The sequence below is a fragment of the Eurosta solidaginis genome, chromosome 5 (assembly GCF_040869045.1).
Source record: "Eurosta solidaginis isolate ZX-2024a chromosome 5, ASM4086904v1, whole genome shotgun sequence".
NCBI lineage: Eukaryota > Metazoa > Arthropoda > Insecta > Diptera > Tephritidae > Eurosta > Eurosta solidaginis.
Window position 1 is genome coordinate 259,518,772 of NC_090323.1, and position 144,179 is coordinate 259,662,950.

The 144,179-nt window shown below is 39.4% G+C and overlaps 1 long non-coding RNA gene across 1 annotated transcript; it reads right to left on the reverse strand.

Annotated features, from left to right (window-relative positions):
* Positions 1 to 15,523: 15,523 nt before the first annotated feature.
* On the reverse strand, positions 15,524 to 77,481 carry LOC137251710 (uncharacterized). Its single transcript, XR_010953319.1, has 4 exons — positions 77,318 to 77,481; positions 65,853 to 65,944; positions 40,896 to 40,987; positions 15,524 to 15,744 (listed from the first exon to the last, which is right to left on the reverse strand). It is a non-coding gene; the product is annotated as an uncharacterized lncRNA (long non-coding RNA).
* Positions 77,482 to 144,179: the final 66,698 nt, after the last annotated feature.

A 144,179-nucleotide genomic window follows, 5' to 3' on the forward strand; every position in this document is an offset into this window, starting at 1 on the left:
TAAATAGTTAAGAATGCATACATCTCTCGAAAAATACCCTTTCGTTAAAACATTTCCTTAAAATTCTTAAACAAAAGTTTTATTTTATGGCATTTTTGCATATATCACTATCATTTACTTACTTACTTACTTAATTGGCGCTTAACCGTCTAAACGGTTATGGCCAACCGGCGCCAATTGGTCACACCAAGGGAGTTTAAATCGTTTTCCACCTGGTCCTTCCAACGGAGTGGGGGCCGCCCTCTACCTCTGCTTCCATAGGCGGGTTCCGATAGAAACACTTTCTTGGCCGGAGCATCATCTTTCATTCGCATAACATGGCCAAGCCAGCGCAGCCGCTGCGTTTTAATTCGCTGGACTATGTTGATGTCTGCGTATAACTCGTACAGCTCATCATTAAATCTTTTTCGGTACTCGCAATCGCCAACGCGTAGAGGTCCATAAATATTTCGAAGAACTTTTCTCTCGAACACTCCCAAAGCCGCTTCATCTGCTGTTGTCATGGTCCATGCTTCTGCCCCATATAGCAGGACGGGTAGGATAAGTGACTTGTAGAGTATGATTTTCGTTCGCCGAGAGAGGACTTTACTTTTCAATTGCCTACCTAGTCCAAAGTAGCATTTATAGGCAAGATTGATTCTTCGCTGGATTTCAGTGCTGATGTTTTTTCTAGTGTTGATGCTGGTTCCCAAATAAGCGAAGTCTTTTACTATTTCGAAATTATGGCTGCCAACAGTAGCGTGGTTGCCAAGGCGCATATGCGCTGACTCTTTTCTCGATGACAGCAGGTACTTCGTTTTGTCCTCATTCACCATCAAACCCATCTTTACCGCTTCTTTTTCCAGTTTGGAGAAGCAGAACTAACAGCGCGGGTATTTAGGCCGATGATATCAATGTCATCAGCATATGCCAATAATTGCACGCTTTTATAGTATATTGTTCCAGTGCGGTTAAGTTCTGCAGCTAGTATAATTTTCTCCAGCATCAAATTAAAGAAATCGCACGATAGGGGGTCACCCTGTCTGAGACCTCGTTTAGTTTCGAACGGCTCGGAGAGGTCCTTCCCAATTCTGACTGAGGTGATGGTGTTGCTCAACGTCATTTTGCACAGCCGTATAAGTTTTGCGAGGAAACCAAATTCAGACATAGCGGCATATAGGCAGCTCCTTTTCGTGCTGTCGAAGGCGGCTTTAAAGTCGACGAAGAGGTGATGTGTGTCGATTCTCTTTTCACGGGTTTTTTCCAAGATTTGGCGCATTGTGAAAATCTGATTGATGGTAGATTTACCAGGTCTGAAGCCGCACTGATAAGGTCCAATCAGCCGGTTCACGGTGGGCTTCAATCTTTCGCACAATACACTTGAAAGGACCTTATATGCGATATTAAGAAGGCTGATTCCACGATAGTTGGTGCATTTTGCAGTATCCTCCTTCTTGTGGACTGGGCAAAGAACACTTAGATTCCAACCATCGGGCATGCTTTCGTCCGCCCATATTTTGCTAAGAAGCTGCTGCATGCGCCTTACCAACTCCTCGCCGACGAACTTGAATAGCTCCGCAGGCAATCCATCAGCGCCCACGGCCTTGTTGTTTTTCAATCTGGTTATTGCTATTCTAACTTCATCATAATCGGGCGATGGGACATATATTCCATCATCATCGATTGCGGGATCGGGTTCTTCATCTCTGCGCGGTGAATTGCTGCCTCCATTTAGGAGAGCAGAGAAGTATTCCCTCCATAATCTAAGCACTCTCTGGACATCAGTTACAAGGTCGCCGTTTTCATTCCTACAGTAGTTTGCCCCGGTCTTAAAACCTTCCGTCTGTCGCCGTATTTTTTGGTAGAATTTTCGGGCGTTATTGCTGGTGGCTAGCAGCTCAAGCTCCTCGCACTCACGCCTTTCTGCTTCTGCTTTTTTCTTCCTGAAAGGGCGTCTCGCTTCCCTTTTCAACTCACGATAGCGTTCACACACTCCTCTTGTCGCGCTCGCTTTTAACGTAGCCCTGTAGGCAGCGTCTTTTTTTCGGTTGCAACGCGGCATTCTTCATCATACCAACTGTTTTTTCGTGGCCGCCGGTAACCAATTTTTTCCTCGGCGGCAGTACGAAGTGCTTTGGAGATATGCTCCCTCTGCTCCTGTATTCCTTCAGGATGAGTTGTGCCCTCAGAGAGCAGGTGTGAGAGTCGATTTACGAAATCATTGGCAGTCTGTTGTGATTGAAGCTTTTCGACGTCTAGCTTTCCTTGTGTTTTTTGTTCCTTGTTCTATCACTATCACTACGTAGTATAAAACAGAGTCGCTTTTTCTGTCCCTATGTCCCTTTGAATGCTCAAACCTTTAAAACTACGCAACGGATTTTCATGCGCTTTTCTTTAGTAGATAGAGTGATTGAAGAGGAAGGTTCATATGTATAATAACATCCATTTAAAGTGGAGAAATGCTGTTATTTTTGAAGTTACTAATGTGATGTATATATATAAAAGAAAGTAGTATTAGTTACACTATTTATAACTCAAGAACGGATGAGCAGATTAGGCTGAAAATTAGTGGAGGGGTAGCTTAGAACCAGGAGACAGACATAGGATACTTTTTATCCCGTTCTGGCTAGGTTCTTGAGATCAAAACGTGGACTTGGGTAATCCTGGGATATGTTTGTCCAATATGGGTATCAAATGGAAGCTGTTTATGATTACTTTAATACGTGGTATTTTTCGTACCCGTGTGTGACCAGGGTCTCGATATATAGGCCAAAACGTGGACGCGGGTACCCCTAGAATGTGTTTATAGAATATGGATAACAAATGAAAGCTGTTGATGAGTGCTTTAGTACAGGGTAGTTTTCATACCTCTTGGTGACTAGGGTCTCGAGATTGAGGCAAAAACGTGGACCCGGGTACCCCTAGAAAGTGGTAATACAACATGGATAACAAATGAAAGTTGTTAATGAGTGCTTTAGTACATGATAATTTTCATACTTATGTATTTGTGACTAGGGTCTCGAGATATAGGCCAAAACGTGGATCAGGCTAACACTAGGATGTGTTTTTACATTATGGGTATCAAATTGAAGCTGTTGATGTGTGCTTTAGTACAGAGTAATCTTTATACCCCTAGTTGACTAGGGTTTCGATATATAGGCCAAAACGTGGGCCCGTGTACCCCTAGACAGATTTTATACAATATGGATATCAAATGAAAACTGTTGATGATTGCTTTAGTAAAGGGTAGTTTTCATACCTATTGGTGACTATGGTCTCGAAATATAGGCCAAAACGTGGACCAGGGTAACACTAGGATGTGGTTTTATATTATGGTTATCAAATTGAAGCTGTTGATGTGTGCTTTAGTACAGAGTAATCTTTATACCCATGGGTGACTAGGGTCTCGAGATATAGGCCAAAACCTGGACCCGGATAACCCTAGAATGTGTCCGTAATATGGATATCAAATGAAAGCTGTTGCTGAGAGCTTTAAAGTAATTTTCATTGTGATATTCGATTTAGTCGCATCAACCTGGCAAAACTGATAAATATGCACGCGAAGCCGAAATAAAGAGATGAATTAATAATACCTACATACCTATTTATATACGTCCTGTTCGATTTGGCTGAAATTTGGTATATAAATTTGCCTATAATATTATTTACGATCCTTTTTTTCCGGGAAGTAGACCAGAGACGAGCTGGGACTGGAACAAAATACATATCACCCTCTGGGACTAGCAATAAGGGATGAAGAAGAATAGAAAAGAGGGAAGGAGACTGTCAAAGAGATAGAGTGAGACGAAGATAGAGATAGATGAAGCGAAAAAGGCGGAGGGAGGAGAGAATAAAAGGATTAAGAAAAAGTGAAGAGGGCGGGAGGGCAGGGCTAGACGGAAAAAGCCTATTAAATTGTATGCAGATAGACCAAATTTAGGGCAGAACAACGTCTGACGGGTCTGCTAGTCTATATATATTAAAAGAAGTGTACATTTTGATTGTCACTCCATAACTCGAGAACGGATAGAAAGATTGCCATGAAATTTTTAGGAAAGATACAGGAAGGAGAGATGATGGTTAGTTGATTTTGAAATCCCAAATCAGTTTAGCCATATATCTATATATATAAAAATGAATGTTTGTATGTATGTCATCTATTAACTCAAAAACTACTGAACCGATTATTATGAAAATTGGTATATATATGTATTTTTCTCTGCTCTGTTCCATCGCCAAAAATCTGTAAAACAAAAATGAGCCTAACACTTCCAAAACTTATACAAAGAAATTCTATGCATTACTTCTCGTTTGGCAAGTTTATATTTAAATCTTTCTCACCCAGCTCAAAGAGTTCAAGGAATTCCAGGACTATTGTGGTGTTAAGACACGCAAAGTAATTGAAAACTAAGTATCTTGGAACAAGAAATATTTTAACTCGAAGACAGAAGGAAGCAAATGCAAAAGATATTTGATTTTGGAAGAAATGTTTTGTATAAAATTGTTCCAATAGGCGCTAGCAGAACCCCTGAGGCCTGGGATCAAAACTCACACTTACTGAGTCTAGGCTCTGATATGAAGTTTAAACGTTAAGGGAAAAAGTAAGCATCTATAAAAATAGCACTAACAAAATTGCTTAGTTTTATTTATGATTTACTGAGTTTTCTACATACATAGTTCGGCAATACCAGAACCCTCAAACCCGTACGAATCAATGTGTGCGTTTGTGTACATGTACATAACATATTTGTGTGTATTGTTTACAGATAAGCACTGTTGCTATTGCCCATTTTGCGTGCATGCTTATGGAAACATCAACTTTTTCCAATTTAATTTTTGATGTTGTAAAAGGCTGGAATTAATATTAAATAAACATAAATATATTTCATATTTATAATCTGCACTTTTACATAATTATTTCGAATTATTTTCACAATTTTTCTAACTTTAATTAGGTATTTTGCATAAAACTACAAACGGTCAAAAATTAGCGCACAAAAGTTTACTAGGCAACTCTGTATAGTGAGAGAGCGCTTAGCTGACACGTTCTTACAGAAAAAATCAAAAATGTTTTGATTTCTACGTTCCGGGCTACGTACGTACGGGCATTGCACGTCGGTGAGTTTTCGTTTACATTGCACACTCATAAGATAGGTCGTGTCAGCTGACACGTTTTTGGTACGTACGTTCGTGAGTAACTGCCGCATTAGACAAAACGAAGACCTTTTCAACATGTTAGCTATCTCTTCTGATCCAGTCATATCATCTATGAGGTATGTAAGAACACAAAAAGATCTTACAGATGCGTATAGCTCAGAAATGGTTGCTTTGTTAGATATATGTTCTAGTGACGATGACTATGTTAAGACACAATAAGTTTCTCTCACTTCTTATCACAACAAAGAAAAAGAGATTTACTAATCAATTTTGTTACTTTATTGAAAAATAAGATATCTATGTACAAGTTAATTTTTTATTTCAAATAAAAGAACTAAATAATTTAGTAATTTATAAATATATACTTTTCATTATTGCATTTCTCTAAAGTTTATCTAATTTATTTTAAAGGCATTTATTAAAAGGCATTTCGCCTTCAAACGAGTATTAAATTTTTATCGAAATCAATACGTCTATCGAGTTTGGTACAAATTCGTAAAGCGGTTGCTAAGATCAAACTTTTTAGCATAAATGGGCAGTGCCCCGCTATCTTATCAAAATCAATAGTTTATCTTATTTAATGGTTAAATACGTCATTATAAGACAAATCTCATTTTATTTTTTTTATATTTTACTAAAAACATTTTGTTTTTGCATTTTTCTAAAAAGTTTCGACTTTGAAGCACCCTATATCTGTGACACTCTGAGCTTCCACACAATAAAACTTCAAATAATTAGCTTTCATTTGCATTATAAATTTTTAAAATATCTTCATTGGTTCAAAAGTTAAGTTAAGAAATATTTTTGGCCAAAAATGAGTAAAGACATCAACACTTGGTCCAAAGAATGTATAAGTTGTCAAAAGGCGAATGTATATCGTCATACAAAATCTCCAGTTGTGAAAATTCCAATTCCAAAAACTTGATTTGAACACATTCACTTAGATATTGTCGGACCCTTGCATGTTTCAAAGGGATATCGTTACATATTAACTATAATTGATAGATTTACACGTTGGCCAGAGGCATTCGCGCTAAGAGATATTTCTGCAGTTACGGTGGTAAATCAATTTTTTAAGGAATATATTTCACGTTTTGGGGTTCCATTGGAAATAACAACGGATCAGGGATCTCAGCTTACTTCAAACTTGTTTTCAGAATTACCGAAACTTCTTGGAAGTCATCAAATAACGACTTCTTCCTATCATCCCCAAGCTAATGGAATGATAGAACGTTTCCATAGACAGCTTAAATCTTCAATAATGGCTCGGAATGGGTCCAGGGATTGGGATGAAGAGTTACCAATAGTGCTTATGGGTTTGCGATCGATTTTTAAGGAAGATATTTCGGCAACACCAGCTGAAATGGTTTATGGCCAAAATTTAAGATTACCTGGTGAATTATTTGTTTCAACTACATAGAATGTAACTTGAACGGATGTTTTAAGTAGTTTGCGTGAACATTTAATCTGGTTTTATGGCAGTATACGATAGATCACATAATTAGTTTGCTAACAAATATAACTTAATAAGTGGGGTATGTGTGCTTTTCCGTATTTAATCTGGTTTTATGGCAGTATGCAATAGATCACATAATTAGTTTGCGAACAAATATAACTTAATAAGTGGGGTATGTGTGCTTTTCCGTATTTAATCTGGTTTTATGGGAGTATGCAATAGATCAAATAATTAGTTTGGGAACAAATATTACTTAATAAGTGGGGTATGTGTGCTTTTCCGTATTTAATCTGCTTTTATGGCAGTATGCAATAGATTGCATAATTAGTTTGGGAACAAATATTACTTAATAAGTGGGGTATGTGTGCTTTTCCGTATTTAATCTGGTTTTATGGCAGTATACAATAGATCACATAATTAGTTTGCGAACAAATATAACTTAATAAGTGGGGTGTGTGTGCTTTCCGTATTTAATCTGGTTTTATGGCAGTATACAATAGATCACATAATTAGTTTGGGAACAAATATAACTTAATTAGTGGGGTATGTGTGCTTTTCATATTTAATCTGGTTTTATGGCAATATACAATAGATCAAAATTAGTTTGCGAACAAATATAACTAAAAACAAAATGTATTTTAATTCGAAAAAAACTGTATTGTACTATTCACGTAAGCGTGCCTTTCAGGTTTTCAGCTCATTTAGTTATTTTTTCGAACATGGAAAACAATTACTTTTTAATAATTTTTATGCATTATAACTTTACGTATATAGGCCTTCAACAATATTACAGATTCAATGGGTCAAATAAGTCGAGGGCTTACAAAGTGAGCAGTTAAACCCTCCGCCCCCCCCCCCCCCCTTTCACTCCTCCTCTGGTCTCTATAAATTGTTTTAACTCAATATAAATTTTCTCCTAAATCAATAGTTTTTGGTATCTGGAAAAACGATCAGTGGTTCTCTCCTTCTCCTTCCGCCATCCGCCCTCCTTCAATTGTTTTTATTAGCATTACCTGTATGCCTTTTTGTAACTCTTCATTCGCTCCAACGCGCCTATTGCCTTACTAACATGGTTTTATAATTAGCTTCACCTTATTTGTAATCCTGTTAGGGTTATACCGAGACCCTTCCGGAATCATTTCTGGATGGTTTTCGGGATCCGTCCGGCTTCCCGTTGGGGTATTTTCGGGATCATTTGCGTACCTTTGAGAGATAAATCCTTGATTTGTTTCCGGGATAATTACGGGACTTTTTCCGGTTCATTTTGGGTCCCTTTCGGCATCACTTTGAATGGTTTTCGGGATCCGTCCGGGATCCCGTCGGGGCCACTTCAGGGCTATTTCGGAATCATTTGGGGTATATTCCGGCATCATTTTTGGATGGTTTTCGGGATTCGTCCGGGAACACGTCGGGGACATTTTTGGGCTTTTTTCGACTAATACGGGAACATTTGGGGACCCTTTCGGCATCATTTCTGGACAGTTTTCGAGATTCGTCCGGAATCCCGTCGTGGATCCTGTCATGGTCATTACGGGACTATTAGGGGATCATTTGAGGACCTTTCCGGCATCATTTCCGTTGGGGTCATTCGGGACTTCTTCTCGACTAATACGAAATCATTTGGGGACCTTTCCTGTATCATTTCTGAATGGTTTTCGGGATCCCTCAGGGTCATTTCGGGACCCCTCAGGGATCATTTTGGATGGTTTTCGGGATTTGTACGGGATCATTTCGGGGCTTTTTCGGGACTATTTTATTATCATTTTGGGACCCTATCGGGATCATTTAAGGACCATTCGAAACCGGTAGTTCAGCACACATGCCTTTTAAAATTAAAATTCGGTATGTTTTTCTTTAATATCTAACATAACTTTTTCGTTCTAATTTAGAGTTTTTGAAATGAATCCTGTAACGAACTTTTATAACCATAATTACACTTTTTATAATATTTTAACCAACTAAACACCCGAGCGGCCGCCGTGGTGCGATGGTAGCGTGCTTTGCCTACCACACCGATGATCCGGGGTTCACGCCCCAGGAAAAGCAACATCAAAATTTTGGAAACAAGATTTTCCAACAAGGCCTAAAATCTCTTCGGAAGTTATCGCGCCTTACAATTATTTATTTTTTTTAAATATCCGAAAAAGCAACACTATTTTCATCTAAAAAATTCTCTTTGGTTTTAGCCAATTGTCTTTTCACTCCTTTGTTCTATGAATAGTAATTCCTTCACTGCTGTCATATAAATTAATTTAACTTAAAAACAAAATGTATTTTTTTAATTCGAAAAAACTGTATTGTACTATTCACGAAATGCGAGCCTTTCAGGTTATGAACTCATTTAGTTCTTTTGTTTACTCTATTACAAAAATAAAATATATTAGACAAAAATAATTTTTAAACAGATAACTTGATAAGGAGGCTAACGTGAATAGCCCATATATTTTATTTTCTCCATGCGGACGGGGCCGCGGGTAAAGGCTAGTATATAAATAAATTAGCGACAGATGATATTCAGGGTCACCCTGGTCCAAATTTTGGTTGATATCTCGAGAACGCCCTCACATATACAACTAGGGGCCACTCCCTTTTAAAACCTTCATTAATAGCTTTAATTTGATACCCATGTCGTACAAACACATTCTAGAGTCACCCCTGGTCCACCTTTATGGCGATATTCCGAAAAGGTGTCCACCTATAGAACTAAGGCCCACTGCCTTTTAAAATACTCATTAACACCTTTCATTTGATACCCATATCGTACAAACACATTTTAGAATCAGCCCTGGTCCACCTTTGTGGCGATATACCTAAATGGCGTCCACCTATAGAACTATGGCCCTCTTAAAATACTCTTTAATACCTTCCATTTGATACCCATGTCATACAAATACATTCCAGGGTTACCCTAGGTTCGTTTTCCTACATGGTTATTTCCCTTATTTGGCAAAGGATGAAGGAAAATCGTTCCACAACCCGTCACCCTTGGTCTACAATTTGGTCGATATTTCCCAAACGTATGTAATATGGAATTAAAAAATCACTTATAAACCAACTACGAAACCCTACGAAACCAATGCAGCTAAGCTCTCAGCTGAGTATGTAATGTTCGGTTAGACCCGAACTTAACCTTCTTTACTTTAAATTTAACGAATATGTGAAAGATGGAAAAAAATAAAATAAATGTAAGGCGCGCTTATCTTCCAATTTGCGTCGTGCTCCTCTTGCTTTTCCCTACAAATTGGCCGGACGGGACCTACATGTTTTATGCCGACTCCGAACGGCATCTGCAGGGAAGATGAGTTTTCACTGAGAGCTTTTCATGGCAGAAATACACCCGGAGCGCTTGCCAAACACTGCAGAGGGGCGACCCCGCTTAGAAAAATTTTCTTCTAATTGAAAAACCTTATTTCTAAAATTTTGATGTTGCTTATTTGGGTGTGAACCTAGGGCATGCGGTGTGGTAGGCGGAGCACGCTACCATCACACCACGGTGGCCGCCAGAGATGAACAGACGTTTAATTCGGTAACAATTTAACGTCCCATTAACACTAAATAAAAGATCTTGATTATGTCAACCCCTAGGTTTCGAGCAGTGTTGTTGCTCAAAATTTAGTGCACTGCCCCCAACTATGGTTTTGTGGTAGGAGTATACAATAGAACTAATTAGCTGTTTCAAAACAAATGGAATACGTTTGTCTATTTGTTTCTAAAAAATAAAGTTTTTGTACACATATCACATGATCGTTCTGAAATAAATAAATCTGTTTGTTCAATTTTTATTATACCTGAAATTTTATGAGCTAATTTACCCAAATACATCCTCAAGCTATAAAGGACGGAGTGAATAAAGTAATTAGCATTTACTTCAATTCATTTAACCTTGATTAAAAAGTATTTTTATTCCTCAGATCTAGAGGTAAAATCTTTTGTTTGTTTTTCATTCACACAAACAAATTTTTTATAAACGGAACAAATTCGCAATGCGCAGCTTTTATTTTATCCACGTGGTTTTAATTTGGAAACACTAGATATGGATATAGCCAGGCCCGTCGAGAGGGGGATGGGGGGATTCCCCCTGGGCCCGCGTTTTCTGAGGGGGCCCGCGATTTAGAGGTACTAAGCATTTTTTTTATTCAGGAGAGTCTTTAGTTGTTCCATGTGCAATTTTTAAGCCGAATTTCAAAAGCATTTCATTTTGATATTATAGTGAAGTGTGAAAAATAATTTCAAAAGTCCTTTTCCTTAAAATTTAATAATAAATATTTAATTTGGCAGCTGGCCCAAAACCATTCAGGTTCCGCATCCGCTTCGACTATTGATAATGATTTTTTGCCTGGGCCTTCGAACAGTGAGGAGACAATAAAAACATCAAACAAGAATGTATGTTTACAGGAATCCGAAACCGTAAAGTTTCGTGGTGACACTGATGAAGGTTCATCATCAAAAAATCTTCCAACAATACAAGCAACTCTGCATCAAAGACCAGATTATTTAAACGACTTCGATATCGGTACCGCGAATAATGAGTTTTTGCGATCTGAAGAAGTCAACGAAATAATTCGTAGAGGTCATCAAAAGTGTGCTGTTATTTTTCCACGTGATTGTCAATCATTTCCTATGTCGTTGTTAAACATAATCTTGCCAAATGGAGAGATGTGTGAGAAGAGTGTGACTGGTTAGTGTGGAGTGCCAATAGCAATGCTTTTTATTGCTTACCATGTCGTCTGTTAAGCCCAATACTTTAAATCGACCTAAAATTTGTTGTCCTGTTGGATATTCGAAATTGTAGATGTGGAAGAAGCTATAGGATAAACCGCCAGCACACGAAAATACTCAAGATCACAGGCGATCTTTACAAAATCTAATTCAATAGGAGGCTACAATTGATACACTTCTCAATGAACAGCTAATCACTGAAACTCAAAAGTGGAAAGAAATTTTATGTAGAATTTTGGACACTATTTTATTTTCAAAGTATATGTCTTGGTTAACGAAACGATGGACATTTTTTGGGAATCTAAGATCTCATAAACCCTTATGATCCGTTACTTAGAGATCATTTGGAGAAGGTTAGGATTTCACAACAGCAGCACCAACGTTTACAAGTTCACTATCTTTCCCCAACATTCAGAACGAGTTTATAGAAATTTGTGCAAAACACGTGAGGGAAACTATATTAGATCAAGGCAAGAAAGCCAAGTATTTTGCTATTATCGTTGATGCTATGCCTGATGCTAGTCACGTTGACTACGTTTATTTTGCGCTAACTCCATTTCAATTCGAAAGCAACAAATTTTACTATTCAAGAACGGTTTTGGGCTTTCGTGAGTTGTAACCAAAAAACTGGTCAGAAAATCGCTGATCTATTTGCCATAGTTGATTGAAGATTGTCGCGCACAAGGGTACGATAAAGGCGCCAATATGAAAGGAGCTTTCAACGGAGCACTGCGTCACATTCTCGACAAAAACTCGAATGCTGATTACTCGCCTTGTGCAACCCATAGTCTCAATTTATGTGGTGTTGATGCTGCAGAATGTTGTACGGCTGCAATTACCTTCTTCGGAGTTGTACAAAAATGTTTTACTATTTTCAGCAGCACGCCACAACAATGGGACATCCTCAAAAAAATGTACCGAGCTCTCTCTCTTCTTTCAGACAAAAGCCAAATTTGACTGCGCAATCATACGGCGATGTTGCCGGCATTCTCAAGTACATCAAAAGTTCGAATGTATCTTGCTGTCCTCAGTTTGTTTCACAATACTGACTACCAATAATGAAAGAAACGTTATCCTGCAAGCTAGAGACGCCACCATAGATGTTGAGGTACGACATCTAGATGCCTTATTAGCTGATTTGAAGTTGATGAGGAACCAATGGGAAGCAATTTTAAACGAATGCAAAACGATTGCTATTCAATTGAACATCTCGCTAAAGTTTCTGGACATTCGAAAGAGAAAACCCAAAAGACGTTCTGAAGATAATTTAAATGATATGATTACGGATGATTCAGGGTCTGATTTTAAAAACAATACATTCCTGGTGATTGTTGATTCGGTAAGCACTGAACGATTTGTAGCTATGAGAAATTTGAGCTAGAAGTTTTCCTTTTTGTTGCAATTTGTAGACATGGATGAAACTACGGTTCTGGCGAGCGCAGTCAAAATTTGTCGAAAAATACAAGTCGGATGTTTCTCAAAGTTTAGAATGCGAAATAATTCACTTGAAACACATTTACGAAGCAAATTTTGATAAAGGTCTGTCACTTTGGAATTGCTAAATGCAATCTATGTTCAAAATCTGTATACAATTTTCCCCAACATTTGTGTTGCTTTACGCATTTTTATACTCAGCTGAGCAGAGCACACAGAGTATATTAATTTTGTTCGCATAACGGTAATCCGTAACGGCATAAACTAATCGAGATAGATATAGACTTCTATATATCAAAATGATCTGGGCGAAAAAAGAAATTCATTTAGCAATGTCCTTTCGTCCGTCCGTCTGACCGTCCGTCCGTAAACACGATAACTTGAGTAAATTTTTGAGGTATCTTGACGAAATTTGGTGTGTAGGTTCCTGGGCGCTCACCTCAGATCGCTATTTAAACTGAACGAAATCGGACCATAACCACGCCCACTTTTTCGATATCGAAATTTTCGAAAAAAAGAAAAAGTGCGACAATTCATTACCAAAGACGGCTAAAGCGATAAAAGTTGGTAGCTGGGTTGAACATATGACGCAGAATATAAAATTAGTAAAATTTTGGACAATGGACGTGGCACCGTCAACTTTTAAAAGAAGGTAATTTAAAAGTTTTGAAAGATATAATTTGGCAGTCGTTGAAGATATCATGATGAAATTTGGCAGGAACGTTACTCCTATTACTATATGGGTGCTAAATTAAAATTAGCAAAATCGTATTACGAAAAAAAAAATTTTTTAAAAGTCAAATTTTAACAAAAAATTTAATATCTTTACAGTATATAAGTAAATTATGTCAACATTCAACTCCAGTAATGATATGGTGCACCAAAATACAAAAATAAAAGAAAATTTCAAAATGGGCCTGGCTCCGCCCTTTTTCATTTAATTTGCTAGAATACTTTTAATGCCATAAGTCGAACAAAAATTCACCAATCCTTGTGAAATTGGGTAGGGGCATAGACTCTATAACGGTAACTGTTTTCTGTGAAAATGGGCGAAATCGGTGGAAGCCACGCGCAGTTTTTATACACAGTCGGCCGACTGTCCTTCCGCTCGGCCGTTAATACGATAACTTGGGCAAAAAGCGATATATCTTTATTAAACTCAGTTCACGCATTTATCTGAACTCACTTTGTATTGGTATAAAAAATGGTCGAAATCCGACTATGACCACGCCCACTTTTTCGATATCGAAAATTACGAAAAATTAAAAAAATGCCATAATTTTATACCAAATACGAAAAAAGGGATGAAACATGGTAATTGGATTGGTTTATTGACGCAAAATATAACTTTAGAAAAAACTTTGTACAACTTTGTGTGACACCTACCATATTAAGTAGAAGAAAATGAAGAAGTTCTGCAGACAGATGATGTTCTGGGTAACCCTGGTCCACATTTTGGTCGATATCTCGAAAACGCCTTCACATATAGAACTAAGGCTCACTCCCTTTTAAAATACTCATTAATACATTTAATTTGATACCAATATCGCGCAAACACACTCTAGAGTCACCCCTGGTCCACCTTTATGGCATATCTCGAAAAGGCGTCCATCTATAGAACTAAGGCCCACTCCCTTTTAAATAATCATTAACACCTTTCATTTGATACACATGTCATACAAACACATTCCAGGGTTACCATAGGTTCATTTTCCTACATGGTGATTTTCCCTTATTTTGTCTCCAAAGTTCTCAGCTGAGTATGTAATGTTCGGTTACACCCGAACTTAGCCTTCCTTACTTTTTTGCACTATACCTGTCACTGTAGCTAGTGCAGAACGTTCCTTCAGCGTCCTTTCAAGAATCAAAAACTTTCATAGATCGTGTTCATCTAAAGAGCGAGTTTTAGGACTTGCCATGCTTTGTGTTGAATCCGTTTTGGCAAATTTTGATATTATTATAAAAAATTGTGAGCGAAAAAAGCAAGTAAAGCCACTCTTTGATATCCGAACTTTCTATATTAATTAATTAAAATTTATAATCATCATTAAATTTATCAGAAATGTATTAAAGTATTACCAAATAACTAAAAAAGATTATTTGAAACAATATGTGCCTGTTAAAAGAGAATTTTATTTCTACGTTACAATAAAATAGTAAATATTCTGTGTTAATTTTATTTTCAATTCTTATTCCAAAAATCATTTAGATGATGTGGCAAAATTTTTGTTTGATGTAGTCCATCAATAATTATTCATGAATGAGACGTCATAAATTCAAATTAATCAAATGTATTAGTGGATTGTTTATAGGGGGCCCGTAAGTTGTTTAGTCCCGGGCCGGGATTTTACTCTCTATATCCTTTATTTGGCGTTTAGTTCCATATTTTTCGTAAATCGAGCGCTGGACGGTTTTTTCACAATATTATTAGTATTTTTCGTTCATTATTGTTTTGAACTACTTTGAAAATTATTTTTAACTTCTTTGTTTGATATTATTTAAAAGCGTCTTTTTTAGTTTTTTTGTTTTTTTTAACTATATTTATTTATTTGTAGCGATGTAAACTCAATTTCTATGTTCCTACATATGCCACCTTAAGCTCTTTAAATTGAACGAATATGTTAAACATGAAGAGACGTTTAAATCCGATTAAATTAATGCCCCATGTCCCATTAACAATTAATACAAGATCTTGATTATGTCAACCCATTTAGTTTCGAGCAGTGTTGTCGCTCAAAATTTAGTGCACTGCCCCAACTCTGGTTTTGTGGTAGGAGAATACAATAGAAATAATTAAGTAAACCTTTTGTACTTTTCTCTATTTGTTCCTTAAAAATACAGTTATTGTACCCATATCACATAATCGTTCTCAAATTGATATACCAACTCAATTGTGCAAATACTTACAGTGATGGAAAAAAGAATAGGGACAATTTACTGCCAAATACGAAATCAATTATATCAGCAGAACTTGAGCATCTTCCTTGGAATAGCGCAGCCTATAAAAATAACATTTAAAGGTTGTTTCATTAAATTACATTTTATGACTAAATAATAAATAAAAATAACCTATATTACTATTTTAATTTTACCTGGACCCAGAATAGATTGGTATTGAAAATGAACGAAATCGGGTGATAACCACGCCCACTTTTTATGTATATAACATTTTGGAAAACACAAAAAAATTATTATTTAGTAATTGTGGACTGATATTGAGACACTTGATAAAAATTTAAAATTTTTTTAAAATGTGCGTGGCACCGCCCACTTGTGATTTACAAATATTATTAATCATAAATCAAAAATCGGTAAACCTGTCGTAACAAAATTCGGCAGAGAGGTTGCCTTTACTATAAAGAATACTTTGAAGAAAAATTAACGAAATCGGTTAAGGACCACGCCCTCTTTTATATAAAAGATTTTTAAAAGGATCGTGGACGAATAAAGTAAGTTATATCTTTGCAAAAAAGAGCTTTATATCAATGGTACTTCATTTCCCAAATGGATTTATAAAAATAAATAGGAAAAAGTTCAAATTTTAAAAAGTGGGCGTGGTACCTCCAATTTTATGACTAAGAAATTTTCTATGTTTCGGGAGACATAACTCGAAGAAAAATTTGTTCAGAATAGAACCATATGTATATGTATTATTGCGCAGCCTTAACACTATTAAGCACACAAAACAAACAACAACAGGATTTCAAGTATACAGCTGGGTATGGAATATTCGGTTTCACCCGAACTTAGACTTCCTTAATTGTTTTCTAATAAATTAAGGTTTGTGAAATTTTTCACAGGTGAGTATAATTTCTTTCGCAGGTAAGCAGCTTTTTTAACTGAGTCTGTGAGGTGAGTATAATCTATAACCATTCAGCCATCACAGAAGTTTTTTGATTGTCTTCATTAATCCTACTTCTGTTCTGGTTCGTGCCAATTGATATTCACAACACTGCGACATCTGTTATAGCAGCGGCGCCTAAACGTTGCCGATGAAGGAATTTATCAGTTCCCGAAATGGATCTATACAACGAGCTTTGGCAGTTGTCTAAATTTTTTCTTTCTTCTATTCTAATTTAAAAAAATGTTTTCAATTAAGAAAAAATTCATCATAACAATAATAAAGATAAAAAATTATTGTTAGGCTTTGAGCTCGATTCGAACCCGCGATCTTACAAATCAGTAGGCCGATATAACAACACAAATAGTTAAAATTAAAGTTAAAGTTTTTTTTTTTTGTGTTTCGTGGAAGGAGGAAATGCTTTATGCACTGACCGGCATATTTAAGCCTCACTGCGAGACTCTCCGAGTGTAGGACTCCCTTCTTCCATGAAGGCCTACCCACTAAAACCTAACCTCTCACGGCGCGCGCAAATCCCCGTACCTGGGACCGCGTTTAGCATTACTAGCTACTCTCACGCTAATGGGCTAGGCATCCGTCTTCTCGTTTACTGATAAGTATATGCCTCACATATGTGCTGACCGTATCCCATTTGTCTCTTCGACAGGTCATGTTATTGATGACACTGCCCGGGGATAGGTCGCCAAGTACCTCTTCTACCCTCCTTCGCTGATCGGAGAAGTGCCTGCATTCGAAGAAGGTGTGGCGTACATCGTCTATTTTCCCACAGTACAGGCAGCTCAGGTTATCAACCTTACCCATTCTGTGTAGGTATTTACGGAAGTAACCGTGCCCCGTTAGAAACTCGGTCAGGTAAAAGTCTACCTCTCCGTGCGGTCGCTTCAACCATGGATTCAGTTCAGGGATTAGTTCCATAGTCCACTTTCCTGCGATGCTGTTGCTCCACTGATCTTGCCAGCGTCGGATCGATTCTTCTCGCGCCTGCATGGCAACAGCAGCTCTACTTGCTTCCGATCCGTTGTCGTATATTGCTTTTCTTTCCTCAATGAGAAGATATATCGGTATGACCACCGCAATGACCAGGACAGCTTCAGCTCATACCGTGCGGTAAGCTGAAGATATTCGCAGCGCCCCTCTGCGTTGGACGGAGGTGAGGGCGACTCGGTTCTTCCGGTATTTCATTGCGTTCGCCCAGATTTCTGCACCATATAAGAGTATAGAATCCGATGCTGATGCAAGCAACTTCCTTGTGCATGGCTTTGGGCAACCTGTGTTTGCCATTAATCTACTCAACTGCGCTATTATGCGCGCAGCTCTTTCGCAGGCCCCTCTTATGCGATCCGAGAAGTTGAGTTTGCTGTCTAACCTCACTCCCAGATATTTCGTTGAAGCGAGTGTTTCTATTGGCTGGTCCCCAACCATCATGTTGCTGGTAGTGGGAATACGTCTCTTTGTGAGGATGACGATCTCCGTTTTTGCTGTTGCTAACTGGAGACCGTGCTCAGCCATCCACCTATTTACATTACGCATGACCTGGTTTAATTTTAGCTGTGCCAGCTCGCAGCTTGGTGCTGTTATCACAGCTGCCACGTCGTCTGCAAAGGCAACGAGGAAGGTGCTTTCTGGCATGTCCAATCGAAGAAGACTGTCATAAGTTATATTCCAGAGATCGGGACCTAGTACCGAACCCTGGGCTGCTCCACCTGTTATTTTTACCTTTTTTGACCGCGAGTGGCTTCATATATTAGATACCTCTCTCTTAAGTAGTCCCTTAAAATTTATAACAAATATTGCGGTACTTTGAAAGTGCTTTCTAGTACCTCAAGCATGTCCTCCCACCTAGCTGAGTTAAAAGCGTTTTTGACGTCCGGCGTGACCAGCAACACTATAGGTCTTGCTCTGTGGCACGCTGTCTCGGCTTTCTTGACTGGGTCTATAACTTTTGCTATGGAATCGATTGTGGAGTGCCCCCTCCGAAAACCATGCTGTCTGGTAGACAGTCCTCCACCGTCCTGTAACGCTCTGGTGAGGCGTTGCTTCAGGAGACTCTCCATCAATTTCCTTGCTGTGTCCAACATACATAGGGGACGGTAGGATGATGGAGAGTTGGGATCTCCTTTCCCTTTTGGAATAAGAACCAGTCGTGCTGTTTTCCATATGGTGGAGAAAGTCCTTTCTTCGAGACATTTGTTGTACATGTGCAACATAAGTTCTGGGCAATTATTTGCAGCTAGTCTAATTGCTTCCGCGGGTATTCCGTCGGGCCCAGGTGCTTTCCAAGGTTTCATAGTTCGCACGGCAGTTTTAATCTCTTCTTCTTGGAATGGTTCCACGTTGCGGTCTTCATGGGTAACGTACCCGTTCTCCTTAGGCAGTTGGGTGGGAAACAGGCCATCCACAATGTTCCTTATTTCCTTCTCGTCCATCAGCTGATTTGGCGAACGGAACTTCTTCATTAATATCTTATATCCCTGCCCCCAGGGGTCTCGATCCACTTCCTCGCATAGCGCTTTCCAGCACGTAAGCTTGCTTTGCTTAATGGTAGCACTAAGAGCTTTCTTCGCTCCTTTGTACGGTTCCGACTTTTCTAGAGCCTAAGGCCTGCCGCGCGCGCGAGTTGCTAGCCTTCGCATCCTGTGGCATATTTTCCGCAGATCGGCAATTTCGCTGTTCCACCAGTATACCTGCTTTTTACCGCTCCACACTCCTCTCCGTGGCATAGAGAGATTGCAAGCGTGGCGAAGACAGCTCATTGTCTTTCCAACCGTCTCTTCCGTCGGACTGGAGTTATTGATTATCCGTCGGGCGTCACCCCGTACTGATGCGGAGAACGTGGCAGAGTCGACCTTGGATGCGTCCCATGCTATTGTTCTACGTGGCCCGTTAGGGATCTGCCTCTAACCGGGATCGTTTAGGTGGAAAGTGATGTAGTTGTGATCGCTGCCAGTCAGATCCTCTATGACTCTCCATCCAGCAGCGGTCAGCAGCAGGCTTTCTGACACTAGTGTTACATCGGGGATCGAGTATCCAAAGCCTGACCGTCGGTATGTAGGGGTCGTACCAGTGTTAAGCACGTTCAAACCGAGCCTGGCTGCCATCTCAAGGACTAACCTTCCACGGGTGTTAGTCTGCGGCATTCCCCATTCGACGGCTCTTGCGTTAAAGTCTCCCGCCACAACCAGGTTACTAGTTAAGTCCCTTAGGTCGTCTTCAATAAGTTCAAGCTTGTCCCTGAACGTTTGAATGGGATCATTCGGGGACAAGTAGCAGCTTACTATTGTGGTATTATTCGTAGTTAGGCGGACGTAGCCTTGTCCGGCAACACGATTCACAATATTGGCGTTTGCATCTGTCATCCAGATTGCGGCGGTGCCGGTGTTGCCTATGTGCTAATCATTTCGGGCTCTATAAGGTTCGCTGATGATAACGCAGTTAGCTTTATGGTCTAAAACCAACTGTTGTAGTAGCTCATCAGCAAGTCTGCTCCGGTTTAAAATGCTGCATGCTCCAGATCCAGGCATATGATCGAGCTTCTGTGTATTACACAGGTTACATTTTGGAGCTGCGGTACAGGCCGAAGCTTTGTGGCCGCTTTGCCCACACTTCCAGCAGGCGTTACTCCTGTCTGAACCCTTGCATTCAGCCTTCCGGTGTCCGTAGCCGAGACACCTAAAGCAGCGTTGCACTTCTGCTCGCTGTCTGATTCGGCACTGTATCCATCCGATAGGAATTTTACCTCTTTTTAGTAGGGCGTTGCCAATATTCTCGTCCACTTCGACGACCGCCATTTTCTGTTCTCTTTGGTTTGCTGCGAACACAGAGACACGGAGAGGCCTAGTGATTTCTTCTTCTCCGACCTCCCTTCTTATTGCCTCTTGGATTTCTGTTTCAGTTGTGAGACAGTCCATGCCAAGTACTTCCAACTTCATCTGCTTGAAAAGCTGTTGTGCTTCACCGACATCTCCTACTGCACTACCTATAGCTGCTCTGAAGGCCGTCCGGTCACTGCAGCGCGCCGTTTCAATCAGTACATTACCAGATTTGGTTTTTCGTACTGACCGTACCACCGTACCTGTGTCATTAGGCCGGAGCTGGCCGCGTATGGCCCCTAGTACCTGGGCATAGCTTTTGCCTTCCACAGGTTTTACCACAAAAGTTGCTGCTTGTCTCCTCTTTCTCGCCGGTTTTTGAGCTTTAGTAGCTTGGACGGGGGTTGCCTGCTTGGCCGGCTGGGCCCGCTGTTTCAGCCTCCGGCGCGCTACATTGGACCAAGACTCACCTTGTGAAAGCATATTTGTTCTTTCATCTCGTTTCTGTGGCTTAAGTCCTAGGAAGCTTCTAGTATTTGCCAAGAGGACGGAGTTATTTTATAACATAGATCCTGGTTTTTGATAGGGTTTTCAGTTTGGTCGTTAAAACAAACTTCTGGTAACACTACGGACTCAATCAGTAGTCTATGTGAGGTCCTCATGGACCGGCCAGTTCAACCTACCTACCTGTGCTCGTAACTGTCTGCGTAACTGTCTCTTCAATTTTTGTTGTTTCCTCACCATCAAGATGAAAGACATACTCTTTCTCGTCAATTCCTTCGAATTCCATTGCCTGTCGTAGTCGTTCCTGAAGTCCTTGTTTAATGCCGGTTGTATTCAATCTACGGCTCTCCAACTCCTTCTTCAGTTGGTGGATCTTCAATTCACTTAACTTTGGCATGTCTAAGTTGTATTCGAAGTCTTCGGAATTTATTCAACAATTCCTCTTCTGACATCAATTGTAACGAATTTACTGCAATTCCCCTTATTTGCAATCTTCTGCTAACGTTCGTATCGCTAAACTGTTGAATAAATAACTCCAATATTGAATATTGGAAAAATGGCCTTTATTAAAGTACTTCGCAATAACACTTATACTTTGCAACTAGCTTGCTTAATAACCAAACTGACTGATAGCTTAAATGAAAACTGATCTCCGCCTCTACTGTTGTCGCCTTTTTATACTGTCTGATTTCCTCGTTGCATATTTCTAGGCTTTTCTAATTCCAGAACTTACTAGTTAGTTATAAATTTCTCAGCTACAACTACAGATGTATAATTTTTATAGCTTCTCTCATACCCCATGCGCTTGTATGTGTGAGCGACACTTCCACAATCACAATTGCATACCTTTAGGAGCATTTCAGATAAGATATCTGCATGTGCTTGTGCGTTGCTTCTCCTCCGCGTGCACGCGTATGTGTAGACATAATGATTGAATTATTGATGTGAATTCACGTCACTGCTTAGCATCGGCCTAGAGATGGCAGTACTCCTTAGTGCCGCCAACGTTCGTAACAATATATATATTTCTTTATACTTCCCCCCGCTTTTACATGATCACATAAGGGTGTGTTAGTGAGTTCTTTCTTTAGAAATGTACACACGCACCTTATCGAATGAAGCATAAATTCAGGCGCAATCTTCGCTCAAGCAAAATGTAGCTAACGGAGATTTTCCATTTTATAAGCTTTAATTTAGTTTCACTTGGCTGTTGTTTGTAATCAAATCTTGCAAGTTAAATTTGATACACTTCCCGGTGTCCGATTGAGCTGACATTTTGCACGCATGTATAACTCCAATGACAATGCAATATTACTTTGCGAGAATTCGATAAACTAATCGATAACAGAGTTATCGGCAAGATTTGTGCACACCTTGGCTTAAAGCCTAAGTCCTCAAGAACGCAGGTATCTTCGCTTTGTTTGTTGTATAGAACGAACGTAGAAGTTAGGCTGTTATCGCTAAATGTTGCATACTCTTTGTTGCATACTTTTCTGCGCACTTGATTTTGTTTTACAGATTTGGCGATGGAATTTTAGCTAAGCGAAAGTTGGAATTTTATTTTAAAACAGATCATAGATCTTGTAGAGTAGTTGTAAACTGAACGCGACATAGGCAAAGTCACAATAAAATATGATTTTAAGTTAGTTAACACTCGAATCAAAGAACTTGACTGTTCAAAGTTGAATTCGATGTATTAAAAGAAATGGATAGGATGGGGAACCTTACAAATAACTAAGTAAAGAGTACATAACTAATTTAAACAATATTTTACCCTACTAAAAATTTTAAAAAAATTGATATTTAAATTAAATTTAAGAAAAAGGTTTTTCTAAGAACAAGCTTTTATTTCTTGTTAATAAAACGAACTAAAAAGTAAATAAAATTAAAGAAAAAAAAACTTTTTTTAAAAATAAGTTTTCATTATCTATAATATAAAAATAAGTCGGGTTTTCCTTCCTGACGCTATAACTCCAGAACGCACCAACCAATTTCCATGGTTTTGGATTCGTTGGAAAGGTCTCGGGCTCCGCGAGGTTTATAGCAAAGAAAATTCACGATCGACGCACAAAGTCTCCAGATATAGGCCAAAACGTGGACCCGGGTACCCCTAGAATGTGTTTAAAGAATATGGATATCAAATGAAAGCTATTGATAAATGCTTTAGTAGAGGGTAATTTTCATACCCCTGGGTGACTGGGTCTCGGATATAGGCCAAAACGTGGACCTGGGTACCCCTGGAATGTGTTTATAGAATATGGATATCAAATGAAAGCTGTTGATGAGTGCTTTAGTAGAGGGTAATTTTCATACCCCTGGGTGACTAGGGTCTCGAGATATAGGCCAAAACGTGGACCCGGGTACCCCGGGAATGTGTTTATAGAATATGGATAACAAATTAAAGCTGTTGATGAGTGCTTTAGTAGAGGGTAATTTTCATACCCCTGGGTGACTAGGGTGTCGAAATATAGGCCAAAACGTGGACACGGGTACCCCTAGAATGTGTTTAAAGAATATGGATATCAAATGAAAGCTATTGATAAATGCTTTAGTAGAGGGTAATTTTCATACCCCTGGGTGACTGGGTCTCGGATATAGGCGAAAACGTGGACCTGGGTACCCCTGGAATGTGTTTATAGAAAATGGATAACAAATGAAAGCTGTTGATGAGTGCTTTAGTAGAGGGTAATTTTCATACCCTTAAGCGACTAGGGTTTCGAGATATAGGCCAAAACATGGGCCGCGGACGCCTAGATAGTGTTAGTACATTATGGGTATCAAATTGAAGCTGTTGATTAGTGCTTTAGTTTTCATACCTATTGGTGGCTAGGGTCGCGAGATATAGGCCAAAACGTGCATCAGGGTAACACTAGGATGTGTTTTTACATTATGGATATCAAACTGAAGCTGTTGATGTGTGCTTTATTACAGAGTAAACTGAGTTTTATGCGGCTGGGTGACTAGGGTCTCGAGATATAGGCCATAACGTGGACCCGTATACACCTAGAATGTGTTTTTACTTTATGGGTATCAAATTGAAGCTGTTGCTGTATGCTTTAGTACAGAGTAAGTTTTAAACCGCTGGGTGACTAGGGTCTCGAGATATAGGCCAAAACATGGACCCGGATACACCTAGAATGTGTTTTTACATTATGGGTACCAAATTGAAGCTGGTGATGTGTGCTTTAGTACAGAGTAAGTTTTACACCGCTGGGTGACTAAGGTCTCAAGATATAGGGCAAAACTTGGACCGGATACCCCTAGAATGTGTGGGTAATATGAATATCATATGAAAGCTGTTGCTGAGAGCTTTAAAGTAATTTTCATTGTGATATTCGATTTAGTAGCATCAACCTGGCAAAACTGATAAATATTAATGCGAAACCGAAATAAAGACATGAATTAATAATATCCACATACCTATTTAAATACGTCCTATTCGATTTGCCTGAAATCTATAAATCTTATAAAATAAAGTCGCTAAATGCCATGTATGCACATAACTTCACACAGAATGCTCCGATTTAAAAACGGTTTTTTGAATTTGAAAGCTTAGCTACGTGAGATGGCACAGTTAGTATAATTTGAAGGTATATGTTATAGGGGCGTGGCAAATTGCCAAAATGTAGTAAAAAATCATAAAATTTTTGTTTACACAGCTATAACTCATAAACGGAAGGATGGATTTGGTAAATTCGAATTTTCAGTAAAACTTTGAAATATTTACCTTCGTTCTGCATAAAAAAAAATACTTTATTCTTTTCTTATATCAGCCAAATTGTTTAAACAAAAGTAACATTTTTACCAAAAGATTCGTGTGTGTGATTGTTCGGTGTCAACTGTGCGAGCAAATTACTTTTGAGTGAGACATAATGCGACATATTCGTATATACACATAGCATTCGCTGCGTTATTTAACTTCGGCCGTAGGTTTATAGGTATGTATGTGTTTTCATATTAGCTTGACATATATATGTATGTACATACACAAATAATAATAAATAGTTAAGAATGCATACATCTCTCGAAAAATACCCTTTCGTTAAAACATTTCCTTAAAATTCTTAAACAAAAGTTTTCTTTTATGGCATTTTTGCATATATCACTATCACTTACTTACTTACTTACTTAATTGGCGCTTAACCGTCTAAACGGTTATGGCCAACCGGCGCCAATTGGTTACACCAAGGGAGTTTAAATCGTTTTCCACCTGGTCCTTCCAACGGAGTGGGGGCCGCCCTCTACCTCTGCTTCCATAGGCGGGTTCCGATAGAAACACTTTCTTGGCCGGAGCATCATCTTTCATTCGCATAACATGGCCAAGCCAGCGCAGCCGCTGCGTTTTAATTCGCTGGACTATGTTGATGTCTGCGTATAACTCGTACAGCTCATCATTAAATCTTTTTCGGTACTCGCAATCGCCAACGCGTAGAGGTCCATAAATCTTTCGAAGAACTTTTCTCTCGAACACTCCCAAAGCCGCTTCATCTGCTGTTGTCATGATCCATGCTTCTGCCCCATATAGCAGGACGGGTACGATAAGTGACTTGTAGAGTATGATTTTCGTTCGCCGAGAGAGGACTTTACTTTTCAATTGCCTACCTAGTCCAAAGTAGCATTTATAGGCAAGATTGATTCTTCGCTGGATTTCAGTGCTGATGTTTTTTCCAGTGTTGATGCTGGTTCCCAAATAAACGAAGTCTTTTACTATTTCGAAATTATGGCTGCCAACAGTAGCGTGGTTGCCAAGGCGCATATGCGCTGACTCTTTTCTCGATGACAGCAGGTACTTCGTTTTGTCCTCATTCACCATCAAACCCATCTTTACCGCTTCTTTTTCCAGTTTGGAGTAAGCAGAACTAACAGCGCGGGTATTTAGGCCGATGATATCAATGTCATCAGCATATGCCAATAATTGCACGCTTTTATAGTATATTGTTCCAGTGCGGTTAAGTTCTGCAGCTAGTATAATTTTCTCCAGCATCAAATTAAAGAAATCGCACGATAGGGGGTCACCCTGTCTGAGACCTCGTTTAGTTTCGAACGGCTCGGAGAGGTGCTTCCCAATTTTGACTGAGGTGATGGTGTTGCTCAACGTCATTTTGCACAGCCGTATAAGTTTTGCGGGGAAACCAAATTCAGACATAGCGGCATATAGGCAGCTCCTTTTCGTGCTGTCGAAGGCGGCTTTAAAGTCGACGAAGAGGTGATGTGTGTCGATTCTCTTTTCACGGGTTTTTTTCAAGATTTGGCGCATTGTGAAAATCTGATTGATGGTAGATTTACCAGGTCTGAAGCCGCACTGATAAGGTCCAATCAGCCGGTTCACGGTGGGCTTCAATCTTTCGCACAATACACTTGAAAGGACCTTATATGCGATATTAAGAAGGCTGATTCCACGATAGTTGGTGCATTTTGCAGTATCCTCCTTCTTGTGGACTGGGCAAAGAACACTTAGATTCCAACCATCGGGCATGCTTTCGTCCGCCCATATTTTGCTAAGAAGCTGCTGCATGCGCCTTACCAACTCCTCGCCGACGAACTTGAATAGCTCCGCAGGCAATCCATCAGCGCCCACGGCCTTGTTGTTTTTCAATCTGGTTATTGCTATTCTAACTTCATCATAATCGGGCGATGGGACATATATTCCATCATCATCGATTGCGGGATCGGGTTCTTCATCTCTGCGCGGTGAATTGCTGCCTCCATTTAGGAGAGCAGAGAAGTATTCCCTCCATAATCTAAGCACTCTCTGGACATCAGTTACAAGGTCGCCGTTTTCATTCCTACAGTAGTTTGCCCTGGTCTTAAAACCTTCCGTCTGTCGCCGTATTTTTTGATAGAATTTTCGGGCGTTATTGCTGGTGGCTAGCAGCTCAAGCTCCTCGCACTCACGCCTTTCTGCTTCTGCTTTTTTCTTCCTGAAAGGGCGTCTCGCTTCCCTTTTCAACTCACGATAGCGTTCACACACTCCTCTTGTCGCGCTCGCTTTTAACGTAGCCCTGTAGGCAGCGTCTTTTTTTCGGTTGCAACGCGGCATTCTTCATCATACCAGTTGTTTTTTCGTGGCCGCCGGTAACCAATTTTTTCCTCGGCGGCAGTACGAAGTGCTTTGGAGATATGCTCCCACTGCTCCTGTATTCCTTCAGGATGAGTTGTGCCCTCAGAGAGCAGGTGTGAGAGTCGATTTACGAAATCATTGGCAGTCTGTTGTGATTGAAGCTTTTCGACGTCTAGCTTTCCTTGTGTTTTTTGTTCCTTGTTCTATCACTATCACTACGTAGTATAAAACAGAGTCGCTTTTTCTGTCCCTATGTCCCTTTGAATGCTCAAACCTTTAAAACTACGCAACGGATTTTCATGCGCTTTTCTTTAGTAGATAGAGTGATTGAAGAGGAAGGTTCATATGTATAATAACATCCATTAAAAAGTGGAGAAATGCTGTTATTTTTGAAGTTACTAATGTGATGTATATATATAAAAGAAAGTAGTATTAGTTACACTATTTATAACTCAAGAACGGATGAGCAGATTAGGCTGAAAATTAGTGGAGGGGTAGCTTAGAACCAGGAGACAGACATAGGATACTTTTTATCCCGTTCTGGCTAGGTTCTTGAGATCAAAACGTGGACTTGGGTAATCCTGGGATATGTTTGTCCAATATGGGTATCAAATGGAAGCTGTTTATGATTACTTTGATACGTGGTATTTTTCGTACCCGTGTGTGACCAGGGTCTCGATATATAGGCCAAAACGTGGACGCGGGTACCCCTAGAATGTGTTTATAGAATATGGATAACAAATGAAAGCTGTTGATGAGTGCTTTAGTACAGGGTAGTTTTCATACCTCTTGGTGACTAGGGTCTCGAGATTGAGGCCAAAACGTGGACCCGGGTACCCCTAGAAAGTGGTAATACAACATGGATAACAAATGAAAGTTGTTAATGAGTGCTTTAGTACATGATAATTTTCATACTTATGTATTTGTGACTAGGGTTTCGTGGACGCGGGTACCCCTAGAATGTGTTTATAGAATATGGATAACAAATGAAAGCTGCTGATGAGTGCTTTAGTACAGGGTAGTTTTCATACCTCTTGGTGACTAGGGTCTCGAGATTGAGGCCAAAACGTGGACCCGGGTACCCCTAGAAAGTGGTAATACAACATGGATAACAAATGAAAGTTGTTAGTGAGTGCTTTAGTACATGATAATTTTCATACTTATGTATTTGTGACTAGGGTCTCGAGATATAGGCCAAAACGTGGATCAGGCTAACACTAGGATGTGTTTTTACATTATGGGTATCAAATTGAAGCTGTTGATGTGTGCTTTAGTACAGAGTAATCTTTATACCCCTAGTTGACTAGGGTTTCGATATATAGGCCAAAACGTGGGCCCGTGTACCCCTAGACAGATTTTATACAATATGGATATCAAATGAAAACTGTTGATGATTGCTTTAGTAAAGGGTAGTTTTCATACCTATTGGTGACTATGGTCTCGAAATATAGGCCAAAACGTGGACCAGGGTAACACTAGGATGTGGTTTTATATTATGGTTATCAAATTGAAGCTGTTGATGTGTGCTTTAGTACAGAGTAATCTTTATACCCATGGGTGACTAGGGTCTCGAGATATAGGCCAAAACCTGGACCCGGATACCCTTAGAATGTGTCCGTAATATGGATATCAAATGAAAGCTGTTGCTGAGAGCTTTAAAGTAATTTTCATTGTGATATTCGATTTAGTCGCATCAACCTGGCAAAACTGATAAATATGCACGCGAAGCCGAAATAAAGAGATGAATTAATAATACCTACATACCTATTTATATACGTCCTGTTCGATTTGGCTGAAATTTGGTATATAAATTTGCCTATAATATTATTTACGATCCTTTTTTTCCGGGAAGTAGACCAGAGACGAGCTGGGACTGGAACAAAATACATATCACCCTCTGGGACTAGCAATAAGGGATGAAGAAGAATGGGAAAAACTTCAGAGAATAGAAAAGAGGGAAGGAGACTGTCAAAGAGATAGAGTGAGACGAAGATAGAGATAGATGAAGCGAAAAAGGCGGAGGGAGGAGAGAATAAAAGGATTAAGAAAAAGTGAAGAGGGCGGGAGGGCAGGGCTAGACGGAAAAAGCCTATTAAATTGTATGCAGATAGACCAAATTTAGGGCAGAACAACGTCTGACGGGTCTGCTAGTCTATATATATTAAAAGAAGTGTACATTTTGATTGTCACTCCATAACTCGAGAACGGATAGAAAGATTGCCATGAAATTTTTAGGAAAGATACAGGAAGGAGAGATGATGGTTAGTTGATTTTGAAATCCCAAATCAGTTTAGCCATATATCTATATATATAAAAATGAATGTTTGTATGTATGTCATCTATTAACTCAAAAACTACTGAACCGATTATTATGAAAATTGGTATATATATGTATTTTTCTCTGCTCTGTTCCATCGCCAAAAATCTGTAAAACAAAAATGAGCCTAACACTTCCAAAACTTATACAAAGAAATTCTATGCATTACTTCTCGTTTGGCAAGTTTATATTTAAATCTTTCTCACCCAGCTCAAAGAGTTCAAGGAATTCCCGGACTATTGTGGTGTTAAGACACGCAAAGTAATTGAAAACTAAGTATCTTGGAACAAGAAATATTTTAACTCGAAGACAGAAGGAAGCAAATGCAAAAGATATTTGATTTTGGAAGAAATGTTTTGTATAAAATTGTTCCCGTAGGCGCTAGCAGAACCCCTGAGGCCTGGGATCAAAACTCACACTTACTGAATCTAGGCTCTGATATGAAGTTTAAACGTTAAGGGAAAAAGTAAGCATCTATAAAAATAGCACTAACAAAATTGCTTAGTTTTATTTATGATTTACTGAGTTTTCTACATACATAGTTCGGCAATACCAGAACCCTCAAACCCGTACGAATCAATGTGTGCGTTTGTGTACATGTACATGACATATTAGTGTGTATTGTTTACAGATAAGCACTGTTGCTATTGCCCATTTTGCGTGCATGCTTATGGAAACATCAACTTTTTCCAATTTAATTTTTGATGTTGTAAAAGGCTGGAATTAATATTAAATAAACATAAATATATTTCATATTTATAATCTGCACTTTTACATAATTATTTCGAATTATTTTCACAATTTTTCTAACTTTAATTAGGTATTTTTGCATAAAACTACAAACGGTCAAAAATTAGCGCACAAAAGTTTACTAGGCAACTCTGTATAGTGAGAGAGCGCTTAGCTGACACGTTCTTACGGAAAAAATCAAAAATGTTTTGATTTCTACGTTCGGGGCTACGTACGTACGGGCATTGCACGTCGGTGAGTTTTCGTTTACATTGCACACTCATAAGATAGGTCGTGTCAGCTGACACGTTTTTGGTACGTACGTTCGTGAGTAACTGCCGCATTAGACAAAACGAAGACCTTTTCAACATGTTAGCTATCTCTTCTGATCCAGTCATATCATCTATGAGGTATGTAAGAACACAAAAAGATCTTACAGATGCGTATAGCTCAGAAATGGTTGCTTTGTTAGATATATGTTCTAGTGACGATGACTATGTTAAGACACAATAAGTTTCTCTCACTTCTTATCACAACAAAGAAAAAGAGATTTACTAATCAATTTTGTTACTTTATTGAAAAATAAGATATCTATGTACAAGTTAATTTTTTATTTCAAATAAAAGAACTAAATAATTTAGTAATTTATAAATATATACTTTTCATTATTGCATTTCTCTAAAGTTTATCTAATTTATTTTAAAGGCATTTATTAAAAGGCATTTCGCCTTCAAACGAGTATTAAATTTTTATCGAAATCAATACGTCTATCGAGTTTGGTACAAATTCGTAAAGCGGTTGCTAAGATCAAACTTTTTAGCATAAATGGGCAGTGCCCCGCTATCTTATCAAAATCATTAGTTTATCTTATTTAATGGTTAAATACGTCATTATAAGACAAATCTCATTTTATTTTTTTTATATTTTACTAAAAACATTTTGTTTTTGCATTTTTCTAAAAAGTTTCGACTTTGAAGCACCCTATATCTGTGACACTCTGAGCTTCCACACAATAAAACTTCAAATAATTAGCTTTCATTTGCATTATAAATTTTTAAAATATCTTCATTGGTTCAAAAGTTATGATTTTTGAAAATAAAAAACTCAAAAGGCGCCACTGTGCGTCGTTTGATAGTTAAGAAATATTTTTGGCCAAAAATGAATAAAGACATCAACACTTGGTCCAAAGAATGTATAAGTTGTCAAAAGGCGAATGTATATCGTCATACAAAATCTCCAGTTGTGAAAATTCCAATTCCAAAAACTTGATTTGAACACATTCACTTAGATATTGTCGGACCCTTGCATGTTTCAAAGGGATATCGTTACATATTAACTATAATTGATAGATTTACACGTTGGCCAGAGGCATTCGCGCTAAGAGATATTTCTGCAGTTACGGTGGTAAATCAATTTTTTAAGGAATATATTTCACGTTTTGGGGTTCCATTGGAAATAACAACGGATCAGGGATCTTAGCTTACTTCAAACTTGTTTTCAGAATTACCGAAACTTCTTGGAAGTCATCAAATAACGACTTCTTCCTATCATCCCCAAGCTAATGGAATGATAGAACGTTTCCATAGACAGCTTAAATCTTCAATAATGGCTCGGAATGGGTCCAGGGATTGGGATGAAGAGTTACCAATAGTGCTTATGGGTTTGCGATCGATTTTTAAGGAAGATATTTCGGCAACACCAGCTGAAATGGTTTATGGCCAAAATTTAAGATTACCTGGTGAATTATTTGTTTCAACTACATAGAATGTAACTTCAGCGGATGTTTTAAGTAGTTTGCGTGAACATTTAATCTGGTTTTATGGCAGTATACGATAGATCATATAATTAGTTTGCTAACAAATATAACTTAATAAGTGGGGTATGTGTGCTTTTCCGTATTTAATCTGGTTTTATGGCAGTATGCAATAGATCACATAATTAGTTTGCTAACAAATATAACTTAATAAGTGGGGTATGTGTGCTTTTCCGTATTTAATCTGGTTTTATGGGAGTATGCAATAGATCAAATAATTAGTTTGGGAACAAATATTACTTAATAAGTGGGGTATGTGTGCTTTTCCGTATTTAATCTGCTTTTATGGCAGTATGCAATAGATTGCATAATTAGTTTGGGAACAAATATTACTTAATAAGTGGGGTATGTGTGCTTTTCCGTATTTAATCTGGTTTTATGGCAGTATACAATAGATCACATAATTAGTTTGCGAACAAATATAACTTAATAAGTGGGGTGTGTGTGCTTTCCGTATTTAATCTGGTTTTATGGCAGTATACAATAGATCACATAATTAGTTTGGGAACAAATATAACTTAATTAGTGGGGTATGTGTGCTTTTCATATTTAATCTGGTTTTATGGCAATATACAATAGATCAAAATTAGTTTGCGAACAAATATAACTAAAAACAAAATGTATTTTAATTCGAAAAAAACTGTATTGTACTATTCACGTAAGCGTGCCTTTCAGGTTTTCAGCTCATTTAGTTATTTTTTCGAACATGGAAAACAATTACTTTTTAATAATTTTTATGCATTATAACTTTACGTATACTGGCCTTCAACAATATTACAGATTCAATGGGTCAAATAAGTCGAGGGCTTACAAAGTGAGCAGTTAAACCCTCCGCCCCCCCCCCCTTTCACTCCTCCTCTGGTCTCTATAAATTGTTTTAACTCAATATAAATTTTCTCCTAAATCAATAGTTTTTGGTATCTGGAAAAACGATCAGTGGTTCTCTCCTTCTCCTTCCGCCATCCGCCCTCCTTCAATTGTTTTTATTAGCATTACCTGTATGCCTTTTTGTAACTCTTCATTCGCTCCAACGCGCCTATTGCCTTACTAACATGGTTTTATAATTAGCTTCACCTTATTTGTAATCCTGTTAGGGTTATACCGAGACCCTTCCGGAATCATTTCTGGATGGTTTTCGGGATCCGTCCGGCTTCCCGTTGGGGTATTTTCGGGATCATTTGCGTACCTTTGAGAGATAAATCCTTGATTTGTTTCCGGGATAATTACGGGACTTTTTCCGGTTCATTTTGGGTCCCTTTCGGCATCACTTTGAATGGTTTTCGGGATCCGTCCGGGATCCCGTCGGGGCCACTTCAGGGCTATTTCGGAATCATTTGGGGTATATTCCGGCATCATTTTTGGATGGTTTTCGGGATTCGTCCGGGAACACGCCGGGGACATTTTTGGGCTTTTTTCGACTAATAAGGGAACATTTGGGGACCCTTTCGGCATCATTTCTGGACAGTTTTCGAGATTCGTCCGGAATCCCGTCGTGGATCCTGTCATGGTCATTACGGGACTATTAGGGGATCATTTGAGGACCTTTCCGGCATCATTTCCGTTGGGGTCATTCGGGACTTCTTCTCGACTAATACGAAATCATTTGGGGACCTTTCCCTTATCATTTCTGAATGGTTTTCGGGATCCCTCAGGGTCATTTCGGGACCCCTCAGGGATCATTTTGGATGGTTTTCGGGATTTGTACGGGATCATTTCGGGGCTTTTTCGGGACTATTTTATTATCATTTTGGGACCCTTTCGGGATCATTTAAGGACCATTCGAAACCGGTAGTTCAGCACACATGCCTTTTTAAATTAAAATTCGGTATGTTTTTCTTTAATATCTAACACAACTTTTTCGTTCTAATTTAGAGTTTTTTTAAATGAATCCTGTAACGAACTTTTATAACCATAATTACACTTTTTATAATATTTTAACCAACTAAACACCCGAGCGGCCGCCGTGGTGCGATGGTAGCGTGCTTCGCCTACCACACCGATGATCCGGGGTTCACGCCCCAGGAAAAGCAACATCAAAATTTTGGAAACAAAATTTTCCAACAAGGCCTAAAATCTCTTCGGAAGTTATCGCGCCTTACAATTATTTATTTTTTTTAAATATCCGAAAAAGCAACACTATTTTCATCTAAAAAATTCTCTTTGGTTTTAGCCAATTGTCTTTTCACTCCTTTGTTCTATGAATAGTAATTCCTTCACTGCTGTCATATAAATTAATTTAACTTAAAAACAAAATGTATTTTTTTAATTCGAAAAAACTGTATTGTACTATTCACGAAATGCGAGCCTTTCAGGTTATGAACTCATTTAGTTCTTTTGTTTACTCTATTACAAAAATAAAATATATTAGACAAAAATAATTTTTAAACAGATAACTTGATAAGGAGGCTAACGTGAATAGCCCATATATTTTATTTTCTCCATGCGGACGGGGCCGCGGGTAAAGGCTAGTATATAAATAAATTAGCGACAGATGATATTCAGGGTCACCCTGGTCCAAATTTTGGTTGATATCTCGAGAACGCCCTCACATATACAACTAGGGGCCACTCCCTTTTAAAACCTTCATTAATAGCTTTAATTTGATACCCATGTCGTACAAACACATTCTAGAGTCACCCCTGGTCCACCTTTATGGCGATATTCCGAAAAGGTGTCCACCTATAGAACTAAGGCCCACTGCCTTTTAAAATACTCATTAACACCTTTCATTTGATACCCATATCGTACAAACACATTTTAGAATCAGCCCTGGTCCACCTTTGTGGCGATATACCTAAATGGCGTCCACCTATAGAACTATGGCCCTCTTAAAATACTCTTTAATACCTTCCATTTGATACCCATGTCATACAAATACATTCCAGGGTTACCCTAGGTTCGTTTTCCTACATGGTTATTTCCCTTATTTGGCAAAGGATGAAGGAAAATCGTTCCACAACCCGTCACCCTTGGTCTACAATTTGGTCGATATTTCCCAAACGTATGTGATATGGAATTAATAAATCACTTATAAACCAACTACGAAACCCTACGAAACCAATGCAGCTAAGCTCTCAGCTGAGTATGTAATGTTCGGTTAGACCCGAACTTAACCTTCTTTACTTTAAATTTAACGAATATGTGAAAGATGGAAAAAAATAAAATAAATGTAAGGCGCGCTTATCTTCCAATTTGCGTCGTGCTCCTCTTGCTTTTCCCTACAAATTGGCCGGACGGGACCTACATGTTTTATGCCGACTCCGAACGGAATCTGCAGGGAAGATGAGTTTTCACTGAGAGCTTTTCATGGCAGAAATACACCCGGAGCGCTTGCCAAACACTGCAGAGGGGCGACCCCGCTTAGAAAAATTTTCTTCTAATTGAAAAACCTTATTTCTAAAATTTTGATGTTGCTTATTTGGGTGTGAACCTAGGGCATGCGGTGTGGTAGGCGGAGCACGCTACCATCACACCACGGTGGCCGCCAGAGATGAACAGACGTTTAATTCGGTAACAATTTAACGTCCCATTAACACTAAATAAAAGATCTTGATTATGTCAACCCCTAGGTTTCGAGCAGTGTTGTTGCTCAAAATTTAGTGCACTGCCCCCAACTATGGTTTTGTGGTAGGAGTATACAATAGAACTAATTAGCTGTTTGAAAACAAATAGAATACTTTTGTCTATTTGTTTCTAAAAAATAAAGTTTTTGTACACATATCATATGATCGTTCTGAAATAAATAAATCTGTTTGTTCAATTTTTATTATACCTGAAATTTTATGAGCTAATTTACCCAAATACATCCTCAAGCTATAAAGGACGGAGTGAATAAAGTAATTAGCATTTACTTCAATTCATTTAACCTTGATTAAAAAGTATTTTTATTCCTCAGATCTAGAGGTAAAATCTTTTGTTTGTTTTTCATTCACACAAACAAATTTTTTATAAACGGAACAAATTCGCAATGCGCAGCTTTTATTTTATCCACGTGGTTTTAATTTGGAAACACTAGATATGGATATAGCCAGGCCCGTCGAGAGGGGGATGGGGGGATTCCCCCTGGGCCCGCGTTTTCTGAGGGGGCCCGCGATTTAGAGGTACTAAGCATTTTTTTTTATTCAGGAGAGTCTTTAGTTGTTCCATGTGCAATTTTTAAGCCGAATTTCAAAAGCATTTCATTTTGATATTATAGTGAAGTGTGAAAAATAATTTCAAAAGTCCTTTTCCTTAAAATTTAATAATAAATATTTAATTTGGCAGCTGGCCCAAAACCATTCAGGTTCCGCATCCGCTTCGACTATTGATAATGATTTTTTGCCTGGGCCTTCGAACAGTGAGGAGACAATAAAAACATCAAACAAGAATGTATGTTTACAGGAATCCGAAACCGTAAAGTTTCGTGGTGACACTGATGAAGGTTCATCATCAAAAAATCTTCCAACAATACAAGCAACTCTGCATCAAAGACCAGATTATTTAAACGACTTCGATATCGGTACCGCGAATAATGAGTTTTTGCGATCTGAAGAAGTCAACGAAATAATTCGTAGAGGTCATCAAAAGTGTGCTGTTATTTTTCCACGTGATTGTCAATCATTTCCTATGTCGTTGTTAAACATAATCTTGCCAAATGGAGAGATGTGTGAGAAGAGTGTGACTGGTTAGTGTGGAGTGCCAATAGCAATGCTTTTTATTGCTTACCATGTCGTCTGTTAAGCCCAATACTTTAAATCGACCTAAAATTTGTTGTCCTGTTGGATATTCGAAATTGTAGATGTGGAAGAAGCTATAGGATAAACCGCCAGCACACGAAAATACTCAAGATCACAGGCGATCTTTACAAAATCTAATTCAATAGGAGGCTACAATTGATACACTTCTCAATGAACAGCTAATCACTGAAACTCAAAAGTGGAAAGAAATTTTATGTAGAATTTTGGACACTATTTTATTTTCAAAGTATATGTCTTGGTTAACGAAACGATGGACATTTTTTGGGAATCTAAGATCTCATAAACCCTTATGATCCGTTACTTAGAGATCATTTGGAGAAGGTTAGGATTTCACAACAGCAGCACCAACGTTTACAAGTTCACTATCTTTCCCCAACATTCAGAACGAGTTTATAGAAATTTGTGCAAAACACGTGAGGGAAACTATATTAGATCAAGGCAAGAAAGCCAAGTATTTTGCTATTATCGTTGATGCTATGCCTGATGCTAGTCACGTTGACTACGTTTATTTTGCGCTAACTCCATTTCAATTCGAAAGCAACAAATTTTACTATTCAAGAACGGTTTTGGGCTTTCGTGAGTTGTAACCAAAAAACTGGTCAGAAAATCGCTGATCTATTTGCCATAGTTGATTGAAGATTGTCGCGCACAAGGGTACGATAAAGGCGCCAATATGAAAGGAGCTTTCAACGGAGCACTGCGTCACATTCTCGACAAAAACTCGAATGCTGATTACTCGCCTTGTGCAACCCATAGTCTCAATTTATGTGGTGTTGATGCTGCAGAATGTTGTACGGCTGCAATTACCTTCTTCGGAGTTGTACAAAAATGTTTTACTATTTTCAGCAGCACGCCACAACAATGGGACATCCTCAAAAATATGTACCGAGCTCTCTCTCTTCTTTCAGACAAAAGCCAAATTTGACTGCGCAATCATACGGCGATGTTGCCGGCATTCTCAAGTACATCAAAAGTTCGAATGTATCTTGCTGTCCTCAGTTTGTTTCACAATACTGACTACCAATAATGAAAGAAACGTTATCCTGCAAGCTAGAGACGCCACCATAGATGTTGAGGTACGACATCTAGATGCCTTATTAGCTGATTTGAAGTTGATGAGGAACCAATGGGAAGCAATTTTAAACGAATGCAAAACAATTGCTATTCAATTGAACATCTCGCTAAAGTTTCTGGACATTCGAAAGAGAAAACCCAAAAGACGTTCTGAAGATAATTTAAATGATATGATTACGGATGATTCAGGGTCTGATTTTAAAAACAATACATTCCTGGTGATTGTTGATTCGGTAAGCACTGAACGATTTGTAGCTATGAGAAATTTGAGCTAGAAGTTTTCCTTTTTGTTGCAATTTGTAGACATGGATGAAACTACGGTTCTGGCGAGCGCAGTCAAAATTTGTCGAAAAATACAAGTCGGATGTTTCTCAAAGTTTAGAATGCGAAATAATTCACTTGAAACACATTTACGAAGCAAATTTTGATAAAGGTCTGTCACTTTGGAATTGCTAAATGCAATCAATGTTCAAAATCTGTATACAATTTTCCCCAACATTTGTGTTGCTTTACGCATTTTTATACTCAGCTGAGCAGAGCACACAGAGTATATTAATTTTGTTCGCATAACGGTAATCCGTAACGGCATAAACTAATCGAGATAGATATAGACTTCTATATATCAAAATGATCTGGGCGAAAAAAGAAATTCATTTAGCAATGTCCTTTCGTCCGTCCGTCTGTCCGTCCGTCCGTAAACACGATAACTTGAGTAAATTTTTGAGGTATCTTGACGAAATTTGGTGTGTAGGTTCCTGGGCGCTCACCTCAGATCGCTATTTAAACTGAACGAAATCGGACCATAACCACGCCCACTTTTTCGATATCGAAATTTTCGAAAAAAAGAAAAAGTGCGACAATTCATTACCAAAGACGGCTAAAGCGATAAAAGTTGGTAGCTGGGTTGAACATATGACGCAGAATATAAAATTAGTAAAATTTTGGACAATGGACGTGGCACCGTCAACTTTTAAAAGAAGGTAATTTAAAAGTTTTGAAAGATATAATTTGGCAGTCGTTGAAGATATCATGATGAAATTTGGCAGGAACGTTACTCCTATTACTATATGGGTGCTAAATTAAAATTAGCAAAATCGTATTACGAAAAAAAAAATTTTTTAAAAGTCAAATTTTAACAAAAAATTTAATATCTTTACAGTATATAAGTAAATTATGTCAACATTCAACTCCAGTAATGATATGGTGCACCAAAATACAAAAATAAAAGAAAATTTCAAAATGGGCCTGGCTCCGCCCTTTTTCATTTAATTTGCTAGAATACTTTTAATGCCATAAGTCGAACAAAAATTCACCAATCCTTGTGAAATTGGGTAGGGGCATAGACCCTATAACGATAACTGTTCTCTGTGAAAATGGGCGAAATCGGTAGAAGCCACGCGCAGTTTTTATACACAGTCGGCCGACTGTCCTTCCGCTCGGCCGTTAATACGATAACTTGGGCAAAAAGCGATATATCTTTATTAAACTCAGTTCACGCATTTATCTGAACTCACTTTGTATTGGTATAAAAAAAGGTCGAAATCCGACTATGACCACGCCCACTTTTTCGATATCGAAAATTACGAAAAATTAAAAAAATGCCATAATTTTATACCAAATACGAAAAAAGGGATGAAACATGGTAATTGGATTGGTTTATTGACGCAAAATATAACTTTAGAAAAAACTTTGTACAACTTTGTGTGACACCTACCATATTAAGTAGAAGAAAATGAAGAAGTTCTGCAGACAGATGATGTTCTGGGTAACCCTGGTCCACATTTTGGTCGATATCTCGAAAACGCCTTCACATATAGAACTAAGGCTCACTCCCTTTTAAAATACTCATTAATACATTTAATTTGATACCAATATCGCGCAAACACACTCTAAAGTCACCCCTGGTCCACCTTTATGGCATATCTCGAAAAGGCGTCCATCTATAGAACTAAGGGCCACTCCCTTTTAAATAATCATTAACACCTTTCATTTGATACACATGTCATACAAACACATTCCAGGGTTACCATAGGTTCATTTTCCTACATGGTGATTTTCCCTTATTTTGTCTCCAAAGTTCTCAGCTGAGTATGTAATGTTCGGTTACACCCGAACTTAGCCTTCCTTACTTTTTTGCACTATACCTGTCACTGTAGCTAGTGCAGAACGTTCCTTCAGCGTCCTTTCAAGAATCAAAAACTTTCATAGATCGTGTTCATCTAAAGAGCGAGTTTTAGGACTTGCCATGCTTTGTGTTGAATCCGTTTTGGCAAATTTTGATATTATTATAAAAAATTGTGAGCGAAAAAAGCAAGTAAAGCCACTCTTTGATATCCGAACTTTCTATATTAATTAATTAAAATTTATAATCATCATTAAATTTATCAGAAATGTATTAAAGTATTACCAAATAACTAAAAAAGATTATTTGAAACAATATGTGCCTGTTAAAAGAGAATTTTATTTCTACGTTACAATAAAATAGTATAAATAGTAAATATTCTGTGTTAATTTTATTTTCAATTCTTATTCCAAAAATCATTTAGATGATGTGGCAAAATTTTTGTTTGATGTAGTCCATCAATAATTATTCATGAATGAGACGTCATAAATTCAAATTAATCAAATGTATTAGTGGATTGTTTATAGGGGGCCCGTAAGTTGTTTAGTCCCGGGCCGGGATTTTACTCTCTATATCCTTTATTTGGCGTTTAGTTCCATATTTTTCGTAAATCGAGCGCTGGACGGTTTTTTCACAATATTATTAGTATTTTTCGTTCATTATTGTTTTGAACTACTTTGAAAATTATTTTTAACTTCTTTGTTTGATATTATTTAAAAGCGTCTTTTTTAGTTTTTTTTTTTTTTTTTAACTATATTTATTTATTTTTAGCGATGTAAACTCAATTTCTATGTTCCTACAGATGCCACCTTAAGCTCTTTAAATTGAACGAATATGTTAAACATGAAGAGACGTTTAAATCCGATTAAATTAATGCCCCATGTCCCATTAACAATTAATACAAGATCTTGATTATGTCAACCCATTTAGTTTCGAGCAGTGTTGTCGCTCAAAATTTAGTGCACTGCCCCAACTCTGGTTTTGTGGTAGGAGAATACAATAGAAATAATTAAGTAAACCTTTTGTACTTTTCTCTATTTGTTCCTTAAAAATACAGTTATTGTACCCATATCACATAATCGTTCTCAAATTGATATACCAACTCAATTGTGCAAATACTTACAGTGATGGAAAAAAGAATAGGGACAATTTACTGCCAAATACGAAATCAATTATATCAGCAGAACTTGAACATCTTCCTTGGAATATCGCAGCCTATAAAAATAACATTTAAAGGTTGTTTCATTAAATTACATTTTATGACTAAATAATAAATAAAAATAACCTATATTACTATTTTAATTTTACCTGGACCCAGAATAGATTGGTATTGAAAATGAACGAAATCGGGTGAAAACCACGCCCACTTTTTATGTATATAACATTTTGGAAAACACAAAAAAATTATTATTTAGTAATTGTGGACTGATATTGAGACACTTGATAAAAATTTAAAATTTTTTTAAAATGTGCGTGGCACCGCCCACTTGTGATTTACAAATATTATTAATCATAAATCAAAAATCGGTAAACCTGTCGTAACAAAATTCGGCAGAGAGGTTGCCTTTACTATAAAGAATACTTTGAAGAAAAATTAACGAAATCGGTTAAGGACCACGCCCTCTTTTATATAAAAGATTTTTAAAAGGATCGTGGACGAATAAAGTAAGTTATATCTTTGCAAAAAAGAGCTTTATATCAATGGTACTTCATTTCCCAAATGGATTTATAAAAATAAATAGGAAAAAGTTCAAATTTTAAAAAGTGGGCGTGGTACCTCCCATTTTATGACTAAGAAATTTTCTATGTTTCGGGAGACATAACTCGAAGAAAAATTTGTTCAGAATAGAACCATATGTATATGTATTATTGCGCAGCCTTAACACTATTAAGCACACAAAACAAACAACAACAGGATTTCAAGTATACAGCTGGGTATGGAATATTCGGTTTCACCCGAACTTAGACTTCCTTAATTGTTTTCTAATAAATTAAGGTTTGTGAAATTTTTCACAGGTGAGTATAATTTCTTTCGCAGGTAAGCAGCTTTTTTAACTGAGTCTGTGAGGTGAGTATAATCTATAACCATTCAGCCATCACAGAAGTTTTTTGATTGTCTTCATTAATCCTACTTCTGTTCTGGTTCGTGCCAATTGATATTCACAACACTGCGACATCTGTTATAGCAGCGGCGCCTAAACGTTGCCGATGAAGGAATTTATCAGTTCCCGAAATGGATCTATACAACGAGCTTTGGCAGTTGTCTAAATTTTTTCTTTCTTCTATTCTAATTTGAAAAAATGTTTTCAATTAAGAAAAAATTCATCATAACAATAATAAAGATAAAAAATTATTGTTAGGCCTTGAGCTCGATTCGAACCCGCGATCTTACAAATCAGTAGGCCGATATAACAACACAAATAGTTAAAATTAAAGTTAAAGTTTTTTTTTTTTTTGTGTTTCGTGGAAGGAGGAAATGCTTTATGCACTGACCGGCATATTTAAGCCTCACTGCGAGACTCTCCGAGTGTAGGACTCCCTTCTTCCATGAAGGCCTACCCACTAAAACCTAACCTCTCACGGCGCGCGCAAATCCCCGTGCCTGGGACCGCGTTTAGCATTACTAGCTACTCTCACGCTAATGGGCTAGGCATCCGTCTTCTCGTTTACTGATAAGTATATGCCTCACATATGTGCTGACCGTATCCCATTTGTCTCTTCGACAGGTCATGTTATTGATGACACTGCCCGGGGATAGGTCGCCAAGTACCTCTTCTACCCTCCTTCGCTGATCGGAGAAGTGCCTGCATTCGAAGAAGGTGTGGCGTACATCGTCTATTTTCCCACAGTACAGGCAGCTCAGGTTATCAACCTTACCCATTCTGTGTAGGTATTTACGGAAGTAACCGTGCCCCGTTAGAAACTCGGTCAGGTAAAAGTCTACCTCTCCGTGCGGTCGCTTCAACCATGGATTCAGTTCAGGGATTAGTTCCATAGTCCACTTTCCTGCGATGCTGTTGCTCCACTGATCTTGCCAGCGTCGGATCGATTCTTCTCGCGCCTGCATGGCAACAGCAGCTCTATTTGCTTCCGATCCGTTGTCGTATATTGCTTTTCTTTCCTCAATGAGAAGATATATCGGTATGGTTCCCGCAATGACCAGGACAGCTTCAGCTCATACCGTGCGGTAAGCTGAAGATATTCGCAGCGCCCCTCTGCGTTGGACGGAGGTGAGGGCGACTCGGTTCTTCCGGTATTTCATTGCGTTCGCCCAGATTTCTGCACCATATAAGAGTATAGAATCCGATGCTGATGCAAGCAACTTCCTTGTGCATGGCTTTGGGCAACCTGTGTTTGCCATTAATCTACTCAACTGCGCTATTATGCGCGCAGCTCTTTCGCAGGCCCCTCTTATGCGATCCGAGAAGTTGAGTTTGCTGTCTAACCTCACTCCCAGATATTTCGTTGAAGCGAGTGTTTCTATTGGCTGGTCCCCAACCATCATGTTGCTGGTAGTGGGAATACGTCTCTTTGTGAGGATGACGATCTCCGTTTTTGCTGTTGCTAACTGGAGACCGTGCTCAGCCATCCACCTATTTACATTACGCATGACCTGGTTTAATTTTAGCTGTGCCAGCTCGCAGCTTGGTGCTGTTATCACAGCTGCCACGTCGTCTGCAAAGGCAACGAGGAAGGTGCTTTCTGGCATGTCCAATCGAAGAAGACTGTCATAAGTTATATTCCAGAGATCGGGACCTAGTACCGAACCCTGGGCTGCTCCACCTGCTATTTTTACCTTTTTTGACCGCGAGTGGTTTCATATATTAGATACCTCTCTCTTAAGTAGTCCCTTAAAATTTATAACAAATATTGCGGTACTTTGAAAGTGCTTTCTAGTACCTCAAGCATGTCCTCCCACCTAGCTGAGTTAAAAGCGTTTTTGACGTCCGGCGTGACCAGCAACACTATAGGCCTTGCTCTGTGGCACGCTGTCTCGGCTTTCTTCACTGGGTCTATAACTTTTGCTATGGAATCGATTGTGGAGTGCCCCCTCCGAAAACCATGCTGTCTGGTAGACAGTCCTCCACCGTCCTGTAACGCTCTGGTGAGGCGTTGCTTCAGGAGACTCTCCATCAATTTCCTTGCTGTGTCCAACATACATAGGGGACAGTAGGATGATGGAGAGTTGGGATCTCCTTTCCCTTTTGGAATAAGAACCAGTCGTGCTGTCTTCCATATGGTGGAGAAAGTCCTTTCTTCGAGACATTTGTTGTACATGTGCAACATAAGTTCTGGGCAATTATTTGCAGCTAGTCTAATTGCTTCCGCGGGTATTCCGTCGGGCCCAGGTGCTTTCCAAGGTTTCATAGTTCGCACGGCAGTTTTAATCTCTTCTTCTTGGAATGGTTCCACGTTGCGGTCTTCATGGGTAACGTACCCGTTCTCCTTAGGCAGTTGGGTGGGAAACAGGCCATCCACAATGTTCCATATTTCCTTCTCGTCCATCAGCTGATTTGGCGAACGGAACTTCTTCATTAATATCTTATATCCCTGCCCCCAGGGGTCTCGATCCACTTCCTCGCATAGCGCTTTCCAGCACGTAAGCTTGCTTTGCTTAATGGCAGCACTAAGAGCTTTCTTCGCTCCTTTGTACGGTTCCGACTTTTCTAGAGCCTAAGGCCTGCCGCGCGCGCGAGTTGCTAGCCTTCGCATCCTGTGGCATATTTTCCGCAGATCGGCGATTTCGCTGTTCCACCAGTATACCTGCTTTTTACCCCTCCACACTCCTCTCAGTGGCATAGAGAGATTGCAAGCGTGGCGAAGACAGCTCATTGTCTTTCCAACCGTCTCTTCCGTCGGACTGGAGTTATTGATTATCCGTCGGGCGTCACCCCGTACTGATGCGGAGAACGTGGCAGAGTCGACCTTGGATGCGTCCCATGCTATTGTTCTACGTGGCCCGTTAGGGATCTGCCTCTAACCGGGATCGTTTAGGTGGAAAGTGATGTAGTTGTGATCGCTGCCAGTCAGATCCAGCAGCGGTCAGCAGCAGGCTTTCTGACACTAGTGTTACATCGGGGATCGAGTATCCAAAGCCTGACCGTCGGTATGTAGGGGTCGTACCAGTGTTAAGCACGTTCAAACCGAGCCTGGCTGCCATCTCAAGGACTAACCTTCCACGGGTGTTAGTCTGCGGCATTCCCCATTCGACGGCTCTTGCGTTAAAGTCTCCCGCCACAACCAGGTTACTAGTTAAGTCCCTTAGGTCGTCTTCAATAAGTTCAAGCTTGTCCCTGAACGTTTGAATGGGATCATTCGGGGACAAGTAGCAGCTTACTATTGTGGTATTATTCGTAGTTAGGCGGACGTAGCCTTGTCCGGCAACACGATTCACAATATTGGCGTTTGCATCTGTCATCCAGATTGCGGCGGTGCCGGTGTTGCCTATGTCCTAATCATTTCGGGCTCTATAAGGTTCGCTGATGATAACGCAGTTAGCTTTATGGTCTAAGACCAACTGTTGTAGTAGCTCATCAGCAAGTCTGCTCCGGTTTAAAATGCTGCATGCTCCAGATCCAGGCATATGATCGAGCTTCTGTGTATTACACAGGTTACATTTTGGAGCTGCGGTACAGGCCGAAGCTTTGTGGCCGCTTTGCCCACACTTCCAGCAGGCGTTACTCCTGTCTGAACCCTTGCATTCAGCCTTCCGGTGTCCGTAGCCGAGACACCTAAAGCAGCGTTGCACTTCTGCTCGCTGTCTGATTCGGCACTGTATCCATCCGATAGGAATTTTACCTCTTTTTAGTAGGGCGTTGCCAATATTCTCGTCCACTTCGACGACCGCCATTTTCTGTTCTCTTTGGTTTGCTGCGAACACAGAGACACGGAGAGGTCTAGTGATTTCTTCTTCTCCGACCTCCCTTCTTATTGCCTCTTGGATTTCTGTTTCAGTTGTGAGACAGTCCATGCCAAGTACTTCCAACTTCATCTGCTTGAAAAGCTGTTGTGCTTCACCGACATCTCCTACTGCACTACCTATAGCTGCTCTGAAGGCCGTCCGGTCACTGCAGCGCGCCGTTTCAATCAGTACATTACCAGATTTGGTTTTTCGTACTGACCGTACCACCGTACCTGTGTCATTAGGCCGGAGCTGGCCGCGTATGGCCCCTAGTACCTGGGCATAGCTTTTGCCTTCCACAGGTTTTACCACAAAAGTTGCTGCTTGTCTCCTCTTTCTCGCCGGTTTTTGAGCTTTAGTAGCTTGGACGGGGGTTGCCTGCTTGGCCGGCTGGGCCCGCTGTTTCAGCCTCCGGCGCGCTACATTGGACCAAGACTCACCTTGTGAAAGCATATTTGTTCTTTCATCTCGTTTCTGTGGCTTAAGTCCTAGGAAGCTTCTAGTATTTGCCAAGAGGACGGAGTTATTTTATAACATAGATCCTGGTTTTTGATAGGGTTTTCAGTTTGGTCGTTAAAACAAACTTCTGGTAACACTACGGACTCAATCAGTAGTCTATGTGAGGTCCTCATGGACCGGCCAGTTCAACCTACCTACCTGTGCTCGTAACTGTCTGCGTAACTGTCTCTTCAATTTTTGTTGTTTCCTCACCATCAAGATGAAAGACATACTCTTTCTCGTCAATTCCTTCGAATTCCATTGCCTGTCGTAGTCGTTCCTGAAGTCCTTGTTTAATGCCGGTTGTATTCAATCTACGGCTCTCCAACTCCTTCTTCAGTTGGTGGATCTTCAATTAACTTAACTTTGGCATGTCTAAGTTGTATTCGAAGTCTTCGGAATTTATTCAACAATTCCTCTTCTGACATCAATTGTAACGAATTTACTGCAATTCCCCTTATTTGCAATCTTCTGCTAACGTTCGTATCGCTAAACTGTTGAATAAATAACTCCAATATTGAATATTGGAAAAATGGCCTTTATTAAAGTACTTCGCAATAACACTTATACTTTGCAACTAGCTTGCTTAATAACCGAACTGACTGATAGCTTAAATGAAAACTGATCTCCGCCTCTACTGTTGTCGCCTTTTTATACTGTCTGATTTCCTCGTTGCATATTTCTAGGCTTTTCTAATTCCAGAACTTACTAGTTAGTTATAAATTTCTCAGCTACAACTACAGATGTATAATTTTTATAGCTTCTCTCATACCCCATGCGCTTGTATGTGTGAGCGACACTTCCACAATCACAATTACATACCTTTAGGAGCATTTCAGATAAGATATCTGCATGTGCTTGTGCGTTGCTTCTCCTCCGCGTGCACGCGTATGTGTAGTAATAATGATTGAATTATTGATGTGAATTCACGTCACTGCTTAGCATCGGCCTAGATATGGCAGTACTCCTTAGTGCCGCCAACGTTCGTAACAATATATATATTTCTTTATACTTCCCCCCGCTTTTACATGATCACATAAGGGTGTGTTAGTGAGTTCTTTCTTTAGAAATGTACACACGCACCTTATCGAATGAAGCATAAAATCAGGCGCAATCTTCGCTCAAGCAAAATGTAGCTAACGGATATTTTCCATTTTATAAGCTTTAATTTAGTTTCACTTGGCTGTTGTTTGTAATCAAATCTTGCAAGTTAAATTTGATACACTTCCCGGTGTCCGATTGAGCTGACATTTTGCACGCATGTATAACTCCAATGACAATGCAATATTACTTTGCGAGAATTCGATAAACTAATCGATAACAGAGTTATCGGCAAGATTTGTGCACACCTTGGCTTAAAGCCTAAGTCCTCAAGAACGCAGGTATCTTCGCTTTGTTTGTTGTATAGAACGAACGTAGAAGTTAGGCTGTTATCGCTAAATGTTGCATACTCTTTGTTGCATACTTTTCTGCGCACTTGATTTTGTTTTACAGATTTGGCGATGGAATTTTAGCTAAGCGAAAGTTCGAATTTTATTTTAAAACAGATCATAGATCTTGTAGAGTAGTTGTAAACTGAACGCGACATAGGCAAAGTCACAATAAAATATGATTTTAAGTTAGTTAACACTCGAATCAAAGAACTTGACTGTTCAAAGTTGAATTCGATGTATTAAAAGAAATGGATAGGATGGGGAACCTTACAAATAACTAAGTAAAGAGTACGTAACTAATTTAAACAATATTTTACCCTACTAAAAATTTTAAAAAAATTGATATTTAAATTAAATTTAAGAAAAAGGTTTTTCTAAGAACAAGCTTTTATTTCTTGTTAATAAAACGAACTAAAAAGTAAATAAAATTAAAGAAAAAAAAACTTTTTTTAAAAATAAGTTTTCATTATCTATAATATAAAAATAAGTCGGGTTTTCCTTCCTGACGCTATAACTCCAGAACGCACGAACCAATTTCCATGGTTTTGGATTCGTTGGAAAGGTCTCGGGCTCCGCGAGGTTTATAGCAAAGAAAATTCACGATCGACGCACAAAGTCTCCAGATATAGGCCAAAACGTGGACCCGGGTACCCCTAGAATGTGTTTAAAGAATATGGATATCAAATGAAAGCTATTGATAAATGCTTTAGTAGAGGGTAATTTTCATACCCCTGGGTGACTGGGTCTCGGATATAGGCCAAAACGTGGACCTGGGTACCCCTGGAATGTGTTTATAGAATATGGATACCAAATGAAAGCTGTTGATGAGTGCTTTAGTAGAGGGTAATTTTCATACCCCTGGGTGACTAGGGTCTCGAGATATAGGCCAAAACGTGGACCCGGGTACCCCGGGAATGTGTTTATAGAATATGGATAACAAATTAAAGCTGTTGATGAGTGCTTTAGTAGAGGGTAATTTTCATACCCCTGGGTGACTAGGGTGTCGAAATATAGGCCAAAACGTGGACACGGGTACCCCTAGAATGTGTTTAAAGAATATGGATATCAAATGAAAGCTATTGATAAATGCTTTAGTAGAGGGTAATTTTCATACCCCTGGGTGACTGGGTCTCGGATATAGGCGAAAACGTGGACCTGGGTACCCCTGGAATGTGTTTATAGAAAATGGATAACAAATGAAAGCTGTTGATGAGTGCTTTAGTAGAGGGTAATTTTCATACCCTTAAGCGACTAGGGTTTCGAGATATAGGCCAAAACATGGGCCGCGGACGCCTAGATAGTGTTAGTACATTATGGGTATCAAATTGAAGCTGTTGATTAGTGCTTTAGTTTTCATACCTATTGGTGGCTAGGGTCGCGAGATATAGGCCAAAACGTGCATCAGGGTAACACTAGGATGTGTTTTTACATTATGGATATCAAACTGAAGCTGTTGATGTGTGCTTTATTACAGAGTAAACTGAGTTTTATGCGGCTGGGTGACTAGGGTCTCGAGATATAGGCCATAACGTGGACCCGTATACACCTAGAATGTGTTTTTACATTATGGGTATCAAATTGAAGCTGTTGCTGTATGCTTTAGTACAGAGTAAGTTTTAAACCGCTGGGTGACTAGGGTCTCGAGATATAGGCCAAAACATGGACCCGGATACACCTAGAATGTGTTTTTACATTATGGGTACCAAATTGAAGCTGGTGATGTGTGCTTTAGTACAGAGTAAGTTTTACACCGCTGGGTGACTAAGGTCTCAAGATATAGGACAAAACTTGGACCGGATACCCCTAGAATGTGTGGGTAATATGAATATCATATGAAAGCTGTTGCTGAGAGCTTTAAAGTAATTTTCATTGTGATATTCGATTTAGTAGCATCAACCTGGCAAAACTGATAAATATTAATGCGAAACCGAAATAAAGACATGAATTAATAATATCCACATACCTATTTAAATACGTCCTATTCGATTTGCCTGAAATCTATAAATCTTATAAAATAAAGTCGCTAAATGCCATGTATGCACATAACTTCACACAGAATGCTCCGATTTAAAAACGGTTTTTTGAATTTGAAAGCTTAGCTACGTGAGATGGCACAGTTAATATAATTTGAAGGTATATGTTATAGGGGCGTGGCAAATTGCCAAAATGTAGTAAAAAATCATAAAATTTTTGTTTACACAGCTATAACTCATAAACGGAAGGATGGATTTGGTAAATTCGAATTTTCAGTAAAACTTTGAAATATTTACCTTCGTTCTGCATAAAAAAAAATACTTTATTCTTTTCTTATATCAGCCAAATTGTTTAAACAAAAGTAACATTTTTACCAAAAGATTCGTGTGTGTGATTGTTCGGTGTCAACTGTGCGAGCAAATTACTTTTGAGTGAGACATAATGCGACATATTCGTATATACACATAGCATTCGCTGTGTTATTTAACTTCGGCCGTAGGTTTATAGGTATGTATGTGTTTTCATATTAGCTTGACATACATATGTATGTACATACACAAATAATAATAAATAGTTAAGAATGCATACATCTCTCGAAAAATACCCTTTCGTTAAAACATTTCCTTAAAATTCTTAAACAAAAGTTTTATTTTATGGCATTTTTGCATATATCACTATCACTTACTTACTTACTTACTTAATTGGCGCTTAACCGTCTAAACGGTTATGGCCAACCGGCGCCAATTGGTCACACCAAGGGAGTTTAAATCGTTTTCCACCTGGTCCTTCCAACGGAGTGGGGGCCGCCCTCTACCTCTGCTTCCATAGGCGGGTTCCGATAGAAACACTTTCTTGGCCGGAGCATCATCTTTCATTCGCATAACATGGCCAAGCCAGCGCAGCCGCTGCGTTTTAATTCGCTGGACTATGTTGATGTCTGCGTATAACTCGTACAGCTCATCATTAAATCTTTTTCGGTACTCGCAATCGCCAACGCGTAGAGGTCCATAAATCTTTCGAAGAACTTTTCTCTCGAACACTCCCAAAGCCGCTTCATCTGCTGTTGTCATGATCCATGCTTCTGCCCCATATAGCAGGACGGGTACGATAAGTGACTTGTAGAGTATGATTTTCGTTCGCCGAGAGAGGACTTTACTTTTCAATTGCCTACCTAGTCCAAAGTAGCATTTATAGGCAAGATTGATTCTTCGCTGGATTTCAGTGCTGATGTTTTTTCTAGTGTTGATGCTGGTTCCCAAATAAACGAAGTCTTTTACTATTTCGAAATTATGGCTGCCAACAGTAGCGTGGTTGCCAAGGCGCATATGCGCTGACTCTTTTCTCGATGACAGCAGGTACTTCGTTTTGTCCTCATTCACCATCAAACCCATCTTTACCGCTTCTTTTTCCAGTTTGGAGTAAGCAGAACTAACAGCGCGGGTATTTAGGCCGATGATATCAATGTCATCAGCATATGCCAATAATTGCACGCTTTTATAGTATATTGTTCCAGTGCCGTTAAGTTCTGCAGCTAGTATAATTTTCTCCAGCATCAAATTAAAGAAATCGCACGATAGGGGGTCACCCTGTCTGAGACCTCGTTTAGTTTCGAACGGCTCGGAGAGGTCCTTCCCAATTCTGACTGAGGTGATGGTGTTGCTCAACGTCATTTTGCACAGCCGTATAAGTTTTGCGGGGAAACCAAATTCAGACATAGCGGCATATAGGCAGCTCCTTTTCGTGCTGTCGAAGGCGGCTTTAAAGTCGACGAAGAGGTGATGTGTGTCGATTCTCTTTTCACGGGTTTTTTCCAAGATTTGGCGCATTGTGAAAATCTGATTGATGGTAGATTTACCAGGTCTGAAGCCGCGCTGATAAGGTCCAATCAGCCGGTTCACGGTGGGCTTCAATCTTTCGCACAATACACTTGAAAGGACCTTATATGCGATATTAAGAAGGCTGATTCCACGATAGTTGGTGCATTTTGCAGTATCCTCCTTCTTGTGGACTGGGCAAAGAACACTTAGATTCCAACCATCGGGCATGCTTTCGTCCGCCCATATTTTGCTAAGAAGCTGCTGCATGCGCCTTACCAACTCCTCGCCGACGAACTTGAATAGCTCCGCAAGCAATCCATCAGCGCCCACGGCCTTGTTGTTTTTCAATCTGGTTATTGCTATTCTAACTTCATCATAATCGGGCGATGGGACATATATTCCATCATCATCGATTGCGGGATCGGGTTCTTCATCTCTGCGCGGTGAATTGCTGCCTCCATTTAGGAGAGCAGAGAAGTATTCCCTCCATAATCTAAGCACTCTCTGGACATCAGTTACAAGGTCGCCGTTTTCATTCCTACAGTAGTTTGCCCCGGTCTTAAAACCTTCCGTCTGTCGCCGTATTTTTTGATAGAATTTTCGGGCGTTATTGCTGGTGGCTAGCAGCTCAAGCTCCTCGCACTCACGCCTTTCTGCTTCTGCTTTTTTCTTTCTGAAAGGGCGCCTCGCTTCCCTTTTCAACTCACGATAGCGTTCACACACTCCTCTTGTCGCGCTCGCTTTTAACGTAGCCCTGTAGGCAGCGTCTTTTTTTCGGTTGCAACGCGGCATTCTTCATCATACCAGTTGTTTTTTCGTGGCCGCCGGAAACCAATTTTTTCCTCGGCGGCAGTACGAAGTGCTTTGGAGATATGCTCCCACTGCTCCTGTATTCCTTCAGGATGAGTTGTGCCCTCAGAGAGCAGGTGTGAGAGTCGATTTACGAAATCATTGGCAGTCTGTTGTGATTGAAGCTTTTCGACGTCTAGCTTTCCTTGTGTTTTTTGTTCCTTGTTCTATCACTATCACTACGTAGTATAAAACAGAGTCGCTTTTTCTGTCCCTATGTCCCTTTGAATGCTCAAACCTTTAAAACTACGCAACGGCTTTTCATGCGCTTTTCTTTAGTAGATAGAGTGATTGAAGAGGAAGGTTCATATGTATAATAACATCCATTAAAAGGTGGAGAAATGCTGTTATTTTTGAAGTTACTAATGTGATGTATATATATAAAAGAAAGTAGTATTAGTTACACTATTTATAACTCAAGAACGGATGAGCAGATTAGGCTGAAAATTAGTGGAGGGGTAGCTTAGAACCAGGAGACAGACATAGGATACTTTTTATCCCGTTCTGGCTAGGTTCTTGAGATCAAAACGTGGACTTGGGTAATCCTGGGATATGTTTGTCCAATATGGGTATCAAATGGAAGCTGTTTATGATTACTTTGATACGTGGTATTTTTCGTACCCGTGTGTGACCAGGGTCTCGATATATAGGCCAAAACGTGGACGCGGGTACCCCTAGAATGTGTTTATAGAATATGGATAACAAATGAAAGCTGTTGATGAGTGCTTTAGTACAGGGTAGTTTTCATACCTCTTGGTGACTAGGGTCTCGAGATTGAGGCCAAAACGTGGACCCGGGTACCCCTAGAAAGTGGTAATACAACATGGATAACAAATGAAAGTTGTTAATGAGTGCTTTAGTACATGATAATTTTCATACTTATGTATTTGTGACTAGGGTTTCGTGGACGCGGGTACCCCTAGAATGTGTTTATAGAATATGGATAACAAATGAAAGCTGTTGACGAGTGCTTTAGTACAGGGTAGTTTTCATACCTCTTGGTGACTAGGGTCTCGAGATTGAGGCCAAAACGTGGACCCGGTTACCCCTAGAAAGTGGTAATACAACATGGATAACAAATGAAAGTTGTTAATGAGTGCTTTAGTACATGATAATTTTCATACTTATGTATTTGTGACTAGGGTCTCGAGATATAGGCCAAAACGTGGATCAGGCTAACACTAGGATGTGTTTTTACATTATGGGTATCAAATTGAAGCTGTTGATGTGTGCTTTAGTACAGAGTAATCTTTATACCCCTAGTTGACTAGGGTTTCGATATATAGGCCAAAACGTGGGCCCGTGTACCCCTAGACAGATTTTATACAATATGGATATCAAATGAAAACTGTTGATGATTGCTTTAGTAAAGGGTAGTTTTCATACCTATTGGTGACTATGGTCTCGAAATATAGGCCAAAACGTGGACCAGGGTAACACTAGGATGTGGTTTTATATTATGGTTATCAAATTGAAGCTGTTGATGTGTGCTTTAGTACAGAGTAATCTTTATACCCATGGGTGACTAGGGTCTCGAGATATAGGCCAAAACCTGGACCCGGATACCCCTAGAATGTGTCCGTAATATGGATATCAAATGAAAGCTGTTGCTGAGAGCTTTAAAGTAATTTTCATTGTGATATTCGATTTAGTCGCATCAACCTGGCAAAACTGATAAATATGCACGCGAAGCCGAAATAAAGAGATGAATTAATAATACCTACATACCTATTTATATACGTCCTGTTCGATTTGGCTGAAATTTGGTATATAAATTTGCCTATAATATTATTTACGATCCTTTTTTTCCGGGAAGTAGACCAGAGACGAGCTGGGACTGGAACAAAATACATATCACCCTCTGGGACTAGCAATAAGGGATGAAGAAGAATGGGAAAAACTTCAGAGAATAGAAAAGAGGGAAGGAGACTGTCAAAGAGATAGAGTGAGACGAAGATAGAGATAGATGAAGCGAAAAAGGCGGAGGGAGGAGAGAATAAAAGGATTAAGAAAAAGTGAAGAGGGCGGGAGGGCAGGGCTAGACGGAAAAAGCCTATTAAATTGTATGCAGATAGACCAAATTTAGGGCAGAACAACGTCTGACGGGTCTGCTAGTCTATATATATTAAAAGAAGTGTACATTTTGATTGTCACTCCATAACTCGAGAACGGATAGAAAGATTGCCATGAAATTTTTAGGAAAGATACAGGAAGGAGAGATGATGGTTAGTTGATTTTGAAATCCCAAATCAGTTTAGCCATATATCTATATATATCAAAATGAATGTTTGTATGTATGTCATCTATTAACTCAAAAACTACTGAACCGATTATTATGAAAATTGGTATATATATGTATTTTTCTCTGCTCTGTTCCATCGCCAAAAATCTGTAAAACAAAAATGAGCCTAACACTTCCAAAACTTATACAAAGAAATTCTATGCATTACTTCTCGTTTGGCAAGTTTATATTTAAATCTTTCTCACCCAGCTCAAAGAGTTCAAGGAATTCCAGGACTATTGTGGTGTTAAGACACGCAAAGTAATTGAAAACTAAGTATCTTGGAACAAGAAATATTTTAACTCGAAGACAGAAGGAAGCAAATGCAAAAGATATTTGATTTTGGAAGAAATGTTTTGTATAAAATTGTTCCCGTAGGCGCTAGCAGAACCCCTGAGGCCTGGGATCAAAACTCACACTTACTGAATCTAGGCTCTGATATGAAGTTTAAACGTTAAGGGAAAAAGTAAGCATCTATAAAAATAGCACTAACAAAATTGCTTAGTTTTATTTATGATTTACTGAGTTTTCTACATACATAGTTCGGCAATACCAGAACCCTCAAACCCGTACGAATCAATGTGTGCGTTTGTGTACATGTACATGACATATTAGTGTGTATTGTTTACAGATAAGCACTGTTGCTATTGCCCATTTTGCGTGCATGCTTATGGAAACATCAACTTTTTCCAATTTAATTTTTGATGTTGTAAAAGGCTGGAATTAATATTAAATAAACATAAATATATTTCATATTTATAATCTGCACTTTTACATAATTATTTCGAATTATTTTCACAATTTTTCTAACTTTAATTAGGTATTTTTGCATAAAACTACAAACGGTCAAAAATTAGCGCACAAAAGTTTACTAGGCAACTCTGTATAGTGAGAGAGCGCTTAGCTGACACGTTCTTACGGAAAAAATCAAAAATGTTTTGATTTCTACGTTCGGGGCTACGTACGTACGGGCATTGCACGTCGGTGAGTTTTCGTTTACATTGCACACTCATAAGATAGGTCGTGTCAGCTGACACGTTTTTGGTACGTACGTTCGTGAGTAACTGCCGCATTAGACAAAACGAAGACCTTTTCAACATGTTAGCTATCTCTTTCTGATCCAGTCATATCATCTATGAGGTATGTAAGAACACAAAAAGATCTTACAGATGCGTATAGCTCAGAAATGGTTGCTTTGTTAGATATATGTTCTAGTGACGATGACTATGTTAAGACACAATAAGTTTCTCTCACTTCTTATCACAACAAAGAAAAAGAGATTTACTAATCAATTTTGTTACTTTATTGAAAAATAAGATATCTATGTACAAGTTAATTTTTTATTTCAAATAAAAGAACTAAATAATTTAGTAATTTATAAATATATACTTTTCATTATTGCATTTCTCTAAAGTTTATCAAATTTATTTTAAAGCTTAGGCATTTCGCCTTCAAACGAGTATTAAATTTTTATCAAAATCAATACGTCTATCGAGTTTGGTACAAATTCGTAAAGCGGTTGCTAAGATCAAACTTTTTAGCATAAATGGGCAGTGCCCCGCTATCTTATCAAAATCATTAGTTTATCTTATTTAATGGTTAAATACGTCATTATAAGACAAATCTCATTTTATTTTTTTTATATTTTACTAAAAACATTTTGTTTTTGCATTTTTCTAAAAAGTTTCGACTTTGAAGCACCCTATATCTGTGACACTCTGAGCTTCCACACAATAAAACTTCAAATAATTAGCTTTCATTTGCATTATAAATTTTTAAAATATCTTCATTGGTTCAAAAGTTATGATTTTTGAAAATAAAAAACTCAAAAGGCGCCACTGTGCGTCGTTTGATAGTTAAGAAATATTTTTGGCCAAAAATGAATAAAGACATCAACACTTGGTCCAAAGAATGTATAAGTTGTCAAAAGGCGAATGTATATCGTCATACAAAATCTCCAGTTGTGAAAATTCCAATTCCAAAAACTTGATTTGAACACATTCACTTAGATATTGTCGGACCCTTGCATGTTTCAAAGGGATATCGTTACATATTAACTATAATTGATAGATTTACACGCTGGCCAGAGGCATTCGCGCTAAGAGATATTTCTGCAGTTACGGTGGTAAATCAATTTTTTAAGGAATATATTTCACGTTTTGGGGTTCCATTGGAAATAACAACAGATCAGGGATCTCAGCTTACTTCAAACTTGTTTTCAGAATTACCGAAACTTCTTGGAAGTCATCAAATAACGACTTCTTCCTATCATCCCCAAGCTAATGGAATGATAGAACGTTTCCATAGACAGCTTAAATCTTCAATAATGGCTCGGAATGGGTCCAGGGATTGGGATGAAGAGTTACCAATAGTGCTTATGGGTTTGCGATCGATTTTTAAGGAAGATATTTCGGCAACACCAGCTGAAATGGTTTATGGCCAAAATTTAAGATTACCTGGTGAATTATTTGTTTCAACTACATAGAATGTAACTTCTACGGATGTTTTAAGTAGTTTGCGTGAACATTTAATCTGGTTTTATGGCAGTATACGATAGATCATATAATTAGTTTGCTAACAAATATAACTTAATAAGTGGGGTATGTGTGCTTTTCCGTATTTAATCTGCTTTTATGGCAGTATGCAATAGATTGCATAATTAGTTTGGGAACAAATATTACTTAATAAGTGGGGTAGGTGTGCTTTTCCGTATTTAATCTGGTTTTATGGCAGTATACAATAGATCACATAATTAGTTTGCGAACAAATATAACTTAATAAGTGGGGTGTGTGTGCTTTCCGTATTTAATCTGGTTTTATGGCAGTATACAATAGATCACATAATTAGTTTGGGAACAAATATAACTTAATTAGTGGGGTATGTCTGCTTTTCATATTTAATCTGGTTTTATGGCAATATACAATAGATCAAAATTAGTTTGCGAACAAATATAACTAAAAACAAAATGTATTTTAATTCGAAAAAAACTGTATTGTACTATTCACGTAAGCGTGCCTTTCAGGTTTTCAGCTCATTTAGTTATTTTTTCGAACATGGAAAACAATTACTTTTTAATAATTTTTATGCATTATAACTTTACGTATACTGGCCTTCAACAATATTACAGATTCAATGGGTCAAATAAGTCGAGGGCTTACAAAGTGAGCAGTTAAACCCTCCCCCCCTTCACTCCTCTGGTCTCTATAAATTGTTTTAACTCAATATAAATTTTCTCCTAAATCAATAGTTTTTGGTATCTGGAAAAACGATCAGTGGTTCTCTCCTTCTCCTTCCGCCATCCGCCCTCCTTCAATTGTTTTTATTAGCATTACCTGTATGCCTTTTTGTAACTCTTCATTCGCTCAAACGCGCCTATTGCCTTACTAACATGGTTTTATAATTAGCTTCACCTTATTTGTAATCCTGTTAGGGTTATACCGAGACCCTTCCGGAATCATTTCTGGATGGTTTTCGGGATCCGTCCGGCTTCCCGTTGGGGTATTTTCGGGATCATTTGCGTACTTTTGAGAGATAAATCCTTGATTTGTTTCCGGGATAATTACGGGACTTTTTCCGGTTCATTTTGGGTCCCTTTCGGCATCACTTTGAATGGTTTTCGGGATCCGTCAGGGATCCCGTCGGGGCCACTTCAGGGCTATTTCGGAATCATTTGGGGTATATTCCGGCATCATTTTTGGATGGTTTTTGGGATTCGTCCGGGAACACGTCGGGGACATTTTTGGGCTTTTTTCGACTAATAAGGGAACATTTGGGGACCCTTTCGGCATCATTTCTGGACAGTTTTCGAGATTCGTCCGGAATCCCGTCGTGGATCCTGTCATGGTCATTACGGGACTATTAGGGGATCATTTGAGGACCTTTCCGGCATCATTTCCGTTGGGGTCATTCGGGACTTCTTCTCGACTAATACGAAATCATTTGGGGACCTTTCCTGTATCATTTCTGAATGGTTTTCGGGATCCCTCAGGGTCATTTCGGGACCCCTCAGGGATCATTTTGGATGGTTTTCGGGATTTGTACGGGATCATTTCGGGGCTTTTTCGGGACTATTTTATTATCATTTTGGGACCCTTTCGGGATCATTTAAGGACCATTCGAAACCGGTAGTTCAGCACACATGCCTTTTTAAATTAAAATTCGGTATGTTTTTCTTTAATATCTAACACAACTTTTTCGTTCTAATTTAGAGTTTTTTTAAATGAATCCTGTAACGAACTTTTATAACCATAATTACACTTTTTATAATATTTTAACCAACTAAACACCCGAGCGGCCGCCGTGGTGCGATGGTAGCGTGCTTGGCCTACCACACCGATGATCCGGGGTTCACGCCCCAGGAAAAGCAACATCAAAATTTTGGAAACAAGATTTTCCAACAAGGCCTAAAATCTCTTCGGAAGTTATCGCGCCTTACAATTATTTATTTTTTTTAAATATCCGAAAAAGCAACACTATTTTCATCTAAAAAATTCTCTTTGGTTTTAGCCAATTGTCTTTTCACTCCTTTGTTCTATGAATAGTAATTCCTTCACTGCTGTCATATAAATTAATTTAACTTAAAAACAAAATGTATTTTTTTAATTCGAAAAAACTGTATTGTACTATTCACGAAATGCGAGCCTTTCAGGTTATGAACTCATTTAGTTCTTTTGTTTACTCTATTACAAAAATAAAATATATTAGACAAAAATAATTTTTAAACAGATAACTTGATAAGGAGGCTAACGTGAATAGCCCATATATTTTATTTTCTCCATGCGGACGGGGCCGCGGGTAGGGGCTAGTATATAAATAAATTAGCGACAGATGATATTCAGGGTCACCCTGGTCCAAATTTTGGTTGATATCTCGAGAACGCCCTCACATATACAACTAGGGGCCACTCCCTTTTAAAACCTTCATTAATAGCTTTAATTTGATACCCGTGTCGTACAAACACATTCTAGAGTCACCCCTGGTCCACCTTTATGGCGATATTCCGAAAAGGTGTCCACCTATAGAACTAAGGCCCACTGCCTTTTAAAATACTCATTAACACCTTTCATTTGATACCCATATCGTACAAACACATTTTAGAATCAGCCCTGGTCCACCTTTGTGGCGATATACCTAAATGGCGTCCACCTATAGAACTATGGCCCTCTTAAAATACTCTTTAATACCTTCCATTTGATACCCATGTCATACAAATACATTCCAGGGTTACCCTAGGTTCGTTTTCCTACATGGTTATTTCCCTTATTTGGCAAAGGATGAAGGAAAATCGTTCCACAACCCGTCACCCTTGGTCTACAATTTGGTCGATATTTCCCAAACGTATGTGATATGGAATTAAAAAATCACTTATAAACCAACTACGAAACCCTACGAAACCAATGCAGCTAAGCTCTCAGCTGAGTATGTAATGTTCGGTTAGACCCGAACTTAGCCTTCTTTACTTTAAATTTAACGAATATGTGAAAGATGGAAAAAAATAAAATAAATGTAAGGCGCGCTTATCTTCCAATTTGCGTCGTGCTCCTCTTGCTTTTCCCTACAAATTGTCCGGACGGGACCTACATGTTTTATGCCGACTCCGAACGGCATCTGCAGGGAAGATGAGTTTTCACTGAGAGCTTTTCATGGCAGAAATACACCCGGAGCGCTTGCCAAACACTGCAGAGGGGCGACCCCGCTTAGAAAAATTTTCTTCTAATTGAAAAACCTTATTTCTAAAATTTTGATGTTGCTTATTTGGGTGTGAACCTAGGGCATGCGGTGTGGTAGGCGGAGCACGCTACCATCACACCACGGTGGCCGCCAGAGATGAACAGACGTTTAATTCGGTAACAATTTAACGTCCCATTAACACTAAATAAAAGATCTTGATTATGTCAACCCCTAGGTTTCGAGCAGTGTTGTTGCTCAAAATTTAGTGCACTGCCCCCAACTATGGTTTTGTGGTAGGAGTATACAATAGAACTAATTAGCTGTTTGAAAACAAATAGAATACGTTTGTCTATTTGTTTCTAAAAAATAAAGTTTTTGTACACATATCACATGATCGTTCTGAAATAAATAAATCTGTTTGTTCAATTTTTATTATACCTGAAATTTTATGAGCTAATTTACCCAAATACATCCTCAAGCTATAAAGGACGGAGTGAATAAAGTAATTAGCATTTACTTCAATTCATTTAACCTTGATTAAAAAGTATTTTTATTCCTCAGATCTAGAGGTAAAATCTTTTGTTTGTTTTTCATTCACACAAACAAATTTTTTATAAACGGAACAAATTCGCAATGCGCAGCTTTTATTTTATCCACGTGGTTTTAATTTGGAAACACTAGATATGGATATAGCCAGGCCCGTCGAGAGGGGGATGGGGGGATTCCCCCTGGGCCCGCGTTTTCTGAGGGGGCCCGCGATTTAGAGGTACTAAGAATTTTTTTTTATTCAGGAGAGTCTTTAGTTGTTCCATGTGCAATTTTTAAGCCGAATTTCAAAAGCATTTCATTTTGATATTATAGTGAAGTGTGAAAAATAATTTCAAAAGTCCTTTTCCTTAAAATTTAATAATAAATATTTAATTTGGCAGCTGGCCCAAAACCATTCAGGTTCCGCATCCGCTTCGACTACTGATAATGATTTTTTGCCTGGGCCTTCGAACAGTGAGGAGACAATAAAAACATCAAACAAGAATGTATGTTTACAGGAATCCGAAACCGTAAAGTTTCGTGGTGACACTGATGAAGGTTCATCATCAAAAAATCTTCCAACAATACAAGCAACTCTGCATCAAAGACCAGATTATTTAAACGACTTCGATATCGGTACCGCGAATAATGAGTTTTTGCGATCTGAAGAAGTCAACGAAATAATTCGTAGAGGTCATCAAAAGTGTGCTGTTATTTTTCCACGTGATTGTCAATCATTTCCTATGTCGTTGTTAAACATAATCTTGCCAAATGGAGAGATGTGTGAGAAGAGTGTGACTGGTTAGTGTGGAGTGCCAATAGCAATGCTTTTTATTGCTTACCATGTCGTCTGTTAAGCCCAATACTTTAAATCGACCTAAAATTTGTTGTCCTGTTGGATATTCGAAATTGTAGATGTGGAAGAAGCTATAGGATAAACCGCCAGCACACGAAAATACTCAAGATCACAGGCGCTCTTTACAAAATCTAATTCAATAGGAGGCTACAAATGATACACTTCTCAATGAACAGCTAATCACTGAAACTCAAAAGTGGAAAGAAATTTTATGTAGAATTTTGGACACTATTTTATTTTCAAAGTATATGTCTTGGTTAACGAAACGATGGACATTTTTTGGGAATCTAAGATCTCATAAACCCTTATGATCCGTTACTTAGAGATCATTTGGAGAAGGTTAGGATTTCACAACAGCAGCACCAACGTTTACAAGTTCACTATCTTTCCCCAACATTCAGAACGAGTTTATAGAAATTTGTGCAAAACACGTGAGGGAAACTATATTAGATCAAGGCAAGAAAGCCAAGTATTTTGCTATTATCGTTGATGCTATGCCTGATGCTAGTCACGTTGACTACGTTTATTTTGCGCTAACTCCATTTCAATTCGAAAGCAACAAATTTTACAATTCAAGAACGGTTTTGGGCTTTCGTGAGTTGTAACCAAAAAACTGGTCAGAAAATCGCTGATCTATTTGCCATAGTTGATTGAAGATTGTCGCGCACAAGGGTACGATAAAGGCGCCAATATGAAAGGAGCTTTCAACGGAGCACTGCGTCACATTCTCGACAAAAACTCGAATGCTGATTACTCGCCTTGTGCAACCCATAGTCTCAATTTATGTGGTGTTGATGCTGCAGAATGTTGTACGGCTGCAATTACCTTCTTCGGAGTTGTACAAAAATGTTTTACTATTTTCAGCAGCACGCCACAACAATGGGACATCCTCAAAAAAATGTACCGAGCTCTCTCTCTTCTTTCAGACAAAAGCCAAATTTGACTGCGCAATCATACGGCGATGTTGCCGGCATTCTCAAGTACAACAAAAGTTCGAATGTATCTTGCTGTCCTCAGTTTGTTTCACAATACTGACTACCAATAATGAAAGAAACGTTATCCTGCAAGCTAGAGACGCCACCATAGATGTTGAGGTACGACATCTAGATGCCTTATTAGCTGATTTGAAGTTGATGAGGAACCAATGGGAAGCAATTTTAAACGAATGCAAAACAATTGCTATTCAATTGAACATCTCGCTAAAGTTTCTGGACATTCGAAAGAGAAAACCCAAAAGACGTTCTGAAGATAATTTAAATGATATGATTACGGATGATTCAGGGTCTGATTTTGAAACCAATACATTCCTGGTGATTGTTGATTCGGTAAGCACTGAACGATTTGTAGCTATGAGAAATTTGAGCTAGAAGTTTTCCTTTTTGTTGCAATTTGTAGACATGGATGAAACTACGGTTCTGGCGAGCGCAGTCAAAATTTGTCGAAAAATACAAGTCGGATGTTTCTCAAAGTTTAGAATGCGAAATAATTCACTTGAAACACATTTACGAAGCAAATTTTGATAAAGGTCTGTCACTTTGGAATTGCTAAATGCAATCTATGTTAAAAATCTGTATACAATTTTCCCCAACATTTGTGTTGCTTTACGCATTTTTATACTCAGCTGAGCAGAGCACACAGAGTATATTAATTTTGTTCGCATAACGGTAATCCGTAACGGCATAAACTAATCGAGATAGATATAGACTTCTATATATCAAAATGATCTGGGCGAAAAAAGAAATTCATTTAGCAATGTCCTTTCGTCCGTCCGTCTGTCCGTCCGTCCGTAAACACGATAACTTGAGTAAATTTTTGAGGTATCTTGACGAAATTTGGTGTGTAGGTTCCTGGGCGCTCATCTCAGATCGCTATTTAAACTGAACGAAATCGGACCATAACCACGCCCACTTTTTCGATATCGAAATTTTCGAAAAAAAGAAAAAGTGCGACAATTCATTACCAAAGACGGCTAAAGCGATAAAAGTTGGTAGCTGGGTTGAACATATGACGCAGAATATAAAATTAGTAAAATTTTGGACAATGGACGTGGCCGTCAACTTTTAAAAGAAGGTAATTTAAAAGTTTTGAAAGATATAATTTGGCAGTCGTTGAAGATATCATGATGAAATTTGGCAGGAACGTTACTCCTATTACTATATGGGTGCTAAATTAAAATTAGCAAAATCGTATTACGAAAAAAAAAATTTTTTTAAAGTCAAATTTTAACAAAAAATTTAATATCTTTACAGTATATGAGTAAATTATGTCAACATTCAACTCCAGTAATGATATGGTGCACCAAAATACAAAAATAAAAGAAAATTTCAAAATGGGCCTGGCTCCGCCCTTTTTCATTTAATTTGCTAGAATACTTTTAATGCCATAAGTCGAACAAAAATTCACCAATCCTTGTGAAATTGGGTAGGGGCATAGACTCTATAACGATAACTGTTTTCTGTGAAAATGGGCGAAATCGGTAGAAGCCACGCGCAGTTTTTATACACAGTCGGCCGACTGTCCTTCCGCTCGGCCGTTAATACGATAACTTGGGCAAAAAGCGATATATCTTTATTAAACTCAGTTCACGCATTTATCTGAACTCACTTTGTATTGGTATAAAAAAAGGTCGAAATCCGACTATGACCACGCCCACTTTTTCGATATCGAAAATTGCGAAAAATTAAAAAAATGCCATAATTTTATACCAAATACGAAAAAAGGGATGAAACATGGTAATTGGATTGGTTTATTGACGCAAAATATAACTTTAGAAAAAACTTTGTACAACTTTGTGTGACACCTACCATATTAAGTAGAAGAAAATGAAGAAGTTCTGCAGACAGATGATGTTCTGGGTAACCCTGGTCCACATTTTGGTCGATATCTCGAAAACGCCTTCACATATAGAACTAAGGCTCACTCCCTTTTAAAATACTCATTAATACATTTAATTTGATACCAATATCGCGCAAACACACTCTAGAGTCACCCCTGGTCCACCTTTATGGCATATCTCGAAAAGGCGTCCATCTATAGAACTAAGGGCCACTCCCTTTTAAATAATCATTAACACCTTTCATTTGATACACATGTCATACAAACACATTCCAGGGTTACCATAGCTGAGTATGTAATGTTCGGTTACACCCGAACTTAGCCTTCCTTACTTTTTTGAACTATACCTGTCACTGTAGCTAGTGCAGAACGTTCCTTCAGCGTCCTTTCAAGAATCAAAAACTTTCATAGATCGTGTTCATCTAAAGAGCGAGTTTTAGGACTTGCCATGCTTTGTGTTGAATCCGTTTTGGCAAATTTTGATATTATTATAAAAAATTGTGAGCGAAAAAAGCAAGTAAAGCCACTCTTTGATATCCGAACTTTCTATATTAATTAATTAAAATTTATAATCATCATTAAATTTATCAGAAATGTATTAAAGTATTACCAAATAACTAAAAAAGATTATTTGAAACAATATGTGCCTGTTAAAAGAGAATTTTATTTCTACGTTACAATAAAATAGTAAATATTCTGTGTTAATTTTATTTTCAATTCTTATTCCAAAAATCATTTAGATGATGTGGCAAAATTTTTGTTTGATGTAGTCCATCAATAATTATTCATGAATGAGACGTCATAAATTCAAATTAATCAAATGTATTAGTGGATTGTTTATAGGGGGCCCGTAAGTTGTTTAGTCCCGGGCCGGGATTTTACTCTCTATATCCTTTATTTGGCGCTTAGTTCCATATTTTTCGTAAATCGAGCGCTGGACGGTTTTTTCACAATATTAGTATTTTTCGTTCATTATTGTTTTGAACTACTTTGAAAATTATTTTTAACTTCTTTGTTTGATATTATTTAAAAGCGTCTTTTTTAGTTTTTTTTTTTTTTTTTAACTATATTTATTTATTTTTAGCGATGTAAACTCAATTTCTATGTTCCTACAGATGCCACCTTAAGCTCTTTAAATTGAACGAATATGTTAAACATGAAGAGACGTTTAAATCCGATTAAATTAATGCCCCATGTCCCATTAACAATTAATACAAGATCTTGATTATGTCAACCCATTTAGTTTCGAGCAGTGTTGTCGCTCAAAATTTAGTGCACTGCCCCAACTCTGGTTTTGTGGTAGGAGAATACAATAGAAATAATTAAGTAAACCTTTTGTACTTTTCTCTATTTGTTCCTTAAAAATACAGTTATTGTACCCATATCACATAATCGTTCTCAAATTGATATACCAACTCAATTGTGCAAATACTTACAGTGATGGAAAAAAGAATAGGGACAATTTACTGCCAAATACGAAATCAATTATATCAGCAGAACTTGAACATCTTCCTTGGAATAGCGCAGCCTATAAAAATAAAATTTAAAGGTTGTTTCATTAAATTACATTTTATGACTAAATAATAAATAAAAATAACCTATATTACTATTTTAATTTTACCTGGACCCAGAATAGATTGGTATTGAAAATGAACGAAATCGGGTGATAACCACGCCCACTTTTTATGTATATAACATTTTGGAAAACACAAAAAAATTATTATTTAGTAATTGTGGACTGATATTGAGACACTTGATAAAAATTTAAAATTTTTTTAAAATGTGCGTGGCACCGCCCACTTGTGATTTACAAATATTATTAATCATAAATCAAAAATCGGTAAACCTGTCGTAACAAAATTCGGCAGAGAGGTTGCCTTTACTATAAAGAATACTTTGAAGAAAAATTAACGAAATCGGTTAAGGACCACGCCCTCTTTTATATAAAAGATTTTTAAAAGGATCGTGGACGAATAAAGTAAGTTATATCTTTGCAAAAAAGAGCTTTATATCAATGGTACTTCATTTCCCAAATGGATTTATAAAAATAAATAGGAAAAAGTTCAAATTTTAAAAAGTGGGCGTGGTACCTCCCATTTTATGACTAAGAAATTTTCTATGTTTCGGGAGACATAACTCGAAGAAAAATTTGTTCAGAATAGAACCATATGTATATGTATTATTGCGCAGCCTTAACACTATTAAGCACACAAAACAAACAACAACAGGATTTCAAGTATACAGCTGGGTATGGAATATTCGGTTTCACCCGAACTTAGACTTCCTTAATTGTTTTCTAATAAATTAAGGTTTGTGAAATTTTTCACAGGTGAGTATAATTTCTTTCGCAGGTAAGCAGCTTTTTTAACTGAGTCTGTGAGGTGAGTATAATCTATAACCATTCAGCCATCACAGAAGTTTTTTGATTGTCTTCATTAATCCTACTTCTGTTCTGGTTCGTGCCAATTGATATTCACAACACTGCGACATCTGTTATAGCAGCGGCGCCTAAACGTTGCCGATGAAGGAATTTATCAGTTCCCGAAATGGATCTATACAACGAGCTTTGGCAGTTGTCTAAATTTTTTCTTTCTTCTATTCTAATTTAAAAAAATGTTTTCAATTAAGAAAAAATTCATCATAACAATAATAAAGATAAAAAATTATTGTTAGGCCTTGAGCTCGATTCGAACCCGCGATCTTACAAATCAGTAGGCCGATATAACAACACAAATAGTTAAAATTAAAGTTAAAGTTTTTTTTTTTTTGTGTTTCGTGGAAGGAGGAAATGCTTTATGCACTGACCGGCATATTTAAGCCTCACTGCGAGACTCTCAGAGTGTAGGACTCCCTTCTTCCATGAAGGCCTACCCACTAAAACCTAACCTCTCACGGCGCTCGCAAATCCCCGTACCTGGGACCGCGTTTAGCATTACTAGCTACTCTCACGCTAATGGGCTAGGCATCCGTCTTCTCGTTTACTGATAAGTATATGCCTCACATATGTGCTGACCGTATCCCATTTGTCTCTTCGACAGGTCATGTTATTGATGACACTGCCCGGGGATAGGTCGCCAAGTACCTCTTCTACCCTCCTTCGCTGATCGGAGAAATGCCTGCATTCGAAGAAGGTGTGGCGTACATCGTCTATTTTCCCACAGTACAGGCAGCTCAGGTTATCAACCTTACCCATTCTGTGTAGGTATTTACGGAAGTAACCGTGCCCCGTTAGAAACTCGGTCAGGTAAAAGTCTACCTCTCCGTGCGGTCGCTTCAACCATGGATTCAGTTCAGGGATTAGTTCCATAGTCCACTTTCCTGCGATGCTGTTGCTCCACTGATCTTGCCAGCGTCGGATCGATTCTTCTCGCGCCTGCATGGCAACAGCAGCTCTACTTGCTTCCGATCCGTTGTCGTATATTGCTTTTCTTTCCTCAATGAGAAGATATATCGGTATGACCACCGCAATGACCAGGACAGCTTCAGCTCATACCGTGCGGTAAGCTGAAGATATTCGCAGCGCCCCTCTGCGTTGGACGGAGGTGAGGGCGACTCGGTTCTTCCGGTATTTCATTGCGTTCGCCCAGATTTCTGCACCATATAAGAGTATAGAATCCGATGCTGATGCAAGCAACTTCCTTGTGCATGGCTTTGGGCAACCTGTGTTTGCCATTAATCTACTCAACTGCGCTATTATGCGCGCAGCTCTTTCGCAGGCCCCTCTTATGCGATCCGAGAAGTTGAGTTTGCTGTCTAACCTCACTCCCAGATATTTCGTTGAAGCGAGTGTTTCTATTGGCTGGTCCCCAACCATCATGTTGCTGGTAGTGGGAATACGTCTCTTTGTGAGGATGACGATCTCCGTTTTTGCTGTTGCTAACTGGAGACCGTGCTCAGCCATCCACCTATTTACATTACGCATGACCTGGTTTAATTTTAGCTGTGCCAGCTCGCAGCTTGGTGCTGTTATCACAGCTGCCACGTCGTCTGCAAAGGCAACGAGGAAGGTGCTTTCTGGCATGTCCAATCGAAGAAGACTGTCATAAGTTATATTCCAGAGATCGGGACCTAGTACCGAACCCTGGGCTGCTCCACCTGTTATTTTTACCTTTTTTGACCGCGAGTGGCTTCATATATTAGATACCTCTCTCTTAAGTAGTCCCTTAAAATTTATAACAAATATTGCGGTACTTTGAAAGTGCTTTCTAGTACCTCAAGTATGTCCTCCCACCTAGCTGAGTTAAAAGCGTTTTTGACGTCCGGCGTGACCAGCAACACTATAGGTCTTGCTCTGTGGCACGCTGTCTCGGCTTTCTTGACTGGGTCTATAACTTTTGCTATGGAATCGATTGTGGAGTGCCCCCTCCGAAAACCATGCTGTCTGGTAGACAGTCCTCCACCGTCCTGTAACGCTCTGGTGAGGCGTTGCTTCAGGAGACTCTCCATCAATTTCCTTGCTGTGTCCAACATACATAGGGGACGGTAGGATGATGGAGAGTTGGGATCTCCTTTCCCTTTTGGAATAAGAACCAGTCGTGCTGTCTTCCATATGGTGGAGAAAGTCCTTTCTTCGAGACATTTGTTGTACATGTGCAACATAAGTTCTGGGCAATTATTTGCAGCTAGTCTAATTGCTTCCGCGGGTATTCCGTCGGGCCCAGGTGCTTTCCAAGGTTTCATAGTTCGCACGGCAGTTTTAATCTCTTCTTCTTGGAATGGTTCCACGTTGCGGTCTTCATGGGTAACGTACCCGTTCTCCTTAGGCAGTTGGGTGGGAAACAGGCCATCCACAATGTTCCTTATTTCCTTCTCGTCCATCAGCTGATTTGGCGAACGGAACTTCTTCATTAATATCTTATATCCCTGCCCCCAGGGGTCTCGATCCACTTCCTCGCATAGCGCTTTCCAGCACGTAAGCTTGCTTTGCTTAATGGCAGCACTAAGAGCTTTCTTCGCTCCTTTGTACGGTTCCGACTTTTCTAGAGCCTAAGGCCTGCCGCGCGCGCGAGTTGCTAGCCTTCGCATCCTGTGGCATATTTTCCGCAGATCGGTGATTTCGCTGTTCCACCAGTATACATGCTTTTTACCCCTCCACACTCCTCTCCGTGGCATAGAGAGATTGCAAGCGTGGCGAAGACAGCTCATTGTCTTTCCAACCGTCTCTTCCGTCGGACTGGAGTTATTGATTATCCGTCGGGCGTCACCCCGTACTGATGCGGAGAACGTGGCAGAGTCGACCTTGGATGCGTCCCATGCTATTGTTCTACGTGGCCCGTTAGGAATCTGCCTCTAACCGGGATCGTTTAGGTGGAAAGTGATGTAGTTGTGATCGCTGCCAGTCAGATCCTCTATGACTCTCCATCCAGCAGCGGTCAGCAGCAGGCTTTCTGACACTAGTGTTACATCGGGGATCGAGTATCCAAAGCCTGACCATCGGTATGTAGGGGTCGTACCAGTGTTAAGCACGTTCAAACCGAGCCTGGCTGCCATCTCAAGGACTAACCTTCCACGGGTGTTAGTCTGCGGCATTCCCCATTCGACGGCTCTTGCGTTAAAGTCTCCCGCCACAACCAGGTTACTAGTTAAGTCCCTTAGGTCGTCTTCAATAAGTTCAAGCTTGTCCCTGAACGTTTGAATGGGATCATTCGGGGACAAGTAGCAGCTTACTATTGTGGTATTATTCGTAGTTAGGCGGACGTAGCCTTGTCCGGCAACACGATTCACAATATTGGCGTTTGCATCTGTCATCCAGATTGCGGCGGTGCCGGTGTTGCCTATGTGCTAATCATTTCGGGCTCTATAAGGTTCGCTGATGATAACGCAGTTAGCTTTATGGTCTAAGACCAACTGTTGTAGTAGCTCATCAGCAAGTCTGCTCCGGTTTAAAATGCTGCATGCTCCAGATCCAGGCATATGATCGAGCTTCTGTGTATTACACAGGTTACATTTTGGAGCTGCGGTACAGGCCGAAGCTTTGTGGCCGCTTTGCCCACACTTCCAGCAGGCGCTACTCCTGTCTGAACCCTTGCATTCAGCCTTCCGGTGTCCGTAGCCGAGACACCTAAAGCAGCGTTGCACTTCTGCTCGCTGTCTGATTCGGCACTGTATCCATCCGATAGGAATTTTACCTCTTTTTAGTAGGGCGTTTCCAATATTCTCGTCCACTTCGACGACCGCCATTTTCTGTTCTCTTTGGTTTGCTGCGAACACAGAGACACGGAGAGGTCTAGTGATTTCTTCTTCTCCGACCTCCCTTCTTATTGCCTCTTGGATTTCTGTTTCAGTTGTGAGACAGTCCATGCCAAGTACTTCCAACTTCATCTGCTTGAAAAGCTGTTGTGCTTCACCGACATCTCCTACTGCACTACCTATAGCTGCTCTGAAGGCCGTCCGGTCACTGCAGCGCGCCGTTTCAATCAGTACATTACCAGATTTGGTTTTTCGTACTGACCGTACCACCGTACCTGTATCATTAGGCCGGAGCTGGCCGCGTATGGCCCCTAGTACCTGGGCATAGCTTTTGCCTTCCACAGGTTTTACCACAAAAGTTGCTGCTTGTCTCCTCTTTCTCGCCGGTTTTTGAGCTTTAGTAGCTTGGACGGGGGTTGCCTGCTTGGCCGGCTGGGCCCGCTGTTGCAGCCTCCGGCGCGCTACATTGGACCAAAACTCACCTTGTGAAAGCATATTTGTTCTTTCATCTCGTTTCTTTTTGGCTTCCAAGTCCTCTGAATGGGAATCTGAGCTCGTTCGTGCCCTCATGTTTTTTCGGCCCGATTCTCTGCTCTCATCTACCTTTTGGGTCCTTAACGATCCCATGCAGCTTAACACTTCTTCGAGAAGAGCCATACCGGTTTTTATGTCCTTGGACACGGTCTTCTGCTTGAGAGCGATTTCCTGCATCTCGCGCAACACTGATACCGCGAACTCCAGCAGCTCGTCTTGGCTCTTCCCTTCGAGGCTTGTGTATGAGAGTGAGCCTCTTGGCGGAGTCGCACGTTTCTCCTTCCCAACAGCGCGCTGTGCAACGACACTGGGTGAACTGACCGACGCTTTTTCCCTTGCAGTAGCAGGTGTTGACTGGCTGGGGTTGTCGCGCAGCTGTGTTTTCGCCGCCTGTGTCTTTTGCGCCGATTCGATGCCTTGTGTGGGCATTACCGACAAGTTCGCTTTAGCGGGGGTTGTTAAAACCGGCGATCTCAGCACTTTAGTGCTCTTTTTGAACACCGCTTCATCGCCCCTTTCATTCTCGCTTTCTCTACTTTTATCTGCGTTTGTTGTTTTTATTTTGTTGTTCATTTGCTCTATTGGGTCTCTGCTTCAAGCCGCTATCTCCGCACGATATGCAGTCGCCGTCTTCAATTCCCGTGGTTATCTTTGCAAAAGCAGGGAGGCCATGCGTGGGTTGACACAGGTCCTTATGGGGGTCTGTGTACAGAGCCAGAATACAGCGTTAGTCAGGACTCGCTCAACTGAGCCTGCACCACCAACTTAATGGCGACGTGCTTCGAGCGTACTTGAAGACCTGCCAATGTTTTAACGAGACGGAGATGATGCCGATATTGACCTACCAGCCGTTTCGGCAAGGTGTCACCCTTGCTTATTAAAGTAGTAGCCTATCGTCATCGCCAGCCCGTCGCAATCATTTCATAATCATATTTCCAGTTCTGGTCAGCAGGATCTTACTGGTCTCGATCCTGTGGATGCTTGATGGGGTATTTTAGGGCGGAATTCTATCGCCCTTCCACCGAAACTTTGGGATGTGTTGCCCTTAGAGCAACACAATCCCATTTTTCCACTGTTGGTGTTCCTCTATCCACAACCTGAGAAGGCGCCTGGTAGGGGACCGATACCCTGGCGGGGGTTAAAGTTAAAGTTGAAGTTAAAGTTAAAGTTAAAGTGAATGTTAAAGTTAAAAAAAAAAATTTTAGTTAAACTAAAAGTTAAATTTAAAGTTAAATTAAAGGTTAAAGTTAAAGTTAAAGTTAAGGTTAAAGATAAAAATAAAGTTAAAGTTAAAGTTAAAGTTAAAGTTAAAGTTAAAGATAAAGTTAAAGTTAGAGTTAAAGTTAAAGTTAAAGTTAAAGTTAAAGTTAAATTTAAAGTTAAAGTTAAAGATAAATATTATAATTGCATAAGTTGATAATATGTAATAGCTTTAGCGCGGCAGTCCCCGAGTGCCACACGTCCTTTATTTTAAGTTAAGAATTAAGCGGCCAAACGGAGTCTGATGGACCGCTAAGCGGTCACCGCTTTAAGTTAGTTGTTCGCTATCCCCCACACTATAAGCCTCTCCAATAAACCCTCAAAATAAATAAAAGCGACATTCTTAATACATATATACAATAAGTATAAATAATAAAGTTTGCACTTATTTATAATTAAGAAAACAATAGTTGTGGCGCGTCTTCATTTCTAAAAGTGAAGTGCCCATAACAAGTGCAATTTTATAGGGCGTTATAAAAAGTTTCAACAACGAAGTTTTTACCATTTATACTGCAAAAATATCAATAAGCACGTTTTGTCCCTATTATTTTTTCCAACCCAAACTTCTACTGGTTCACTTTTTCGCAAAAGAACAACCTTAAATTACTATTTTTATAGGGTGCACTATTCGAAGAGAGATATTGAAGTTCTGCTTATATAATTTATTTAGTATTTTGCACTAGTTGCCCGTATTATTTTTTCCATCATTGTATATAAATAAAAAAATAATTAAATAAATGCAAGGGCGATAACCTCCGAACGTAGTGCTCCCTTTAATGTTTCCTTAAAATTGGCGGAACTGGGCCTACATGTTTTATGTCGATTCCAAACGGCATCTGCAAGGTGCAAGGCAGATGAATTTTCACTGAGAAGCTTTTCATGGCAGAAATACAGCCGGAGTGTTTGACGAATCATTTCCGAGGGATGACCCCACTTAAAAAAATAAATAAATGCAAGGCGCGATAGCCTCCGAAGAGATATAAGGCCGAGCTTCTCTTCCAATCTTCGTCGTGCTCCTCTTGATTTTCCCTACAAATTGGACGGGCGGGACCTACATGTTTTATGCCGACTCCGAACGGCATCTGCAAGGTAGATGAGTTTTCACTGAGAGTTTTTCATGGCAGAAATACACTCGGAGCGCTTGCCAAACACTGCCGAGGGGCGACCCCCTTAGAAAAATTTTCTTCTAATTGAAAAACCTTATTTCTAAAATTTTGATGTTGCTTTGCCCGGGGTGCGAACCCAGGGCATACATTGTGCTAGGCGGAGCACGCTACCGCAATTACCGTATATTACATACGTCTATATTAATAAAAGCTGGGTACACTCACAAACATCGTGTTAATGTTTTCGTATTAAATAATCGAATTTACCTAAATTAAAATTTTTTCTTGTCACACTTATACTGCTACAATCACAAAAATTTAGTAGGCTGTCTTTTTAAACGGTTTTATTTAGCTTGACTTGACAGGCAGGCCGCACGGCCGCATGCCGCATGCACGGCCGTTGTGAACAAATTTTGTAATTGAAATTTAACTAACTTCCCGATAAGCTACAAGCTTGAAACTTGGAATATAGTTCAGAACCCGCTGACAATGCAATAATAAGAAAAAATCGCCGCTAGGTGGTGCAAGGATCGAGATATTCGCAAAAATCGTATTTGTGGTCCGATTTGGCTCATATATGGAACACATAATACATACAAGAAAAGAAATCGACCTATGAAACAAATCGCCGCTAGGTGGCGCAAGGATCGTGATATTCAAAAAAATCGTATTTGTGGCCCGATTTGGCTCATATTTGGAACACATAATACAACAAGAATAGAAAGCGACCTATGAAAAAAATCGCCGCTAGGTGGCGCAAGGATCGAGATATCACAAAAATCGTATATGTGGCCCGATTTGGCTCATATTTGGAACACATAATACATACAAGAATAGAAAGTGACCTATGAAAAAAAATCGCCGCTAGGTGGCGCAAGGATCGAGATATGCACAAAAATCGTATTTGTGGTCCAATTTGGCTCATATTTGAAAGTTTTGCTAAAAAATGGTGAAAAAACTTTAGCCTTAATATGTGTATATAGGTTACATTCTGAAGCTAGTCAGGCCTTTCTGGAAGAGTTCTCAGATTTTTTGAATGGTTTAAAAGAGAGGGATGTAGTTATATTAGGTGATTTGAACATAGATATAATGCGGTATCTGAAAGCTACCTAGCACTATTGGAAAGTCACTGTGTTACATCGTACTTAAATGAGCCGACAAGGAACTGTTCTGGCACTTATCTGGATCATATTTTTTGCCGTCTTAGCAGCTTGTGTGCGTGCACCGGCATTAATTTGGAGCTAGGTATTACAGATCACATTATGACTGGTGTCAAACTTGAGTTCCATATGAAAAAGAAGGATTTAACGAGCAATACAAAAACGAATATGATAAACTATTCCATGCTTAATGAAAATCTGCTTTATGAGAATTGGGTTGTTGTCTACGCTGAGAAGGATATTTCAAAAGCATACTCTCTGTTTATAAATATATTGCATGGTCACATAGAATTCTCTAGTTTCACTTTTGCTCGACGTAAATCCAAAACCAAGCTTAAACCCTGGATGCATTCTGCCCTTTTAAAAAGTGTTAAATTGAAAAATAAGTTAGGTGTTAAGTGTAGAAAGCATCCAAGAAATCTTGCGCTTCGATCTCGTTACGAAAAGTTGTGCAAAAAATTAAATAAAGACATAAAATCGCACCGAGATACTTATTTTCGGAGTAGACTGTTGAGCTGCCATGGGAACACTAAAAAAGAATGGGAAGTTGTAAATAGCATAATCAACCGAAATAGCTCTGGTAGTGAACGGGTTATTGCTCTGAATAATTGTGGCAATATGATTGACGACCCCTCTGTTGTTGCTGATATTTTTAATGATTTTTTTGTGTATGTTGGTCAATGTAATACTTCTTCCTGCAAGTGCATCATGTCCAGTGGTGACGCATTTATTTCTAGGTGCAGTTTTATTTTTGAACCCTTCACAGGCACTGAGCTGCTTGCAATAATAAAAATCCTAAGCAAATCTGGCTCTAGTGGATACGATGGTATTTCAAATAAACTTCTTAAAAACATAGCCCTTAATTTGCTGTACGTACTATAGCATCTATTTAATACTAGTGTTTTTACAGGAATTTTCCCCGATGCCTTGAAATGCGCAATTAGTATACCCGTGTTTAAAAAGGGTAAAAGGGAAGATAAAAATAACTATAGGCCTATTTCACTTCTATCCTCTATATCTAAGGTCTTTGAAAAAGCTCTTAAAAATCGAATTATGCAGTTTCTAGAAAGCAGAAGCTTTTTTTAGTCCAAGGCAGTTTGGTTTTAGAGCAAACCGCTCTACTGAAGATGCTCTCCTAGAATCCTGCTCTTTTATTTATCGAGAGTTGGACAATAAAAAAATTGCGCTGGTCTTTTCGTAGACATAACCAAAGCTTTTGACACGGTAGATCATGCTATTTTAATAAATAAATTATATGATGCCGGTTTTCGAGCATTTGTACATAAGTGGTTTCAATCATACCTTTCTGAAAGGATACAGTGCGTCAGAGTTTGCGGAAAGCTGGGGAAAACTAATCCAATCACGAGAGGGGTTGCACAAGGCTCCGTGCTCGGTCCCATCTTATTTTTAATTTATGTTAATTCAATTTTTGATGTGCCCTTCTTGGTGAAAGTCACTGCATTCGCAGATGATCTTGCGATGGCCTATAGTTCTCCTAACACCCTTGATTTGATAAGTAGTATAAACCATGATGTACATCTACTGAGAACTTGGTTTGCAAAACATAAGCTCGTCGCTAACAATAAGACCAAACTCATGAGTTTTAGTCTAAATATAAAAAAACCACCGGATGTAAGTATTGTTTTTCATTCTGCGATTTGCGAGCGATTTGCTTTACATGACAATATGTGCCAAGATTTTCAATCCGGTACCTTCGCCTTGCTTGTGGCCTGTAGTAAGAACTGCTTCACGATAGACTATGTTGATGAATTTCAGTATCTGGGTGTAACGGTTGATACGAATATGAGCTGGGGTAACCATATATCCCGTCTAAAAAATATCTTCAATCCTCTTTGCGTTGTCTTTATCATCTAAGAACTTCCGGTTCCAACAATCTTCTCGTAATAGTTTATTATGCAGTCTTTCATTCTAAATTAAAATAAGGAATCAGCTGTTGGGGTAGTGCCACCCTTAACAAAACCCAGCCCTTACTAGTATTGCAAAAGTATGCTGTTCGAAAAATATCTAATGTTAATCGGCTGCATCCATCGAGAGCACTTTTTAGAAGTCTAGGGATTCTTCCAGTCAAGGACCTGTATTATTTCAAAGTTTTAAAAATTGTTTTCATTAGATGTGGCTACTGCAAAGTATGAGGTCGGAAACATATAACCTGAGGACAAACTCACAAACTAGAGTCGTTGCACCGTCGACCAGAACCACACATTCAAGCAAGTTTTTCACAATTGTTTCACGAAAACTCTTTAATCTACTTCCCACCGAAATACGTACTTTACGGAATCTTCGGCAATTTACAGAAAATGTTAAGTCCTTCCTCTTAGGCCTCGCACACAATGAAATCGAAGTTTTGCTTCAGCCAGCTACATAAACCGTTTATAATAACAAATACTTCATAGTTATAATTGCTTTTCCTTTCATTTACCCATGGGCTTGTTGGAATTTTAGCTGAATCTTTTTATATACTATAATTAAATTAAACAACTATTTATAATTTAATCACTTTATTTAACAGTCCACCCCACTGTATTTTTTATATTTGCTATAATTGACATTTGTCACTATGCTGAATTGGCATAAAAATGTCTTAACTTTTCCTATATCTACTTGTACATATAATAATAATAATAATAATACCCAACGGATTAATACCCTCCAAAGCCCGCCCGACCGGCGCGAGGGGCGCATCCGCATGACGCACGGATTTGTTATTGCCGAGTCGTTGATAGGCGGAGGTTTGTTAAGCGTCGAGATCTAAAACTGCTCAGCTACAGAATAAAAATCATCAGCTGAGTACTATACATAACAGCTAGAAATCATACATATACATACTACGTTGTTAAATAAGTGAACATTTTTAATTTATTTGGTTTGTGTTTTTTTTTTTTTTTTTTGTTAAGAGTTAAGATAGGATAAGACAGTTTTCTTTATGGTAAAAAGGGAATCTGTTATATCAAATGAATTAGAATGTGTGTTAAAATTATGATACAAACACCGAAAAGGTTCATTTGATTCGAAATTAGTTCTACACTGCATCAAAAGAAGAGGTTTGTAATGTCTTGACACCCGTGATGGGACGTTAAAATTTACTTCGTTTAAAAGAACTGGACTAGAAATCAGTCCATTCAGGAGTTTAGCCATAAATATAACGCCTAGCATTTCTATACGACTTGCAATAGTTGGAAGATTGATAAGCTTCAACCGACTAGTATAAGGTGGAAGATTATACGCAGAGTCCCACTGAAATTTCCTTAAAGAGAAAAGTAGAAATTGCTTTTGTATTGATTCAAGTCTATCTGCATGAACTCGATATTATGGATTCCAGACTATTGATGCGTATTCTAGTATCGGTCTAACTAAAGTGATGAAAAGAGCTTTAGTTACATAAGGGTCACTAAATTCTTTGGGCCACCGTTTCACGAATGAAAGAACACCTCTAGCCTTAATAACAGTGGCATTAATATGAAGGTTGAAACTAAGTTTAGCATCTATCGTGACTCCCAAGTCCTCAAAATAGTTTACTGATAGCAGACAAAAATTATTAATTACGTAAGAGGCTGTTGGCAAAGATCTTCGAGATAGGCACATGAATTTGCATTTATTGAGGTTCAGCGGCATTGAATTTACGTTGCACCAAGTAACTAGGCAGTTTAGATCCGCTTGGAGCAAGGGACGTTCTTCGATAGACGCATAAGACCTAAAAGGTTTTACATCATCAGCATACATTAAGATTTTGGAATATTTTATAGTGGTACAGATATCATTAATAAATAGCAAGAACAGAATTGGACCAAGGTGGCTGCCTTGTGGGACGCCAGAGGGAACATCGATGACATTTGAAAAAGTATTTTTAAAAATAACTTTTTGCGTTCGAACGCAGAGATACGACGATATCCACTGGGTGAGACCAGGTTGGAAGCCAAGCTTGTAGATAAGTAAGGAGTGGGATACTTTGTCAAATGCTTTACTGAAATCAGTACAAATAACATCTGTGTGAAGATTTTCTCTAAATCCCTTAGAAGCATGAGTTGTGAATTCAAGTAGATTAGTAATGGTAGATTTGCCTTTACAGAATCCGTGTTGCGGTTCTGCAATCAAAGTAGAAATGGAAAATGTTAGCTGATTGGTAACGATAGCTTCAAACAACTTTGGGATGGCCGACAACTTTGCTATTCCTCGATAGTTCTCTACACACGACCTACTACCACTTTTGTGAAGGGGTATGAGAAAAGATTCCTTCCAAGCAGAAGGAAAGTCTCCACTTTTTAGGGACATATTGAATAAATCAGTTAGAGGCTGATAAATGTGTTCAGCGCATTTTTTAAGAAAACAAGTGGGAATTAAATCAGGACCGTACTTGTAAGATTCTTTCAAAGACGTTAAATATGAAAAAACTTCATCCGGATATATTTCTGGAATATTAATTGTGTTAAGTGAGTTAATCTGAAATGGATATTCATTTGAAAAAGTATTAAATTCAGTGGAATAGTTGGACTTGAAAAATTGTGCAAAGAAGTTAGCAATATCTTGATCGTCGCTAGACAAATCACCCTGGTATTTTAAAGCAGAGGGAAACCCTTTAACCCTACGTTTAGAGTTCACGAAGTCATAGAAAGCTTTCGGATTGCAAGTTATTTTCCTTTTCATCTTACAGATCTACGTATTAGAGCACTTTTTGTTTAATTCAAAATATTTATGACGCAAAATAGAGTAATGCAAGTAATCGGAGTGAGAGCCCAACCTTTTGTATAATTTGAAGAAGCGCGATTTTCTGTTTTTTAAGGACTTCAGCTCTTTAGTGAACCATATTTGAACTGGTTCGGTAGACACACGTTTCCGCTTAGGTACGTGTTTTTCCAAAATACCGTAAATGGTGGTATAAAAGTCAGAAACATTTTTGTCAATATCTACACCATATTTGGACCAAGCCACTGTAGATAAAGTTTGATTAAGTGTACTAAAATTAGCCTTCGCAAATTGAAATCTGAAACTAGAGTCGTATTTAGTAGCAATGCTACTGGGAGAATTTCTTTCGAATTCGTATGCTATTTCCAGGGAAGGATGGTAAGGGTCTTCAGGTACAGTAAGAGGTTCACCCCGGCTTAGAGTACATTTTGATGTATCGTCAACAAATACCAAATCAAGGGTCCTCCCGAACATGATAGGAATTATATTTATCTGTTTAAGGCAAAGTTCAGTTATTTCGGTTAAAAATTCGTTGTTGGACAGGTTTGAAGAAATAGGTACAATATCTTGGTCAGATATGGTCCATAATACAAGCGAGAGATTAAAGTCACCCAGGACTATCATCGAATCAATGGGCTTCAACAACGAATTAACAATTTTGAGCAGGGAAATATGATCCATATACACCGAAGGATCAGAAGATGGTGGGATATAGCAGACGGCGATATAGACACAACCCATTCAGAGATTGATTCTAATGCATTTGAATTCTGTAGAATTAGTAATGGGTAAATTAACCTCAGCTGAAGGTACAGAAGAGTGTACCGCAAGCAAAACTCCACCTCCAATTCTGTTCAAGCGGTCATTTCTGTATATTTGGTAATCATGGCAAAGAATCTCGGAGTTAAATATATGAGATTTTAATCAAGTTTCAGTTAAAGCGATAATGTTGTAATTGCAGTTACACGATTTCAAATACAATTCAGTTAATTTAGTGTTTAAACATCTAACATTTGGATAAAACTAATTTAGGACCGATTTAACATTCTGTTTTTTGATGCAATATTGTTATGTGGAAGTGTAGCAAGATTTGAAAAATTAGTATTACGCCTACGCTCGAATTCCCGCACAAAAGCACCGGGCGGCCAAAAAGAATTATTTAATATAGTATCAAAATGTTGTGCGGATACATCAATCCTAAAAGACGAAATATCCCTAGGATAGTTAAAATTGAATTTTCGAACTGTCACGTTTTCAAATGTAAGCTTAGCGATGATGTACGATTTTAGGTCCTCTTCTGTGGTGTCTTTATCAAATCTTGACAAAATAGGGACAACAATAAGATTGTTAGACGGCGGTTCGGATTCCGTAGAAGGGTTTTGTGGATCCTGATTTTTTTTTGCAGAATATTTTTTAGGTTTTGTTAAAGAAACCTTGAATGAAAATGGCTGTGTTGGTAAGGGACTTGGGGATGCCAGATTTATTAATTCGATAGTTGGGGGTGATGTAACTACGGGTGGAGGAACTTCAGCAACGGCATTGAGTGTCGGAGCACTAGAGGTGGCATTACAATTTCTATGTGGAATGTTTACGTTAGTTAAGTCATTCGGATATTTGAAAGACTTAAATAAGTTTTCATACTGGGTGAATTTCTTGGACAGTGCGTCAATTTCCCTGCCTATTTCAGAGAACCCATCGCGAGCCTGTTTGAAAACTTTGAAAAGATCAATCTCAGTTGGTCTACATTTCAAACAGGCCCAACGAACTCCCTTATCACTATCGTTGAGTGCGTCAACCACTCTTGCTGACAAACCGGCACACTTCATATGGGCAAGCCCATCGCAAAGCCAGCATGACACGAAGGGATGGGAATCACTTTTCATCAAACAGTTCGCATATAGGCAAGACATTTTAGTAAAAAATAAAGAGACGGAAAAAAGAAATTAATAAAATAGTGAGAGTAAGTTGATTAATTGAATAATAGCACAGCGGGTTATATAGAAAAAATAAAAAAAAAAAACAGTTTGGAAGCTGTTAGATAGCGATGCACTGTATGAGCAGTTTGAGATGCACTGTGATAACACTGAACAAACCGTGCAAACAGCTGTGACAGTAAGAAAGAGAAATGAAGTGTGCGCGCAAAATCAAAAATAACAAGTAAGGAAGGCTAAGTTAGGGTGTAACCGAACATTACATACTCAGTTGAGAGCTATGGAGACAAAATAAGGAAAATCACCATGTAGGAAAATGAACCTAGGGTAACCCTGGAATGTGGTTGTATGACATGTGTATCAAATGGAAGGTATTAAAGAGTATTTTAAGAGAGAGTAGGCCATAGTTCTATGGATGGACGCCATTTAGGGATATCGCCATAAAGGTGGACCAGGGCTGACTCTAGAATATGTTTGTACGATATGGGTATCAAATGAAAGCTGTTAATGAGTATTTTGAAAAGGAGTGATCCTTAGTTCCCTAGGTGGACGCCGTTTCGAGATATCGCCATAAAGGTGGACCAGGGGTATCTCTAGTTGTACGATATGGGAATCAAATGAAAGGTGTTACTGAGCGTTTTAAGAGGGAGTGGGCATTAGGTCTATAGGTGGACGCCTTTTCGAAATGTCGCCATTAGGGTGGGCCAGGGGTGACTCTAGAATGTGTTTGTACGATATGGGAAACGAAAGGTGTTACTGAGCATTTTAAGAGGGAGTGGGCATTAGGTCCATAGGTGGACGCCTTTTCGAGATATCGCCATTAGGGTGGGCCAGGGGTGACTCTGGAATGTGTTTGTACGATATGGGTATCAAATGAAAGGTGGTAATGAGTATTTTAAAAGGGAGTAATCCTTAGTTCTATAGGTGGACGCCTTTTCGAGATATCGCCATAAAGGTGGACCAAGGGTGACTCTAGAATGTTTGTACGATATGGGTATCAAACGAAAGGTGTTACTGAGCATTTTAAGAGGGAGTGGGCACTAGGTCTATAGGTGGACGCCTTTTCGAGATATCGCCATTAGGGTGGGCCAGGGGTGACTCTAGAATGTTTGTACGATATGGGTATCAAACGAAAGGTGTTACTGAGCATTTTAAGAGAAAATGGGCATTAGGTCTATAGGTGGGCTCCTTTTCGAGATATCGCCATTAGGGGGGGCCAGGGTGACTCTAGAATGTGTTTGTACGATATGGGTATCAAATGAAAGGTGGCATTGAGTATTTTAAAAGGGAGTAATCCTCAGTTCTATAGGTGGACGCCTTTTCGAGATATCGCCATAAAGGTTGACCAAGGGTGACTCTAGAATGTTTGTACGATATGGGTATCAAACGAAAGGTGTTACTGAGCATTTTAAGAGGGAGTGAGCGTTAGGTCTATAGGTGGACGCCTTTTCGAGATATCGCCATTAGGGTGGGTCAGGGGTGACTCTAGAATGTTTGTACGATATGGGTATCAAAGGAAAGGTGTTACTGAGCATTTTAAGAGGGAGTAGACATTAGGTCTATAGGTGGACGCCTTTTCGAGATATCGCCATTAGGGTGGGCCAAGGGTGACTCTAGAATGTTTTTACGATATGGGTATCAAACGAAAGGTGTTACTGAACATTTTAAGAGGGAGTGGGCATTAGGTCTATAGGTGCACGCCTTTTCGAGATATCGCCATTAGGGTGGGCCAGGGTTGACTCTAGAATGTGTTTGTACGATATGGATATCAAATTAAAGGTATTAATGAGGGTTTTAAAAGCGAGTGGCCCTTAGATGTATATGTGAAGGCGTTCTCGCGATATCGACCAAATGTGGATCAGGTGATCCAGAAAATCATCTGTCGGGTACTGCTAATTTATTTATATATTCAATAACACTAACAGTATTCCTGCCAAGATTCCAAGGGCTGTTGATTTCGCCTTGTAGAACTTTTTCATTTTCTTCTACTTAATATGGTAGGTGTCACACCCATTTTACAAAGTTTTTTCCAAAGTTATATTTTGCGTCAATAAACCAATCCAGTTACCATGTTTCATCCCTTTTTTCGTATTTGGTATAGAATTATGGCATTTTTTTAATTTTTCGTAATTTTCGATATCGATAAAGTGGGCGTGGTTATGGTCGGATTTCGGCCATTTTTTATACCAAGATAAAGTGAGTTCAGATAAGTACGTGGGCTAAGTTTAGTAAAGATATATCGGTTTTTGCTCAAGTTATTGTGTTAACGGCCGAGCTGAAGGACAGACGGTGGACTGTGTATAAAAACTGGGCGTGGCTTCCACCGATTTCGCCCATTTTCACAGAGAACAGTTAACGTCATAGAATCTATGCTCCTACCAAATTTCAAAAGGATTGGTAAATTTTTGTTCGACTTATGGCATTAAAAGTATTCTAGACACACTAAATGAAAATGGGCGGAGCCACGCCCATTTTGAAATTTTCTTTTATTTTTGTATTTTGTTGCATCATATCATTACTGGAGTTGAATTTTGACTTAATTTACTTATATACAGTAAAGATATTAAATTTTTTGTTAAAATTTGAATTTAAAAAAATTTTTTTTTAAAAAGTGGGCGTGTTCTTCATCCAATTTTGCTAATTATACTCAGTTGAGCAGAGCTCACAGAGTATATTAAGTTTGATTGGATAACGGTTGGTTGTACATATATAAAGGAATCGAGATAGATATAGACTTCCATATATCAAAATAATCAGGATCGAAAAAAAATTTGATTGAGCCATGTCCGTCCGTCCGTCCGTTAACACGATAACTTGAGTAAATTTTCAGGTATCTTGATGAAATTTGGTATGTAGGTTCCTGAGCACTCATCTCAGATCGCTATTTAAAATGAACGATATCGGACTATAACCACGCCCACTTTTTCGATATCGAAAATTTCGAAAAACCGAAAAAATACGATAATTCATTGCCAAAGGTGGTTAAAGCGATGAAACTTGGTAGATGGGTTGACGTTATGACGCAGAATAGAAAATTAGCAAGATTTGGGACAATGGGCGTGGCACCGCCCACTTTTACAAGAAGGTAATTTAAAAGTTTTGCAAGCTGTAATTTGGCAGTCGTTGAAGATATCATGATGAAATTTGGTAGGAACGTTACTACTATTACTATATATGTGCTAACTAAAAATTAGCAAAATTGGATGAAGAACACGCCCACTTTTTAAAAAAAAATTTTTTAAATTCAAATTTTAACAAAAAATTTAATATCTTTACTGTATATAAGTAAATTAAGTCAAAATTCAACTCCAGTAATGATATGATGCAACAAAATACAAAAATAAAAGAAAATTTCAAAATGGGCGTGGCTCCGCCCATTTTCATTTAGTTTGTCTAGGATACTTTTAATGCTATAAGTCGAACAAAAATTTACCAATCCTTCTCAAATTTGATAGAAGCATAGATTCTGTGACGGTAACTGTTCTCTGTGAAAAAGGGCGAAATCGGTGGAAGCCACGCCCAGTTTTTATACACAGTCCACCGTCTGTCCTTCCGCTCGGCCGTTAACACAATAACTTGAGCAAAAACCGATATATCTTTACTAAACTTAGCCCACATACTTATCTGAACTCACTTTATCTTGGTATAAAAAATGGCCGAAATCCGACCATAACCACGCCCACTTTATCGATATCGAAAATTTCGAAAAATGAAAAAATGCCATAATTCTATACCAACTACGAAAAAAGGGATGAAACATGGTAACTGGATTGGTTTATTGACGCAAAATATTACTTTGGAAAAAACTTTGTAAAATGGGTGTGACACCTACCATATTAAGTAGAAGAAAATGAAAAAGTTCTACAAGGCGAAATCCACAGCCCTTGGAATCTTGGCAGGAATACTGTTAGTGGTATTGCATATATAAATAAATTAGCAGTACCCGACAGATGATTTTCTGGATCACCTGGTCCACATTTTGGTCGATATCGCGAGAACGCCTTCACATATACATCTAAGGGCCAGTCGCTTTTAAAACCCTCACTAATACTTTTAATTTGATATCCATATCGTACAAATACATTCTAGAGTCACCCTGGCCCACCCTAATGGCGATATCTCGAAAAGCCGTCCACCTATAGACCTAATGCCCACTCCCTCTTAAAATGCTCAGTAACATCTTTCGTTTGATACCCATATCGTACAAACATTCTAGAGTCACCCCTGGCCCACCCTAATGGCGATATCTCGAAAAGGTGTCCACCTATAGACCTAATGTCCACTCCCTCTTAAAATGCTCAGTAGCACCTTTCGTTTGATACCCATATCGTACAAACATTCTAGAGTCACCCCTGGCCCACCCTAATGGCGATATCTCGAAAAGGCGTCCACCTATAGACCTAATGCCCACTCCCTCTTAAAATGCTCAGTAACACCTTTCGTTTGATACCCATATCGTACAAACATTCTAGAGTCACCCCTGGCCCACCCTAATGGCGATATCTCGAAAAGGCGTCCACCTATAGACCTAATGCCCACTCCCTCTTAAAATGCTCAGTAACACCTTTCGTTTGATACCCATATCGTACAAACATTCTAGAGTCACCCTTGGTCCACCTTTATGGCGATATCTCGAAAAGTCGTCCACCTATAGAACTAAGGATTACTCCCTTTTAAAATACTCAATACCACCTTTCATTTGATACCCATATCGTACAAACACATTCTAGAGTCACCCTGGCCCACCCTAATGGCGATATCTCGAAAAGGCGTCCACCTATAGACCTAATGCCAACTCCCTCTTAAAATGCTCAGTAACACCTTTCGTTTGATACCCATATCGTACAAACATTCTAGAGTCACCCCTGGCCCACCCTAATGGCGATATCTCGAAAAGGCGTCCACCTATAGCCCTAATGTCCACTCCCTCTTAAAATGCTCAGTAACACCTTTCGTTTGATACCCATATCGTACAAACATTATAGAGTCACCCCTGGCCCACCCTAATGGCGATATCTCGAAAAGGTGTCCACCTATAGACCTAAAGCCCACTCCCTCTTAAAATGCTCAGTAACACTTTTCGTTTGATACCCATATCGTACAATCATTCTAGAGTCACCCCTGGCCCACCCTAAAGGCGATATCTCGAAAAGGCGTCCACCTATAGACCTAATGCCCACTCCCTCTTAAAATGCTCAGTAACACCTTTTGTTTGATACCCATATCGTACAAACATTCTAGAGTCACCCCTGGCCCACCCTAATGGCGATATCTCGAAAAGGCGTCCACCTATAGACCTAATGCCCACTCCCTCTTAAAATGCTCAGTAACACCTTCCGTTTGATACCCATATCGTACAAACATTCTAGAGTCACCCTTGGTCCAACTTTATGGCGATATCTCGAAAAGGCGTCCACCTATAGAACTAAGGATTACTCCCTTTTAAAATACTCATTACCACCTTTCATTTGATACCCATATCGTACAAAAACATTCTAGAGTCACCCCTGGCCCACCCTAATGGCGATATCTCGAAAAGGCGTCCACCTATAGACCTAATGCCCACTCCCTCTTAAAATGCTCAGTAACACCTTTCGTTTGATACCCATATCGTACAAACACATTCTAGAGTCACCCCTGGCCCACCCTAATGACGATATCTCGAAAAGGCGTCCACCTATAGACCTCATGCCCACTCCCTCTTAAAATGCTCAGTAACACCTTTCGTTTGATACCCATATCGTACAAACATTCTAGAGTCACCCTTGGTCCACCTTTATGGCGATATATCGAAAAGGCGTCCACCTATAGAACTAAGGATTACTCCCTTTTAAAATACTCATTACCATCTTTCATTTGATACCCATATCATACAAACACATTCTAGAGTCACCCCTGGCCCACCCTAATGGCGACATTTCGAAAAGGCGTCCACCTATAGACCTAATGCCCACTCCCTCTTAAAATGCTCAGTAACACCTTTCATTTGATTCCCATATCGTACAACTAGAGACACCCCTGTTCCACCTTTATGGCGATATCTCGAAACGGCATCCACCTATTCAACTAAGGATCACTCCTTTTCAAAATACTCATTAACAGCTTTCATTTGATACCCATATCGTACAAACATATTCTAGAGTCACCCCTGGTCCACCTTTATGGCGATTTCTCGAAAAGGCGTGCACCTATAGAACTAAAGCCCATTCCCTTTTAAAATACTCATTATCACCTTTCATTTGATACCCATATCGTAACACATTCTAGAGTCAGCCCTGGTCCACCTTTATGGCGATATCCCTAAATGGCGTCCATCCATAGAACTATGGCCTACTCTCTCGAAAATACTCTTTAATGCATTCCAGGGTTACCCTAGGTTCATTTTCCTACATGGTGATTTTCCTTATTTTGTCTCCATAGCTCTCAACTGAGAATGTAATGTTCGGTTACACCCGAACTTAGCCTTCCTTACTTGTTTTTATTTAGCACATATATAGTAATAGTAGTAACGTTCCTGCCAAATTTCATCATGATATCTTCAACGACTGCCAAATTACAGCTTGCAAAACTTTTAAATTACCTTCTTGTAAAAGTGGGCGGTGCCACGCCCATTGTCCAAAATCTTACTAATTTTCTATTCTGCGTCATAACGTTAACCGATCTACCAAGTTTCATCGCTTTAACCGCCTTTGGCAATGAATTATCGCATTTTTTCGGTTTTTCGAAATTTTCGATATCGAAAAAGTGGGCGTGGTTATAGTCCGATATCGTTCATTTTAAATAGCGATCTGAGATGAGTGCTCAGGAACCTACATACCAAATTTCATCAAGATACCTCAAAATTTACTCAAGTTATCGTGTTAACGGACGGACGGACGGACGGACGGACGGACGGACGGACATGGCTCAATCAAATTTTTTTTGGATCCTGATTATTTTGATATATGGAAGTCTATATCTATCTCGATTCCTTTATATATGTACAACCAACCGTTATCCAATCAAACTTAATATACTCTGTGAGCTCTGCTCAACTGAGTATAAAAAGCGACTTATGAAAAAAATTGCCGCTAGGTGGCGCAAGGATTAAGATATTCAAAAAATTCGTATTTGTGGTCCGATTTGGCTCATGTTTGGAACACGTAATACATACAAGAATAGAAAGCGACCTATCAAAAAAATCGCCGCTAGGTGGCGCAAGTATCGAGATATCCACAAGAATCGTATTTGTGGTCCGATTTGGTCCATATTTGGAACACATAATACATACAGGGTCCTTGTAGTAATGAGTCACTAAATAAACTAAATAGAATGAGAAATTATAGGCAATTAAATAAAGCCTAAAAACTTGAAAATAAAATAATTTAAAAAAATTTCTATTGATAGTTATAACTAAAACCAACTAAACCTCTAATTGCTACGCCTCACATTTTTAGAAATTTCACGCGCCCAACGCTTTTATTTAATTGTCTGATCAACGCCCTTGATTCATAAGGAGTGTGATGACTAGTACCTAGGACCTACCTAATTATTTTCTAGCTTTTCGTATTATTATTACTTCATGCTTCATGTAAATATTGTTTTGAATAAAACCGTTTAACTTAAACAATTTTTTTTAATTATTTTATTTCCAATTCAAAACTCGTTTTTATTTATACAACAAAATTTTGTATCAATTTCAACTTCCTTCACTTTAAACTTAAAAATCGATAGAAAATCTTTAAGTAAGATGAATTTAGGCAGTTCTTTCATGATACTGTTTGTCTTCCTTAGCTGTATTTTTACTAATACGAATTCGGAATATCGCGTTGTGGGTGGAAGTGATTGCGATATAAAGGATAGCCCATATGCTGTGGGAATATATATTGCCAAGATTTATCATTGCATGGGTGCTTACATCACTTTGAGAAAGGTGCTTACATCTGACTTTTGCTTGGGAAATTACACCGCGTCTCGCATCACTATTAAAGCTGGTACAACCGATTTACGTAAAGCAAAAACAGTTCGCACTGGGGAGCGTATAATTCGTCCAAGTGATTTTACTACGAGACAGGTAGAAATGGATTTAGTTGTGATTTATTTGAATGATCCCTCGCGAAGGAGAGACATCTTGCCGCGATGCGAGGGCTTAGTCGCTGACCAAGGGACTATGCCACCCATTAGGATGCAGGTTCATATGGATCTCCATGACTGCGGTGGCCTAGTCCTAGGGTGAGCGATGACTAAGATCTGCCCCCTCCCATTCCAGGGTGTTATGCGGCACCGTGCCCATTGGACGGTTTGCAGCCGGGAGGTTAATCTGGCTGTATTTGTACGGAGCCTCTCTGACACCGGGCCGCCTCAGAGAGTAGAAATGGTCTTACCGCGGCAATGGGCTCTGCCGCGGCGAACGACACTTTTCCCCTTTTCAATAAGTTGACCCTAAGCTGGCCTCGTCTAGCAAGGGGTCGTACGAACAAGATTAATAAAAAACAAGCAAAAAAAGAAACTTCGTCCTCCTCCACAGGGAGAAGGACAACAACAAAAGTATCCATACGCCCTAGTGAACTAGGGAGGGCTACCAATGCTAAATGGAAAAGCGACTTTGTGGGGGTCGGCACTAGAATGGCGGAGAAGGGAATTGCGCTGGCAACGGCGAACCCTGACGCGCCTGCTGTTGCCGGAAACCGACCAAGCGCCGGAACGGCAACCATTTTTCCCACGGCTGTGGCAGGGGTCTCTGGACCTGGCCACCCCGAGCCAAGGGAAAACAGGGCCGCAACAGCTACTTCAACCGGGGGAGCGACTGCGTTGGAAACGACGGGTCGGCTCCCCATGGACGACAAGAGGACAACCTCAGTCAATACGGTCTTAGGTGATCTGACGGGGGCAAGCACCAGTATGGCGGCGAGGGTAGTTGCGCTGGCAACGGCGAACACTGGCGCACCTGCTGATGCTGGGCGCCCGTCTGACATCAACTGTTCTCCCCACGCCTGTGACAGGGGCCCCACGATCTAGTCACTCTAAGCCAAAGGAGAAAGGGGCCATAAAGAACACATCATCCGGGGGTACGGCCGCGGGGGCAGCTATGGGTCTTACCCCTACTCAAGAAGAGTCCCGCAAGGGATCGTTCCACAGGAACAAGAGATGGGCTGCAAAAGTCCTGTCAAGGTATGAGGGCGTTCCACTGGAAACGCTGTCAGAGAACGCCATGAATTCGGTGGAAAGGGCGCGAGCTCTACTGCCGAACTTTCGGGGTTCTCTGCCAACAAATCACGTGCTGATGGAGTCTCCGGGTAGTCCGCCGCGAGGTTCTGATGCAGGATGGTACCTGGGCCAAATCAAGGTACTCGCTTGCGACGACGCAAGGTCTGTTGCGCTGTACAAGGCAGCAGCCGCAAAGCTGGGAAAAGTCTATCCCGGGGCGATTATTGAGGTCGTCGACTGGAAGGACATTCCCGGCCGACCAAGGGCAAGGGCATGGGTTCTAGCAGTTCCAGCAGAACCTGAGAGAATTCTCAGGATGCTGCAACTGATGAACCCTTCTCTCCCAACGCAGGACGGGAGTGTAATCCAAGTCGAGAACGCTGTAGGACCTAGGAGACAGGTCGTATTAGCCCTGAATAAGGAAGCTCTCAAGCCCCTTAGACAGAGCAAAGGAAGAGTGTTTTACGGCCTCGGTGATGTCGTAATTCACGTATACCGTGGGGACGCACAGCGCGCATCCCTTTCGAGTGCCTCTTTGGACACGGATATTGAGGCACCCGAAGTGGAAGCGGAAATCTCCGACGCCGAAAGCCTGGTTTCCGCAACGTCAAATTGCGCAGGGGCTCTGAGCAATTTATCGATGGAGGATGCTCTGCTGGATGGAGAGGATCCCAACATCACGGTGATGGAGGCAGGGGAGTCTGAGCAAGCTCATGCTGAGTTTGATCCAGGTAAGCCTGCACAAAAGTAAGGCAGCCTCGGCTGCTCTCATCAGTCGCCTTTCTAAAGGCGACGTCGACGTGGTCCTTATCCAAGAACCCTGGGTGAACAAATCAAGGATTTGCGGATTGGGGGCCATTGGGTTTAAGCTGATCCGAGCTGCAGATGAAGGTAAAGTGAGAACCTGCATTTTAGTAAAATCTGAGCTAAATACCTTTCTCTTACCTAATTATAGCAATTGTGACGTTACAGCGGCCAGCTTGGCAAGCGGAGGCACCCAATTAACGCTAGCCTCCATTTATATGTCGTACGACGCAGAGCAACCTCCTCCGCAAAAGACGGTAAAGGATCTGGTGACCGACTCAAGCAAAGGCCATCTGCTAATCGGGACAGACGCAAACGCCCACCACGTGAAGTGGGGTAGTTCCGACATAAACACTCGTGGTGAGTCACTTTTTGATTACCTTTTAACAACTAACCTGGTAGTTTGCAATATAGGTATTGAACCAACTTTTATTACTAAAAACCGTAAAGAGGTTATATTGACCTCACTATTTGTAGCGAAAGCACAAAAGTAAGGCAGCCTCGGCTGCTCTCATCAGTCGCCTTTCTAAAGGCGACGTCGACGTGGTCCTTATCCAAGAACCCTGTGTGAATAAATCAAGGATTTGCGGATTGGGGGCCATTGGGTTTAAGCTGATCCGAGCTGCAGATGAAGGTAAAGTGAGAACCTGCATTTTAGTAAAGTCTGAGCTAAATACCTTGCTCTTACCTAATTATAGCAATTGTGACGTTACAGCGGCCAGCTTGGCAAGCGGAGGCACCCAATTAACGCTAGCCTCCATTTATATGCCGTACGACGCAGAGCAACCTCCTCCGCAAAAGACGGTAAAGGATCTGGTGGCCGACTCAAGCAAAGGCCATCTGCTAATCGGGAAAGACGCAAACGCCCACCACGTGCAGGGGGGTAGTTCCGACATAAACACTCGTGGTGAGTCACTTTTTGATTACCTTTTAACAACTAACCTGGTAGTTTGCAATATAGGTATTGAACCAACTTTTATTACTAACAAGTAAGGAAGGTTAAGTTCGGGTGTAACCGAACATTACATACTCAGTTGAGAGCTATGGTGACAACATAAGGGAAAATAACCATGTTGTAAAAAGAACCTAGGGTAACCCTGGAATGTATTTGTATGACATGTGTATCAAATGAAAGGCATTAAAGAGTATTTTATGAGGGAGTGGGCCATAGTTCTATAGGTGGACGCCATTTAGGGATATAGCCATAAAGGTGAATCAGCGTTAACTCTAGAATGCGTTTGTACGATATGGGTATCAAATGAAAGGTGTTAATGAGTATTTTTAAAAGGGAGTGGGCCTTCGTTTTATAGGTGTTCGTCTTTTCGAGATATCGCCATAAAGGTGGACCAGGGGTGACTTTAGAATTTGTTTGTATGATATGGGTATCAAATGAAAGGTGTTAATGATTATTTTAAAAGGGCGTGGGGCTTAGTTCTATAGGTGGACCCCTTTTCGAGGTATCGCCATAAAGGTGGACCAGGGGTGACTCTAGAATTCGTTTGTGCAATATGGGTATCAAACGAAAGGAGTTAATGAGTATTTTAAGAGGGAGTGGGCCTTAGTTCTATAAGTGGACGCATTTTCGAGGTATCGCAATAAAGGTGGACCAGGGGTGACTCTAGACTTTGTTTGTACGATATGGGTATCAAATGAAAGGTGTTAATGAGTATTTTAAAAGGGCGTGGACCTAAGTTCTATAGATGGACGCCTTTTCGAGATATCGCCGTAAAGATGGACCAGGGGTGACTTTAGAATTTGTTTGTATGATATGGGTATCAAATGAAAGGTGTTAATGATTATTTTAAAAGGGCGTGGCGCTTAGTTCTATAGGTGGACCCCTTTTCGAGATATCGCCATAAAGGTGAACCAGGGGTGACTCTAGAATTCGTTTGTGCAATATGGGTATCAAACGAAAAGAGTTAATGAGTATTTTAAGAGGGAGTGGGCCTTAGCTCTATAAGTGGGCGCATTTTCGAGGTATCGCAATAAAGGTGGACCAGGGGTGACTCTAGACTTTGTTTGTACGATATGGGTATCAAATGAAAGGTGTTAATGAGTATTTTTAAAAGGGAGTGGGCCTTCGTTTTATAGGTGTTCGTCTTTTCGAGATATCGCCATAAAGGTGGACCAGGGGTGACTTTAGAATTTGTTTGTATGATATGGGTATCAAATGAAACGTGTTAATGATTATTTTAAAAGGGCGTGGGGCTTAGTTCTATAGGTGGACCCCTTTTCGAGATATCGCCATAAAGGTGGACCAGGGGTGACTCTAGAATTCGTTTGTGCAATATGGGTATCAAACGAAAGGAGTTAATGAGTATTTTAAGAGGGAGTGGGCCTTAGTTCTATAGGTGGGCGCCTGTTCGAGATATCGCCATAAAGGTGGACCAGGGGTGACTCTAGAATTCGTTTGTGCAATATGGGTATCAAACGAAAGGAGTTAATGAGTATTTTAAGAGGGAGTGGGCCTTAGTTCTATAGGTGGACGCCTTTTCGAGATATCGCCATAAAGATGGACCAGGTGTGACTCTAGAATGCGTTTGTACGATATGGGTATCAAATGAAAGGTGTTAATGAGTATTTTAAAATGGAGTAATCCTTAGTTCCAAAGGTGGACGCCGTTTCGAGATATCGCCATAAAGGTGGGCCAGGGGTGACTCTAGAATTCGTTTGTGCAATATGGGTATCAAACGAAAGGAGTTAATGAGTATTTTAAGAGGGAGTGGGCCTTTCTGGACCAGGGGTGACTCTAGACTTTGTTTGTACGATATGGGTATCAAATGAAAGGTGTTAATGAGTATTTTTAAAAGGGAGTGGGCCTTCGTTCTATAGGTGTTCGCCTTTTCGAAATATCGCCATAAAGGTGGACCAGGGGTGACTCTAGAATGAGTTTGTACGATATGGGTATCAAATTAAAGGTATTAATGAGAGTTTTAAAAGGGAGTGGTGGTAGTTGTATATGTGAAGGCGTTTTCCAGATATCGACCAAAATGTGGACCAGGGTGACCCAGAACATCATCTGTTGGATACCGCTAATTTATTTATATATGTAATACCTGCCAAGATTTTAAGGGTTTTTTATTTCGCCCTGCAGAACTTTTTCATTTCCTTCTACTTAATATGGTAGGTATCACAACCATTTTATAAAGTTTTTTCTAAAGTTATATTTCGCGTCAATAAAACAATCCAATTACCTTACCATATTTCATCCCATTTTTCGTATTTGGTATAGAATTATGGCATTTTTTTCATTTTTCGTAATTTTCGATATCGAAAAAGTGGGCGTGGTCATAGTCGGATTATGTTCATTTTTCATACCAAGATAAAGTGAGTTCAGGTAAGTACGTGAACTGAGTTTAGTAAAGATATATCGATTTTTGCTCAAGTTATCGTGTTAACGGCCATGCGGAAGGACAGACGGACGACTGTGTATAAAAACTGGGCGTGACATCAACCGATTTCGCCCATTTTCACAGAAAACAGTTAACGCCATAAAATCTATGCTCCTACCAAATTTCAAAAGGATTGGTTAATTTTTGTTCGACTTATGGCGTTAAAAGTATCCTAGACAAATGAAATGAAAAAGGGCGGAGCCACGCCCATTTTAAAATTTTCTTTTATTTTTGTATTTTGTTGCACCAAATCATTACTGGAGTTGAATCTTGACATAATTTACTTATATACTGTAAAGATATTAAATTTTTTGTTAAAATTTTACTTTAAAAAAATTTTTTTTTTAAAAGTGGGCGTGGTCCTTCTCCGATTTTGCTAATTTTTATTAAGCGTACATATAGTAATAAGAGTAACGTTCCTGCCAAATTTCATCATGATATCTTCAACGACTGCCAAATTACAGCTTGCAAAAGTTTTAAATTACCTTCTTTTAAAAGTGGGCGGTGCCACGCCCATTGTCCAAAATTTTACTAATTTTCTATTTTGCGTCATAAGTTCAACTCATCTACCAAGTTTCGTCGCTTTATCGGTCTTTTGTAATGAATTATCGCACTTTTTCGGTTTTTCGAAATTTTCGATATCGAAAAAGTGGGCGTGGTTATAGTCCGATATCGTTCATTTTAAATAGCGATCTGAGATGAGTGCTCAGGAACCTAAATACCAAATTTCATCAAGATACCTCAAAATTTACTCAAGTTATCGTGTTAACGGACGGACGGACGGACGGACATGGCTCAATCAAATTTTTTTTCGATCCTGATTATTTTGATATATGGAAGTCTATATCTATCTCGATTCCTTTATATATGTACAACCAACCGTTATCCAATCAAACTTAATATACTCTGTGAGCTCTGCTCAACTGAGTATAAAAACCGTAAAGAGGTTATTGACCTCACTATTTGTACCGAAAGCGTTTTTGGGTGGGTTAAAAAATGGCGTGTTCTTGAGGAACATTCCTTTTCAGACCATCGGTATATTGAAGTAATGTGTGAGTTCTTCGTCGATCAGCCCATTGCGAGACGTAACCCACGTAATACAAACTGGGAACTACATAATGAGCTGTTAGCAAGAGAACTACCAGCACTGCCCCCACAAAGCCCCCCATCAACGGAGGAGCTAGATGGTCTGGTAGAAACCTTCACATCGGCATTCTCAAATGCCTTAGAACAGGCTTGTCCAATGCCCAAACCACGCGGTAAGCGTAAACCTCACTGGTGGTCCCATGATCTGGACCTACTTCGTAAATCCTGTAGAGAACAGTTTAACAAAGCCAAATTCCTTGATAACGGGTCACAGTGGCTAGAATACAAGGACAAACTAAGAACCTACAAAAAAAGTCCTGAGACAAGCGAAGAGAACTTCATGGAGAAATTTCTGCACTGGAGTCGAAAGTGCGTTGACACATCAAGGCTACGGTGCGTGCTTTCTAAGACGCAAACAGCTATTAGCTTTCGGCGGAGACCGAATGGTACCTTGACCAGCACAGAAGGGGAAATCCTACAGCTGCTCCTGGACACATATTTCCCGGGAAACATGACCAACGCACCGAAGTACCTGCAGCAAACCAAGCTGTGAATATACCCATCACTGAGGAGAGGGCGAGGTGGGCAGTTAAAAGTTTTAAACCTTTTAAGGCTGCTGGACCAGACGGGATTGTCCCTGCTCAACTTATCTACTCTTTAGAGTTATCAGACAACTGGTTGCGGTACATATATACCGCTTGTTTGGCTCTGTACTATATTCCGTGTGCATGGAGGAGCGCCACGGTCATATTCATTCCTAACGCAGGCAAAGCCTCTTACTACGAGCCGAAGGACTACAGACCTATCAGTCTTTCATCCTTCGTACTCAAGACCCTAGAGAGAATAAAAAAAATTAAAAAAATGTAAGGCGCAGTAAACTCCGAAGAGATCTAAGGCCGAGCTTTTCTTTCAATTTGCGTCGTACTCCTCTTGATTTTCCCTACAAATTGGCCGGACGGGACCAACATGTCTTATGCGGACTCCGAACGGCATCTGCAAGGCAGATGAGTATTCACTGAGAGCTTTTCGTGGCAGAAATACACTCGGAGCGCTTGCCAAACACGTCCCAGGTGCGATCCCGCTTAGAAAAATTTTCTTCTAATTGAAAAACCTTATTTCTAAAATTTGATGCTGCTTTGCCCGGGGTCTGAACCCAGGGCATACGGTGTGGTAGGCGGAGCACGCTACCATCACACCAAGGTGGCCGCCCTAGAGAGAATAGTTAGCGATTTTCTCACTACAAACATTGATAGAAACCTCATTTCGGGCTATCAACGCGCGTACACCAAAGGTAAATCTGCGGAGACTGCGCTACACAGCCTAGTCTCTACTATAGAAACATCCTTGTCCGAAAAGGATTATTGTCTTGTGGCCTTCCTAGACATTGAAGGAGCATTCAACCATATAAGTCCAGACGCCGTTAATAATGCTTTATGCGACTTGATGCAGGTAGCATTGCGAGAGGTTTCCCTGTGGGCTTTCCGATGTGGATTCAGCGTCAATTCCGATAAAGTTGAGCTTGTCTTATATACCAAACGATACAAAGTACCATCGTCAAACCTACCAGAACTAAATGGGGTGCGCCTAAGCCTGGCAGATAAAGCCACATTACTAGGCGTAGTTTTACACAAAAAGCTGAATTGGAAGGACAACGTTATTCAGCGACAAAAGCAAGCGTACATTGCATTATATACGTGTAAAAGAGCCATTGGCAAAAAATGGGGACTCACCCCCAACATATGCAGATGGATTTATACCGCGATAATCAAACCCATACTGCTGTATGGGGTAGTCGTATGGTGGCCAGCCATGAGCAATGCGTCAAACCTAAACTTGTTGGGTAAAGTCCACAGATCCAGCATGATAAGCATAAGCGGGGCTCTAAGGACAACGCCTAGCGAAGCCCTTCAGGTCATTCTTGACATACTTCCATTGGATCTAGCTGGTCATCGAGCAGCGGCAACGTCAGCCCTGCGTCTAAGGGAGTTCTCGTGTTGGAACAACAAGACCACAGGACACTCAAGTATACTAAACAAATACAGTTTTCTTCCTCCTAGCACGGATCACTGTGCGACCACTACAGTTGCGGAAACCAACTTTAAGATAAACATACCCAACAGAGATGCCTGGACGGAGTCGGGTAAGTGCCTTGCTATGAGCAGCAGCATTTCCATATACACGGACGGCTCCAAGTTAAACGGTAGAGTGTGAGGTGGAGTATTTTCAAGGGACCTTGACCTCCAGCCCTCATTCAGACTACCCGACCACTGCAGTGTATTCCAGGCAGAAGTTGCAGCCATAATGGAAGCCGCAGCTAGGATAGGGACATACAATGTTGGCAAAGAAATGTTTATCTTCGGCGACAGCCAAGCTGCCATAAAATCTCTTGGCTCCCACTCGTTCAATTCTGAACTAGCACTAAACTTTCGCCGATCTCTTCAAGAGATGGCTCAACAGAACCGTGTACATCTCACATGGGTCCCTGAACATAGGGATATCGAGGGAAACTGCATTGCAGATGAACTCGCTAGGCAGGGTGCAACCAGGCAGGTTCTTCCTGGACAAGATCGCTTAAGTATGCCCCTGTCCACATGCAAGATAATGCTAAAAGAGCATATCTACCGTAAAGCCGAAAAAACATGTCTACAAACACCGGGGTGTCGAACATCGAAAGAAACCTGGCCTAAATGGGATCCTAAAAGATCCCGTCACGTGTACAACCTAAGAAGGGATACAATTTCCACACTTGTGGCGGCACTAACGGGTCATTGCCTCATAGGTAGGCATGCAGAAAGGTTAGGAGCGCCTTATCGTCGTTGCTGTAGGAGTTGTAAAGAGGATGAGGAGGAGGAAACGGTGGTTCACCTCATTTGCAACTGCCGAGCACTAAGCGGAGCATGGCAGCGCTTTCTGGGAGCTCCATTTCTTGATAATCTGAGCCAGGTTATGGCGCATGACGTCAACGACCTGGTAGCTTTCATCAGGTCCTCAAAATGGTTCGAAGAGGAAAGGTAACGGTGTTTTTCGTGGTATCACAACGGGCCTAATACTACTGGCCTAAGTGTGCCCTCGGGCAGCCACCCTAACCTAACCTAAACCTATTTGAATGATCGTATCACCGAGAGAGCAAACCTACAAACAATATCACTTTGCGAAATTGCATTAAACCCGGGCGTAAAATTGCGAGTGAGTTCATGGGTTTCGAAAACTGGAATGGATTTGGAAGTTTCGCATATACTCCAATCTGCAGAACTTCAAGTAATCCCAACCAACGAATGTAAGGATCAATATGCGGCTCATTATGCTGCGGAAAGGAGAATTCTCCCAACAACAGCAATTTGTTTAATGGATACGCAGCATGCAAAGAATACGTGTTGGGGAGATCCTGGTGCACCGATCGTTGAGGATGGAACACTTTGTGCGATGGTAACAGGTGGGCACCAACATTATCCTATTATATACACAAGTATGAGGAATATTTATGTTCGAAACTTTATAGCAAGTGCGATAAGATCTTAATTGTAAGGTGTTTTTTTAAATCGGCTGCTCAGTTCGGCTAACTCGGCTGAACGCCCCATCTCAGAACTTTTTTATATGCTAAGATAGAGCGTCTTCGGAACGGCAGTTGAGATATGGTGATATTTCAATAAGCAGTTCAAATGGCTATATTTCTTTTTGTGTTATATACAAATAAATAATAAAAAAAGTAATTGCGACTAAAAAAAAAACTTTGGTTGTATGCATTTAAGATGTGACGCATGCAAATGCCTTAGGTTGTGATATCAAACTTTAGACATAGCTTTAAAGTTACCTCGTTCATGAATGGATGGAACAGGAGACGAAAAGAAAATAACGAAATATGTGAGGCAAACTTGACCACTTTTCTATACGAATTATTAAAAATTGATGAGAGTGAAATTTTAACGAATGTGGCACAAAAGTTAGCTTGTGTGTATGTTCGCTGTGAATTGCACGCACAGAATTGTTTTGAGAGGGATGTACATTAGAAAGGATTGGTTCCCATTAAAACAAAAAGGTGTTAAGTCCGCCCTTAAATTTGGAGCTTATGCTGACAGAGTTTCGCCGAAATTCTTTTTTTGCTTGGATATTTGACATTCTATCATTTAATTGATACGTCATTATTTTGATCTTGGAATTCTGCATTTTTGCTTTTAATGTCATTTCGAGCTATGAATTGTGTTCTATCCCCCTAAAGTACCTATTTGTTTTACCCTTGTTGTTATACTCAGTTGAGCAGAGCTCACAGGGTATATTAACTTTGTTCGCATAACGGTAATCCGTAACAGCATAAACTAATCGAGATAGATATAGACTTCTATATGTCAAAATGATCTGGGCGAAAAAAGAAATTCATTTAGCCATGTCCGTCCGTCCGTCTGTCCGTCCGTCCGTAAACACGATAACTTGAGTAAATTTTGGAGCATCTTGATGAAATTTGGTATGTAGGTTCCTAGGCGTTCAGCTCAGATCGCTATTTAAAATGAACGAATTTGGACAACAACCACGCCCACTTTTTCGATATCGAAAATTTCGAAAAACCGAAAAAGTGTGATAATTCATTACCAAAGACGGATAAAGCGGCGAAAATTGGTAGGTGAGTTGAACTTATGACGCAAAATAGAAAATTAGTAAAATTTTGGACAATGGGCGTGGCACCGCCCACTTTTAAAAGAAGGCAATTTAAAAGTTTTGCAAGCTGTAATTTGGCAGTCGTTGGAGATATCATGATAAAATTTGGCAGGCAGGTTACTCCTATTACTATATGTGTGCTAAATAAAAATTAATAAAATCGGATCACGAACACGCCCACTTAAAAAAAAATTTTTTTTTTGAAGTCAAATTTTATCAAAAAATTTAATATCCTTACAATATATAAGTAAATTATGTCAATATTCAACTCCAGCAATGATATGGTGCAACAAAATACAAAAATAAAAGAACATTTCAAAATGGGCGTGGCTCCTCCCTTTTTCATTTAATTCGTCTACTTTTAATGCCATAAGTCGAACAAAAATTTATCAATCCTTGTGAAATTTGGTAAGGGCATAGATTCTATGACGATAACTGTTTTCTGTGAAAATGGGCGAGATCGGTTTAAACCACGCACAGTTTTTATAAACAGTCGACCGTCTGTCCTTCCGCTCGGCCATTAACACGATAACTTGAGCAAAAATTGATATATCTTTAATAAACTTAGTTCACGTACTTATTTGAACTCTCTTTATCTTGGTATAAAAAATGTTCGAAATCCGACTATAACCACGCTCACTTTTTCGATATCGAAAATTACGAAAAATTAAAAAAATGCCATAATTCTATACCAAATACGAAAGAAGGAATGAAACATGGTGACTGCATTGTTTTTTTGAACCGAACCCGAAAGATGAAGGGTGACCCCACCCTGGTCCACATTTTTGTCGATATCTCGGAAACGCCTTCACACATACAACTAAAGTCCACTCCCTTTTTAAACCCTCATTAAAACCTTCCATGTGAAGCCCATGTCATACAAACACATTCCAGGGTTACCCTAGGTTCATTTTGCTAAATGGTGATTTTCCTTATTTTGTCTCCAAAGCTCTCAGCTGAGTATGTAATGTTCGGTTACACCCGAACTTATCCTTCCTTACTTGTTAAAATATAAAGTTAGTCGAACAGGTGCAGTTGGCACTTGCGAAAATTGTATAATCAATGAATGTTTTTCGTTTTTTCAGTCCTGAAGATGACTTCAGATTGAAGTCGAAATATCGGCAATACAAACAATTCGACAATTATATATAGGTAGGTAGGTTGAACTGGCCAGTCCATTAGGACCTCACATAGACTGATTGGGTCCGTAGTGTTACCAGAAGTTTGTTTTAACGACAAAACTGAAAAACCCTATCAAAAACCAGGACCTATGTTATAAAATAACTCCGTCCTCTTGGAAAATACTAGAAGCTTCCTAGGACTTAATCCACTCGCTCCTTCTAGATCTGACAGCTGTATCACTCCTAATAGCTGGAGTCTTAGCCTGGCAAGTGCAGGGCACGAGCACAGAACGTGCTCGATCGTTTCCTCCTCCAACCCGCACTTCCTACATATGCTATCACTGACCAAGCCTAATTTAAAGGCATGTGACGCCAGAAGGCAGTGTCCAGTCAGGATACCCGTCATGAGTCTACAGTGCTCTCTTTTTAATAATAAGAGCAACTGTGTTAGTCTAAGGTTGTAAGACCTACACATAATCTTCGACACTTTGCAGCCCCGCGCTTGAACCCACGCCTTTACCGCTTGGTCGATCATGTGCACCTCTCGCCTTCGCTTAATCTCGCCCAATCTAATTAGGACATCAACGGAGCAAGCTTCAAGGGATGCGCCCTTTTTAGCTAGTTCGTCCGCTTTTTCATTCCCATCTATTTCCATATGCCCTGGGACCCAATATAAATGTATGCTTCTCCCTGTCCAGATTCTCTCCAGAGACTGCTTACACTCTAACACGCATTTAGATGCTGTGCTATGCGAGATTATTGCCTTAATTGATGCTTGACTGTCAATATAAAAGTTAACACGGTTGCAGCTTAAGCTATTCTCTTCCAGGGTTTCTACTGCTTTGGTTACGGCTAATATTTCCACTAGAAAAACGCTACAGTAATCCGGCAGCCTGTAGGATCTGCTTATTTCCGGATCAACGCAGTATACCGCAGACCCTACTCCTTCCACTACTTTGGAACCATCGGTGTACACATGTATCGCCTCGTCCGCCATTTGCGCTCCCTTGCGCCAACCGTCCACCTATATTGTGGCCTTAAGATCTACCTCGAAGCGCAGATAGGGAATCATGTAGTATGTTCGTCTTGTGATTGATGACGCTATACTACTATGGCCATATGGTCGGCGCTCAAGCTGCCCCGAAGCACCGAGCCTGGTTGCGGTCGTTAACGCTTTGTTTTTTGCTGTCAGGTCTAGAGGTGGGATGTGCAGAATGGCATACAGTGCAGCCGCCGGGGTTATTTTCAGGGCTCCCGTAATGCAAAGCATCGATAGTCTGCATACGCCTCTAATTTTTTGAGGAATGTTGTTTTTTGTGTGGCTTTCCACCAAACAAGAACTCCATAGTATAGAATAGGGCTTACAATCGCTGTAAAAACCCAATGAGAAAGAGAGGGCGATAGGCCCCACGTACACCCCAGTATTCTTTTAAATGCATAGAGTGCCGTTGAGGCCTTCTTGACCCTCTCCTCCACGTTGAGCTTCCATGACAGCTCACTGTCTAGGATGATTCCTAGATATTTTGTGCAAGGTTTCTCCTGTAAGGTCACCCCTCCTAACTTAGGATTTGTCCAATTTGGGACCTTGTACCTCTTTGTAAACAAGACCATATCCGTCTTCTCCGCATTGACTTTCAACCCGACATTAGATGCACAGGTATGAATATCCCGAAGCGCCCGATCCATCAAAGAACTAATCGTTGGAAAGAACTTTCCAGTTATGACAATTGCAACGTCATCTGCGTAAGACGTAAGTTTTGCCTGAGCAGTTGGTTTATGACCAGCGTCCACAGCAGAGGTGATAGCACCCCTCCCTGCGGAGTGCCCCTGTCCACTGATTTCGTGGCCTCGTACAATCCCCATTGTGATGTAATCTTTCTGCAATTTAACATGCAGCCGATCCATCTGATTAAGGCAGGATGTACTTTAATGTAATTAAGACCATCCACAATCGCCCATTTTGCAATATTATTGAAAGCCCCGGCAATGTCCAAGAAGGCTCCTAGAGCATCATCCTTATATTCCAGGGATTTCTCTATGCTTATTACCACCCTATGCAATGCGGTGTCTACCGACTTGCATTTCGTGTACTCATGCTGTGTTGTGGAGAGCAGCTTTTGATTCACGTTGGACTTTATGTACACATCTATCAGCCTCTCAAAGGTTTTGAGCAGAAATGATGTTAAGCTAATGGGTCTATAGTCTTTGGGATACACGTGACCGATCTTCCCCGCCTTTGGTAGAAAAGCTACACGAGCGGTTCTCCAAGAGTGCAGTACATGATTCAGTCTTATGCACCCATCGAATATTATTTTAAGCCACTCAACGACCGCCCTACTTGAGACTTGTAGCATGGCCGGGAATATACCATCTGGGCCCGGCGATTTAAACTTAGAAAACGTCTTCCCTGCCCACTCGATCTTGGTAACGGTCACCAAGCCCGGCACTACTAGCTCCGTGATCGAAGTGTGAGTGATGTCTGCTAGCTCTTCTAAACCGTCTCCCGATGGGAAATGTGTATCGAGAAGCACCTCAAGGGATTCCTCACTATTACGTGACCATTCCCCGTTCTCTTTCTTTATTAGTCCATGGACTATGTTTCCCTTTGCTAGGACTATTTTCAACCGTGCTGTTTCGCTTGAGCACTGTATGTCCGTACAGAAACCTTTCCATGAGTTTCTCTTCGCCCTGGTAATTTCACGCTTGTAGATCCTCAGTAGATCCCTGTACTCGTCCCGACACTCGTCGCTTTCCGCGGTCTCTGCGAGCTTAAACATTTCTTTTATCTGTCTTCTTAGAAGACTCAGCTCATTGCTCCACCATGGCGGCTCTGCTTTTCCTCTTAATATTCTTATAGGGCAAGCTGTGTTATACGCAGTCATAAGCGTCCTTGTTAAGAATTCATTCGACTCCTCCAGTTCCTCTACATTAGCAACCTCTTTGGGTTGTCCCAGTTTTGTTTCTACATGTTTCTGGAATTTAGTCCAGTTCGTTGACCTATGGTTTCTAAAGGTTCCTCCCTTCTCTACCCTCTTTAGGGGGATGGTGAAGCTGATATATGCATGGTCGGGGAAGGATGGTCTATCAAGAACCATCCAATCATGCCTTGATATATCACGCTCGGAGCTCAATGTAATATCCAGAACATTGCTGGATGTTGGACCAATGTATGTAGGGACATTTCCCCTGTTGGCTATCTGCAAATTGGTTTGCAGGATGTATCAAAACAGAGATACGCCTCTCTCATTCGTATCTGCTCCTCCCCACGCATTGTGGTGCGCATTTGCATCTGCGCCTATGACCAACCGCCCTTTGCGCCCTTCCTCCTGTACTAGACTTTTGCACTCCATCGGTGGAACCTCCGCAGCATGGGCCATGTAGCAGTACGCCAGGATAAATGCCTGCTTATTCTTTTGCTCAACGGCCACCGCTACGAGATCCTCAGTGGTGTAATTAGGAAGCATATATGAATGCAGCTGTTTCCTTACCATTACTACAGCTCGCATCCGTCCTTCCGTTTGCGCGTAGTAAACGCCAAACCCGCGCGCGCTAAGTCCAGAAACCTTTCCTCCCGATGAGAGCCACGGCTCCTGTATCAGCGCCATGTCAAACGAACCCTCCTCAAGGGTTAGGAGGAGTTCGCTCGATGCCACTTTACTGTGTTGGAGGTTTATCTGTAGGACTCGCAGCACCATTGGGCTGTTTGTCCCCCTCCAGCACCTTCGTCTTGACGCCGTCGTCCTCCCCTTGCCATTTTGGTTTAGAGTATTCGAGGCCCCCTTCAGCCTCTCGTAACTATTGTGCCGGGTGTTCCTCTGTGCGAGTCACAGCACCATTTAGCGGTTGGTCCTCTTCTAGCACGTTCGTGGTGACGTCGGGGACCTCCACCTGTATTTTTTCCCTTAGGCTTTTGATGTCCTTTTCGACTTCGCCCACCTCTAGCGTGTTAGGGTTTTTATCCTATATATATATGTATATTATTTAAACAAATTTGCTGTCTTTTATTAAACATATGTATATATTGGCCTAGAGCTCAACCATACCTTGAAGAAAAGAATTATTTGCATGCAATTAAAAGATATTTTTAATGATGACAAAGAAGTATAACTTCTCACGCGCGTACATAAGTACACGCACCCCCCTCTTTAATACGTTTATATTAGCTTCACTTTTATGTATGTTTGTAACTCTATAGGCTAGGCGCGCAAAGGAGAGTTACAAACAAAAAAATATAGTTTAAAAATTAAAATATACTGGAACTAAAACGTTAAAAATAATTTTCAAAATAAGTTTAAAACAATAACGAACAAAAAATATTAGTATTATTGTGAAAAAAAGGTGGGCGCTTTGTGCCATATTTTTTGTAAATCGAGCGCCTGACTCAATTTCTATATTCCTAAAGATGCCGTCTTAAGCTCATTAAATTTAACGAATATGTTAAAGATGAACAAACGTTTAAATCGGCTTTAATAAACGTCCCATTAGCACTTAATACAAGATCTTGATTATGTCAACCCACTAAGTTTCGAGCAGTGTTGTTGCTCAAAATTTTGTGCCCTGCCCCTCAACTATGTTTATGTTCTTTTCTCTATTTAATATATCAATTCAGTTGTGCAAACACTTACAGTAATGGAAAGAAGAATAGAGACAATTGACTGCAAAACGAGTTTTCCGCACTAAAATCGTCCAAAATCAAAAAATAACGCCAATTAAACATTTTTTGCTTTTTATTTTTTATTTATGGCACATAGTTTTTGACAGGCACAAATCACTTTTCAAAGACTTCCCAAAATATGAGAACGATAGTGCCTTTATCGAAATATGGAAACCAAAACGGCCTCGTCGACGGTTCGATATCGAATTGAAGTATCGTACCGACGAGTGTCGACCATGGAACTACGGAAAGCCACCCCAGTATTTCAAGTGTACAGCTGGGTATGTAATATTCGGTTTCCCCCGAACTTAGACTTTCTTACTTGTTTTCTAATAAATTAAGGTTTTGTGAAATTTTTCACAGGTGAATATAATCTTCTTCACAGGTAAGTAGTTTTTTAAGTGAGTCAGTGAGGGGAGTATAATTTTCTTCAGGGGTAAGTTTAATTTTCTTCACAAATACTAATCGTAATTTTTTTCCACTTACTTAAAACCAAAAGATGGGATTAGAAAAAAGAAATTAATCTCTCCCCGCTGGTGGACGCGACTCAAGTCTTCACACCTTCATTTTCGAAGGTAATATGATGGAGGATTTTTACTCCGAATGGTCAGCAAACCTGATAGGTCACCAAACAGAATTACTCCCTAAGGTAGAAACCCAGCAGCACTAGTAGATTCCTTTAAAACGTATCGCTTTCCCAATTCAATAAGGTGTATACAGCTTCGATAGAACAGAAATATCAAAAATGCTCTGAAAATTATGGAAGTTGCATGTCGCAAATTATCGACACAATGCAACTGTTGAGACCCCCTACTTAATCTCCTCAAACGCGACACCGAAATATTCCACAGTTATGAAGACTGGCCAGCATTTAGAGATAACCTTAGGGCGGTCTGTGGTTATCATCCCCAATTAACTCAAGCCGAACAACTTTATCGCCTGCTACAAAGACAAGCGGAACTCTGCCTCAACCCACCTCTTTATGGTAAAAACCAAAGTCGCACCCCTGCAAACAGTTAACCTGCCGCGACTAGAACTCTGCGGTGCCGTGTTACTGTCGAAATAAATAACTTAAACTCAATTTCAATTGAAGTTGCTACAACACGAACTGACACTCTGGTCAGATTCCTCCATTTTGTTGCCCTGGCTAGAAAAACCCAGAACGTCAGCATAACACTTTGGCGCCACGTACTTAGTGATGACAACCCCGCCGATTTAGGAACTTGAGGATGCAAACAAAAAGATTTAGTTGACTGCTCGTTATGGTGTAATGGGCTCCAATAGCTCTCCAAGCCGAACACATTCTGGCCAAGATACACCCCTTCGAATTCATCTCCTCCGGAGAAAAAGGACGTGTGGCACTCGGGGACTGCCGCGGTAAAGCTATTGCATATTATCAACTTATGCAATTATAATATTTATGCAACATTTTGTTTTCTTTGATATTAGTTCAAGTTTTGTCTTTGATATTAATTCAAGTTAACCATTTTAAGCGTGGTGACCGATAGGAAAACAAATTGTTTACTTTTATTGAATAAATGAGAAGTTAATATTTACCTTTCACTTTAACTTTAACTTTAACTTTAACTTTATTTTTAACTTTAACTTTAACTTTAACATTCACTTTAACTTTAACTTTAAATTTAACTTTAACTTTATTAGGGTTATTCCGGTCAATTTTAATAAATTTTAATATTTTGTTTTTAGGCTATTTGACCTATTGTGGGTTCCAGTAAGAAATAAAAATTTGGTAATTATTCCACTGTTGCGGCCCTACGTTTCGCTAGCCGTCCTAGCTTCTTCAGGGGCGAAGTCTATTTATTTTCAACAATAAAACATAAGAAATAATTACATTAGTTTTTTTTTTTTGTCACAATTTTTGAAATTCAACAACAATAAAGTGTCACAAAACAACAATTTTAGCTAAGCTAATACTAATTAAGGTACAAAAAGGACGCACATACATGTATACACGTAAACAAAAATTAACATCACTCACATGATATTTTTCCTTAACTCTAAAAAATTTTTGGTACCACTTGCAATGGGTATCATAGTCATACTAAACATAAAAATATTATAAACATAAAAGATAGCTTGCTGCAATCGCTTCTGTATCCTCCTTCTTGTTTATCGTGATTTCCCTTTTTTGCATTATTCGGAGGCTCTCTAACGTGTATCGGACTTTTCCTCTTTTGTTTTTGTCTATTATTGTGGTATTCGCGAGATCAGCTGTATGTCCAGTTGATGTTATGTGTTGTGATAACGCAGTGTTGTTCTTTTTCTTCTGTATGTCAGCTTCGTGTTCTCTTAGTCGTACGCTCAGATTTCGCTTTAACTTTAACCTTAACTTTAACTTTGACTTTAACTTTAACTTTAAATTTAACTTTAACTTTAACCTTAACTTTAACTTTAACTTTGACTTTAACTTTAACTTTAACTTTAACTTTAACCTTGACCTTAACTTTAACTTTAACTTTAACTTTAACTTTAACTTTAACTTTAACTTTAACTTTAACTTTAACTTTCACTTTAACTTTAACTTTAACTTTATCTTTAACTTTCACTTTAACTTTAACTTTAACTTTATTTTTAACTTTAACTTTCGCTTTAACTTTAACATCCACTTTAACTTTTACTTTATGATCCGAGGTGGGCGTGAGCTTAGCACCTGCTAACAAGCCACCTAATATAAACGCACGCAAGTCATTTTCTGTCAAAAATGTCTCATGCACATACAACTTGTATGAGAGCAACTCAAATTGAATTTACTGCGTGAAAACCTAACTCGATTTCCAATTTTTGTTCTGCGTGACATTTACATTTGACGTTTGCACACATGCTTTACATTGTCGCAACGCATGCTTATTTGGGCTAGGGAAAAAACGCCGGTTGTTTGCGTGCGTTAAAAAAACGCAGTGCGGTTTTATTAGGTTGGCTTGTAAGCGACCATATATGTATACTGTATCGTTGCGCCATGATGTATACGATAAGCGATAGCACAATGGCTACTTCGTGAAAATCAACGACAGCTCTTTTAGTTTGATTTCGATGGCCGTATGGTGAGGAAGTGTCGCACGCTCGCTTAAAACAGAGTACCAAAGAGTGCGTGTGAAACGTATTCACCGTTCAAGCATTGAAATCAAACTAAATAAATAATTGAGTTTGCTTTCGTGTTCGCTACGAGTTCGTGTTTACTAACACATTCTCAATTTGGTAACCGTGTAAATGTAGTGGTGCCCACCGCTGTTTATGATATAGATCCAATTTTATGTATTTCGCCTGTTGCTAACACCGAACCTTTACGAACCTTTTCGAACCTTTTCGAGCCTTTTCGGATCTTTTTTGACAAATATCCGTTACGGTTTTTTTTGATTTAGTCGCCAAGCCCGCGATGAAATCTATGCAATAGCTTAAAAACACATTAAGGCTGTTTCATCTGGCATACTCGAAACCACCGGATTCCCAATCCGTTACCCCTCACTCACGGATAAGACGCTAAAATGAAACTCATAATGATAATGCAAAGCCATCATTTCCCAGTAGAAATCACGCAGTTGGAAGAATCAGACCCTATCAGCAAGAAAAGCTCCATGCTGACCCGAAAAGCAACTAATGATACAGAAGGAATACTATATCTCCAGAATCAAGCAGAAAGTAAAAAAATGCATATTCAACTGCGAGACGTGCAGAATATATAAGCAACGAATGCGTTCGCAAATAATGGCCGCTATGCTTCGAAAGCTTCACTTAAGCCCCCATTACTGATACTTAGCATAGACTTGACTTGACTTGGCGTAAACTTGGCAACTTAGCCACGGTTATACTCCACTTGAAATGGAAACAAACAAATGGCATCTCAAAATGTAAACGTCACTTAGAACTTACATAGAAAATCAAAATTCAACAGACTTCTAAGTCAAGTTAAGTGACAGTTCCCAAGTCAAGTCAAGTCTATGCTAAGTATCAGTAATGGAGCCTTTACTCGGTGTCCTTTAACTTAACCGGCGTTGACTTCGCTGGCCCATTTATGGTGAAGACGTCCCCCTTGCAACGAGTTTCCTACCCAAAAGCACACTTTTGCATATTTGTATGCTTCTCTATTAAAACGGTCCATCTCGAATCTTGCACAAGTTAGACAGCTGAGGTCTTCAGAGAAGCGTCCTCTTGCTTCGTAGGACGATGCGGATTAACTCACAAAGTAATGTATGATAATGGAACGGCATTCGTTTGGCTTATACTTATTTACAATTAAAACAAGAATTGTGGCGCGTTTTTATTTATTTTATTTATAAACTGTTGAATAAATAAAACCACTATTCAGTAATGCAAAATGGTATTTATTAAAGTACTTCACAATAAATAACTCTACTCTTTCTCGACAGATAGCGTGCTTAATCAAAACTGACTCCCGCGCCTCTACTGTTGGTGCTTTTATACTCTGTGACTTCCTCGTTGCATCTTCTAGGCGCTTCCAGAATTTACTTAGTTACTGCCATATAATTATAACTACAGATGCACGTGTATAGCTTCTCATATGCGCGTGTATTTGTGAGCGACACTTCCACAATTACAATTGCATACTTTTGGGAGCATCTCAGATAAGATATATGCATGTGTTTGTGCATCTCTTCTCCGCTGCGTGTACGTACATATATGTAGACATAATGATTGATTCGTTTATGTAGATACATAATGATTGATTTATGGATATGCATACAAGCCACTCTTAGCATCGGGTTAGAGATGACAGTACCCCTTAGTGTTGCTAATATTCGTAACAATATAAAAATAAGTCTGGTTTTCCTTCCTGACGTTATAACTCTAGAACGCACGAACCGATTTGCATTCATTGGAAAGGTCTCGAGCTCCGTGAGATTTATAGCAAAGAAAATTCAGGATCGACACACAGGATCTCGAGATATAGGCCAAAACGTGGACCCGGGTACCCCTAGAATGTGTTTATAGAATATGGATATCGAATGAAAGCTGTTGATGGGTGCTTTAGTAGAGTGTAATTTTCATACCCCTGGGTGACTAGGGTCTCGACATGTATATGCCAAAACGTGGGCCCGTGAACGCCTAGATAGTGTTTTTACATTATGGGTATCAAACTGAAGCTGTTGATGTGATGAGTGGTTTAGTACAGGGTAGTTTTCATACCTATTGGTGACTAGGGTCTCGAGATATGGGCCAAAACGTGGCCCCGGATACACCTAGAATGTGTTTTTACATTATGGGTATCAAATTGAAGCTCTTGATGTGTGATTTAGTTCAGAGTAAGTTTTACACCGCTGGGTGACTAGGGTTTCGAGATATAGGCCAAAACATGGACCCGGATACCTCTAGAATGTGTGTGTATTATGGATATCAAATTAAAGCTGTTGATGAGTGCTTTAGTAGAGGGTAATTTTCATACCCCTGGGTGACTAGGGTCTCGAGCTATAGGCCAAAAAGTGGACCCGGGTACCCCTAGAATGTGTTTATAGAATATTGATAACAAATGAAAGCTGTTGATGAGTGCTTTAGTAGAGGGTAATTTTCATACCCCTGTGTGACCAGGGTCTCGAGATATAGGCCAAAACGTGGGCCCGGGTACCCCTAGAATGTGGTTATAAAATATGGATATCAAATGAAAGCTGTGGATGAGTGCTTTAGCAGAGGGTAATTTTCATACCCCTGAGTGACTAGGGTCTCGAGATATAGGCCAAAACGTGGGCCAGTGAATGCCTAGACAGTGTTTATACAATATGGATATCAAATGAAAGCTGTTGATGAGTGCTTTAGTACAGAGTAATATATTATCCAGAGACGAACTGGGACTGGGATTAGGACTAGGACTGGGACTGAGACTCGGAATGGGGATGGGACTGGGACTGGAATAAAATACATACCACCTTTTGGGACAGGCAATAAGGGATGCAGAAAAATGAGAAGAAATTGAGAGAAGAGAAAAGAGAAAAGAGAGAAGGAGATTGAGAAAGAGATAGAATGAGATGAAGATGGAGATAGATGAAGCGAAAAAGACGGAGGGAGGAGTGAATAAAAGGATTAGAAATAGTGAAGAGTGGGGAGAACAGAGTCAGACGGAAAAAGCTTCTTAAAATGTATGCAGATTGGCCAAACTTAGGGCAAAACAACGTCTGCTGGATCTTCTAGTATATTATATAACTTTTGGATAAGTGTTTTGTTTTAACAACTTGGTGAATTCGGTGCGCGAAATCCGTGTTAAGCTGGCATTGAAAGCGCCTGTTTTCTCAAATAACTTTTGAACGGTTATAAAGAGTTAAGTTTGGCAATTAGTTTCTTATAACTGGCAGTGATGCGCATCCGTCCATACCACTTTCAACCATATCCGACCAATTTTCCACATGAGCAATAAATGGCCTAAACTGTCTTAAACGAGTAGAAAAGTCCATAAACATAGTTGAGGGGGAGGGCACTAAGTTTTGAGCAACAACACTGCTCGAAACTTAGTGGGTTGACATAATCAAGATCTTGTATTAAGTGTTAATGGGATTTTAATTTGATTCCGATTTAAATGTCTGTTCATCTTTAACACATTCGTTAAATTTAAAGAGCTTCACCAAATTTCAGGCAAATCGAATAGGACGTATGTAAATAGGTATGTGGTGTAACGAAGCTTTTCCGTGCCCCGGTGCTTCTTCAATAAGTGCTGTGGTACACTCGCCGTGTCCAAGGTTCGCTTACAATAAATTTGTATTTCGGGCCACCTTTCAAATCGTTCTCATATAAAATTCACTTTATTGCTTTAACTCCATAAACTATAATATAAAATGTAATAAAAAAAGATGTGTATGTATTCTTCACTTCGTTTGATGCTTGCTATTTGATTAGTGGTGGGCTAACCATCCCTCGTGTCCCATTAGGAGCGTTCCGTTAGAACGCCTTAATGGTCGCTGCCTGGGTATGTGTAAATGTATCTTAGTGACGACTTGCGTCGGCGTGTTTCGCCTACGGTTAGCGACTACGCTGTCTCGGCTGCGGCTTATGTCGGTGTGTCTGCGTGAGTATAGCTCTGGTATGGTTGACGTCGTACGTTTGCGCCGCTCTGCTACGGCCAACGTCGTATGTTAGCGTGACTCTGCTGTGGTCGACGTCGTATGCTCGTGTAATTCTTCTGCGGCCAGCGTCTTATGTTTGCGTGATTCTGCCGCGGCCAACGTATGCTTGCGTGACTCTGTTGTAGCCAACGTCGTGTGTTAGCGTGACTCTGCTGTGGCCAACGTCTTATGTTTGCGTAGGCTATTTCTGCCGAGGCTTATGGCGATGATGCGCGGATTCGTGATGCTGTGGGCCTTCGCTTAGCAGGGAGCGATAGTGGTCTAAAGCGTTGTGGAATGGTTAAAACCAGCTTACCCAAAATCCTCAGCCCACGGCTCTCTCCTATGAAAAGCACTCTCTGGCGATGGTTAAAACCGATACGCCTTTCAGATGCTCTTCAATTGCTGCTCAGGTGACGATCGCACTTCGCGTCCCGTTAGCCTCGGTACAGACACGTTTGACGTTTCACTTGTACTGCGGATGCTGACGTACTTCTGCCGCGGTTGGCGTTTGGCTGAGCGCAGGATCACGATGCGGTGGTGGACGTTTGCTTACGAGTGAGCGGTCGTGGTCTAAAGCGTTGTAGAGCGGTTAAAACCAGCTTACCCACAATTCTCAGCCCACGGCTTTCTCCTATGAAACGCACTGGCTTGCAATGGTTAAAACCGATATGCCTTCCAGAACGCGTCAGTAGTAGCTCTGATCGCAACCACAACCGCGTGCTGACTGGCTGCTGTCTGAAAGAATAAGCGAAATCAGTGATTCAAAATCCTTTGGTAGGCTCCAGTGGTTTAAAGTCTCCTATGAAAAGATTCACAACTCATGCTTAAGTTGCATATATCTTCAACACGTATGAGAAGAGTTTGATAAATCACTTTATTAGCTGAACTATAAAATAGCGTCTGAAATCTTAATTTTGATTATCACACTTCATCATTCAACACTCAAGTCTCCCGGTTTGACATTTCCTAAAGTTGGCGGCCATTCCGTTTTCATCTTTTCGGCTGTGTGGACGTGCAGTGTCATCCTCGATTCAACTGCAATAATTTTGGACTTTTTCGGTTGAGCTGAAAATCAAAATAGGCCTAAAGGTTGGCTTCTGTGCTCCATGCTGGCGTTTTGGCGGAGTTGGGAGACGCAATGCTTCCCTGACCTGGAGTTAAGGTGGGTGGTGCACTCCTAACAGGAATCAATAAAAACTAAAATCTGGCGTGGTGCCACATAAAGATCAAACGTTTTTTATATACGTAACGTAACTAACTAGATAGTGAAAAAAGACATGGCTACAAGCCACTAATAGGATTCTGAAATACATATTACTGATTTTGTGCCTGGCGTGGTGCCAATAAAAAAAGAAACAAAAAAATTTACATTACGGGAAATAACGGAATTGAATAACGAAGCTATTGCGAATAACGTAGTTTTTGTGAATAACGGAGGAACAAGTGAAATGAAACAACAAATTGACTATGAATAAAATTAAGATTACCTGGCATTTTAAGGGCTGTTTTAAACACCTTGCCATTCGACGCTTGCGAATGCAGTGTCAATTAAAACCAAAAAAAAAAGTTGGCGGCCCTATCCAAAACTAGTCCTTTGGAGCGAATCACATTGATTATAGCCTACCAACCCAGTTTAAATATCACCTACACGTTATGGCTCCTTTTAAACAAGGTGAATACGTAGACGCATATACATATTTACCAGGAGAGGCTTTGTCCTTCACAAGAACACTCAAAGTGGTGAAGCAAAAGCTTTTCCAAGACAGTCGAACTAATGGCCGTGTGTGCTACTACCCTAACGTAGTGGACAGTCGAACTAGCCTGAAAACTGAAGCTAGGCCGTCACCAATAAAGAGCTCTTATATCATATCGCCGGAAAACAGCAGTTAACATATTATACTCAACTGACCAGAGCTCACAGAGTATATTAATTTTGTTTGCATAACTGTGCCCCGTAACGGCATAAACTAATCGAGATAGATATAGACTTCTACATATCAAAACGGGCGAAAAAAAGAAATTATTTTAGCCATGTCTTGGTAGGTGGGTTGACTTTATGGCGAAGAATAGAGAATTAGTAAAATTTTGGACAATGGGCGTGGGTCCGCCCACTTTTAAAAGAATGTAATTTAAAAGTTTTGCAAGCTGTAATTTGTCAGTCGTTGAAGATATCATGATGAAATTTGGCAGGAACGTTACTCCTATTACTAAATGTATTTTAAATAAAAACAAGTAAGGAAGGCTAAGTTCGGGTGTAACCGAACATTACATACTCAGTTGAGAGCTATGGAGACAAAATAAGGAAAATCACCATGTAGGAAACTGAACCTAGGGTAACCCTGGAATGTAGTTGTATGACATGTGTATCAAATGGAAGGTATTAAAGAGTATTTTAAGAGAGAGTAGGCCATAGTTCTATGGATGGACGCCATTTAGGGATATCGCCATAAAGGTGGACCAGGGCTGACTCTAGAATGTGTTTGTACGATATGGGTATCAAATGAAAGGTGATAATGAGTATTTTAAAAGGGAATGGGCTTTAGTTCTATAGGTGAACGCCTTTTCGAGAAATCCCCATAAAGGTGGACCAGGGGTGACTCTAGAATATGTTTGTACGATATGGGTATCAAATGAAAGCTGTTAATGAGTATTTTGAAAAGGAGTGATCCTTAGTTCCCTAGGTGGACGCCGTTTCGAGATATCGCCATAAAGGTGGACCAGGGGTGTCTCTAGTTGTACGATATGGGAATCAAATGAAAGGTGTTACTGAGCATTTTAGGAGGGAGTGGGCATTAGGTCTATAGGTGGACGCCTTTTCGAAATGTCGCCATTAGAGTGGGCCAGGGGTGACTCCAGAATGTGTTTGTATGATATGGGTATCAAATGAAAGATGGTAATGAGAATTTTAAAAGGGAGTAATCCTTAGTTCTATAGGTGGACGCCTTTTCGAGATATCGCCATAAAGGTGGACCAAGGGTGACTCTAGAATGGTTGTACGATATGGGTATCAAACGAAAGGTGTTACTGAGCATTTTAAGAGGGAGTGGGCATTAGGTCTATAGGTGGACGCCTTTTAGAGATATCGTCATTAGGGTGGGCCAGGGGTGACTCTAGAATGTGTTTGTACGATATGGGTATCAAACGAAAGGTGTTACTGAGCATTTTAAGAGGGAGTGGGCATTAGGTCTATAGGTGGACGCCTTTTCGAGATATTGCCATTAGGGTGGGCCAGGGGTGACTCTAGAATGTTTGTACGATATGGGTAGCAAACGAAAGGTGTTACTGAGCATTTTAAGAGGGAGTGGGCATTAGGTTTATAGGTGGACGCCTTTTCGAGATATCGCCATTAGGGTGGGCCAGGGGTGACTCTAGAATGTTTGTACGATATGGGTATCAAACGAAAGGTGTTACTGGGCATTTTAAGAGGGAGTGGGCATTAGGTCTATAGGTGGACGCCTTTTCGAGATATCGCCATTAGGGTGGGCCAGGGGTGACTCTAGAATGTTTGTACGATATGGGTGGCAAACGAAAGGTGTTACTGAGCATTTTAAGAGGGAGTGGGCATTAGGTCTATAGGTGGACGCCTTTTCGAGATATCGCCATTAGGGTGGGCCAGGGGTGACTCTAGAATGTTTGTACGATATGGGTATCAAACGAAAGGTGTTACTGAGCATTTTAAGAGGGAGTGGACATTAGGTCTATAGGTGGACGCCTTTTCGAGATATCGCCATTAGGGTGAGCCAGGGGTGACTCTAGAATGTTTTTACGATATGGGTATCAAACGAAAGGTGTTACTGAGCATTTTAAGAGGGAGTAGGCATTATGTATATAGGTGCACGCCTTTTCGAGATATCGCCATTAGGGTGGGCCAGGGCTGACTCTAGAATGTGTTTGTACGATATGGATATCAAATTAAAGGCATTAATGAGGGTTTTAAAAGCGAGTGGCCCTTAGATGTATATGTGAAGGCGTTCTCGCGATATCGACCAAATGTGGACCAGGTGATCCAGAAAATCATCTGTCGGGTACTGCTAATTTATTTATATATTCAATACCACAAACAGTATTCCTGCCAAGATTCCAAGGGCTGTTGATTACGCCTTGTAGGACTTTTTCATTTTCTTCTACTTAATATGGTAGGTGTCACACCCATTTTACAAAGTTTTTTCCAAAGTTATATTTTGCGTCAATAAACCAATCCAGTTACCATGTTTCATCCCTTTTTTCGTATTTGGTATAGAATTATGGCATTTTTTTCATTTTTCGTAATTTTCGATATCGATAAAGTGGGCGTGGTTATGGTCGGATTTCGGCCATTTTTTATACCAAGATAAAGTGAGTTCAGATAAGTACGTGGGCTAAGTTTAGTAAAGATATATCGGTTTTTGCTCAAGTTATTGTGTTAACGGCCGAGCGGAAGGACAGACGGTGGACTGTGTATAAAAACTGGGCGTGGCTTCCACCGATTTTGCCCATTTTCACAGAGAACAGTTACAGTCATAGAGTCTATGCTCCTACCAAATTTCAAAAGGATTGGTAAATTTTTGTTCGAATTATGGCATTAAAAGTATTCTAGACAAACTAAATGAAAATGGGCGGAGATACGCCCATTTTGAAATTTTCTTTTATTTTTGTATTTTGTTGCATCATATCATTACTGGAGTTGAATTTTGACTTAATTTACTTATATACAGTAAAGATATTACATTTTTTGTTAAAATTTGAATTTATAAAAAATTTTTTTTAAAAGGTGGGCGTGTTCTTCATCCAATTTTGCTAATTTTTATTTAGCACATATACAGTAATAGTAGTAACGTTCCTGTGAAATTTCATCATGATATCTTCAACGACTGCCAAATTACAGCTTGCAAAACTTTTAAATTACCTTCTTGTAAAAGTGGGCGGTGCCACGCCCATTGTCTAAAATCTTACTAATTTTCCATTTTGCGTCATAACGTCAACCCATCTACCAAGTTTCATCGCTTTAGCCGCCTTTGGCAATGAATTATCGCATTTTTTCGGTTTTTCGAAATTTTCGATATCGAAAAAGTGGGCGTGGTTATAGTCCGATATCGTTCATTTTAAACAGCGATCTGAGATGAGTGCTCAGGAACCTACATACCAAATTTCATCAAGATACCTCAAAATTTACTCAAGTTATCGTGTTAACGGACGGACGGACGGACATGGCTCAATCAAATTTTTTTTGGATCCTGATTATTTTGATATATGGAAGTCTATATCTATCTCGATTCCTTTATATATGTACAACCAACCGTTATCCAATCAAACTTAATATACTCTGTGAGCTCTGCTCAACTGAGTATAATAGCAAAATCGGACGACGAACACGCCCACCTTTAAACAAACAAAAATTTTAAAAGTCAAACTTTAACAAAAAATGGAATAGCTTTACAGTATATAAGTAAATTATGCCAACATTCAACTCCAGTAACGATATGGTACAACAAAATAGAAAAACAAGTAAGGAAGGCTAAGTTCGGGTGTAACCGAACATTACATACTCAGTTGAGAGCTATGGAGACAAAATAAGGAAAATCACCATGTAGGAAAATGAACCTAGGGTAACCCTGGAATGCGGTTGTATGACATGTGTATCAAATGGAAGGTATTAAAGAGTATTTTAAGAGAGAGTAGGCCATAGTTCTATGGATGGACGCCATTTAGGGATATCGCCATAAAGGTGGACCAGGGCTGACTCTAGAATGTGTTTGTACGATATGGGTATCAAATGAAAGGTGATAATGAGTATTTTAAAAGGGAATGGGCTTTAGTTCTATAGGTGAACGCCTTTTCGAGAAATCCCCATAAAGGTGGACCAGGGGTGACTCTAGAATATGTTTGTACGATATGGGTATCAAATGAAAGCTGTTAATGAGTATTTTGAAAAGGAGTGATCCTTAGTTCCCTAGGTGGACGCCGTTTCGAGATATCGCCATAAAGGTGGACCAGGGGTGTCTCTAGTTGTACGATATGGGAATCAAATGAAAGGTGTTACTGAGCGTTTTAAGAGGGAGTGGGCATTAGGTCTATAGGTGGACGCCTTTTCGAAATGTCGCCATTAGGGTGGGCCAGGGGTGACTCTAGGATGTGTTTGTACGATATGGGAAACGAAAGGTGTTACTGAGCATTTTAAGAGGGAGTGGGCATTAGGTCCATAGGTGGACGCCTTTTCGAGATATCGCCATTAGGGTGGGCCAGGGGTGACTCTGGAATGTGTTTGTACGATATGGGTATCAAATGAAAGGTGGTAATGAGTATTTTAAAAGGGAGTAATCCTTAGTTCTATAGGTGGACGCCTTTTCGAGATATCGCCATAAAGGTGGACCAAGGGTGACTCTAGAATGTTTGTACGATATGGGTATCAAACGAAAGGTGTTACTGAGCATTTTAAGAGGGAGTGGGCACTAGGTCTATAGGTGGACGCCTTTTCGAGATATCGCCATTAGGGTGGGCCAGGGGTGACTCTAGAATGTTTGTACGATATGGGTATCAAACGAAAGGTGTTACTGAGCATTTTAAGAGAAAGTGGGCATTAGGTCTATAGGTGGGCGCCTTTTCGAGATATCGCCATTAGGGGGGCCAGGGTGACTCTAGAATGTGTTTGTACGATATGGGTATCAAATGAAAGGTGGTAATGAGTATTTTAAAAGGGAGTAATCCTCAGTTCTACAGGTGGACGCCTTTTCGAGATATCGCCATAAAGGTTGACCAAGGGTGACTCTAGAACGTTTGTACGATATGGGTATCAAACGAAAGGTGTTACTGAGCATTTTAAGAGGGAGTGAGCATTAGGTCTATAGGTGGACGCCTTTTCGAGATATCGCCATTAGGGTGGGCCAGGGGTGACTCTAGAATGTTTGTACGATATGGGTATCAAAGGAAAGGTGTTACTGAGCATTTTAAGAGGGAGTGGACATTAGGTCTATAGGTGGACGCCTTTTCGAGATATCGCCATTAGGGTGGGCCAGGGGTGACTCTAGAATGTTTTTACGATATGGGTATCAAACGAAAGGTGTTACTGAGCATTTTAAGAGGGAGTGGGCATTAGGTGTATAGGTGCACGCCTTTTCGAGATATCGCCATTAGGGTGGGCCAGGGAATGACTCTAGAATGTGTTTGTACGATATGGATATCAAATTAAAGGTATTAATGAGGGTTTTAAAAGCGAGTGGCCCTTAGATGTATATGTGAAGGCGTTCTTGCGATATCGACCAAATGTGGATCAGGTGATCCAGAAAATCATCTGTCGGGTACTGCTAATTTATTTATATATTCAATAACACTAACAGTATTCCTGCCAAGATTCCAAGGGCTGTTGATTTCGCCTTGTAGAACTTTTTCATTTTCTTCTACTTAATATGGTAGGTGTCACACCCATTTTACAAAGTTTTTTCCAAAGTTATATTTTGCGTCAATAAACCAATCCAGTTACCATGTTTCATTCCTTTTTTCGTATTTGGTATAGAATTATGGCATTTTTTTAATTTTTCGTAATTATCGATATCGATAAAGTGGGCGTGGTTATGGTCGGATTTCGGCCATTTTTTATACCAAGATAAAGTGAGTTCAGATAAGTACGTGGGCTAAGTTTAGTAAAGATATATCGGTTTTTGCTCAAGTTATTGTGTTAACGGCCGAGCTGAAGGACAGACGGTGGACTGTGTATAAAAACTGGGCGTGGCTTCCACCGATTTCGCCCATTTTCACAGAGAACAGTTAGCGTCATAGAATCTATGCTCCTACCAAATTTCAAAAGAATTGGTAAATTTTTGTTCGACTTATGGCATTAAAAGTATTCTAGACACACTAAATGAAAATGGGCGGAGCCACGCCCATTTTGAAATTTTCTTTTATTTTTGTATTTTGTTGCATCATATCATTACTGGAGTTGAATTTTGACTTAATTTACTTATATACAGTAAAGATATTAAATTTTTTGTTAAAATTTGAATTTAAAAAAAATTTTTTTTAAAAAGTGGGCGTGTTCTTCATCCAATTTTATCTAATTTTTATTTAGCACATATATAGTAATAGTAGTAACGTTCCTGCCAAATTTCATCATGATATCTTCAACGACTGCCAAATTACAGCTTGCAAAACTTTTAAATTACCTTCTTGTAAAAGTGGGCGGTTCCACGCCCATTGTCCAAAATCTTACTAATTTTCTATTCTGCGTCATAACGTTAACCCATCTACCAAGTTTCATCGCTTTAACCGCCTTTGGCAATGAATTATCGCATTTTTTCGGTTTTTCGAAATTTTCGATATCGAAAAAGTGGGCGTGGTTATAGTCCGATATCGTTCATTTTAAATAGCGATCTGAGATGAGTGCTCAGGAACCAACATACCAAATTTCATCAAGATACCTCAAAATTTACTCAAGTTATCGTGTTAACGGACGGACGGACGGACGGACGGACATGGCTCAATCAAATTTTTTTTGGATCCTGATTATTTTGATATATGGAAGTCTATATCTATCTCGATTCCTTTATATATGTACAACCAACCGTTATCCAATCAAACTTAATATACTCTGTGAGCTCTGCTCAACTGAGTATAATAAAAGAAAATTTCAAAACGGGCGTGGCTCCTCCCTTTTTCATTTAATTTATCTAGAATACTTTTAATGCCATAGGTAGGTTAGGTAGGTTGAACTGGCCGGTCCATGAGGACCTCACATAAACTGATTGAGTCCGTAGTGTTACCAGAAGTTTGTTTTAACGACCAAACTGAAAAACCCTATCAAAAACCAGGACCTGTGTCATAAAATAACTCCGTCCTCTTGGCAAATACTAGAAGCTTCCTAGGACTTAAGCCACTTGCTGCTTCTAGATCTGACAGCTGTATCACTCCTAATAGCTGGAGTCTTAGCCTGGCAAGTGCAGGGCACGAGCACAGAACGTGCTCGATCGTTTCCTCCTCCAACCCGCACTTCCTACACCTGCTATCACTGACCAAGCCTAATTTAAAGGCATGTGACGCCAGAAGGCAGTGTCCAGTCAGAATACCCGTCATGAGTCTACAGTCCTCTCTTTTTAATGATAGAAGCAACTGTGTTAGTCTAAGGTTGTAAGACCTACACATAATCTTCGACACTTTACAGCCCCGCGCTTGAACCCACGCCTTTTCTGCTTGGTGGATCATGTGCACCTCTCGCCTTCGCTTAATCTCGCCCAATCTAATTGGGACGTCTACGGAGCTAGCTTCAAGGGATGCGCCCTTTTTAGCTAATTCGTCCGCTTTTTCATTCCCATCTATTCCCATATGCCCTGGGACCCAATATAGATGTATGCTTCTCCCAGTCCCGATTCTCTCCAGAGACTGCTTACACTCTAACGCGCATTTAGATGCTGTGCTATGCGAGATTATTGCCTTAATTGCTGCTTTACTGTCTATATAAAAGTTAACACGGTTGCAGCTTAAGCTATTCTCTTCCAGGGTTTCTACTGCTTTGGTTACGGCTAATATTTCCGCTTGGAAAACGCTACAGTAATCCGGCAGCCTGTAGGATCTGCTTAATTCCGGATCAGCGCAGTATACCGCAGACCCTACTCCTTCCACTATTTTGGAACCATCGGTGTACACATGTATCGCCTCGTCCGCCATTTGCGCACCCTTGCGCCAACCGTCCACCTCTATTGTGGTCTTGAGATCTCCCACAAAGTCCAGGTAGGGAATCATGTAGTCTGTTCGTCTTGTGACTGAGGACGCTATACTACTATTGCCATATGGTCGGCGCTCAAGCTGCCCCGAAGCATCGAGCCTGGTTGCGGTCGTTAACGCTTTGTTCTTTGCTACCAGGTCTACAGGTGGAATGTGCAGAATGGCATACAGTGCAGCCGTCGGGGTTGTTTTCAGGGCTCCCGTAATGCAAAGCATCGATAGTCTGCATACCCCCTCTAATTTTTTGAGGTATGTTGTTTTTTGTGTGGCTTTCCACCAAACACGAACTCCATAGTATAGAATAGGGCTTACAATCGCTGTAAAAACCCAATGAGAAAGAGAGGGCGATAGGCCCCACGTACACCCCAGCATTCTTTTACATGCATAGAGTGCCGTTGAGGCCTTCTTGACCCTCTCCTCCACGTTGAGCTTCCATGACAGCTTACTGTCTAGGATGATTCCTAGATATTTTGTGCAAGGTTTCTCCTGTAAGGTCACCGCTCCTAACTTAGGCCTGGTCCAATTTGGGACCTTGTACCTCTTTGTAAACAAGACCATATCCGTCTTCCCCGTATTGACTTTCAGCCCGACATTAGATGCCCAGGTATGAATATCCCGAAGCGCCCGATCCATCAAAGAACTAATCGTTGGAAGGCATTTTCCACTTATGACAATTGCAACGTCATCTGCGTAAGCCGTAAGTTTTACGGGTCCCTCTTCGAATTGCCTGAGCAGTTGGTTGATGACCAGTGTTCACAGCAGAGGTGATAGCACCCCTCCCTGCGGCGTGCCCCTTTCCACAGATTTCCACCTTTCAGTAGTCATTTGTCCGAACGGACTGCTACGATCAACCAGCGCCACAGTCAGTGACTGCTTTGCCACATCACTCATCTTCTCGGGAAAAGCAGGAGTCTTAGTGTTATCTCCCTTTGGAACCTCCGAGAAAACCGGAGTCTTCGCCTTAACTCCCTTTAGCGCCTCCGAGAAAGCCGGAGTCTTAGCGTTATTTCCCTTTGGCTTATCTCCTACTTCCGTAGTTGGAACTTCCCTCTGACTGGCAGCTTTCGAGGTAGTTGCTACCTCGCTATTGGAACCCATCTGTCTTACAGCTTTGGGCCTACTTGTCTTGTCTATGCGACTGCCCTGCCTCGCGGCTCTAGGACTGGGTCCTTTCTGCCTCTTGAAAGCAGGCTTGTCGCATTCTGCCGAACGTTGCCTCTTCATTCTGCCATTCGACGCTTCTTCCTCCTCGTACCGGTTGCAGAACCGGGGGTTTCTCGCAGCAAACCTTTTGAACTGCCTTCGACCTACTTCTACCGCTTCATGGGCCCATTCCAAGCGCTCGATCTCCACTTCTGTTGGGTCGATCACTGCTCCCAAGCGTTGTACCATTCTTAGTGCTGCACGGTAGTGCGAGAGAGCTCTTTTACTTCCTCTGCTCCGTACCCTTCTCCACTCTTCTACTCCGTTTTCATTTGTGTGCTTCTCCAACACGGAGTTCATTGAATCAGCACTACTCTCGCTCCCCGAGTCCGACGCATCGCTTAATTCGTATTTGTCGTCCTTGGATTGCGACTCAGTCCTCCTCTTTACATCCTCCTTATTACATTCAGGTAATGAGTTGTTCATCTTGGTCGTACGACCTCCTGCCCGACAAGGCGGGCTCAGCGGTCCAGTATTATATACGGGAAATGAACCGTCCGCCACAGCAGCGCCCCTTACTGCGGTAAGGCCATAAATACTTCCCGAGATGGCCCGGTATCGGGAAGGCTCCGTTCGAATATAGCCGAATTTATCCCCTGGCTGCAAATCGTCCATTAGGCACGGTCCGCATAACACCCTGGATTAGGGGGTTGGCAGTTCTTGGTCACCGACATCCCGCCGCACTCCTATGAGGCGAAACGGCGTAGATGTCAGTCCTAAACAGCTCCGCCTCATAGTCGTGCGATATGGAGTTCGGCTAAGCCCTCACACCAACGACAAGGTGCCTACCCTAGTGAGGGGTCGAAAGTCGAAAAACAATTTACCAATTCATGTGAAATTTGGTAAGGGAATAGCTTCTATAACGATAACTACCACTACCAGTTTTTATACAGAGTCGGCCGTCTGTCCTTCCCCTCGGCCGATAACACGATAACTTGAGCAAATATCGATATATCTTTACTAAGCTTAGTTCACGTGCTTATCTGAACTCACTTTATCTTGGTATTAAAAATGAGCGAAATACGACTATGACCCAATTTTTGGATATCGAAAATTTCGAAAAATTAAAAAAATGCCATAATTCTATATCAAATTTGAAAAAAGGGATGAAACATGGTGACTGGATTGGTTTTTTGATCCAAAATATAACTTTAGAAAAAACTTTGTAAAATGGGTGTGAAACCCAACGAAAAAGTTCTGCAAGGCGAAATCAAAGCCCTTGGGATCATGGCAGGAATACTGTCCGAGGTATTACATATATAAATAAATTAGCGGTACCCGACAGATGATGCTCTGGGTCCCCCTGGTCCTCATTTTGGTAGATATCTCGAAAACGCCTTCACATATACAACTAGGGGCCACTACCTTTTAAAACCCTCTTTAATACCTTTAATTTCATACCCATATCATACAAACACATTATAGAGTCACCCCTGGTCCACCTTTAAGGCGATATCTCGAAAAGGCGTCCAGCTAACTAAGGCCCACTCCCTTTTAAAATATTCATTAACACCTTTCCTTTGATACCCATATCAAACAAACACATTCCAGGGTTACCTTAGGTTCATTTTCCTACATGGTGATTTTCCCTTATTTGACAAAGGATGAAGGCAAATCGTTCCAAAAAATGTCACCCTTGGCCTACAATTTGGTCGATATTTGTATGTCATATGGAATAAAAAACTTCTTATAAACCATCTACGAAACCCTACGAAACCAATGCAGCTAAGCTCTCAGCTGAGTATGTAATGTTCGGTCACACCCGAACTTAGCCTTCCTTACTTGATTTAAATTTAAATATATAAAATTTAAATTTATATTTTATCTTAAGGTCATAAATTTTAACGAATATGTTAAAGATGAACAGACGTTTAATTCGGTAGCAAATTAACATCCCATTAACACTTAATACAAAATCTTGATTATGTCAACTCACTAGGTTTCGAGCAGTGTTGTTGTTGAAAATTTAGTGCGCTATCCCCAACTATGGTTTTGTGGTAGGAGAATACAATAGAACTAATTAGCAGTTTGAAAACAAATAGAACTAATTAAGTAAACCCTTTGTACGTTGGTATATTTGTTCCTTAAAAATACAGTTATTGTTCACATATCACATGACCGTTCTCAAATAAATAAATATGTTTGTTCAATTTTTATTATACCTGAAATTTTATGGGGTAATTTACTCACTACCTCAAGTGAGAGGGGGAGTGAATAAAGTAATTAGCATTTACTTCAATTCATTTAACCTTGATTAAAAAGTTTTCTTATTCCTCAGGTCTAGAGGAAAAATCTTGTGTTTGTTTTTCATTCACGCAAACAAATTTTTTATAAACAGAACAAATTCGCAATTGCGCAGCTTTTATTTTATCCACGTGGTATTAATTTGGAAATACTAGATATGGATATAGTTGCGATAAAAGTGAGTGCACTCTTCTCCGGGAGTCATAAAATAAAATAAAAATATCACTTATTTGGCGCTTTGTGCCATATTTTTCGTAAACCGAGGAGCGCCTGACACTTTTGTCAAAATATACTCATATTTTTCGTTCATTATTGTTATACTCAGTTGAGCAGAGCTCACAGAGTATATTAACTTTGATTGGATAACGGTTGGTTGTACAGGTATAAAGGAAGCGAGATAGATATAGACTTCCATATATCAAAATCATCAGTATCGAAAAAAAAATTTGATTGAGCCATGTCCGTCCGTCCGTCGGTCCGTTAACACGATAACTTGAGTAAATTTGGAGGTATCTTGATGAAATTTGGTATGTAGGTTCCCGGGCACTTTTCTCAGACCGCTATTTAAAATGAACGAAATCGGAACATCACCACGTCCACTTTTTCGATATCGAAAATTTCGAAAAACACAAAAAGTGCGATAATTCATTACCAAAGACAGATAAAGCGATGAAACTTGGCAGGTGGGCTGAACTTATAACGCAGAATAGAAAATTATTAAAATTTTGTACAATAGGCGTGGCACCGCCCACTTTTGAAAGAAGGTAATTTAAAAGTTTTGCAAGCTGTAATTTGGCAGTCGTTGAAGATATCATGATGAAATTTGGCAGGAACGTTACTCCTATTACTATGTATATGCTTAATAAAAATTAGCAAAATCGGAGATCGACCACGCCCACTTTTAAAAAAAATTTTTTTTTAAGTCAAATTTTAACAAAAAATTTAATATCTTTACAGTATATAAGTAAATCATGTCAACATTCAACTCCAGTAATGATATGGTGCAACAAAATACAAAAATAAAAGAAAATTTGAAAATGGGCGTGGCTCCGCCCTTTTTAATTTAATTTGTCTAGGATACTTTTAATGCCATAAGTCGACCAAAAATGTACCAATCCTTGTGAAATTTGTAGGGGCTTAGATTCTAGGACGATAACTATTTTCTGTGAAAAAGGGCGAAATCGGTTGAAGCCACGCGCAGTTTTTATACACAGTCGACCATCTGTCCTTCCGCTCGGCCGTTAACACGATAACTTGAGCAAAAATCGATATATCTTTACTAAACTCAGTCCACGCACTTATCTGAACTCACTTTGTATTGGTATAAAAAATGGCCGAGATCCAACTATGCCCACGCCCACTTTTTCGATATCGAAAATTACGAAAAATTAAAAAATGCCATAATTCTATACCAAATACGAAAAAAGGGATGAAACGTGGTAATTGGATTGGTTTATTGACGCAAAATTTAACTTTAGAAAAAAACTTTGTAAAATGGGTGTGACACCTACCATACTAAGTAGAAGAAAATGAAAAAGTTCTGCAGGGCGAAATCAAAAGCCCTTGGAATCTTGGCAGGAATACTGTCCGTGGTATTACATATATAAATAAATTAGCGGTACGCGACCGATGATGTTCTGGTCACTCTGGTCCACATTTTGGTCGATATCTCGAAAACGCCTTCACATATACAACTAAAGGTCACTCCCTTTTAAAACCCTCATTAATACATTTAATTTGATACCCATATCATACAAACACATTATAGAGTCACCCCTGGTCCACCTTTATGGCGATATCTCGAAAACGCGTCCACCTATAGAACTAAGGCCCACTCCGTTTTAAAATACTCATTATCACCTTTCGTTTGATGCCCATATTGTACAAACGCATTCTAGAGTAAACCCTGGTCCACCTTTATAACGATATCTCGAAAAGGCGTCCACCTATAGAACTAAGGCCCACTCCCTTTTAAAATACTCATTAACACCTTTCGTTTGATACCCATATCGTAGAAACAAATTCTAGAGTCACCCCTGGTCCACCTTTATGGCGATATCTCGAAAAGGCGTCCACCAATAGAACTAAGGCCCCCTCCCTTTTAAAATACTCATTAACACCTTTCATTTGATACCCATATCGTACAAACAAATTCTAGAATCACCCCTGGTCCACCTTTATGGCGATATCTCGAAAAGGCGTCCACCTATAGAACTAAGGCCCACTCCCTTTTAAAATACTTATCAACACCTTTCGTTTGATACCAATATTGTACAAACGCATTCTAGAGTCACCCCTTGTCCACCTTTATGGCGATATCTCGAAAAGGAATCCACCTATAGAACTAAGGCCCACTCCCTTTTAAAATACTCATTAACACCTTTCATTTGATAACCATATGTATAAACAAATTCTAGAGTCACCCCTGGTCCACCTTTATGGCGATATCTCGAAAAGGCGTCCACCTATAGAACTAAGGCCCACTCCCTTTTAAAATACTCATTAACACCTTTCATTTGATACCCATATGTAGAAACAAATTCTAGAGTCGCCCCTGGTCCACCTTTATGGCGATATCTCGAAAAGGCGTCCACCAATAGAACTAAGGCCCACTTCCTTTTAAAATACTCATAAACACCTTTCATTTTATACTCATATCGTACAAACAAATTCTAGAATCACCCCTGGTCCACCTTTATGGCGATATCTCGAAAAGGCGTCCACATTTAGAACTAAGGCCCACTCCCTTTTAAAATACTTATTAGCACCTTTCATTTGATACTCATATCGTACAAAAAAATTTTAGTCTCACCCCTGATCCACCATTATTGCGATATCTCGAAAAGGCGTCCACCCATAGAACGAAGGCCCACTCGCTTTTAAAATACTTATCAACACCTTTCGTTTGATACCAATATTGGACAAACGCATTCTAGAGTCACCCCTGGTCCACCTTTATGGCGATATCTCGAAAAGGAATCCACCTATAGAACTAAGGTCCACTCCCTTTTAAAATGCTCATTAACACCTTTCATTTGATGCCCATATCGTACAAACAAATTCTAGAGTTAGCCCTGGTCCACCTTTATGGCGATATCTTTAATGGCGTCCACCTATAGAACTATGGCCGACTCCTCTTAAAATACTCTTTAATACCTTCCATTTGAAAGACAGTCGTAAAAACACATTCCAGGGTTACCCTAGTTTCATTTTCCTACATGGTGATTTTCCCTAATTTTGTCTCCATAGCTTTTAGCTGAGTATGTAATGTTCGGTTACACCCGAACTTAGCCTTCCTTACTTGTTTTAAACTTATTTTGAAAATAATTTTTAACTTCTTTGTTTGATATTATTTAAAAGCGTGTTTTTTTTTAGTTTTTTCAGGCTATATTTATTTATTTGTAGCGGTGTAAACTCCATTTCTACATTTCTATCTTAAGCTCTTTAAATTTACCGAATGTGTTAAAGATGAACAGACATTTAAATCGGGATCAAATTAAAGTCCCATTAACACTTAATACAAGATATTGATTATGTCAACCCACTAAGTTTCGAGCAGTGTTGTTGCTCAAAATTTAGTGCCCTGCCCCCAACTGTGGTTTTGTGGCAGGTGAATACAATAGAACTAATTAGCAGTTTGAAAACAGATATAACTAATTAAGTATACCCTTTGTACGTTTGTCTATTTCTTCCTTAAAAATACAGTTATTGTACCCATCTCACATAATCGTTCTCAAATAAATATACCAGCTCAATTGTGCAAATACTTACAGTGATGGAAAAAGAATAGGGACAATTTACTGCCAAATACTAAATCAATTATATCAGCAGAACTTCAACATCTTCCTTGGAATAGTGCAGCCTATAGAAATAACATTTAAAGGTTATTTCATTAAATTACATTTTATGACTAAATAACCTATATTGCTATTTTAATTTACACCCATCTGTACTTGTATACAGGGTATTATAACTTTGATTGGATAAATAAATAAATATAAATTTCTCTATTTCAAAATCATCAGTATCGAAAAAAAATTTGGTCCGTCCGTCTGTCCGTCCGTCCGTAAACACGATAACGTGAGTAAATATTGAGATATCTTCACCAAATTTGATACACGAGCTGATCTGAGCTCAGAATAGATTGGTATTGAAATTGAGCGAAATCGGATGATAACCACGCCCACTTTTTATATATATAACATTTTGGAAAACACAAAAAACCTGATTATTTAGTAAATAATACACCTAGAATGTTGAAATTTGACGTGTGGACTGATACTGAAACTCTTGATAAAAATTTGGAAACAATTTTTAAAATGGGCGTGGCACCGCCCACTTGATACGGAAGTAATACTACATCTCCAGACTCAAGCAGAAATTAAAAAAAAGCATATTCAGCTGCGAGACGTGCACAATATATAAGCAACGAATGAGTTCGCAAATAATGGTCGCTATGCTACGAACGTGCCAGTTACTCGGTGTCCTTTAACGTAACCGGCGTTGACTTCGCTGGCCCATTTGTGGTGAAGACTTCCCCCTTGCGACGAGCTTCTTACTCAAAAGTATACGTTAGCGTATTTTTATGCTTCTCTATTAAAACAGTCCATCTCGAATCTTACACAAGTTAGACAGCTGAGGTCTTCAGAGAAGCCTTCTCTTGCTTTGTAGGACGATGCGGATTACCCCACAAAGTAATGTATGATAATGGAAAGGCATTCGTTGGGCTTCTACTTATTTACAATTAAAACAAGAGTTGTGGCGCGTTTTTATTTATTTTATTGATGTTTTCTTAGTGCTCCGTACCCCATACGAGTGCAATTTTATAGGGCTTTATAAGAAGTTTCAAGAACGAACTTTTTACCCTTTATAACGCAAAAATATAAAGAAACACGTTTTGTCCCTATTATTTTTTCCAAGCCGAACTTCTACTGGTTCACTTTTTCGCTAAAAAACTACCTTAAATTACTATTTTTATAGGGTGCACTATTCCAAGGGAGATATTGAAGCTCTGCTTATATAATTTATTTAGTATTTTGCCCTAGTTGTCCCTATTATTTTTTCCATCATTGTATATAAATAAACAAATAAATAAATAAATGAAAGGGCGATAACCTCCGAAGAGATTTAAGGCCGAGCTTCTCTTTCAATTTGCGTAGTGTTCCCTTTAATTTTTCCTAAAAATTGGCGGGACTGGGCCTACATGTTTTATTTCGATTCAAACCGGCATCTTATCATATTAGAAATACAACCGGAGTTTGTGTTGAATCGCTTCCGAGGGGTGACCCCACTTAGAAAAATTTTTATTTTAATTTTTGATGTTACTTTGCACGGGAGATGAACCAGAACCCTCGCTGTGATAGGCGGAGCACCCTACCACCTACCACACCACGGCAGCCGCCAATTACCATATATGTCATACTTCTATATTGCTACAAAATGCTGGGTACACTAGCAAACATCGTGTTAAAATTTTTGTTTTGTATTCAATAATCGAATTTACCTAAATTAAAATTTTTTTTGTCACATTTATACTGCTACAATCACAAAAATTTAGTAGGCTGTCTTTTTTCCAATTCAAAACTCGTTTTTATTTACACACCAAAATTTTGTATAAATAGCACCCACAAATTTCAACTTCCTTCACTTTAAACTTAAAAATAGACAGAAAATCTTTAAGTAAAATGAATTTAGGCAGTTCTTACGCAATACTATTTGTCTTCCTTAGCTGCGTTTTTACTAATACGAATTCGGAATATCGCGTTGTGGGTGGCAGTGATTGCAATATAAAGGATAGCCCATATGCGGTGGGAATATTAATTGACCGGCAATATAGATGCATGGGTGCTTTAATCACTGGGGCGAAGGTGCTGACATCTGCCTTTTGCTTGGGAAATTACGACGCGCCTCACATCATTGTTAAAACTAGTGCAAACGATATACGTCAAGCAAAAATAGTTCGCACTGCGGAGAGTATAATTCGTCCAAGTGATTTTACTACGATACCGGTAGAAATGGATTTAGCTGTGATTCTTTTGAATAATCGTATCAGATATAACAATCTACCACCATTATCACTTTGCGAAATTGAATTAGACCCGGGCGTAAAATTGCGAATCAGTTCATGGGGTTCGAAAACTGGAATGGATTCGGAAGTTTCGCATATACTCCAATCTGCAGAATTTGAAGTAATCCCAACCAACGAATGTAAGGAGCAATATGAGGCTCATTATATTGCGGAAAGCAGAACTCTCCCACCAACAGCAATTTGTTTAATGGATATGGAGCATGCAAAGAATACGTGTTGGGGAGATGCTGGTGCACCGGCCTTTAAGGATGGAGCACTTTGTGCGATGGTAGCAGGTGGACACCAACATTATCCGATTATATACACAAGTATGAGGAATATTGATGTTCGAAACTTTATAGGAAATGCGAAAAGAGCTTAATTGCAAGGTGTTTTTTTAAATCGACTGCTGAGTTTACCTAACTTGGATGAACGCCCAATCTCTGAACTTTTTTAATAAACATTCTAGCTCACGTCAAAACATAGAATTTATGCTAAGATAGAGCGTTTTCTGAACGGCAGCTGAGATATGGTGATATGTCAATAAGCAGTTCAAATGGCAACATTTCTTTTTGTGTTATTTACAAATAAATAATAAAATATGTAATTTCGAATTAAGAAAAAATTTTTGGTTGTATTTAATTAAAGTGTGACGCATGCAAATGCCTTGGGATGTGAGATCAAAATTTAAACATAGCTTTTAAGTTCCCTCGTTTATAAATGGAACATGAGACAAAAAGAAAATAACGAAATAAGTGAGGCAAACTTGACCGATCCATATCGGAATAAAACAATTGATCCAACCAACGTTATGGAAATTAATGTGATTTTTTATTGATATCTTAACATTGTTGTTGATATCTTGGCGGCCACCGTGGTGTGATGGTAGCATGCTCCGCCTACCACACCGAATGCTCTGGGCACGACGCACGACTATTTTACTTTTCCATATTGAAAATTCAATTTTTAAATAGGCCAAAATATTTTCTAACAAAAATAATAATAAAAATTTCTAAAAAAAATATTTTTTAACAAAATTAGGGAGGCTCGAAATTCATTTCAGACTTATGGTCCCATGGGCAATATTACTCAGTATGACCCATAGATTCAGAAACTGGATGTGCCTTTTCAAAAATAAATTTGACCCACCCTAGTATGTATATATTGGCCTAGAGCTCAACCATACCTTGAAGAAAAGAATTATTTGCATGCAATTAAAACGTATTTTTTTAATGATGACAAAGAAGTATAACTTCTCACGCACGTACAAAAGTACACGCACCCTTTTTATACTCAGCTGAGCAGAGCTCACAGAGTATATTAATTATGTTCGCATAACGGTAATCCGTAACGGCATAAACTCATCGATCGAAACTAATCGATAGATATAGACTTCTATATATCAAAATGATCTGGGCAAAAAAGAAATTCATTTAGCCATGTCCGTCCGTCCGTAAACACGATAACGTGAGTAAATTTTGAGGTATCTTGATGAAATTTGGTATGTGGGTTCCTGGGCGCTCATCTCAGATCGCTATTTAAAATGAACGAAATCGGCCTACAACCACGCCCACTTTTTCGATATCGAAAATTTCGAAAAACCGAGAAAGTGCGATAATTCATTACCAAAGACGGATAAAGCGATGAAACTTAGTGGGTGCGTTGACCTTATGACGCAGAATATAAAATTAGTAAAGTTTTGGACAATGGGCGTGGTACCGCCCACTTTTAAAAGAAGGTAATTTTAAAGTTTTGCAAGCTGTAATTTGGCAGTCGTTGAAGATATCATGATGAAATTTGGCAGGAACGTTACTCCTATTACTATATGTGTGCTAAATAAATATTAGCTAAATCGGATGACGAACACGCCCACTTAAAAAAAAAATGCTTTTAGTCAAATTTTAACAAAAAATTTAATATTTTTACAGTATATAAGTAAATTATGTCAACATTCAACTCCAGTAATGATATGGTGCAACAAAATACAAAAATAAAAGAAAATTTCAAAATGGGCGTGGCTCCGCCCTTTTTCATTTAATTTGTCTAGGATACTTTTAATGCCATAAGTCGAACAAAAATTTACCACTCCTTGTGAAATTTGGTAGGGGCATACTTTCTATGACGATAACTGTTTTCTGTGAAAATTGGCGAAATCTGTTGAAGCCACGCCCAGTTTTTATACACAGTCGACCGTCTGTCCTTCCGCTCGGCCGTTAACACGATAACTTGAGCAAAAATCAATGTATCTTTGCTAAACTTAGTTCACTTACTTATCTGAACTAAATTTATCTTAGTATTAAAAATGGGCGAAATCCAACATAACCACGCCCACTTTTTCGATATCGAACATTTCGAAAAATGCAAAAAATGTCATAATTCTATTCCAAATATGGAAAAAGAAATGAAACATGGTAATTGGATTGATTTTTTGACGCAAAATATAACTTTAGAAAAAACTTTGTAAAATGAGGGTGACACCTACCATATTAAGTAGAAGAAAATGAAGAAGTTCTGCAGACAGATGATGTTCTGGGTAACCCTGGTCCACATTTTGGTCGATATCTCGAAAACACCTTCACATATAGAACTAAGGCCCACGCCCTTTTAAAATACTCATTAACACCTTTCATTTGATACCAGTATCGTACAAACACATTTTAGGGTCACCTCTGGTCCACCATTATGGCGATATCCCGAAATGGCGTCCACCTATAGAACTATGGCCCACTCCCTTTTAAAATACTCTTTAGTACCTTTCATTTGAAACCCATGTCATACAAACACATTTCAGGGTTACCCTATGTTCAATTTGCTAAATGGTGATTTTCCCTTATTTTGTCTCCAAAGCTCTAAGCTGAGTATGTAATGTTCGGTTATGCCCGAACTTAGCCTTCCTTACTTGTTTTAACACGCTTATATTAGCTTCACTTGTATGTATGTTTGTAACTCTTTAGGCGAGGCTCGCAAAGGAGAGTTACAAACAAAAAAATATAGTTTAAAAAAATAAAACATACTGGAACTAAGAAGTTAAAAAATAATTTTCAAAATAAGTCTAAAACAATAACGAACGAAAAATACTAGTATTATTGTCAAAAAAAACGTATTTTTGTAAATCGAGCGCCTGCGTCAATTTCTATATTCCTATAGATGCCGTCTTAAGCTCATTAAAGTTAACGAATATGTTAAAGATTAACAGATGTTTAAATCGGCTTAAAAAAACGCCCCATTAGAACTTAATACAAGATCTTGTTTATGTCAACCCACTATGTTTCGAGCAGTGTTGTTGTCCAGTTTAGTGTCCTGTCCCCCAACTATGTTTATATACTTTTCTCTCTTTACTCATTAGAAATACAGTTATTATACGCATATCACATGGTCGTTCTCAAGTTAATATATCAATTCAGTTGTGCAAATACTTACAGTGATGGATAAAATAATAGGGACAATTGACTGCAAAATACTAAATCAATTATATCAGCAGGTGTTGGTAGTTTTTTTGTTTTAGGTGTTCCACTTATGCAGGTCTATGACTGTGTGGATTTGATTTTGCACGCTCTGTGTGGGTATAAACCATGGCGGAACGATACAAGTTGGCAGCATGTGACAGCTGGTTATAAACTTTTTTTAATTGATTTGATACATCAACTTCCGGCGCAGTATGATTTTGACATTTGTCCATCGAGTTTACAAAAACAAAGTACATGGAATGTTTATTTATGTTTGTATGTATGTCACCATGCTGCCACCTTATATCGTTCCGCAAAAACGTAATCTTCAGATGAATCTAAGAAAAATTGCTGAAGACACCATACCTCTAAGTCCGATTTCGAGGTCCCGATTTTTGAAAAAAATCTTCATAGCTTCTAATAGAATTATAGGAAAATTATCATATTGTGCTTACTTTAAAGGTATTTTACGTACATTTCAGAATCCGTATAAATGTCTATAATGTTTTTGAATTTTAGTAGAGATATCAGCCTTAAATTATGAGAATTAAGCCTAAAATGAACTTTTAACTATGTACTATATTATCATTTTTAACAACTTTCTTATGGAACATTTTTTCTTTGCAGCTAAAATAAATTCAGAATATTTCCAACAACTTTCATTCAGACAGTTTTTCTTTTTTGGAATTCGTTTTAGTAGAAACAAATTTTCAAAAAAAAAACCTATATTTTCAAGTAATAAAAAAAAAACCACAATTTTTATAATTTTAATGTAATGTATTTAAAAAATTATTTTTTTAATTAGAATTAACGACTTTAACGTATTTTTCAAAATAAAAGTAATGGTATGTTATTATTTTATAAAATATTTTTTGCTCTCCATTCGTGGTTGTTTTTCACGACTTTCTGCTGTAACAGCCATAACACCTTCACGTTTTTTTCTATAACACGTTTGGAAACAGATGCTAACAACTGTACGTTCTCGATGGCTAACCAAAGCAAGCAGAGTATTACGTCCATATACAACAACTAATACACAATCGGAAATTTTGATAACTCTAGCAGTTCATATTATTAGAAATTATGTGCCAACGTATTTCAATGTAAAATACTATAATTCAATTTATACGACAGTGTACTTTTATCAAAGAGTATTCGTTGGACACGATACCTACCACGTAATTTACTTAATATTGTAGATGGTGTAATCCAAAATAATTCATATTACGCTCATCTAGAAAACATTTTATTAACAATGTTATTTGATGATAGAAAAGCCATACGTGATAGAGCTATCAAAAAAAATGTATACTATCGAGAAGAAATACTTGATCTAACTAAACTCAGAGTTTACAAAGAATATAATATCAATTTTAGTGCTTTAGATTATACTGATATCATTGATCTGAATGATGATAATTTACGATCTGAACCAGCATTCACAAGAAATATTCCCTACAATCACTTGGTACAGTTCTTAGATTAAGTTGAGCCAACACTAGATGATCCTAATATTCCAATGCATATACAAGGAACAGAAAAATATGTACAGTTGTTCACATCTGTTTCCAAACCTGTTACAGCAGAAAGTCGTGAACAAAAAATTCATCAGTATCGAAAAAAAATTTGATTAAGTCATGTCCGTCCGCTCGTCCGTCCGTCTGCCCGTTAACACGATAACTTCAGTAAATATTGAGATATTTGCACCAAATTTGGTACACGAGCTTATCTGGAACCAGAATAGATTGGTATTGAAAATGACCGAAATCGGATGATAACCACGCCCACTTTTTATATATATAACATTTTGGAAAAGACAAAAACCTGATTATTTAGTAAATAATACATAGTAATAATACACGAAATCGGATTATAACCACGCCCACTTTTTATATATATAACATTTTGGAAAACACAAAAAAACCTGATTATTTAGTAAATAATACACTTAGAATGTTGAAATTTGACGTGTGGACTGATATTGAGACTCTTAATAAAAATTTGGAAACAATTTTTAAAACGGGCGTGGCACCGCCCCTTTGGGATAAAATCAATTTTACAAATATTATTAATCATAAATCAAAAGTCGTTAAACCTATGGTAACAAAATTCGGCAGAGAGATTGCCTTTACTATAAGGAATGCTTTGAACGAAAATTAACGAAATCGGTTAAGGACCACGCCCACCTTTATATAAAAGCTTTTTAAAAGGTTCGTGGAATAATAAAATAAGCTATATCTTTGCAAAAAAGAGCTTTATTACAATGGTATTTCATTTCCCAAGTGGATTTATAACAATAAATAGGAAAAACTTCAAATTTTAAAAAATGGGTGTGGCACATCCCCTTTTATGGTTAAGCAATTTTCTATGTTTCGGGAGCCATAACTCGAAGAAAAATTAGTTCGGAATAGAACCATATGTATATGTATTATTGCGCAGCCTTGTAACACTATTCAGTACACAAAACAAACAACAACAGGCGTGGCTTTCTGTAATTCGATGGTCGACACTCGTCGGTACGATACTTCAATTCGATATCGAACCTTCGATGAGGCTTTAGTTTCCGTATTTCGATAAAAACACTCTAGTTCTCATATTTTGGGAAGTGTTTGGAAAGTGATTTGTGGCTGTCAAAAACTGTGTGCTATAAATAAAAAATAACAAGTAAGGAAGGCTAAGTTCGGGTGTAACCGAACATAACATACTCAGTTGAGAGCTATGGAGACAAAATAAGGAAAATCAATCTGGGGTAACCCTGGAATGTGGTTGTATAACATGTGTATCAAATGAAAGGTATTAAAGAGTATTTTAAGAGAGAGTAGGCCATAGTTCTATGGATGAACGCCATTTAGGGATATCGCCATAAAGGTGGACCAGGGCTGACTCTAGAATTTGTTTGTACGATATGGGTATCAAATGAAAGGTGTTACTGAGCATTTTAAGAGGGAGTGGGCCTTAGGTCTATCGGTGGACGCCTTTTCGAGATGTCCCCATTAAGGTGGACCAGGGGTGATTCTATAATGTGTTTGTACGATATGGGTATCAAATGAAAGGTGGTAATGAGTATTTTAAAAGGGAATGGGCTTTAGTTCTATAGGTGAACGCCTTTTCGAGAAATCGCCATAAAGGTGGACCAGGGGTGACTCTAGAATATGTTTGTACGATATGGGTATCAAATGAAAGGTGTTACTGAGCATTTTAAGAGGGAGTGGGCATTAGGTCTATAGGTGGACGCCTTTTCGAGATATCGCCATTAGGGTGGGCCAGGGGTGACTCTAGAATGTTTGTACGGTATGGGTATCAAACGAAAGGTGTTACTGAGCATTTTAAGAGGGAGTGGGCATGAGGTCTATAGGTGGACGCCTTTTAGAGATATCGTCATTAGGGTGGGCCAGGGGTGACTCTAGAATGTGTTTGTACGATATGTGCATCAAACGAAAGGTGTTACTGAGCATTTTAAGAGGTAGTGGGATTAGGTCTATAGGTGGACGCCCTTTCGAGATATCGCCATTAGGGTGGGCCAGGGGTGACTCTAGAATGTTTGTACGATATGGGTATCAAACGAAAGGTGTTACTGAGCATTTTAAGAGGGAATGGGCATTAGGTCTATAGGTGGACGCCTTTTCGAGATATCGCCATTAGGGTGGGCCAGGGGTGACTCTAGAATGTGTTTGTACGATATGGGTATCAAATGAAAGGTGGTAAGGAGTATTTTAAAAGGGAGTAATCCTTAGTTCTGGCGGCCACCGTGGTGTGATGGTAGCGTGCTCCGCCTATCACGCCGTATGCCCTGGGTTCAACTCCTGGGCAAAGCAACATCAAAATTTTAGAAATAAGATTTTTCAATTAGAAAAAAATTTTCTAAGCGGGGTCGCCCCTCGGCAGTGTTTGGCAAGCGCTCCGATTGTATTTCTGCCATGAAAAGCTCTCAGTGAAAACTCATCTTCCTTGCAGATGCCGTTCGGAGTCGGCATAAAATATGTAGGTCCCGTCCGGCCAATTTGTAGGGAAAAATCAAGAGGAGCACGACGCAAATTGGAAGAGAAGCTCGGCGTTAGATCTCTTCGGAGGTTATCGCGCCTTACATTTATTTTTTTTTTTTTTTATTTTTTTAATCCTTAGTTCTATAGGTGGACGCCTTTTCGAGATATCGCCATAAAGGTGGACCAAGGGTGACTCTAGAATGTTTGTACGATATGGGTATCAAACGAAAGGTGTTACTGAGCATTTTAAGAGGGAGTGGGCATTAGGTCTATAGGTGGACACCTTTTCGAGATATCGCCATTAGGGTGGGCCAGGGTGACTCTAGAATGTGTTTGTACGATATGGGTATCAAATGAAAGGTGGTAATGAGTATTTTAAAAGGGAGTAATCCTTAGTTCTATAGGTGGACGCCTTTTCGAGAAATCGCCATAAAGGTGGACCAAGGGTGACTCTAGAATGTTTGTACGTTATGGGTATCAAACGAAAGGTGTTACTGAGCATTTTAAGAGGGAGTGGGCATTAGGTCTATAGGTGGACGCCTTTTCGAGATATCGCCATTAGGGTGGGCCAGGGGTGACTCTAGAATGTTTGTACGATATGGGTATCAAACGAAAGGTGTTACTGAGCATTTTAAGAGGGAGTGGACACTAGGTCTATAGGTGGACGCCTTTTCGAGATATCGCCATTAGGGTGGGCCAGGGGTGACTCTAGAATGTTTGTACGATATGGGTATCAAACGAAAGGTGTTACTGAGCATTTTAAGAGGGAGTGGGCATTAGGTCTATAGGTGGACGCCTTTCGAGATATCGGCATTAGGGTGGGACAGGGGTGACTCTGGTATGTTTTTGTACGATATGGATATCAAATTAAAGGTATTAATGAGGGTTTTAAAAGCGAGTGGCCCTTAGATGTATATGTGAAGGCGTTCTCGCGATATCGACCAAAATGTGGACCAGGTGATCCAGAAAATCATCTGTCGGGTACTGCTAATTTATTTATATATGCAATACCACTAACAGTATTCCTGCCAAGATTCCAAGGGCTGTTGATTTCGCCTTGTAGAACTTTTTCATTTTCTTCTACTTAATATGGTAGGTGTCACAGCCATTTTACAAAGTTTTTTCCAAAGTTATATTTTGCGTCAATAAACCAATCCAGTTACCATGTTTCATCCCTTTTTTCGTATTTGGTATAGAATTATGGCATTTTTTTCATTTTTCGTAATTTTCGATATCGATAAAGTGGGCGTGGTTATGGTCATATTTCGCCCATTTTTTATACCAAGAAAAACTGAGTTCAGGTAAGTACGTGGGCTAAGTTTAGTAAAGATATATCGGATTTTGCTCAAGTTATTGTGTTAACGGCCGAGCGGAAGGACAGACGGTGGACTGTGTATAAAAACTGGGCGTGGCTTCCACCGATTTCGCCCATTTTCACAGAGAACAGTTACCGTCATAGAATCTATGCTCCTACCAAATTTGGGAAGGATTGGTAAATTTTTGTTCGACTTATGGCAATAAAAGTATTCTAGACAAACTAAATGAAAATGGGCGGAGCCACGCCCATTTTGAAATTTTCTTTTATTTTTGTATTTTGTTGCATCATATCATTACTGGAGTTGAATTTTGACTTAATTTACTTATATACAGTAAAGATATTAAATTTTTTGTTAAAATTTGAATTTAAAAAAATTTTTTTTTAAAAAGTGGGCGTGTTCTTCATCCAATTTTGCTAATTTTTATTTAGCACATATAGAGTAATAGTAGTAACGTTTCTGCCAAATTTTATCATGATATCTTCAACGACTGCCAAATTACAGCTTGCAAAACTTTTAAATTACCTTCTTGTAAAAGTGGGCGGTGCCACGCCCATTGTCCAAAATCTTACTAATTTTCTATTCTGCGTCATAACGTCAACCCATCTACCAAGTTTCGTCGCTTTATCTGTCTTTTGTAATGAATTATCGCACTTTTTCGGTTTTTCGAAATTTTCGACATCGAAAAAGTGGGCGTGGTTATAGTCCGATATCGTTCATTTTAAATAGCGATCTGAGATGAGTGCTCAGGAACCTACATACCAAATTTCATCAAGATACCTCAAAATTTACTCAAGTTATCGTGTTAACGGACGGACGGACGGACGGACATGGCTCAATCAAATTTTTTTTCGATCCTGATTATTTTGATATATGGAAGTCTATATCTATCTCGATTCCTTTATATATGTACAACCAACCGTTATGCAATCAAACTTAATATACTCTGTGAGCTCTGCTCAACTGAGTATAAAAAGCAAAAAATTTTTAATTGGCGTTAATTTTTGATTTTGGACGGTTTTAGTGCGGAAAACTCGTCACTTAATAGAAGGAGGATAACAGATGCATTAAATCCTATGGAGTTGCCACAAAAACAATAAGATTATATATCAAAGAGTAAGTCTTAAATCTGTACATTTTCATTTCACAGCTTCCAAACAAAATACCGGCTAAGCAAAGAAATTTTTATGGAATTCTTAACAGAAATGGACCTAAGGGAAGGCGTACAAAGCACGTATATTCCTCGTATATTGCCACGGCAATTATCCGTTCTTCCGTGTCGGTTAAAGAAACGGCATCATATGGACCGCGGCCCGTTCTTTTCAATTTTTCATGCGTTGTGTTAGCTGTCGAGCTGTTTATATCGAACGTTCGATACAAAGCGACGATATTCTGCTCGATATCGAATTACGGAAAGCCACTACAGTATTTCAAGTGTACATCTGGGTATGGAATATTCGGTTTCACCCGAACTTATACCTCCTTACTTGTTTTCTAATAAATTAAGGTTTGTGAAATTTTTCACATGTGAATATAATCTGCTTCACAGGAAAGTAGCTTTTTTAAGTGAGTAAGTGAGATGAGTATAATTTTCTGCAAGGGTAAGTTTAATTTTCTTCACAAATACTAATCGTAATTTTTTCTACTTACTTAAAACCAAATTGTGGGAATAGAAAATAGAAATTAATCTCTCCCCGCTGGTGGACCCGACTCAAGTTTTACCACCTTCATTTTCGAAAGTAATAGAATGGAGGATTTTCACTCTAAATGGTCAGCAAACCTGATAGGTGACCAAACAGAATTACTCCCTAAGGTAGAAACCCAGCAGCTCTAGTAGTTTCCTTTAAAACGTATCGCTTTTTCAATTCAATAAGGTGTATACAGCTTCGATAGAACAGAAATATCAAAAATTCTCTGAAAATTATGGAAGTTGCATGTCGAAAATTATCGACACCATGCAACTGTTGAGACCCCCCCTACTAAAACACCTCAACCGCGACACCGAAATATTCCACGGTAATTATGAAGACTGGCCAGCATTTAGTGGGGTGCATAGCTTAGAATGTATATATCTCAATATTTGTAGTATAACAGCAAACAAAACTGAACTGGAGAGGCTTGTCGAAATAAGAAAACCAAACATTGTACTATGCGCAGAAACATGCACAACTGATCTTATAATGGATACCGAATTAAATATTCCGACATACAAATGTATTCGTTGCGATTCCCATAGTAGACATACGGGTGGTGTTTTGATGTATGTTCATGAAAATTTAGAGTTTAGTATAGTCTGCAATATAGCCATTAACATGAATATATGGTGCATTATTATAAAAATGAAAAAATGTGCGTTAAAATGGCAAACTGGTGTACTTTATCACTCACCGAGTAGCAGTGACGCCGACTTTATTACGTTTTTAGATGAAATCCTGACTGAAAACCTCAAGAAATCAGACAATAATATCATAATTGGAGATTTTAACATCAATATGAATGTATCGTCAACATACTCGGAACACCTATTAAGTTTATTCGCACAAAGGGCAATTATTCAAAGAATTAATTTCAATACGAGAATAACAGAGAACTCTTCTACCAAAATTGACTTGCTCTTTAGTAATAATGATCAAGTTAGATCGGAAAATATAGTTGAATATAGAATTTCGGATCATGAAACAATTAATTTCAAAGTGCAACAACAAAGTTTTGCAAAATGAGAAGTTACTCTACTTTTACCTCATGGGAATACTATAGTTCCGAAAACCTTTTAAATAAGCTAAGAACATGCGATTTTAGCTTTATGCGTAATGCGGGAGTAGAAAATAAAACTACAGCACTGAACAATATTTTTACTGAAGTAATGCAAGCACTGACATATGTGAAGAGAACAAAAATACAACTGAGAAATAAGTGGTATGACCGTGAGCTTACAGCTCTCCATAAAAGAAATCTTGAGCTATATAATATTGC